This window comes from Odontesthes bonariensis, chromosome 13, assembly GCF_027942865.1.
Source record: "Odontesthes bonariensis isolate fOdoBon6 chromosome 13, fOdoBon6.hap1, whole genome shotgun sequence".
Lineage (NCBI taxonomy): Eukaryota > Metazoa > Chordata > Actinopteri > Atheriniformes > Atherinopsidae > Odontesthes > Odontesthes bonariensis.
The window spans coordinates 22,548,783-22,690,227 of record NC_134518.1 but is presented as its reverse complement, the minus strand read 5'-3'; the positions used below and the strand labels follow the sequence as shown (position 1 = coordinate 22,690,227).

Sequence of the window (141,445 nt, the reverse complement as noted above, 5' to 3'; positions counted from 1 at the left end):
AGATCTGAGTCTATCAACACTCCGAGGTTACCAACTTGGTCAGTGATTGTAAGGTCCCCATGAACACATCAACAATATTAACTTTGAGCATGGATAGAGAAAATCATTCTTGATGTTCTCTGTATTTAGATCATTTTAGTTTTGTTTCTGGTGTGATTTTATAATATCTATTAAAAACTGATTTTTTTCAATTGTGATTGTTAAGGATTTGTTTTTGATCTTGGCACGCGGGAAGTACGGAGAAGTTATTTTTTTTTTCTACGACTAATTCAAGTTTCCCAGATTACAGAGACCCGCTTGAAGTCTCTAGTCAACCTTTTACTCTTTTGATAACAAATACACTAAAAGGGGTGACACGTCTCCTCTGGCCATGATATATACATTGTTTATTTTTGAGTAGATCGAAAAACGTCTCAGGAATTTGAGAAGAGTCCAGCATATGGATCCAATAAGCTTGATAGATAAGGATGGAATGAACTATCGACGTACAAATGGCAAAATAAATGTCCCGATTACCTAAATTCACCCAACTTTTTCAGCAGTCATCTTTAACAACACAATGATAAAGTGTAACTGTCACCAATAAAGCTTTTAATGCCTATGTTCTGGCAAACCGTATCAAAGACACTCACATATGCTTCCAGTATATTCTTCTCAATTTGTCACCCTGCATAAATTGATGTGTGTCCCACCTGTCTCCTGTCTCCTGTATGGTTATTAGTTGCTGCTTGTCCAACACATGTTTGAAGGTTCATTCTTGGTTCACTTTTCAGAGGAGCCACCTGCAGCACGTTTGACAGTTGAAAGAAATAATGGCTCTTAAAAACACATCTGTTGGTAATATATCTCTAATTTCCGAAACCATTTGTTGTGCTTGTCAGTATTAATTCAATTGTTCAGGTTTTACCTGGTGAGTCTAGTCGAGGGTCATAAAGGACCAGAGAGCAGAACAAGCCCCCACCATGCTTCGGGTGGTGGGGAAGCGTACATATACAGGTTTCAGAATAGTCGGGCCTCACACCACATGATGGTGGAGTCTTAAAATGTTAAAATTGTGCACCACCCCCATAGAGACAAAGTCAATGGAAAATCAGCTTTGTTCTCATGGACTTTTACCCAGCAGGTTCGGGTATTTTTCCTCGTGGTTTAGAGTTTTGTTTTTAAATTCTTATTATTTTGGTCATTAGCACTTTGTATTTAGTTACTGTTGCTTATCTTTGCAAAAGAACGATGGTTTGTTCGGCACAACATCATCGGCAAAACAACATTTGTCCTTTTTTTTGTCGTATGGATCAAGTGCCTGTAAAATCTCCAGATATAATGGAAAGTTGGTGGTGCAGTCACCGTGGTAACTGAGAAAATGGAGGAGAATGGTGTTGCTCTCCGTGATGCAGGCACATAATTTTAACGTGCCACCTCCATGTCATGTCGTGTTAAATGGTCGCAGTCTCTGGTATTTCTGTGAGAGCTGATTCTAACTCGGCTCATACAGACACTCTGTTTGTTTGTTCAGTTTAAGCTGTAAATCTACCTGACTTACATGTCTTTGGCATCTGGAAGGAAAGTCAATTAAACCCAGCAAGAACACATCAGCTCCAGATCAGAGAAAATTCCTGCACTGAGAATCGACCTCATGACACTGACAGACTGCTGCTGCAGTTTGATGGCATATTTCTTCTCATAGCTCGACAGAACAGGAAGGTCACATCACAAATTGTGCTCAGTTTTAATGGACACCAGGTGGGACAATCATTACATTGGACAGCCTTTGGTCAAGAGAGCTGGCTTTCTGTTGGTTTCTAATAGCATTGTTACAGTAAAGGCACTCGGTTCAATGTTTCATTAGGTTATTTTTCTGACCAGCAGGAGATTAATCTATATGAAGAGGAAATCTGGACTTTTAAAATTATGCAGCAAAGAATTATAAGGTTACAAACACTTTTACAGTGTATCGTGGCTGAAGTATTGAGCAAATTAAAGTGTTCAGAGACAGAAATGTTGTGTGTCTATTATTTTACATATGGGGACAGATATGTGTTTAGTCTATGGTTTCTGGTCAGTTTGGGACAGTTCTTCAGGAACTTTGACAGATATAAACAGCTAAAAAGATCCACAAAAAGACAATCCAGTAGTCATCTTTCAACTAAATGTAAAGACTTTTATAATACTGACTAAAGAAAAGAAATCTACAGGTAACCATTATAAAATCTTAACCTGTAGGTATTACCAGGAAAGTTCCCAAGTTGATTAATTATATTCAAACTATTATTCATTTATTTACTTGCTTCTGAAGGGTTAGAGCTAATCTCTGCTGTTATTGGAGGAGAAGTGGGGTCCACCACACACAGGTTTTGTCTATCAGAAGGCTAAAACAGCGAGACAGACAGTCCTTCAGGCTCAAACTCAAACAAAGCCAATGTAGAATCACCATATAATCTAATACACATGTTTTTGAATTGTGGAGGATAACAGAAGCACTGAGAAGAAACACACTCTGACATGAGAAGCTCTGCCCATGAAGGCCCGTGAAGAGGTTGAAACCGGGACCCTCGTTGCTGTGAGGCAAACCCACTGCACCGTCTTTCTGTCCCCAAATACACGCTGCTTTTTCCCCAAGATGTACTTTATAAGCCAAAAGCTGATAACTGACCAAACAGTGTAAAATACCAAAATAAAAGAGACATGTACTTATTGCTGGTGTGTGGGAGAAATTCCTTTTAAATGAGACGAAGCAGTTTTTCCACCAACAGCAGAATCAATAGACCAGAAGAGAGAGCAGCTAAAAGTTATTCAGTGAAGGCTGTGGTGACCAACAAATCTCAGCTGAACACAGGGTTTCAGTACTGTTTTCTAGTGGTGTCAGTATATACATATATATAATTTCACAATATCTAATATTTCACAATATACTTCAACAAAATGAATAAATAATACTTATTCATTAAATAAGTCTCAAATTGGACAAATTATGAAAAAAAAAAACTCTTTCGGGGAGCTTGAGAGCATAAATTTGAGTGTCTGAAGTCACAGCCAACTAAAAAAGTTAAAAAAAACACAACCCTGGCACTTTGTTTGAAACCATCTGTCAGAAAATTTCTAAACCAGTGAGCAGTTTGGATCTGCAGTAGATTTCTTCTTTCCTTTCCCAGCTCAAACTAGAAATATCCAGCCTTGTTTTCTTCATTTTCAGCCAAATTCAGTTCCAAAACATTTGCTGTACTTCAGAGGTGGGAAATTCAAACCCTCTTGTGCTTTTTGCTTTGGTATTAACATCAAATCTCCTCATTCATTATATAGTTCACTGAACCTAAGACAGAAGTGAGCAGATAATGCTCTCCGAGTACTTTGTTTGATGTGAGGAAATCGAATATCTTTTCTGCATTCTTTCATTATTTTACCCAGTTGCAAGTTACTATCTGTTACTGAATGAACCATTTGTACCAAATATTTTCCACCATTACAAAAACAGATATTTGTAAAACCTTAATAAGAAACAGATCTTAACATCAGCCTCTGAAACCTAAAGACCGCACAGAGGAGTTGACTGCCGATACATCACCGAGGAGTTATGTTGTGATTTTTAACGGTAGTATTAAATGGCTGACTGGCCAATACGTTACTCCATCTGTGTCTTTTTTTTTACCAAGCTGGGCCACTTCCATGCATGACTCGCAATGAGACTGTGCCTTAATGAGGATGGCTCAGGTGATCCTGAAACATCCCATAGTTAAGCTGCTATAGGCCTAGACTGCTGGGGGGCCTCCTATATCACAACTTTCCTCATTTTTCTCTTTGCTTTCCCCCTTTTATTTCCTCATATGACATTGTGTACATTTGGCATTATTGTTGTCTTTAACTTGTGTTTCTCTCTCTCAACTGAATGGTGTTACAGTGTTTGTTTACAGGGTTTCTTCCTGTTAAAAGGGAGTGGTTTCTCTCCACAGTCGCCTCATGCACGCTCAGGATGGGAGATTGGTGCAATCTGTTGGTTTCCTTAGCTAGGAAAAGGTTTTTGAGTTGGCTTTGTATTTGTGAATTGGACTAATTTTGAATTTAATTAATTGGATTTGATTGGATTATGTTTACCATGAATTGGACTCTAATTGGCTTGAATTGGACTGTATCATTGAAGTGCCTTGAGATGACATTTGTTATGATTTGGCACTTTATAAATACACTGAATTAAAACTGAATTGAACTGGGATCAGTATCAACTGTCTGCTATTTGAGAATAAAACTGCCTGTCAAGCATTTTTCTGTCTGTTACTGCTTCTCATACAGTAACATCAAGCTTCAAGAGGTGGATCCCTCCACTCTCTCAAAGCAGCTATAAATGGTTCATGGTTGAAAAGGGAGCAGATGTACTGTGTCTCTTTGTATCTTGATCAAAGAATGTCACAAAAATGTCATTAAGCGATCAGGAAAATGTGTCAGCTTGTAAAAGAACAAAAAAGTCAGCCATAATATGTCTCCTTTCACAGATTGTTCCTCATCTTCGTGTCTACGTCTTTAACTTTCCAGTCCTCAGGGTCAGTGACCTTGCTGCTCGGCTCCCGACCACCCAACCCTGCACACTGTCAGTCACTTCCTCTGTCCCACATTCTCACACTTTCCAACACGATTCATTTAAGAAAACAAGGCACCTGCTTCTTTTTTTGTCCCCTCTGTAGAAACGAGTGTCATGTTCATTAACATCTCACCACTTCTCAGGGAAGTCCACTATTACCCTGTCACAGAACGATGAAAGGAGGAGAGAGGAAAACAAATCAGGGAAGTTGAAAGTGTTTGAGTGGAATTTTCTAATATCTCTCTTTACTGGTAGCTGGATTCCAGATGAATGAGTTCACACTGAGTACATGTGAGCAGGCATGCCTTAAATTTCCATTGAGGTGGTGCATGGCACTGAGCACACGTTATAGTCTGTAACAGGCTCATATTGCACCAGCAGAGTTCCTCCTTTATATGAAGAAAGTAAATCAGGTTGACTCTCAGGTCATTTTCATGCCAACACGGTGGGCCGAGGGATCAGGAGTCGTGCGACCAGACCTGCTGTGACAGCCTGAGACAGTTTCTTTAGGCAATTAAAGGGTTTAGTTTTCTGCGGACCCTTTAATCTGATAATTGGCTTTGAGATGCAAACAAGCCATAAGAACTTCAAAACAGTGGACTGAACCTCTCATAACAATCCTGTGGGTCTTGATCCGACCTCAGCCGGACCCTCATGTCGCTGCAGACACTGTAGCCTTTTCAGAGAGCAGCTCTTTAAAGAGCAGGACACAAAGAATGTCCTCTTTCTTCTCTCCAGCTTACGCCCGAGCGTTTTATGTTTTATGTCGCCTTTTTTTTCCATCGAGATATATTTATTGCCTCTTCACTCCTTCATCAAAGCCCTCCCATCCCATCTGTCGCTCCTCAAGCCCTCCTCATCGTTGGCTCAAAACAGGACAGAGATTTTCCACATTTCAGTCCCTGTGTTGTTGCAGCACTTGACAAAGAGCTTCACGTGTGCCAGGAATTACCTTTATAGGCGTAAGATTTTCCTCTCTGATAAATATCTCGTCCTCCTGTTGAGGAGACACTCCTCCTGCCGTTGGTCCCTGGTTCTCCTGCAGGGCCTCGTGGGTACGTATTCAGCCTGACTTCCCCTCGGCATGATGTCATTTAAGTTTGGCTGCGGGAGCGGCAAAGAGAGAAGAAAAAAAAGGGGAAAGCACAGTTAGCAAAAACATGAACTAAGGAATGCAAACTGACTGCGATGAAATCCATCAGGAGAGAGGTGGAGAGTGTCTCCTCATATCTTTAACCAGTCTGGGCAGAGTATAGGAGGGAGCCTGCTGCCAAGACTGGAAGTCATCCTCAACAGAATGTCGGCTTTTTGTCTCCTTTAACAACATTAAAGCAGGCCTTTATCCTGCATACTCGGAGAGAAGAGGAGCATATGTTGATTTATTCAGCCAATATAATGTCTGCAACAGGAATCATTGTTCCAGCAGGCTAAATAAATCCACTTATCACTAATAAATCACTTGTCAAAACTCCACTAGAAGTATGTCGACCACAAACACACTTTGATAGAATAACAGATGCATCTGCAACAGTGCTTCTTAAAAAAAAAAAAAAAGTTAAATACCACGAATCTCATTTTTTGGAGAGCATCTGAGACCCAAAACCCTGTGGCTTTTGATTCTGACGACTCATATTATTCTTGTTACTTTAATCAGGACCTTGAAGAGACCTTGAACCTGAAAACAACAGCCCAACAGGGAAATGAATAAAGCAAATAAATTCTGTCTTCATGCTCTCATAAAACAAATACTTTCCACACTACCTCTCTGTTAGGTGCAAAGACCAGTGCCGAAATATGTGATAGGAGCTAAAGAACAACAAGCACCAATGTGTGGGCTGAGTATTTGGGTAACCTTAAATGATACCAGAAGGGAGAAATTCCTAGGGGAATGCTGAGTATCTGCAGATATCAGAGACCAGAGACAGCTCAGAATTGTCACTGAAGTTGCCATCAAAAGTAGAAATATCTGGAGGACAGACAGCCATGCAGCTGTTGAACATTGTGGAAAATACAAACATGTGAGTCTCAAACAGAACAACCGTAAAGCTTTCATCGCTCTAATATGGTTTGAATATCGGGAAATCATCAAAAGAGGCAATGATGGGAACACAAACCATCTCAACACATGAGATGGATCACTCTTCCTAAATCTGTTTCTGTGAAGGAGACAGAGACTAAAACCATCCAGGTCATTTGAACGGAGTAACAAATCCGCTGTAAAGGGATCGGTAAACAGGCCCAAATATTTACAGCCTCGGAGCGAACATTCCTGCCGACACTCCTCTGTGTGAACATCTCCTGAAGGCACAGGGACAGATGAGCTTCCCTGATGCATATCCTCACTTCACCCCTAAAATATGTGAGAGTGTGACACCGACAGCTCTGAGCCACCCTGCACTGCTCTTTTAACTTTTCTCCCACTTAGTAATCCCCAAACGTTTAACCAGGTAAAGATGTGGTAGAAAAGCATACAATACTCCACAAAAACACACATTTATAATCAGATGTGTGACCAAACCAATTACTGTAGCATTATTTACACTGTTGTAATTCATGACATAAGCGTAAAAATATGCACATGATCGATCTTTGGGGAAAATACAATAGAAAGATGATCTTCTGATGTATATTCTAGCTAAATGTGCACTGCTTTCCCTCGAAAAAAAAAGAAAAAAGCTGTTGATATTTTTTAAGCTGAAAACATATTTCCAGCTTTGTAATGGAGAAAAAGTTATCAAACACCTGTTAGGAGCAACATCGGCATCCATATTTAGTTTCCTATCAGCTTGTTGCTGACTGTAAAATCAAATGAGAAAATGCGTTACCCACCCCCCTAAAAGGGAAATAATAACAGTGACCTGTTTGAATAATAACCTAAAGACCACCTGGTAAAAAGTGCACCTGCACGGTGTAGTTTGTGTGTCCTCTTGTGTCACAGTGAAGAGCTGCAGCTGAGTCAGAGGCCGAGGAGCACCTGAGTCCTCCATGGAATGTTCCGGAATGTTGTAGCCAAGGAACTCACACAGGACCCGCCCACAGCAACAGGTTGCCAGGTAACAAGGAAGCCTTAAAAAACGACCAGGCTGTGGAGAGGAATCCAGTGTCCGAGTGTAAATTTACTCCAACCACCGTAACACAAAGAGAAGCACCTTTTAAACCCTTTAATTCAGAGCACAACAACATTAGACTGAACAAAAATCATGAAACTACAAACAGAACGTACATATGAAATGTTCTCCGTACATCTGAAGTTTTATTGTATTTTCTGTGAGGTTGAAGAAATAGTTTCTTAACAATGATTTCTAAGAAATGTTTTTCACTTTTCTGAGACATTTTTCTCTGAATGTCGTCTATTGAAATGTTCTGAAACAGCTTTATACACTCAACTACATATAAATATGTGTAAAACTTCTGTTGTGTTTGTTTGAAGTTATACTTTCTTTTTTGGAGGCTGTGTTGTGTGAAACATTGTGTCTTCAGAAACATTGTTTTCCAGCATTTTGTGTTTTCTAAACTCTAAATTCTTTTCAAATGGGTAGGTCATTTTTTCTAATCCTTTGTTGTGTTTTTGCTAACGTATGTTATCTCTATTCAGGCCGTGTTGTGTGAAATTAGGTGTTTGCTGACATTTTGTTTATTTTTTTAAATGAATCGTCATTTTGTTGTTTCGATTATTGTTTTTTTTCCCATTTTTTGTTTAATTTCTGGCTCTGTTGTGGGTTTTTAAATCTAATGTTGTTTGTTGCTTAAGGACTTAAGACTCAGCGTGAGACACAACATGCTCCAGTTTACATGTGTGGTTACAGTCCAGAGCACGAGAGAGTAACAGTTAACTATTTATACATTTTATTTACATTTATTTAATGATGTCGACACATTTATATTGAATTACACTGTTAGTGTTTATAAATATTTTAGCTAAGTATTCCTCCAAATTTGACCACTTCCATTTTTCTTCTCTATCTTAATCCTTTATTGTCTATATAGCAAACCTAAAATACTGGGCCTGTTCATGTCAAGGGATGATAAAAAGTTCTGTTCGAAAATCACTACTTTTGTTAAGCATGTATTATGTGTTCTCCGTTTTAGGAGACACGTTGTGGCCAAAACATTGTTTTTCCACAACTAAAGTGGCAGTTGTGTGATGTACAAAGCTGCTGAGTTATCTCCGACTTAACAAGGCAACACTCACTTTAACTTCACTGTCTCTAGTTAAGGTCCCTGATCACTACATCAGGACCTTGCATCATGTCTTCTTTAGTAATGAACGAGTTGCTAGGAAACAGGTCGGCTCAATCAAGAGCAATTCACAGTGTAAACAGGAAGTCACTTTAACCCTTTAAGGTTTTAAATGCTGGTATTTGTTGCTCTTAGATACACATACAGGAAAATCACCTTCAAACAGCTCCCAGCATTATTATACAGATGACATTCAGCTCCATGTTCCACTAATAACAGCGTAGAGCGAGCGCACATCTGTCTGCCTCTTGGAAGTCAAGTGCAAGAGTAGACCGACAGTCAAATTTTTCTTCAGTTAATAAAAAAATCCCCATATTGCAGAGTCTCTGTTCCCCATCAGCACAAACCCACCCGGCAGCCAGTCGGCCTCATTGTGACCTTTCATTTGACAAAGGACATAAGAAGTTAAGTCCCCCAAACTTTTTCTGTTTTCAGCTCCAAGAACACTAAATCAGACCCGTTTTTCACCTTTCTTCTCTCGGCTTATCACACAGTTAAGGAACAGATGACATTCTAGAGGTGATTTTACCGATAACATGTCAGGAAAAGATTTTTCAAAAACCTTTTAATCAACTTTTCAAAATGTATCACTTTAAGATATTTAGCTGCACAATATTTTCTATTTTTTTACTCTATAATATCAAGCTTTGCTTAAGTCCTAATACTGTGTTGACTTGTTTTAACCTGATCATTTAAATATTTTGTCAACAGTTTTATTCTTTTTTTCAACAAGCTTTGTAATTACTGTTATGTACTTTGAGAGAAAGTAATAATCATATTTCTTTATGTATTTGTCTGATTTTGATATTTTTCCAATAAGATATTTTGCAATGGTTTTGTCATTTCAGCTGTGTTGTGTTATCAAGGTGAAATGTACTTTTTAAAATCAAGTTTCAATATAACCTGTTTATTTTTCACTCTCAACATGAAGTGTATCATAAAGTTAGTCGGCGTTAATTTTAACTGAAAAACTTCACCTCTCAAACAACCTTGATGCCATCTATCATGCTTTACTTAAATTATTTGTTTCCTATTTGACTTAATTTCTTTATTCAACCCCAAACCTTGTGGCCGTGCTGGCGGCTGTGATCACTGAGCTGCCGATGAGGCGAGCCAGACGCAGCTGTGACACACAGAACTGCGAAGCTGCCAGATCTGAACACTTTGCTCTTATCTGCATATGCTAATCCTCACAGTTACATGCCATGTTAATTTGATGACATTGCTCCCCTACAAAACACAACAGCAGTGTGCATAATTACAGTCAGGCTCAGTAAGCTGACATTTCCGAGGCGATGTAGTAAACAACTTGTGACTGAATGAAGAGAAACGCTGCTGTCTTTTACAGCCTGACAAACACTCTCTTCAGCAGCTCTCCTGCACAGTTCAGATATCTTCTTCAGGGATATTTATGATTCTTTAGGATTCTGACTGTGCCAGAACTGAAGGAGGAGTCCAGCGAGCCAGAGGCCTGCTCTGGAAAAAGTCCATAAAGGACAGGAACGTGGCTTTCTTTTGCTGCATTCTTTCCCTCATCAGGAATTCGCTGAGGTTTGGCCATGCATTTTTGACTGGAGCCTTTTCCTGTTCAAATAGGAATAACAAGGCCATGCATCTCTTGTTCCAGTGATCTTTGAACACAGAGTAGCTGCAGACTGGGCTCCAGAGCTGTCCAAGTGCTCAGGGCAACTCCACACCCACAGCTTAATCCTTTAAACTCTGCATATCACACACAAACAAAGTCCTGGATCCCACAGAGTCCTGAAAGCCACAGAGCTCATTTTCCTGAGAATAATACTCTCTATGCAGATCAGGCGCAAGCTGGAGTTCAGGGTTTTTGTCCCCATGACTGCTTCTCCATTCAGCTGCAGACAGATTGATGTAGCTCATAATGGGATTCCAGCATGGCATATCTCTGCGTCCGTGCTCAGCTGGAGCTTATTGTTTTTGACCAGCGTCTAATCCATGGCTGATTGCGGTCCATAAATTCAACAGACAGGAGATGCAATAGAGATTTACAGCTCCAAAAAGAAATCAGAGTGATGACAAAACATTCCAGCGACAAGTGCCTCATTGTCAACCCGTCTGAAGGTTACCCACAGCCACATGAACAAAAAGCTCAGAGGAGATGAGGGCCTGTGAATATGTGACGATCACAAAAGCTTTGCCAACACTGTCTGTTTATAATAAAGCAACAGAATTCAAAAACCCCATACAAAGCCAAGGAAAACTTGGAGGAAACATCAGTTGTTGGAAAGTTAGCAGGAGACGTTCTGTAACAGCAAAACCATAAGAACAGGAAAGAAAATTCCCCACCTGTCTTTTATTTGTGACAACATCTTTTACTAAAAAAGAATAAAAGATTAAGTCAGAAAGGGAAGCGTCATCATCACTTTTTGTGTGAATCTGAGACCTGGATCTGATGGTTCCTGTTCTTCCCTAAGGCAGCAGACGTCTGGCAGCTCAGACAGACAGCAGGACAAACCATCTGAGATCACACCGAGCAACATAGAAGGTGGCCTGGGCCCGATCTCAGCAAAGACAAGGCTGCACTGCAGCTGTGTGTCCTGACGTTCAACTCCAGTCTAGATCCAGATTAGTAACAGTATTACCCAGCCAAGATCCGCAGACAAGGCTGTTCTTTATCACATCAGTCTATACATCCACCCTTTATAAACAGCTGTAGACAGTGAGCTGTGTCCTCTTCTTAGCGACAACAGTTAGTATTAAAAACCCGACCCCACTGCAGTGTAAATCCTTTGAAAACTCATCATCTCAAAACTGTACACTTCAAAGGTTTTGCCTGGATAAAACCTCTCATGCCTTTAAAAGTGCTCCAGATATAAATACAAGTTCATCCTCATTCAGTGAATTGGGATCTATGAATTTGCAAATCTGACCCAGCCACATCTCCACCTGCTGGGAGCTGACACTGACCGAACAAAGTGCCTCGAATACTGGTATAATGGGTTTAGTAGCACACGGCAGAAACGAGGCCAAACGTGAGGCTGTGGGTGTGCTGGACTGGCTGGTAGGTAGCAGAGTGAAGTCTCTGACATTTAGTTTCTGGTAGTAAGTGGCCTCTTACTTCACCTCGCTTCTCCTATGTGCAAAGAGTTGCCAGCTCCCGGGTTAGCTCAGTTCCCAGCCCCATCTATCCCCGCGCTCCCTTTCAACCAGGAGAAAGCCAGCAAGCTTCTCGCCAAAGGCTACAGCTCCTCGCTCATGCCTGCCTCTGCTGTGTTATTCACCTAACCTCTAATAACTTCTCCTCAGCTCGTTAGTTTCCCTTTTCATCTGTCGGGATTGGCTAGCTTCAGTTCCTCCGAGCACTCTATACAGAAACTAAAGGCGGTCTGATTTCACCTTTCTGAGACTTCAGCCAAAGCAATGATGAATGAACATGCAACACATTAAAACATCAACAAAGTGGGACTTTGACACAATTATAATGAAATGATCTTCTTCACATTCCTTCTTTGAACTTCTTTGAAATACATTATAAGCATAATGAACAGCTGGCTTCTACCAAATCAAGTGGCACATTATTGACAACTTATGGTGACTAAATGTAGTAGAATAGTAAAAGGCCACAAGCAACAGCTGGATTAAAATCTTCAATTCAGTACAATTTGTTTGTTTCTTGATTTCAAAACATCTAAAAAGTTTTTATGCTTTAGAAAATTAATCAACTCATCCATGTGACCTTAAACTTTACCTTTTTACTTTTAAACAGCAGTTGAAAGCCTTTTTTTATGTCCTCCAGTCATTTCACTTCCCATCAACAGTTACACAATCTCAACATTGCCCTCCAATGTTTGAAAGGGAAAAAAAAGGATTTACTCTAACTCTCCTAGTTTACAAATCAAGAACATGTGTTGTATCATTCAAAAATTTCTGTTCCTCCACAATCACAGATCTTTCATATAAAAACTGAAGGAATTGATTTTTTTTTTACCTTCTTTTGTTACAGGAAAACGAGATTAAAACAAGGATTCATTAGATGATTAATGGGAGATGTCAACTTTCTGAATGACCACTTTAATATATTAACAAGTTTACAGGATAAGATCTGTATTTGCTGGAGTTCTTATAAACGTGTAGACACCAAAAATCTGGCTAAACTAAACACTACATTTGTATGAGACGCACTTGCCAAAGAGGTTGGAAACAATTGGATCAGTGTGTAAAATGGATTGTACTTCAAAAGCTTGTTATGTTACTAAAGCTGTAGAACTTACAGTATTTACCTGCAGTGTAGAGGGATGAAAATCTACAGTATCATGAAATGGGAGTAAAGTTATTAAGTACCATACCTGGTTTTAGAGTTATAATTAGAACCAGTCAAGTCAAAAGCAAGATTTTAGCTCCAGACTGATGGTTTCAACACAAAAAGTGTTCAGTTAAATAACCTCTAAAGAACCCATATGATTTTACAGGTCAACATTTTCATCTGGGGTAATTCAAGTGCTTCAGTGTTTCAAAATGTATGTTTTTCTCACAAGAGAAACTGCTGCAGCACCTCTTGTTTCACTCGGTGTGAATTATTTAAGTTTTAGCTCTCGTCTCGTTAAGGTTTTCCTTCCCGGCTGTTTCGGGTCGGCTGGGTCCATACTGGGTCAAAACTGAAAGGACAGGATTAAAAGATTAAGTGATTGAATCCTATATTCCAAAGTTCAAAGGTTAACTTCACGGTGACATCACTTTGTTCAGCCACCATATTTATTTCCCCGTTATTCAATAGACGGATGCATCATCTGTGCATGCTCCCGTACTGTGTGCAGCGTTTGAGCTGCCGTCACTGTGTTCTCCTGCAGGCCTCCTGGATCCAGAGGGTGTTGTTGAACTAAGAGCCACTGACTTGGCAGGGTGTTGAATGACTGTCAGCTTGAAGAGCACCGGTTCACCAAAACCAAAGCAGCTCCGCTCAGCCACCATGTCACCCATAACAAACACCCCGAGGACACGATGGAACCACAGAGGGTGCACTATGAGCTGTGCTGTCACGTGGCCCACCAATGCTTTTTTTCTTTTCCTTTTTCTTTACTTTGAACAAAGACGTGCACAATCGACATTGACAGGTCGACACCTTCCCATCTGACAGCTGCTCGTTGCAGTTCTAGAGTCAAAGGAGAAGCTTCACTCGAACAGTTTCAAAAGTGATAAAAGTCTTAATTTCTTCCCTGTGATTCCTGTGTTACAGAGCAGCACCTCTGAAATCACAAACCTGCTTCTCAGTGATCAAAAGCATTCACCAATCAGACTCGTCAAAACAACCAACCCCTGTGCTGAGATCTGTTACAGGTATACTTCATTATCTTCTGACAATTTAAATAGGAACCACTGGCACAAAACTGAATAAAAAAATTAATAATTTCTAGCAGCTCGTAACCAGAGCTGCAGTGTCCTGAGAGAGACTGAGCAGAACTATGTGTCCACCATATTTCCCATCTAAATCATATCTTGTCTCTTCCTGTAAATAAGGCTGTGGAAACAGTGAGTGACTTAAGGCGAACAGAGTGAACCTGCTGCCCATAAATCAGCTCTAACAATGGACTCAGCCTGAACCTTTTTCCTTGTTGCTGCTCTCAGCACCAGAGCCGCTGCAGGGTGGTGAGAGTTCGGTGAGCTGAAGCCTCTTTCATCACAAAATGTGGAGGCAAGCAAATACCAGTAAGAAGATGCTTTATTATATCTGGCTCATTGAATCAGCAGTAACAGACAAAGCTGGTTCCAGTCACCAGAGGATCAAATGACTGCATCAGTAACACAGAAATAAACAAGCTGAAGGCGGTCGAGCTGGTGCTGGAGCCTCTTGTTACTGAGCTGAGATCTGACGGACAGATGGAGCGCTGAGTCATGATTCACTCAGCCTGCAGTGACCAAACACGATGAAGATTATAAATACACAAGGACAGAGACAAGCTCAGAGGAACAAATCTGAAACCCTACACTCGCATGTCAGCTGTAATATCTAAATAAAAGGCCTGATCTCCTTCATCCCTGCAAGTATTGCGAAAAGAGAGGTGGGATTCATTCCCCCCGCAGCTCTTCATCTGTCAATCACTCTCATTCTGCCCTCCTTCCTCCACTGAGGCTGGAATACTAAGGAACTCCTAAACATGTCCAACAATGAAGGCTCACGTGGGGTGCCGTCTCTCTGACCTGCGCGCCTTCCAACTCTTTATCATCTGATACTCTCTCAATGACTTGCAAACGGAGTCAGTTTCAGCTGGGTCACTGCGTACATGCTGCAACTGACAGCTCCCCGACAATCTGGGTGTGAACACACATCCATCTCCCCCTCCAGCCTCACATTTTTGCGGCTCCTCTGTGTATCTGGAGACTTAAAGTTTGCAGCAGCATCAGTCACGGTCTGAACATGTGCAACACATTTTCTTTGCCCCACACGGTGAACTGCAGATGGGAGCAAAGCCAGGTATCTTAATCCCCACCACCCTTGGGAATCCCCACCAAGAGATCCCATTAGTGAGGATAAAAGCTGTAATGTAGTCCAATAAGGCTCGGTGGACTGGTGGTGCGCGGCAACCCCCACAACCCAGCAGTGACCCCCATCTGATCCCTCACTAACTGGAATTACAGCTCGGGCTCCAGCAGGCAGCGCAAAAGAGCAATGAACTGTAAAGCATTTTAATGTCTAAATGAACTCGTACACACAGCAACGCGTTCAGTAAGAGGCACCTATGTTTGGAAAGAGCAGCAGTATATGCAGACACCATAGAATCACTTAAAGGCTCACGGTGAGATGAGAGGAAATGCACAGACTAATACTTTGAAAACTAAACTTAGCTGTTCAACAGATGCAGCAAGATGCTACAGTATTATAAGGTGGAAGATACTCTCGGGTTTCCGTCTTGATAATGAACTTAAAGTAACACTAGAGATGTGTGCAAACCTTAAAATCAACTGTGTCTGACTCGTTTTAAGGTAAAGTCCCATTAATTATGCAAATCTTTGGGCCTAAAATAACTTCCCTGGAGCACCTGGGGGCTGAGATATCCCAGTTCACATCTTTGGTTTCCTGCCCCGCAGCTATCTCGCAAGAATTTTATTTAGCTTTACCGTACCATGTCGGATGATAATGAGACATTTTTTATATAAATTGTAGTCTTCAAACAAAGATTTGGAAGGAAAAAACTAACACACTTTTAATATAATGGACACGCACCACATGGCAGAAAGAGCGAAGAGACCCAAAATGAGCTATTAAAGGAGGCAAGTCAAGGAAAGAGAAAGAAAGACAAGAGAAAACAGCTGAGTAGCTTTTACTCGTCAGATGCTGATCTATCCGTCATGTTGCTATTGATCCATAATAACCAGTTAGCTTGTTTGTTCCGTGGCTCTTTGGGCAAAGTTGTGGATCAGTGAGTTTATTAAAAGACAACCAATCATTTCGACACCTTTTAAAAAATCTAAAGGTCATGTTGATTAATTTGATACCTAATCTGCTGCGTATCTACCTGGGTTAGCCGTTCTGTCTTCAGTGTCTGTCCAGGAAATCAAAGATTTCAGAGTTGGGCTTGTTGAGTTCGTTTTGCAGCCACCTTATATTTGCAGCATATCGTGTCTTTTTCAGTTATTTCTAGATTAACGTGCCATCATTGTGTGTAGGCTGTGAAGCAGAGGAGGCTGAAGCTGCCTCTTACACACCTTTGCTCATGTATATCATTGCATGCAAACACAGTGTTGCAACATGTTTCTTTACTCCTGATATTTACTTTAGAGCTCTTCATCTTGATTAATGGAAAATTCACGACATTACAACAGCACAGCTTTAATCTTTATGTCATTTATCAGTGATTGAAACCGAAGTAATAAACTTATCATCTCTGCCTCACAGATGAGGCTTCAGTTAGCACCTCAGTTTCAGACTAATATTCACAAACCAATGTTCTTCTCATGTAAAAATGTTTAGTCAGTTTTTACAATCTCACCCCAAAGTCTTGGAAGTTTGCAGCCTCTCAAAAGGTTCTCATCTAGCTTGCAATAGATGACACTTATTATATAAAATGAAAATAATGTTGCCCATGCATTGAAGTCACACATTAACCACATTAAAATGCTTAGAAGTATACATCAGAAGCGTCCTTTCATTATAGATATCACAGTCTATGAAAATATGCAAAATTTATTTGCATGTCTGTAAATATTCTTGTGAGATTCTGTGGCATTACTCTACATTGTCAGCCGACATCTTTAGTGGCTTCTGATGGCCTCTTCAGCTAAATGATATCAACAACAGTATCAGCATAATCAATTTATATCACACTTTTCTGTGCAAATGTTACAAAGTGCTTCACATAGCTGCAGATAGAAATAAAATCAAGTGAAACGGCTTGAAACAAATCAATAAAACAATGTAAAATGTAATGACATGATAGGACGGTCTCTTCAATAAAAGTAAAAAGAAGAGACATCTTCACATGCATGGCTGTGCGTGTGCTTCTTTACGACAGTGGAGCTATATTTCACAACTGCAGAAGGAGCCAAAGTGTAAAGAAACAGCCAAAAGTCTCTACTGGTGGTACTTTGAAGGTATCTGAAGGGAGGACACGCCTCTACATTCTTCTCAGACGTACAGTACGGTGCATAACACTGGGTCAGTGTCTGGTGTCACTGAGCAATAATCACACACAATGTGAGCATGTTTAATAATTTAAAGACTAAATCTGGACATAAGCATATTTATTCCCTTTAATGATGTCTGGAGAATGATCAGAGCAGGTGTTGGGGCATTAAACTGCAGAGATCTGGGATAGCTGAACAGAAATTGTGGCCTTTGTCCTGAAAGTAAACAGGGACGACAACAAAGAGGCCGCTCTGCTGTTGAGTTGGCTGATGATCAGTCTTCACTGATTAGACGAAATGCACTGATTGTGTAATAAGGACAATTCAGCAGGTACACAAACCAAACAGTAATTAGCAGCAGGTTGTGACGCTGGATTACTCCAGACTGCAGTTACAACATTTTGGCCCCATCTCAGTGTAATTACTTTAGCGTGTTTCCCTTCAGAGTTCATGCTTTTCATTTTGAGTGAAGTAAAGGCAGCCAGTACCCTCGAGTGACCGCCTGTCCTTACTGAACTATGAGGACACCGTTTCTGGAGCCAAGAGGAACAGAGAAACCTCACAGAAAAGGAAGCCATTTGTGATGTTTGTGCATCATCTGTGCGCTATGTGCTTATGCAGACGTTACCGCAACTGTTCGGAAACTGATGTTTAACCCTGTAAGCGTGCGTCCAGAGGATTTATAGACCGAGGGTGTAACAACTCTGTGTGAATAGTGCTGATTTTGCACTGAAATTACTTGTGGTAAAAATCCTTGTGAGTGCTGCTGTTGAGCTGAGGTTTTCCTGACCTGGATGTTTAGGCTAAACTATTGCTGTCCCTCATTTTTTTTCTTTGGCTCTGCAATAATTCAATACGCACTGGAACAATGAAAAAGCACAGCTTTCTGCTTTGCTTTGAATCAGCAGCGTTTCTGAATCCAGTTTAAGTTTTTGTCAGAGTCTGAATGTTCATTTGTAGATGCAGAGACAAACTGTTGGTTTTCAGAAGAGTGTCTGAGCTCATGCAGTGACTTCAACATAGAATCGGGTCTGATTTTAACGCAGTGCTGCCTCACAGCCCAAAGATCGTGTCCCTTGTTTAAAGTCTCTGAATGTTTTAATGATATTTTGTTGGGCAGATGATGAAAATCATCATATTCTGTGCAATTTTACACAGAGAAAGTAGTATAAAGAAGTATTTGTCCACACAGCAGAGTGATGAACATGTCTCTGAAACATTCAGCCTCTCCTGGATACTCTGTTCATATCCCATCATGTTACGTATGAAATCAAGAAACAAAAGAGAAGAATAAATCCATGACATGGCACAACAGTCTAATACAGTCCATGAAAAGTGTGACACTGGCAGCGGTTTTGGGGGAAAGTGATTTGCTACCTCTACAGCGTACATTGAGTATTACAGAGTAATTCACAGTTTCAACAACTGATGTGCTGTTTTAGTGCAATTATGTTCCTTAGTGCTAAGTTTGGAGCTTTTTTAAAATTAAAAACAGGGTTTAAATTATTGCTTTTTTTCTATTTTCATTTCCCTTCGCGAAGCTGTTTTTTGGAAACTAGGAAAAAGGGGGATAAAACTGCAGTGCATCTCATGTTAAAAGTGAAAATAAGAACAAAACAAAAAAAAGAGGCAGGCAGACCATGCATCTGGCACAAAGTCTAAATAAGGGGTTGCTGCTGTGTGCAGGAATGACCGCCTGTACCAGTCCTTACTGCAGCAGAGTAATATCAATATGTCGATCAATATATTGAGCAGAGGATGTGCAGTGTTATCCATTATGTTGAGCAGATTTTGCAGCATTCTTCCTGGCACAGTCAGCTCCAGAGCAGTCCCCAGCACAGAGCCAGCCTTGTTTATCAGGTTGTTCAGCTTCTTTAATAGATTGATGCAAGGCACCACAGATTTATAGAAGACATGCAACATCTTGGTGCAGACGTTCAAGGACCTAAGCTTCTTCGAGAATTATAGTTTGTTCTGTCCTTATTTGAACTCGGTGCTGCATTTCCAGTCTAATCTGTTGTCCCGGTAACCTCCCCGTGTATCTGTAGCCCTCCACAGCCTCTGCAACTTGGATGGAGATAGTATAGGGCTTATATCTAGTTCTCCAAAAAGAACTGGAGACCACACGACTTTGAGTTGTTGAGGTGTAAAAGGCGAGGTTTATTGCAATCTGAAACTTTATTTAAAAAGGATTTATTTCATAAAGGTAAATCTAACTGTTTGACAGATGCTTTCACACTTTTCAAAATGAGCATTTGTAGCCTGTATAAAACAGTTTTGGCAACATGACACTAGACATGTTATAAGGGGCCTCGTTTTGCTCCAGATAATCATTTTATATAAATATACCGTGAAAAGTTCAAAAATATAAAAACATAAAAGCACAAGGAAGGATTGATCGCTGGGTTTATAATTGAAAGCAACAGCTGGTGTAATATAACATCACAGGTCAATCCTGTCTGATGCAATCTGTGAGAAATATGGCCATAAACTACTATTTTAATGGCTGATGCACTTTGCGTTTAAAGTTATAATAATCTGTCCTGCATTAAAAACAAGCCTGGATTTGCTTTTCTTTTTCCCCCACAGGCAGGCCATAAAAATGTCTTTATTTCTTCGATTTTTATGTTTTTCTGGTTTATCGTTGATAAAACAGACCCTGTTAAGTGCTTTTTTTTTTGGTGTGTGAGACAATCAGTAATGCAAAGCAGTGTTTTTATATTCTTATATACCAGCATCTCTACCATTTCTGCTCAAAACAGCAAAACAAAGACAAGCCCATAAGTGGATTTAAGATGTGAAGAAGAATGAACTCATTATACTCGTATATCAGACATTTTAGACTCAGTTTGGTTGGCACCTTCTTGGTTTGTGTCACATCAGGTAATGATGGGTTCAAACAGAATGCTGGTCGTCATTCTGTTTGCTGGTCGTCAGTCATATGTAACTCTGGCGTTTTTGGTAAAAAAGTGTGAGGATTTGACTGTGTGCAGTGCACTGTTTTTGTGCAAACATGCAACGCGTACACAGGTCAGAGGTCAGAGTTCCCCTCTGCGTTGCCCTGGAGGAATGTGCACCAGAGCGCAGATGCTGCTAAAGTCTATATCTGTAGTGGTGCCATGACTACAAAGTAAAAACAGAGAGGGTGTGAGGCTGAGGCTGAGTCCCCTTGGAGTCAGAAACGGTCATTTTTAGCTGCAGGCCATTGATATTCTCCTCCTCTGCTCCACAGTAATGCAGAGAAATGTATACATCTTCATCTTGCATGAACTCCGGGGGTCTCTTTCCACCTCCCTCGTGCACAGAGATGATATTGTTGTCAAAGCCGTGGCTTCTTTTACAGTGGCACGTTACAAGGAACTGGGGGCCATCTGGTTAAATAAACACTCAAATAAAAAGAGGCGGCCCCTCCCTCCGTCCTGCACGCTGCTACAGCTCAGTTCTGGAAACACTGACGCCATAACACCTTCATGTCTCGTCAGCTCTCCTGGTTTGAATGCCTCCGTTTAGGAGAAGATAGCAGGGCTGGAGATGAGGAGAGACTGCGGCAGCTTCTGGAGTCGGCATGAAAGCTGCTCATTTGCGAACAACCTGCTGGGTTAATTTAGCTCCTGTATGAGTGTGTATGTTTTCACACTGGCCAACTGAACTCTTTCATTTCATGCCATCACAGGACCTCTGGCGTGGACAAATAGACTCCAAGAAGCGAGCACATGATGGAGCACACAACCGGAGTCCTCCCAGACACACGTGCAACAACAAGAGGAGCGAATTACACTGTTTTTAGGTATCAGGCTGCAACAGTTTATGAACATTTAAAGGATTTATTTTCAGAAACACTGCTTTGTTCATACATAATGAGTATGAAAGTGTGCCCAGTAACTCGTTAATGTCTGTAGATCAGAGGTCTTCAACAGGGGGTCCGCGGAGGTACTGCAGGGGGGTCGCGAAATCTTTGGTTGATTAGGTGATTTTTAATATTTCTTTTTTTTTTTCAAACAGTTTTTTCTCACAAATTGCAATGTCTTTAAATGCACATTAACACGAATCCAAAATATTGTAGCGAACCGAAAAATGGAGGCAGAAGACGTTATCTTTCAGTCAGCAATGCACGCATTCACGGCCACCCTGTAGCTAGCACATGTTTAAAATAAAAACATGACTATATTAACCTGTGTATTATTTGAATAGCTTTGTATTGAATGTACAATAACAGAGTAGCTAGGTTTATAAACGGCACTAGGCTCCGTTTAATATAAAACACAATTGTATGCCATATAAATAGTAGGGGGGTCCCTGGCCTGAAAAACGTTAAAGACCCCTGCTGTAGATCATTACATATTTCTAAAGAAAATCCGAAACTATCCTTTTTTTAATTTAAAAACGGGGATATAAAGTAATTACAGTTAGATCAGTTTGAATGCGTTTATAAACTTGTGCAAATCTCAAGTCATTTTTCTTGCATCTTTGGATTGCTGGACACTTTTTACTGGAAACTGACAACATTAGACAAAAATAATTGAAAGCAGAAATTTTAATTTTTTTTTAAGTAGAAATTAACACACTGAAGGGAGTCAGTATTGCTTGTTCTCACCTTTTTGTGTGTTCACAGCTGGTTTTAATAAAAGAGGACCTGGCAGATAAGAAAATGGTCTGAAGCAGCGAAGGGAAAGAGGGATTTGCTGCGCTAAATGCCATGACAGAAAATAGCACATATATCACAGGCCCTTGTTGATTTAGGCATTCGGTTATTTTCTCTCCATCGTGTGCGACTTCCTTCTGCATTTTGGACAGAAAGCAGAAACTGTAAGCATACCAAATAAGTGTGATTTTCTTTAAGGTTTTGCTCTAGAACTCCACATCGTAGTTGTTGTTTTCACTTTTAAAGACAATCGTCCACCTTTCCTAGAATATATAGGATCAATATTCCAAACCAAGGCTACTAATAAACAGATTATTTTGTATATTGTTAGTAAGGCTGCTTCCAGCTTTCATGCTAAGACAGCTGCCCTCTGCTCTGCCTGCACATCTGGCACACAGAGGAGTCAGCAGATATGTGTATATGTGCATGCAGTTTAACTTCTGATCAGGTCATCAGCAAAACTTAACTTCCAAGTTAGATTTTGTGTTTATAAATTAAACTGTTAAGCAAAGACAGAGAACAGTAAAGTCCCTTCGAAAGCTCAGGAAAACTATGTCAATGTGAACATTTACTGATCTACTACAGCCTGATATGATCCAAACTCCAGAGGAACCACTGGACCCTGAGGAGAGCGTGAATCATCCAAGTCCAGATAGATCATATCATAATAACTATGTTTGACAAAATCCTAGTTTTCTTTTGGTTTTTTTGTAAATTGTAACGCGAGAAGGTTTCAAATGTCTGCCGACAGATCGTAAAAGCAAACAGAAATAAATGAACATCGACCGAAGGGAGAAATGAAACATTTATGTTTAGAAAACTCAGCAGCAGAGTTTGCTTAACTGTCATAAGATTTTATACAAATTGAACCCCATTAGTGACCCCCAGTGACCTAAAACACGTGGACCAGCCTTCTGCGGTTTGGAGACAGCAGAGAGAAATCTGCCCTCAGTGTCTGCTCGGCTGATTATTTGAAGCTTCCCGTCATATTACATGGCCTTCGTACGAGTGTGGAGTTTAACTACTTGTTCTGGGAAAACAGGCTCACATCCGTCTTAAATTTTGTCTAAAAGGAGGAACCACCACATTGTATAGTCGTGACAGATGGATAAAAGAGAGTGGAATCCCACTAACAGAAGAAGACTGGTATAACATATGTGATGTACAGCGAACCATCAGAAGCTCCAGGATGTGGAAAAAATTCTTCTGGAAAAATATAGTCAGATTCTTTATTACTCCTAAAACTAAAAACAAATTCTTATCCATACAACAAACATGCTGGAGACAGTGTGGGGAGCAGAAAGCAGGTCATACACATATTTTCTGGGAATGTACTAAAGTCAAAAATTATTGGAATGATGTATGGGTTGAATTGGGGAAAATACTGGGATATAAACTATGCGAGGTGTTGTATTTATGCAACCTGACAGAGGAAAATGTACAGTGTGAGGACAAATATCTGGTCAAAATACTTCTGATGCGACCAAGAAGACAATCACGAGGAAATGGTGCAGGGAAGGCTGTCCCACTCTGAGGAACTGGTTGGACACGGTTGAGGAGATAAACAATGTAAGAGCAGATCTATGTTAATTGTTGTGTGTCATTGTCAGATTGTGATTGGCGGGTCAGCCTTTATATTGTATGTATCTTTGGGGGCTCGTCAGGTGTTTCCGGAATAACAAACCGTTTTTGATCGCTGTGTAGCATCACTTTGTGCTCCGTGCGGATGTATTCATGAGATAAGTCATTTAGAGCATGAGATGCAAAATAAATGGAGTTGTTTGCATCAAAACTCAAACTACAACAGGACACTCATTCATCCTTCATGGTATGGTCCAAGCATGTCAACTAGGTTTAATATCCAAATACCTCAGTGGCTTAAAGCAGTGGCTTAGCTTCAACATACAATATGGAAAGACTCACATATATACTGAGACTCAAACAAGCGGAATTCAATGCTAAATGGGACAAATGGACAACGTACAAATTTCCCTGCAGAGATGCCACTGGAGACACCGAACAAAGTTAAAAACATTGCGTTATCCCAACAAAAGTCATGTATCCCACAGACACTACTGTTGTTTTGTTTTGTGCTGTTGTTGTCTTTCCTTAAAATTAAATAAAAAGTTGATGTTAAACGTTATTTCTAGAGCCTGGAAAAGTCCATACACAGTAGATCATAGTAGTCTCGTGGCCTTCATCAGGGGATAGAGACCTTACGTTAAAACATTGGCCTTTTCGGTGTGATGAAATGTTATGACGCCAAGTATTTCTAACAAAGATTGGTGCATCAAGTAGTACTATTACTGGACTACAGTAACAGTACTTATACGTGAGGATATTATTACACCCAAGCAGCAGGTCGGGCTGCTGTCAGAATGGGAGTTAAACCCTGTATTAGGAGAGGAGAGGCCGGGCAGCGGAGCACTAACTGCTCTCTGGAGGCATCAGAGCTGCACTGAGAGGTGGCTGGACTGCAGCCCACCTCAGCACACCCCAGAAACTGGCTGCACTCGTGCATTGAGTCATGTTGACCACAGAAAGCGATTCATCCAGCAGAGGCAACCGTGAAAGTGGGGGATCTTCAGCAGCAGCCATTTCAACAGATCGCCTCCCTGGACTCTCGTTAAAACTGCTGTTGATCAACTCTGTGGTCGGCTCCTGTTCCGACTTTCCTCTCAGAAAAACCCAAAACAGCTCCACAAGAGCGGAAAAGGAGAACAAAGTAGTTTCAACACAATGGCGGGTTTGGAAGTGCAGTGTGCTGAGAAAGACTTGGGTTGGCTGCTCTTTTCCTTTATGGGACGCTGCCAGTGTCAACTGGAAACCTGGCTGCACATCGGCAGCAGCAGCACACGAAGAGACAGCTGCTGAAAATCAAGCTCAATGAAAAGTTTAACACAGCAGCCTCTGCAGCTGATGGCAAAGACAGCTTATTATATCCAAGAGTTTAATCTTTTAACACCACTTTGTTACACCCTCCAAAGGACCATGATGCTCCTCATTAGGCTCACAGAGGCACACTGCCACCTAGAGGTCAATAGATGCAACTACGCGGTAACAACGAAGACATTTTCTACGCTTCTATACAATACTGTGTCAGCCAACCCTTCATTTCTTTACATACTGCCAGGAAAAGGAGAAATAGGTGCAGAGATGTTTTCAAAACATGCATAGATGAATGGATGTTTTCTGCCTTTTGTTCCATTCTCTGCCAACATGATCCCACACTGCTTCAGTAACGTTGGGGTCCGGGCTCTGGGGAGGATTCATCCCTCCATCAGACCTGCTGCCACTGACTTTCAGTCCACTTCTTGTGTCCTTTGGCACAGCTCAGCCTTTTCTCCCTGTTTCCCCTCCTTAAGAACGGCTTCTTGACAGCCACCCTTCATGGAGTCCATTTCTGATGAGGCTTCAGATCAGCTGAAGGTCCAGATGCATCTCTCAGGAGTCCTGTGCCTGGATTATTTTATTTTTTTTAAAGACATCATTGTCAGATACTTTAGGCCTGAAACAAATGCTTTCTTCCTCCACTTGTCCAGTTTTCACAGCACACCATGCTGGGTTATGCCAAGTTTGTGGTTGGTGCAAAACTGTTCTGTTTTTTTTAAATCCAGAAATGGGAGCAAATTTAGCGTCTTTGAAGCAGGCTGCAAGTATATAAAACAATATAAAATACATTATTTTAAAATGTTATTAGATGCCTTTTTATGCTTTGAATGATTCGTAGGACAGGATTTGTGAGCTGCTTAACAAACAACAGTTCCTCTGAAAATGATCAAGTAAAAACCCTTAAAAGCCCTTCAGAAAGCCAGGAGAACTGCTCGTCAAGACCATTTGAGGTGATTGCAAGAATCGTGGCTCCTTGGAAGCAGAATATGACGAAATGAGGGATGGGTCAAGACTTTTACACAGAGCCTTGGACAATGATGAGAGTCGTCTTCCCCGTCCCACCTGCTGACTGAGGGCCTACAGAGATAACAAGTGATTCATCTCAATGAGGCGCGTGGAACCTCCACCTGATGCAGCGGGCGTCACATGAGGATCTGTCAGTATAAAGAACACATCATCGGTCTCACCACAGCCCACTGCAGTTTCATCCCAAAGAAGGTTCGGGGTTGTGTTAACTCTGAAAATCATAAGCGCTTGAATAAAGGGCAACTGGACCTCTTCCTGGATCTTGAAGACGTTTCAACGCTCACCCGAAAGGCTTGTTCAGTTCTTCAAGCCTTTTGGAGCTCCTTTCAAGCTCTAATGAATCTCATCAATAACTCTGAAAATGTTTGGCTTTCTGTTTCTCGACTTACCGTACGGCGAGGAGATCTGACGTTAGTCAGTCGAGTGTTTTCATGGAAAAACTCACGTTTTTCTCAAAGAGAGAAGAGAGCATCTGAAGGACCTCAGCATTACTTTTTCTTCTAAATGGGATGATACCCCATCACATCACAGAGAGAAGTCGAGAGTTTGGAGATTTTTTTTAAAAGAAAGATGAAGACCAACATTTCTAATTTAGCTTTGAACTGAGATTTTATCTTCATATCCGTCTATTCATCATTTTAGTTGTACGGCTGCGTTAATTACTACTCCATCTTTTAGCACCCATTAGTTTATCCTCACTGCTTTTATCCAGTAAAACACTGCATACGTATGAGAAGTGGTACACAAATAAAGTTGATCTTGATTTAGTAACATTCAGATCGTTTTAATCTGAATGCTTGATTTCTTTTCCCTGTATCCGTGGAAACGCATAACATGAGCCACAAAGCCACTGACACTCAAAAGGTCAAACACTTCGGATACATGAACGCTTTTTTTAAATATTTGAGCCCTTTTCTTTTCTGCCCCACATCTGGATGCCCAAATGTCCCCACGCTGGGGTCAATAAAGTGTCACACAAAGAAGCTGTTCTTTGCGACGGCGATAAATGAGCGTACGTCCAGTTCATGAAACGATAAAACGGGAGTTTGAGAAGTAATTTGAATGCAGTTTTAATCTGAACCACAGCTTGTAATTTCCCCCTCAGGGATTAATAAAGTATATTTATTGATTGATTGAGATAAAACATCAACTGAATTGATCAATTATTCAACTATTATGATAACTTGTCATTTATTTACAGTTTACAGCTTTATGATATTGAATATTAGCTTTTATGGTCGATTTGATATCTAATCCAGAAGAAATGAGACTTAATGTGAACATTTCCAAAAAGATGAATTAACTGCTTTGACAGCTTGAATCAATAAAACGCGTCTTTGGTTGCAGTTTCAGAAACAATGAGTCTGAATAGAGACACGTTGCCTTGTGTAAAGATTTATTAATTTATAATACAAGCTTTTATGTAGATCACATTGCATTTTAGTTTTTACATTTATTCATACGGAGCTAAACTTCATAGTGACACTGACTGACAAAAACACAAACCAAAGGACACTCAATGGAAGGAATCGAAAGGTTTCCGACTGGTTCTGAAGAAGCCGCAGCCCATCAACGCTCCCGGTGCGCCACTTTTGTTTATTCTTTTAAAAAAAGAAACAACATGCCCTCACTGGTCATCATACAGTATGCCACGTGCATCACACACCCTCAGACACACTCGCACACAAACTCACCCTCACTAAAGTTCAACAAATACCTATACACGAGATAAAAATCGATATTTAAATTTCATTATTAATGATATTACTGAATTCCACGATAAAAGGCAAACAAGAAATAACAACAGCATCCAAATGACGAGGAGGTGAAACATCACCCAGCTTTTTTTTCCTTTTTTTTTTCCCTCTTCAACAGGAGACACGTCCTCTGCCTCGTTTCCAGCGTCCAATAGAGGAGGAGGGCGGGGATCTCACACCGGCGCCATTCCTCTCCCACCTTCCACCGCTTTGTCTGTCTGCGTTTAGCAGCTCCCGTCACAAGAGAACGTCGACAGTCTTGTTCGAACTCCGACAACATCTTTTCAAGCCTCCCGGGGGAGTCGGTTCCTCGTGGACCCGCAGGTGTTTCCACAGCTCTCGCAGTTAAAAGTCTTTCCTCTTTGGTCCACTGACAGAAACGAGCAGAGGCCACCGGCGCTGACACGGAGACAGAACGGTTCAGTTGGTGAGGCAGAAACAGTCTGTGAGGAGGACGACACGTTTTCTACCATTTCAGGTCCGTTTGTGTGATCAAACAAAACGAGCCGCGAGGGTAGAGAAGATGAAACACTATAAACACTTCCGAATTAAACTGGTTAAGTGCAATGAGAGGGTTAACACCTTTCAGTAAGACCAGGGAAAATGTCCATGTGACTAGTAGGGAAGGGTTAAAGCCCACAAATCCTTCACAGCACTTCTGTGTCCTTGAAGAATGATGAGTTCCTGCCTGGGTCTTTTTCACTACATGACAGCTTTTAAAGAACAGATCCATTAAAGAGTGAACGCTTTGTTGGATCTTCAAATAAAACGGAGTAACGGCAGCAAATTATGCCGCCAGAATAAAAGTTTGGAGGCCTGGAGTGAATATATTGGCTCAAAAAAAAAAAAAAAAAAAATAGAACTAAGGTTCAACCAAAGTGAATCAGGGCCCCAGATGGACTCCCTGCATTTTATTCCAGATCCACAGCTGATGTGACGGCCAGCAGGAGAAAATGGCGAAGGAGTGTGTGCACGTTTAGATATGTGTGTTATGTTTTGTTTGTGTGATGTCGGGGTTCGGGGGGGGGGGGGGGGTCGTCAATCCTGTTGCTTTACAAGAGGAGGCAGCAGTTGCTCTCTGTGGTTTTTTCTCTGTTTCTTTGACCTACAAAAGACAGGACAGCAGAGACATCAGGTGAGATAAAAGCACGAGCTGACGGGAGGCTGAAGCAGCTTCATACGGTCTGTGTGTGGGATGAGGAGAGGCTTTCTCTACAATGTGTGTGAAGAAAAATGTCCATAGTCACTGTTCTATTTAACAGAACATCAACACACTGCATCAGATAAAGTTCTCATTGAAGATATAACAGCCTCATTTTACTGCTAAATAACAATAAACAAAAATCAAAGAGCAGTTCCTCACCGTGAGAGTTGGGCTCCGGAAGAGTCTCCCTGGCAACCAAGTGCATGACCGTCGTTCGGCCCGGCGGAAGTTTTAGAGCTTTAAACATGAAATACACATCATGATGCATTACTGCTCAGAGCATTTCAACATATGATGATGTGGTGGCTACTCCAGTAAAAATCAAAGCGTGATTATTTAGACACAACTGTACTAATAAAGAAGCAAAGACACTGTAGTCAGACATATTCCACCACAGGAACTGACAATGGGAGACTTTATTTACGTTTAATGTTAAAGAAGAATGGGTTTTACATTTATTAATCTCTTTTCTTCGACTGTTTTAGTTGCATTTGTGCATTTCGACTCCTGATGGCGATGCAAACGAGCCGTCTCATATACGTTATTGGTATGATATTGTTTTGAGTCACAGCTCAGTTCAATCGATGGAAGCCCATAAGATGAGGGCTTTATAGTGCAGTCAGACCCAGATTCACTCGTTCATGTCGATACATGAAACGGGGAAAGCAACATTTGCTTTTAGTATCTGTGGTCCCGACAGTGTGATTCGATTCAGTTCAATAAAACTTTATTAATCCCTGAAGGGAAATTATATTGCTGCAGTGTAGATTAAATCAAAATACATTTCAAAATCAATAAAAAATAAACAAATAAAGCCTCTTTCAGACATGTCATCTTCATATATTTGAGCACCCTGGTCACATTTATCACTTCCTCGTGGCAGAACATTAACAGAGAGCCAACAAAAGAAAATGTGCTTTCCAGCAGATTCATGAATGAATAAGAGTCAAAACTATGGCTCGGTGGTTTTCCTGCCACTTTAACTACAGTTTTCTTTTTCCCCACAACAAAAACTTTACGAGTAAGAACCTGAAGAGGGCTCCGTATCACAACATCGGTTCAAGAAGGCCAAGCATTTATTTTGTCCACTGCCAGTATATGTTCCACACAACCACCAGTATGAATTGACATGGCAACACGATATGCTCCCGCAAGAAAACTCTGACCTCGTGCACAGAATGTCACTTGATCTGCTGTGAAATATGTGGTGGGTTTGCCTGAATAAAAGTCACGAGGAACATGAGCGAACCATGTCTAAAGAGCAAAAAGCCATGGCTTTAACGGACTGATGAAGCCGTTAACATTAGGCATCTCATGTCTGAACGAGGCTGAATATTGTTCACTTTTTTAAATAACCGAGCAGTAAAGGTTAAGCTCTCAGCCATGCTGAGTCCTGGTGAAGACAAACTTGAACACTAAAGCCGCCCGTCTGACAGAGTCAATGAGTGCAGGTGGGGGCCAGGTACAGGACACAGTTCAAGAGGTCAAAAGCTTAATGGGATTAGGTTGAATCAGAGGATCACATTCATTTGCTACTTAGTCTGCTTAGTTTAGACTCAACTAACTTCTTCAACTGTGACCCGTTTAAGCACAGGAAGACTGCTGCTGTCACTATGGCAACAGATGTGTTAATGTGGTCAAATCCAGGATCTGTGATTCTGAATTAGTTTGGAGTTAAGCTCGTTGAGTGAACTCACTGATCGAGGGCGTGTTTATCAAAGGTGAAGTAAACTTTTGTTGCCAACTGAGACAAAGATGTCTGCTGACAACAGACTGACTGTTGTTCAAACAATTCCTTCCTCTTTTTCAAAAGATAAATGTGCTCCTCAAACAGGCTTTGATGTAATCTACAATGCGGTAACAATCGCACAGTAAGAACATTAAACAGGGTGGTGGAGTTTAAAGAGCCGAGTCTGAAGGTTCAGCCTTGGCCTTGGGAGCAGAAAGCTAACAAATAGTTCTCTGTACAACGTGCACGCTGTGGAAACTTCACCTTTCTTTCAGCCACAGTTCACGGCCATAAGAAATTAATTAAATTACCTTTAGTTTGCAACAACTACACAAAACGCCAACGCAAACTGGGTGCACAACATGAAATTTTGTTTTAACTGAGTCGGGCAGATAAAGGAACCGTCAGTGCGATGGTGTGTGTTCTTACCTCCCAGGGTGACGTTGCCATGAAGGAAGCGCCCCTGGAAGATGAGGCGCAGTATACTGGGACTGCTCACCCGCTCTTCCTCCCATCCTGCATGAGAGGGGAGGAACACGAGCCCCACTTATTATGACCCTACTGCTTCTGGACTTTTTGTTTTTTTGCAGATATTTAAGAAAACAAAACAGTGAATGAGCCAATAGCAAAGTTTTAGATAAAAATCTAAAGTTTATTGGATACGTTCATGGTGAAAACTGTAACCTGGATTCATACAAAGGACATATTTCATCTTTACGTTTAGTGCCTAAAACCTATTTTTGCAACTAAAGAAATACAACTTATTGTCCTTTACTGTACAATGTAGTGTCCTGGTATATTGACTGGACCAGCTTTATTGATCAACTTCACAATTTAATACTATAATATTGCCCATCTGGTAGCTCTTGACTCCTCAAATTATCCTGTGTTCATTTTTACTTGAAAGACAAAGAAAAAAAAAAAACAGATAAAAGACAAATTAAGGAAAATTTAATTTATCAATCTAATTATTTGAAGAGGGTGCCCAAAGAACTGAATCAGGTGGGTCACTTAGTGGTTCAAATCTTTGAAAAAGTGAAAATATCCAGGTGATAAAATGTACCTGTTGGCCAGTTGTCAAACACATGCTTGGCGATGTCTGTGGCAGAGTCATTCGGGGAGAAAGTGAAGTCTTGTGTTTTGCCACTGACCAGGATAAGGCGGAGGGGCACCTAAAACAACAACAACAAAACCAAGCATGAAAATATCGGTCCGTAGAAATGTCGTACCGTCCAACTCAAACACGAGCTTCCTTTAAAATTCTCCTGAATCAGTCGTGGTGAAACTCCTTGGCTTCTTCTCACCTCTTCAGGCATGAGGTGACGCTCAGAGGGAGGAGAAGAGACAGGCATTCCAGTCTAATTAGATTTATCCACACCAGACCTCCACCCTTTGACTGGACGACTTCGTTCACCGAGGGCTTACAGTGGAGTGAGCCCCTGTTGCCAGAGACAACAACAGATAAGGGTGGGGTTGAGGGGGAGAACACTGGCCCTTTAGTTCCAGGGTGCTGCTGCTCCTCTCCGGGCTGTTTGTCTAATGCGATAACCCCAGGTGTCCCAGACAGCTCTGGGCCATGTTATTAAATTTACATGGCCAGTGCGTAGCCCCAAGGGGGGACTGTGCATGCGTGTGGGAGGGTTTCAATAAGTGGGGCTCCCTCCAAAATGTACCCTCTGGGCAGCTACACAAACCAATCCATAAATGAGTAAAAGGAGGAGCTACTCGTTCAAGATGAGGCCCGAAATATTCCACCAACATCAGGAAATGCACATGTGACACTGTGCACACTAAACCAAAATATTTTTTTTTAAAAAGACCACAACCTTTTGTTGTAAAAAGTGCAAATAACAACCGAGCTAAAAACACCGCAGTTTTATCTATGGTCGTCACATTTAGTTTCATTACAAAGATTAATTTAATTAATCTATAAATCTTATTATTTTTGTGTTATTCTATAACACATAATTTAAATAATTCAAAGGGTCTCAGATCACAGAGTTTGTACGTTTATATTGATCGCCGTGTAATATCGCAGATTTTTTTGGGATTTAATTCCTTTAAAAAGTGAGAGAATAAGCCACATCTTTAACATTACAACCAGGATATTTATGTGCTAATTTCCTAACCTCAGAACAACCGAACAAAGATATCTCTCTTGCAACATGACGAAGCATCACCGGGGAAAACACCAAGCAGATTTCTCTGGATCCCAGGCGTCGGACAGCAACTCAGGACCAAAAATATCTCGAAATTTAAAGAACTTCACACTCAGCTCAAAGTCTAAAATTGGATCGACGAACACTAAACAAGCAGGCTGATACACTGTATTATCGCTGGTACATAACCATTCAATAGTCATAACATCATGACTGTGTATGAGAGGTGTTCTTTAGGTTAATTATGTTTTAAAATAACTTACTAATATTTTAATATATCTGAGCTCCTGAAGTTAAATGACAGGGTGTAACTCTTCCAAAAGCCGTAAACCTATATGTGGTGCATCAAGTTCCTGCTCATAGATATTAGACAGTCAGTAAGTAATTTACTGATTTTTATATCAATTTTCCCACCTGCTATTCTTAGCACTGCATGTAGGGTCAGAATTAAAACTCTGACCACCCCCCCCCCCCCCCCCCAAAATGACATTTACAAAGGTGGTGCTTGAACTTGCTTTGCTCCATAAACCACCGAGGAGAGAACAAAGAGACTTAACCAATGAGGTGTGACGTCAGGGAGGGTCAACCTAGCTCTCTGATCTGTTTACAAATAAAATCCCCCACCCCCGCCCCGCCCTTGGTGGTCCACTGGCCTCCCCCTCCTCCCTATGAACTAAATAACCTCAATGTGGGGTTGCATCCTCATGTCATCCTTACTGGGCTTTGTTACCATTCCTTTCATCCCCAACAAAATAAAAACAAAGTCGAATCTGCCTCGCTGCCCACAGCAACATCCTACATCCCAAACATCCTCGAGCCCTCCAATCAAAATTGGACTTTAAACCTAAACACTGTTTTGAACCTGGACCCTTTGAGGGGTTAACGGGGCTTCCAGAAGCTTAGCCAAGCTTGATGTTTGTCAAGCTTCCTAAAAACATTGCCAGCAAACAAACTTTTGTGATGTTTTCTTAATGAAACTGTTATCTAATTTGAGAAATCTCTTAAAATACTAAAAGCATCCATCACATTTAACAAGAACTCCATGTAGTGTCTTATAATTAACACAAAAAAATAAATTAAATTTATAACTAAACAAATACACAAAAGCTGCATATGTTCATGTTGGGAAGAAAGAATCAGAAAATTGAATCTGAAGAACACGATACAGAAAGTTGACATCAAGGTTTGTCGAACAGAGCAGCTTTAAATTTGATCGTTTCTTTTTAAATAATGGATAACCAGACCTTTGAGTGGGCTGACCATAGATAGAGAAAAAAAATCCTTATCTGGTCTGCTTTTTCTTAAAATGAATCACAAATGTCTTTCGTGGCACTAAAATTAGGATGTGTGGAGGTAAAATAATGTGAAAACTTGTTTTGGGTGGGGAAAATGCAACGAAGTCCCTGCAAATTTTGTCAACCTATTCTTTTTTGTAGATCTTTACAACCAAAAGATTCACTAAAAACGTGAAATAATCGAGGTGTGGGCTAAAACTTGGGAGTTTGCCATTTCACTCTGACAATGTTTAGACGCAAATAGCAGAAAAGGATGAAACTGGCCAATGAAGATAAGTACCAAACCAGAGAGCCGGTGGGCTACCTTGTTTAAAAGTTGCTGTTCGCACTCTCATTGGGAGATGTTCCACCGGAGAAGTGATACTCCAGGGTGGCATCTCTGCGACGCTCTCAGAGAACACAAGGTGTGCCGCAAAACAACACGCTATCTACAATATCAAATAGTGAGTGGAATATTAGATATGTGGCGACAGAAAAGAGTGTGAAGCAGTAACTTGTATGAGTGCGCACAGTTGCTCTGGAATATTTTCTGCTCTGTTGAAGGATGAACACAATCGTTGAATTTCCAGACTTATTCCTAGATATCCGCCAGGAAAGTCTCAGAGATGTAAAAAGTGACTGTCTCAGACATTTGCATTGTTAAATGTAGCCAATCTGGATTATATTCACGTGTTAAAAAAAAAAAAAAAAGAAGGCTTTAGAATACCAAATACTTTGCCTGCTAAACCTGTGGCACATTGTCAAGCTGTCATTACAGTAAGCTGTCAGTTTGTGAGCCACATGGCAGGAAAATTACCAATGCCCTCCATTGTTTTCTCTTTTAAATACATCTAATACAACTTACTGTAATGAATTTATATTCTTAACTTTGTTTATTGGCAAAATCCTGTTTTATTTAGGCCTCGGACTATTTCAAGTGACTTACCAAGCACCAACTCTACTTGTTACGGCTTCACAAATACTAGCGTTGTCCATTCTTATGGATGAAATGGGGGGGCAAGACATAAAGAGGGTGCATCAATTGGCATCTAAACCTTGAAAGGAAAGTAGGCCAACGTTTTAACTGAGATTAGACAGATGGCGTTCACAGGAACAGCCGTCACGATCCCAGCTAAGTGTTTGTAGACGTTGACTAATCCATAACCCCCCCCTTATCCAGCTCCCACCAAAACCCAAACACTTAAATTATCTTAACCTAAGCAAAACGTTGATGTGAAGTTTTAATCACCATTATAATCGCATATATTAATCCTCTAGGTTAATCATGAAGCAGCAGTAAGTGTGATGTCTAAATCAGAAACAACACATGAGTGAACAGATTATCACCTTTGCTCCATAATGTTACTGTACAAGTGGCAGCTCACCATATCAAGATCCCTCTGGGTGGTCATAGCTCAGCGAGGAGGAAGGCCGTGGACGTGGAGCCAAGAGGACAAGACTGGTGTGCTTCAGCTGCTGGAGACGGGGCCAGAGCCCTGACACAAACAACACCAACACTGTGAGGCTGATGCCCACAGCCTGGCACCAAAACAGCACAGCTCTCAAGCTGGTACATCGAGTTAGCATGTTGCTAGTACCAAAGCTAACACCTCAACATTAACAGTACAATATGATTCATTAATTGAAATAGCGCAAGCGTTGAGCAAGCAACACTGAATGCTTTAGCAAAATAAAATGTCCAACTTTTAAGATAAATGACGTCCCTGAACAGTTAACCTTACCTTAAGCTAGCTATGGTAACAGGCTAACGTTTCTTACTCACATAGATTCAACTACAGCGTATTTCTGTACTTAAATTAATTTAGCAGTTCAAGTTGTTAAGTTGTTCGAAGATGCATCTTGTATGTGTACACCAATTGGCGAGGAGTTTCCTCCTAATTAATGCCGAGTGCAAATGGAGCAGGCTTGTGCTAAGGCTAACATTAGCTGAGGCGTTAGCTTAGCTTTTACTGAAGCTATTGCTCGCTAACTAAATGTTAAACGGCTATTTTTTACCAATTGACCTCACCTGCATCTGATAACTGCGATGAAATTTCGCATTCAGTTGAGTTGACGAATCAGTACAGAGCGCTTTTCATGGGGAAAATTTCGAGTGTAGATGCCTGTAGCTATGGTTGACTCGGGCTGTCGGAGGCTAATGTTACGAGAAGACGCCGGATGTCAGCTGGTTGTAAACACAACAGCCACAATGGCTACTGGGAGTTGAAGTCCTGACCGGGAAAGAGCCGCACTGTGACGCTGATATTTAACACCCTGGAGAAACCTCCATATTTCATGGTGTGCTGGATTCCTAGTAGTAAGCTTATATTTGCAACAGAGATAGAGGTTTACCAGGTAAGAGTGTTAATGGTAAAAACACTTGTATTAAACATCCGTAGTGCAGGTTTCAATCATCCCCAGGGATAAACATTTGGACTTATTCCTGGCCATCAGGATACTACCTTCTCCCAGAAACAATCACATCGTCTTCATCATAAGTTTGCTCAGCTGCCATGAAGATAATCTCCATGACAACCTGTGTTGTGCAAGCTCAGATTTCACAAGAACAAGATGAAAGATCAGTTCATCTGTGTGAACTGATCTTTCACCATTTAAAAATGTGAACCAAGTTCACAGTCCCAAAATGAACTAGTTAGTTTTAATTTCTCTCTTTTTTTAAGAATTCTCGTTATAAGTTCAAGGTGTTATGGTGTGCTTTGAAGTACTGGAATATGTACGCATTTCTCTGCTTTTATAGATTTTTACATCAAACTATAAAGATACTCTAAATCAAATTGTGATTTTAACATATTAGCCCAGTGACAAACACTTCAGCTTAACAGTTAACATCACACTAGGGCAGCTTCACCAGCAAGTGGAAAAACAATGTTAATGTAAAAAAGATAAAGCTTTTTATAAGATAAAGTGTAGACTTCTTTCTGGTATAACCACATAGACCTCATTACTTGGTGGTGGACTGCAACTTGTGTATCATACTTGTATTTTCTTTGCAGGTGCTTTTTAACCAGAGGAAATAAATAAAAATACTGTTTCAGTGCAGATTGAAAAGTTTTCAGACTCACTGATAAAACAGGTTGTTTTATTGGTTGAGTATCTAGTTATTCGTGGAAAATCAAAAACCTTCTACATAAGTATTCAGACTCTTCATTCGGTATTTGTTTAAAGACTCCTTGGCAGAATAGGCAGCGTCAAGTCTTATTAGTGATCCTGAGATCCTGGCACATGTTTCTGTGGATGTTTCTCCCGTTTTTCTTGGCAGAAATGTTCGAACTCTCTCAGGTTGGACGATGAGCATCACTTCACAGCCATTTTCATACCTCTCCAGAGATGTTCTGAGTTAGGGTCCAGACTTCGCCAGAGATTATGAGCAGTGTGGAAAAAGATTTTCACTCATTGAATAAAATTTTCTTCTTCTTTATCCTGATTTATCTCCCTGCTCATTCAGATGAAAATCATTTCCACAGATTTTTGTCGCTATCACCAGCTTTGACCGTAGAGATGGTACTTAGTCACTGATGTACTTTCTTTCAGTTTTGGTACTTGAGAGATTTTTCTCTAATAATACAACACAAAATTCTCATTTCAATGTTTATTCACACTTATAGCAACATTTCCCCTGTAGTATATCAGTTTGTAATTTTGAATCATAACTTTACAATTTGCTCAAGTTACATTTTTTGTTTGTTTACCTACTTAACACACTCATCCATTCATCCATCCATGAGGTGATGTGCAGGTGCCATTTGGCAAATTTTCATCCGATAGTCTTGTGCCTTTCAGTGAGGAATAGCTTCCCCCTTTCCACTAAAACACACGGGCCCGATTGGTGGAGCGCTGGACTGATGGTTGTCTTTCCATAAGATTCTCCCATCTACACAAATTAACCCTGGATCTTATTGGCTTGTTGATAATCTGGCTGACCGAGGCCTTTCATCCCCAAATGACTAATTTTGGCTTAGCAGCCATGTAAAGTCTGCTGGTGGTTCAAAACGTCTTCCATTTCAGTATGAAGGAGTTAACTATCTTATATCCCCACCAACCTCTGTGTCTTTACACAATCCTGGCATGTAAACCTTGGAAAAGTTCTTTCAACCTCATAGCTAATTCTTTTAATTTACCTACTTGTTAAATCCAGTTATCCACAGGTGGCAAATTAAGAAAACATGCCCCAGATGATTGTAGGATAAATTACAACTATCCAACTCCGTTTTATTAATCATACCCCAAAACATTTTGTATTTGCAAATTAACTAAAGGCTTACTCTTCACTTAAAGCAATCTGACAAAGGTGTTATTATTGTATTATGAGTCACAAAAGTTATTCTTAAACAATTAAGAATTAACAGCAGGGAGTTAGTTAACTCTGAGTAGGAACATCAGATCTGATGAGGGCATGCTGTGCAAAACTCACTTTTTCATTGTTTTTTAAAGCATCTTGTGTAAAATATCTGGTTTAGTGATCTGAGGGTACCTTTTGTGGGGTATTTGAACAGTGTGATGAATCAATGTAGAAGTTATCTGCATCCAACTGCATCAGTTTTCACTTTAAGAATAAAAAGGACTTAAATCAGTGGAACCAGTAAAAAACTGTATCAGCACAATTAACATTTTAGCAAATATATGATGTTTAGAGAAAATATCCCTAAGGTTCAATTTGCTTTCATACTTTTTTAAACTGTGAAGCTTCCTGATAAACCAGGCGATTACATTTTAGGCTACTGACTACCATAGTGGGCCGTGTGATTTAAATAAATATGGATGAAATAAGACCAGGACAGGAAAAGTTTTTCTGACCCCTTTCATCTGCAGGTCCAGGTCCTCTTTGCTGCTTCCAGATTTTTGTATCAAACCTTATCAAGTCAGTTTAAACAGCTGAATTACAATTGATTTAGCACTTCAGCAGTGTGTGTTTAAGTGGATTGAAATAGATCACAGCGTTTCATCATGATCCTAAAAGCCTCTCGTGTTTGTCCAAGAATAAGTTCCATGCACTCAGTGGGTAAATTATCCATGCTTACATTGATCCAGCTTGTGAGTTGTGAAGGGAAAAGCTAATCACCATATCAGAAAGCTATAAAACTGCGGTGGGTCCTGCTCTGCTGTATTTCTGCTGAATGTTGATGCCACAGCATGTACAGTTAAATGAGTAATAGTAGAGCTACAGGCAAACTGGCTCCGCACCTGGCAATCAGACACCTGGAGCCACTGAGGCATTTTACACAGGAAACCTCGCACCAGGCTCTTCCCAGTCATGACTCAGCGAATGAGGAGGGGCGCAGGTTTAAAAACAAACATTGAAGATGGAGATTAGGTGCAGTTTCGGTCGGGTGTGTTACCTTTTATCACAATGAGCAGGAAGACACACAGGTTTTCAGAATGAAATGGAATTACCAGACAAAAGCTACGCGGCGGTTAGAGCACAAACAGTGTAACCAATCTAGTGTTAGTTACAAATGGTGGAGTTAACTACAGCAGCCACATCCTGATTTACATTTTACTGTTCATTACTCTTCTAACATGCAAAGGCCCAACCAGCAAAATACCAACACAGCAAGCCATTGAAGGCTGTACAATCCCAGAAAAACTGGTGTTTTTCCACTGACAAGAAAAAACATGAACCAAGCCAAGTTTAAGCCTTTCAGTTTTTTCACCAAAATGCGTGCATCGTCAAAAAAATCTCAAGCCAACTCTTTTTATATGAGCAACTTCATTAAATCTGTTTTAAGATACACGTCGACTGTGAGAGTTTTCCAGTCTTTTATGAATTAAAAATGTGACTACGGTCAAACTTTTAACTGTGTGTGTGCAGTTACCAGCTTTTTAAGAGATTTTTAACCGAACGTTAACGTCCTCGTCTCTAGAACTGGCTCTCTGATGACCTGCTGAACACTGTGAGATGCATTTGAAAGCTTTTAAGAGCTAGGATTATGTGGTCTCACATACTGTTCCCAAGGTCAAGACCGGACTTCCATGACTAAATTATAAAACATGTCCATCTACTGGGGAGAAACTGGATTACCAACAAGGGAAATAACCTGCAAGCCCGAAAGGCCCCAAGGTCACAGAGTATGACTTACTTACGCAATGAGCATCTGGTGTGCCGGTGGTTAAGACATTTACTTAAAACATCCTCACTCTTGTCTGGGAACTTTGTACTTCCTGTCAACAACATAGTCAAAAGCAAATGTAAAAAAAAATTGATATACAAAATTTACAGTGAAGTGCAAGAATTAGCAAAACGTATTTAAGTATTTGGTTGTTTCTTGTCGTATATAAGTTGAAATTTAGGGCAATATACAGAAGTGAATTTATTTATCAAATGTTTCCCTTTGCATTGTCAAACGACGTGAAGGGTTACAGAAATATGATCCTGAAAGAATAGGAAAGTAAATAAGAAAATGCAAAGAGAAATTAATAAAAAAAAAACGATACACTTAACATCTTCACTCTTTGTTTGTTTATCTCTGAACATGTTTAACATTTTCATTAAAAAAAGTGTTTATTTTTGTGCTACTGTACTTTTTTTGTCTGTTAACCTATACCTTTTAATTCAGTTTTACACAATATAATTGATTTGTCTGTTATTTGTGTTTGTGCTTTCATTTTTTATTGACTTATCTATTCTTTAAAGTATTACTCTGTATATTTCCTAATTTATTTTCATACTCTACACGGGAAAATATATATTTTTTTGGTACATCCCACATTGAGCCTTCCAGTATGTTCACATTAGTTCAAAAACATTTTAAAAATATTATAAAAACAAACATTTTTTTTTAGTCTTGGGGTCGAGGACCAGTCTTATCTCTTTAATAACCAGTAATACTTTAAATGGACTAAGTCTACTTAGCACTCTTTCATAAACAGTTACATAATGCAGGTACATGTTGTTACCATGAGACGCTGTTTACGTCTGCTCTGTCTGTCACATGAGTGACTCAGTTTCCCAGAGTTCCGTTCCACGCAGGCGCAGACCGCGTTGCCTGACAGTGGTAAACAGACGTCAGAAGGGAGTCTTCGCCTCGAGTCAAAACAAAACAAAGCAAAACAAGTCAAAAAGAGGGTGAAGAAGCGATTTTTTGGACCGCCACGAGGATGGGAAGTTTAACAAAAGTCGTTGCTGATTAGAAACGTCAACTTTGAGGAAGTTATCTGAGGCTTTTCGCGGACTTTTTCACGGATTGTAAACTCTGTAGTAGCTGGAGCTTAAGCAGCTAACGTTACGGTGGCTATCGTGCTGATTTCAAAGTGCGGAGAGTGGGAGCCCACAGACCTCGGAGCGACCCAGCATCACGCAGCACCCGGGAACAGACGAAGACGTGCGTTCACCGAGCCCGCGGGGCGAAGATCGGCCGCGATCCGGGCATCGCTCGAGAGGGTTTTGTAAGCGCTTCTTCGAGCATCGTGTGCCGCGGCAGGAGTGTGGAGAAACATGGCAGATGGTGACATGCGCCTGTCCGTAATGTGGCGGATCGTGCAGACCTGAGGCACCGACTTTACTTACCGCATTTCTATCCTCTTCACTTTTTTTTTAGTACCGTAAACACTATAAAGCGGTCGCTAGAAGCGCTTTATCTGTCTTCTTCGCTTTTCTTAAAGTTAGTTTATTCAGCAGCCGGCCGCCAGCGTCTCCTAACTGTTTCCATACTTCGAGGCAGCACAAACCGGCTACTCGGACAGTCAGCGGCCGGACATTTTCACTCACAACTCGAGTTTAACCGCATTGGCTTGTGACTGCATGGGGATTATTGTGTGACTTTTTTTTCTGCTTCAAAGAAAGACTTGGCTCGGTTTTTTATTTGTCCTGTGGCGAGCTTGTTGTTGTTTACAAGTGCCTCAGAAGCTCCTTTGTAACAGTAGTCGGCTAATCCCCGCACGAGTCATAGTTTTACGGTAAAACACCCGGTGTGTTGACAAATCTGGTACGAAATTATTCCGTATTTTGATTCATTCATAAAATATTATCTTGCTCATTTTATGAGACATTGAAAACGCACCTTTACCCTTTAATTAAACGATAATAGGTTGCTTATCATTAGGAATGGCATTAATTTGTATTCATGTGCAGTTAAGATTTTTTAAATTAATTTCTAGATGAGCCAGAACCTCTGTAGATCCAGATGTTTTGGTGCTCACTGCCACTCCGCCACTTTTGTTTTTATTTCATTCAAACAAAGGGACTCCCGTCGCAGCCCTCCTTCACTCTATACAAATCGGAAGGTTTATGATAGTTACTATTAAAGAGATTATTTGGGTTCCCTAATCTCCAATCTGAGGATTAACCGAGGCCATTGGTGTGTCCAGATTATTGCGTCTCTTTTCAAGGCCCCTCTGTTGACACCCCCGCCGTGGCTCAGGCGCATTGTTTTTGTGTCCGAGTCTTAGAAAGTTTTAAGCGAATCGTAGTTGGACCAACTTTTAAACTTTACTTTTAAATGTTTTAAGAGAAAGACAACTTTGTCTAAAGAAGTTCAGAGAAACCGCCATGGAGGAGTCATCCATGCCCCCCATTGACCCAGATTTCGAGCCGCAGAGCAGACCCCGCTCCTGCACATGGCCGCTCCCGAGACCCGACATCTCGGTTGTCAAACAGGAGGGGGCGGACGGCACAGAGTCCGCCGCCGGCACCCCGCCCGCCGACGAGGACAAGCCCGAGCCGCAGCAAATCACGTCCGAGCCCGAGAAAGCGGCGGCGGTCGAGGGCGGGGTCGTGGCCGGCGTGGGCGGAGCCAACGCAACGCCCCGCAAAGGATCTTCCAGACGTAACGCGTGGGGGAACCAGAGCTACGCTGATCTGATAAGCCAGGCCATCGAGAACTCTCCGGAGAAGAGGCTGACCCTGGCTCAGATCTACGAGTGGATGGTGAAAACAGTGCCTTACTTCAGAGATAAAGGAGACAGCAACAGCTCAGCTGGCTGGAAGGTGAGCGCCTCATTTTAACGGTCACCATGGAAACAAGAATATTTCAAACTTTCTGTGTGACGTTATAAAGATTTAGATGTTAAAATAACCTCCATAAAGTGTCTGGGGAGGCATTATAACTAATTTTCACACTGATACACATCATTATTATTGTTATTATTATTATGCACATTTTCTTCAATAACAAACATTAATATTATACACAGAAATAAGTAGAAAAAACCCCATAAATTTATACAATAATTGTAGTATATTTCTGGCTCTGCTGCTATGTTGTGACTCACAACTGTGACTCACACAGCTGGTAACAGGTTGTTAAGATGGAAGAGTTACTGTCAGGATTCTAAAAAAAAAAAAAAAAAGCAAAGCGTCCTGTAGTATAATTTAAACTTTGGTGTTTCATCTTCAAATGTTTGTTTCTTTTGGTTTTCAGAATTCAATTCGCCACAATTTATCACTCCACAACAAGTTCTTGAGAGTACACAATGAATCGACAGGAAAGAGCTCCTGGTGGATGCTCAACCCAGAGGGAGGGAAGACCGGAAAGGCTCCTCGCCGCCGCGCCGCCTCCATGGACAACAGCAGCAAGCTGCTGAAGAGCCGCATGAGGGCCAAGCAGACCAAGAAGGCGGCGGGAGCAAACGGCGCCGGAGGGGGGCTGCAGGGTGATGGCAGCACGGGTGCAGCAGGCGCAGACAGCCCTAACTCGTCCCAGCAGTTTCCTAAATGGGGGGTCAACAGCAGCAGCCCCTCGTCCCGTGGCAGCCTGGATGACTCTGACATGTGGACCACCTTCCGCCCCCGCACAAGCTCCAACGCCAGCACCCTGAGCGGGCGTCTGTCCCCCATCGCCCCAGGCCAGGAGGAGGATGATAACCTGCCGGAGGACGGGCTGTTGGGGAGATACGCCGCCAGCAGCATGACCCCCACCCTCACTGAGACCCTCATGGAGGAGCTGGATCTTATCGACAACCTCACCTTGATGACGGGGCAGCAGGGAGGGGCCAGTCCCAGCACAGCCCCACCAGCACCTCCCACTCCACTGCCTTCTGCCTCCACCCTGCTGCCCCGAGGCTCCAGCTTCCCCACCTTCCATCAGCTGCAGTCACCCAGCCTCCCGCAGGCCCCCTCCCACACCGGGACCCAGGCCTCCGTCTCTCTGTGCGGACCGAGCAGCAAAGAGCCGGCAACCTTCAGCAACTCCCTGTTCAACCACATGTCGAGCTCCGGCTCTCGTGGGGGCAGCCATTTCAGCCCCCACGTACCATCCAGCCTGGAGGCGCTGCTCACCTCCGACTCCCCCCCTCCGAGTGATATTTTGATGAGCCAGGTGGACTCCCTCATGTCCAGTCCCGGAAACGTGAGCCAGATGGGTTTGGGCTCATCTGTAGTGGGCGGGAGGCCCAAACCCAACCAGCTGCTGCTGGCTAAAGGGCTGGAGCCAAACACTGTGGCGCCGATGGCTCTGCAGCCTCAGATGCAGCAGCAGCAGCACCACCTGCACCACCACCACCACCACCAGCAGCAGCAGCAGCAGCAGCACCAGCATCACTCTCAGTTGGGTTTGGGGATGATTCTCTCCAATATGTCCCAGGACCCTCCACAGCTCTCCGCTCTCAAAGACCAGCACGCAGGATCCGTTGCCGCGGGCACAAACCTGTCCGGGATGAGTCAGTTTGGACATCCGTCCTGCTTCCCCACTGGTCAGGACCGGCTTCCCACAGACTTGGACATAGACATGTTCACCGAAAACCTGGATTGTGATGTGGACTACATTATCAACAGTGACCTCATGGACGATGATGGCATTGATTTCAACTTTGACCCCATACTGCCTGGAGGTCAAGGCTATGCAGGGCCCGCCACTACACAGGGCTCCGCTCACACCTGGGTGCCCAGCTAATTCTCCAGCTCAACACGCAGACTTAGCCAGGTACACCGCCTTCTGCTCCTGTTCCCCACCTCACACACAGTGTAATGATGAACGAAAACACATTTAATTCACAGTGAAAACAAAGGAAAGATTGTGACAAGATGAATGACTAAAGTGAAATAAGTCTGTTGAAAATGTGTCAAGTTTAAATACTTCTAGCTTCCAGCCTCCATGACATGCTCCTTCTTCTTCTCTCTGTTTTGCATCATCGTAGCTGGCTAAATTTTTGTCGTTTTGGGCAGCGCAACATGTTAAAGATGTGTGAATGTATCACTCTGTTTTCCCGGAAGCTGCTCTTTTTCGAACGGATACGTTTCAGTTATTCTCGTGCCACACGTGCGTTTAAACGAGCTCTCAGGTGCATCGCCATCATCAGGATGGCGCCTAACCCGTGTATCATCTTGTCTTGCAGGAGCTCCAATCAACATAACCTCACAAAATGACAGAACAACTGGTGCATCCCTCCTCCGAGCTGGTGGAAGATAACTTTTCTTAATTTTTTTTCTAAAATGCAAAGTTTCTCTGGGACTTTAAACAGCGAATCCAGGCCTCACACATGTCACGTGCCAAGACATGCAGAGGACAGGGAGGTGATTCAGGCTACTGTGCACTGTTTCTCTCCCCCTTTTTTTTTTTTTTTTAACTTAAAAACACTTAGCAACAGTTTGGCTGCTAGCCATGTTTTTCTTGTAATCCGAACAGATTATTTTTAAAGGACACATTACGCGCGACATAATATTTTTTGGAGTGAAAAGACAAATCATCAGCTCCCCCGTGCTGGGAGTTTTTACATTTCAGTCATGTTACACCAGAATAGCTTTAGGGTGGATACGGTACCCCAGATCTCGCTGGCGCTGGTATTGAGGATGTGTTTTTTTTTTTTGTCTTGTAAGAGAGAAAAAAGGCCAGTTTTGAGCAGATTTTGCTCAGCATGAGGTTCCAGGCTAAGCGCTGTTTGACCAACTGACGGATGTGCACGTACTCTGCTGCACCCCCCCGCCCAGAGGGAGATGGAGGAGTCGGGATGAACTTTGAGGATCAGGTGGCAGATTAAAAACTGGACGACTGGAGGTATTAGATGTTTGACTCGCCCGGACTTTCTTTAAATTCTACCAACAGTTTCTTTCTCCATTTGAATTCGATGACTTGAGAGTTTGTATTTGCAGTTTTTGGCATTTTTGACTTCGATCCAGTGTGTTTATGGTAGATGTCAGTTAGAGGGTGGTTTTTTTTTCTTCTTTTTTTCCTTTTAAGAAAAATCCCTGACGTGCAGTTAAACTTAACAAAATGAAGAAATGTGATTTTAAATTTGAACACGGGGCATTCGTGGGTGAAACATTTTTCTTTTTTTTCGCTTGGCCGAGTATTATGCTGTCAAAGACAGCAGAAGGCCTCCACCGTCAAAAGGGTCTGCCTGATTTATTGTCTTTTTTTGTCCTCCTTGAGTCTGTGCGTTTAAAGCACTTAGGTTCCCTGTGACACAGGAACCCCAAACGACGAGAACACACCCACTCATGACGAGTGGGTACCATTTTTCATAAAAGAGAGCGAGTAATCCTGTAAAAGAGAGAGAGAGAGAGAGGGGGTAATGTACACGTTGCACATGTACTTGACGGCACGCTACGCAGACTTATCAGGAGAGGTCAATGGAATCTTGAAGGAAATTTGAAAAATCACTTCTTGAAGGCTTTTGCTGTTTTAACATTTTCCTGATAAATTGTCAGGGGGCGGGGGGGGTGCGATGGGGATTTGGATGCTTCAAATTTAATCTGTACTAACATTCAAGACATAATTCACTGTGTGAGAAGTACAAAAAAAAAGAATATATTTGATTATAGTTTTAATATACAATTTAGATGGAGATAATGAATCAGATATTGATACATATGAATATATTACTAATGCCAAGTGATGTTTTTTTACATTGGAGGAAGCATTCTCAGATCATTTTTAACGGTAATTTTCTATACTTTATTTTTGTAAAGGATGAAATGCATGTAGATTTTTTTACATAACCAAAGGAACACTAATTTCTTTTGCATTTGCATGGCATTTAGGGAGCGCTTGGGCCTGACAGTATCCTCTGTGTACATAAGCTTTGCAGAGACATGTCTGTGACGTCATTTTTTTTTTTTTCTTGGAATGAGGTGAATACTTGACCGCGTGAGCAAAGATTTTCCCGGCCACCTGTTCGGTGCTTTAGTTTTCTGTGATTCCAAGTTTAAAAGGTTAAAATAAAGACAAACAAAACAAACAAACAAACAAAAAAAAAAGGCGACAGCGCGCCGCTGATTCTCATCTCAAAACCAGACTCATACAACCGTTACCTCTCAGAAAAAAAGCAGCAGGAAAACAGCTGTGCACAGATGTAATCGGATAATAGCAAAAACTGTTTCTTTTGCACAATTTCTGTGGCAGCGGACTGGAAACCAACGCGCCGCGTCTTTGATTTGTTGTCCCAGAGACGCCTCTGTCTTTAAAAAGGGGTTTTTAATCTCAAAATTGACTTCCCTTCTGTTTTTGTTTTTTAAGAGAATTTGTACTCTAGCTGTCCAGCCATGTATATTAACACCAGCCTTTTTCTGTTAGTTTTGTTTTTGACTGCCAATATTTAAAACACTAGAGCATGACGTTACTCTGTCGCGAGACTTCGTTTGTCATCTTCCCTCTCTCAAACTTTCGTGTATGTTTCTTTTGGGATCAGACACAATGGCCCCTGCAATATAAACTCATCATTTCACTGTAGTGTGTGTGTGTGTGTGTGTGCATGTGCGTGTGCGTATGTGAATATTTTAGCCCCCGATTTATATAAAGCACTCTCCCCCACATTTTTTTCCTCTCCCCCCCAAACAAATGGTGCTAGATGATGTCATCTGTGACGTATCCAGAGTATGGCATGATGCAATAGGTGCATATCAGGGCCTTTGAATTTTTTCTCGATGTGGCACAAAAAATTTTGGTTATCGTAGAAGCCGCCCCCCCCCCCCCCTCTTTTTTTATATTATGTGTAATTACTTGGCCACTTTAATATGAAAAAGACCAACTTGTTTAAATATGCATGGTTTTACTTTGTATTTTCAATCATAACATGATTATTTTAGGTTTATATGCAACAAACCCCCCTGTTTTTGTTAACAGATGGCCTGTTATTAACAGCTGAAGTGGCTGCTTTTTGTTAGTTTACGGTTGCTGCCTCGGAGCGGTCAGGTGTGGTGTTATAACTTCTCTAATATCTCCCCTTATGTAACGCAACTATGTAGATATTTGTTTCTTCAGCTGTCTTTAAGTAGCAGTTAGTTCCTGTATGTTTTGCATTTTAAAATCCCCCTTTTCTTTTTTTTTTGTGACAGCATTTTAGTATTCGACATGGATTGTTTTGTTTCTCTCAGAGAGGGGGGGGGCGATGAGTTGTGCAAAAGCCAATTGATGTTTGTGATTTTTAATCATGCTGTTAGTTTTTCTATCATTCTGCTCCCCCTCGTTTTTTTCCCCCTTTCTTTACACATTGTAAAGTCAGCCGCAGATGACGAACAGTTCTGAACAGCAGAAATCAATTGAATAAACTGTTTAACCCACTTAGTTCGACTCTGTCTTTGTGACTGCAGGCTTCTGCAGCTCTGCCACTAGAGGCCGCTGTTGGTCCACAGAGTGTTTGAGGACATTAGAGTTGTGTGTTTTGATGAAGGCATCCTACTGTGCAAAGTTAAACGAAAAGTAGTAGCTTCCACCAACAGGACAGCAGTGAGCCCCATAAAAATCACAGAAGAAGCAGACAGTAGAGAGTCTGATGTGTTTAACCGGCCTCTAAACTCACCAGACACCAATCTGACGGGGATCCGTTTTTGGTAGCACAAGTCTCAATATTAGCTGTGTGATCAGAATGTTACAGGAGATCAATGTATGAACATGTATATAAAATGCTGTATCGATATTAAACTTTGATATCACTGTTACTGTAGATACCTGTCGACTGCAACCCCCTAAGGAGAGGTTATTACACAAACAGGTCGTCAGCAGGCGAGTGTTCAGCTCATCTTTTTCCAACCGTCTCCCCCAGAGATGCTCTTATTCAGGAAAAAAACTAATGTAATTCCAGGTGAAACTTTAGTTCTTTTCTTAATCAGCCTGTAGTTTCAGTTCATTTTTCAGCCAATCCTTTCAGGGCAAATGTGTCATTTGAAACGTATTTTCTGAAAATGTTGTGCAATGAAACGAAGATGGTTGATGGGGAAAAATAATGCTTTCTTTGGGTTATATTTAGTTGGAATACGAAGGTTTGTGTAATTTAGTAAATGGCACAAAACCAGAGTTCTGTGTCAAAGGAGAAGAGAAAAAAAAAACAACCCAGGAGGCAGAAGTTATTTTCATAGATCATCTTTATAGAAAACATTTTTTCACATTTTCAAAAAAAACTTTTTTTTTTTTTTTAATCTTTGCACTTGTTCTTTTTTTTTTTTTTTTTTCCCATTTGCCTCATCACCATCCATTTTTGTTTAAAATCTGCCTAAGTAGAACATTTTATTTATTTATTTTTTTTAAACATCCATCTGTGTCGAAGGCTCTCGCCGAGTCGCTGGGGCTTGTGGAAGGTGTCCGATAGACAACAGTGGCGCTCGCAGCTGCAACGCTCATCAGAAATGATGCTGACCGATACCGGGTGAAAAATATCACGTTCCCATTCATGCAGAAATAGTCACAAGTTGTGCATTTGTCAGGTGGGAGCGTTTCAGCCTCCAGCGGTAACATCCCTCCACTCGAGCAGCGCTCCAGTCGTAGCCTGAAGGCACCTGTGTTAACAGCGCTTTAGTTTGCTTTGTTTTTTCTCGATATGCACTTGTTTCTTTAGTAGGTTCTACAGTCGCTAATTCTAACTCTACAGTCTGTCAAACTTCTACGTCGACCCAGACTACAGGACGACAAGCAGGTCCTACAGTCACACCAGGAAAAAAAAAAAAGACAAAAATACTAAAAACAATCGTTTACAAAAACTGTAAATAAAAAAAGAAGAAAAAGTCAGAAAGAAGATATCTTAACAACTACTTCTGCTTCTGCAGATTCTCTCATGTATGTTGTGTTGATAATCAGCTTAATACAGTACACACAGAAGATAAATGCTTTCACACAAAACTCGAGTTTCAAAGCACGAATCAGCGCAGATCTACTTCTGGACGTTTTGAATTCATCCAATTCTATTCGTGGACTTCATGTCCCCTCAAAGGAGGAGTTCTCACTCCGATTTGATTATGTCTTTTTGGAACATTTCTGTAATAACCAAAAAAAGAAGGAAAGAAAAGAGAAACACCCTGTGAATGGCTCAGCTTCAGCGTCACTGCAGTAAACAGCTCAGTGACCTCCTCAGATCAGTTTAGGTACAAATTTTGTGTTTCACAAACATCTTTAAAGTCCTTCCACCTCAGCCCTGGACCGAAAGTGAAAAAGAACCACGAGTCGCGGAAATATCTTAAATGGAGTACCTTCGCTCAGATGTCTGGGGTGGAAAGTGAAAAAGAAAAGTCTGAAAATTTGAGGACCAACAGTCTAAAAGTTATACAGTGAAGAAGAAAGGCATCGGACCCACCAACTCTGTCTCAATGTCTACTTAAGAGCTACATTGCATTATAAATATATAAAGTTTAAAAAAGTGCTTATTAAAAGGAACTATAGTGATGTGATAACTTCCAGCAGTGTCACGGCTGTGTTTGTTCACCGTCCATTCGATGTCCTCCACCAACACTGACAAAGATTGTCCAAAAGAAAAGACGAGACGAAGGCAAAGGCCCCGGTCTCCCATCAACATTCATTCAACTTGTACAAAAAAAATTGGTTTCTTTTTTTCTTTTTGGGAAAGCATAGTTAATACAAAAGGAGACATGAAATGAAAAGGAGTGTTGGCCACTGGTAACACGCTGCTGCGTCCCAGCAGTTTCTCACCGTCTGAACTGGAACACGAGACAACAGGTAAAAAGGAAAATACCTATTTAGAATTGCACATAGCCTTTGAGAGCCAGGATCTTTTCTGGGAGGACGTCACAAAAACACCAACTGCAGGAGGGGGAGGGGGGGAGCGGCACCTAACGGTATAAATACATTTTATCTGAGAGAAGGAAAAAGCACATTCATGAGGCACAGCTACGAAGATTTGAGCTCAGTGTCCCTAAAAGTGCCGCCCTCGTCCCCGCGGTCACCGTCTGCAGTTGAGACGTCTTCACTGTCGTGTCGCTGGGTCTCTCTGTACCGGCAAAGAGTTTCAACTTTGTCCCCCTCCGAGCACTCAGGCAATCATGTACTGAGTGATGGCTCTCAGCGCGTACAGCAGCTCCGCCTGCAACCGGGCCTCCATGATTAGTAGATTTAAGTGTATCTGAGGAAAGACAAACATTCGGATCAAAAACGGCTCCGTAAAGTGTCCGATGTTCCCTTTGCTACTGAGAATAACACGAAAAGACAGACAACAACTTTAACTTAGGTTCGCTCTGACCATCAACATGTTACGTCTTGACTGATTTATGAGAAAACTAAAAGACACGCAGGCTATGAGCCAAGCCAGCTGCTCTCCGCTGTCAGAGAGCACACAGACATGACTGCGGCATCAGCCTTAATCCAATAAGTACGTGAACGTATTCTTTAAGAGGATCACGAGACGCTCTCGTACCCTTTCTGTAGTTTTAAGCGGAGTCCAACTCTGCGGACACACTGGGGTTTTTGTGGCATCCGGAAAACAAGCCACCGCCTTGATGTACAACTTCAAATTTCGCTCCAGCAGCTGGTTCACCTCTCCGTAGTCGTAGTCGTCGTAGCTGTGAGCAAAAGCAAAAGTAAGTATGGACTAAACGCAACGACGAGCAGAGGATGGTCCACTGTTAGCGGGAGCAAGTCATAAAGTGCTTTCCTCACCGTATTCCTAACACACAGTGGATGTAATTCCAGATCGCCCTCTTCATGTCGGGGCTGTGCAATGAGGGGAGGGTGGTTACGCTCCTGAATCTGTCGTCCAAGAGGTGCCCGATGTCCGAGTACAACCTGTTGACTAAGGAGAAGCCGTGGTCTTCCCATGAATAGTCCTGCAGAGCCAATGCAACAAGTTAGTACCACAAAACTACACCACAGGCTCCCGATACACCCTGTGTGTCTGCCAAATGTCGCCAGTTGAAAAGGGATATTTCTGTGTTTTTGACTGGGTTGAATGAAGGACTTATGAGCAGTCAATGCAGCTTACAAGCTTAAGTTTACATTTCCTCAGAAAGGGGCCACAAGAAAAGCTAATTTTCCACCATTTTTAACAACTCGAACCTCAAAGGCAAGAGCGATATGGTGGGTATTTACAGAGCGTCGCTTCTGCCTCAAACTGTGGCACAGAGAGGGTTGAGGCCACATAGGGTTGCAAACCAGACTGTTGGATGCACCGAGGACTGACGCTACACAGACGTTCTGCAGCGGAGAAAGTTTAAACATCTGTCTGATGCAGATGTGACGAAGTCAAAAAAATGTTGTCTTGTCATACTTTAGTGTTTTCCTGTAATCTTCATCATTGCTGTCCTTTATGCAGCACAGAACCACTAACATCGTCATTTTAATGTATTGTTAATGGGATGTGAGCCTTAATGCGTCAGACAGCAAAAAAAACTTCTCTCACATGCTTCTTCAGTCAATCTAAAAGGCTAAAATGCCAATTACATCATTAATTAATGAGCTCTGACCGGTGGCACGTTAACGCAGACACCAAATCTACATTTTCGTGTGGTCACATATCACCAGGCTGCACATTTGTTTACCGACCCATGTACAAATGTAGCATCCTCACCTGAACTCTCAACACTTGGAAGTGGTCCTCGTCCCTGCGGGCGAACTCCTGATAGCAAAAGTCAGGGTCTGTGATGAAGCGCGACGGATCTGCGAAGCACATCGTCTCCTCCTCGTCTTCCAGGTCTAAAAAAAGAGATGATGACAGCAGAGGAGGCGGAGAAGAGGAACAGAGTGCGTCACCAAGTGTGGCTGACGAGTGGTAAATGCTCAAGTTTCACAACATGTGACCTAAATTTCACACTCAAGATAACCATCAGAAACGAGTGTAAACATGGGTCTTCTTCAGTGCGTCTGTCACCTGTTTGCTGGAGTGTCTGTGTCTGCAGAAAGCGCTCTTCTCTCTTCTCACACTCCTCCTGGGATTTCTGGATCCTCTCCTTTAGACCCACCATGTCACAGCCGGAGTCAAAGGACTGTCGGACACAAAAACAAGTCGATGTGAGGACCAAGTTGAATGGACCTTTATGCCCATTACAAGGCAAACACGGCAGCTGCTCCCATGACGAGGAGTAATCTAATAGTGCATGCAATGTGAGAACAAATAACCATCCCCTTTTACCATTTACAATAAATCTATGCGATGCCAAATCAGACTGCGAGCGGGGACTGAAAACATCACACTTTCATACTATACGGTTATGTTTTGATCAATTAAGCAAGGGATCACATGAACCCTTTTAGTTCTTACACAAGTAACTTTTACAAGCGCCGTAAATACTTAAATCGAATTGAAATGACTAAAATTTGCTTGCCGTCACATGTTGGGACGTCCCAAGATCATTCTTCACGAGATCGAATATCATATGATTTAGTTTGGAAAAATGTAACATTAAAAAGATTATTCGATTAATCATAAATTGAGCACGAGTTGTAGGGTTCCCTGTAAAACCTGTATTATACTATACTATATATCTGTGCATGGAGAGAAAATAAATCCATATTTATGCGTCATTAAAAAAAAAAAGTGCTTTGAAAGTTTCTGAGCTTTGCAAATGTTTTCAAGACAACATGAAAGAAATACTTTTATAAGACATGTTCGCTCTGCAATTATTTGTGGCTTTTATTTAACAAAAAAAAAAAAGAAGAAGAAAAACAAGGCATTTTAGTTACCCGTCGTCGTGTTATATGTTCGGGGGGAGTGGCGAGCGATGGAGGCACGTTAGTGTTGCCGTTGGCAGCATCAAAAGCGCAAAGGCTTGACGGGGTACCGTTAGGAGATTTGGAGAAAGGGACAAAGTCTGAGTCTGTTTCGCATCCAAAGACAAAGCTGCAGAGGGAGTGGCAGTGGGCCAGGATGACCACGGCCTGCACCAGCTCCGCCAGCGACCAGCACTGCTCGCCCGCCTTCAGCAGCTTCTGGAGGGAACACAGACACAAAGACACGCTGCTATCGTCTCAGGAAACTATAATAATATTACTAAATAAAAAAAGACTTTAACAGCACAAACAGTTCCACGTTTCCCCTTTTTTTTGTGTGTCTTTTTAAGGTTTCCGCTCCGTCTGCTGTGAGCGATACACCTCAGGTTTTCATTCTCGTACCTGGATGTGAGAGCAGGCGGTCAGCCAGGGTTGGTGGGCCAGAACTTTGTTGATGTGGTCAAGGAGGCGAAGGCGAGCGGGCGCCGCCTCCAAACCCTGCAACCACAGAGGGTCTCCGCCCACCCTCAGAAACTGGGCTGAGTGCAGGTACACCAGGTAGTTGCAGTGATGTCGTGCTGCAGCCTGGAAGAGAACAACGAGGCCGTAGAGTTTAACAAAAAAAACCTAACTTTTAACTAACTCTGTGTCATACAGGCACGATGTCTGGTGATTCAAACAGTGCAGGGAGCCGCCTTCAGAACCGCGTCACTGACCATGATGGCGATATAATGGCGGTATGGCAGCGGCAGGGGGCCGTCCATGTGCAGGATGTAATGCTGTGTGCGCAGGAAGCTCTCCAGATACTGGGGGTGAGACGCCATCTGCTGGGATACGGCGTCCACGCTCCCCCTGCTGACCAGAGCTTTCATGAACAGCAACGACACTCGCTCCCTCTCACCGTTCACCATCACCTACAGAAACCAGGACAAAGAGGACAGACAGGGTTGATGTCTGAGGGGAAACGTTGAAATAATGAGCCGCGCTCCCACCCATTGTATTCTCTAGTGTGTCTGATGATGAGGAAGCAGTTACTAACCTACTTTGTTTACCATCTGTTCAACATTTTGGACATATTTCAAACAAAAATCCCTAAAAAAATACAAGTTCCAGCTGTTCAGCGCCTTCTTTATTTGTCAGTGAACTCTGTAACATTGATTATTACTGACATTTCACAGACTAAACTATTAATCAGCTTATCGCGCATAATGTACTTTTTTTTCTTCTTCTTCTTCTTCCCAAAACTGATCACACGGATAAATGCTCCTGTTAAAGCAAGCAAAATGGACTTAAAACCAGCGATGCATGGCTGACTTTCCTTGGGAGTATTTACGAGGTTTCATCTTGTGGCCAAAGATTCTTGGCTTGGGATAAAGTTGGACTTCAGAGTCCCACACCATGTGATGATGGGCTCAGACTGTGTTTTGGACTGGAGTCATGTTCCACACCTTAAATCAGCGGAAGGAGAGGCAGTCTTGGAAGAAGAGCAGCTGCGATGCCGTGTTTGCCGGCGCCACTGGCAAGCGAGCGCATTCCTGACATTATTTTTTTTTTTTCTTCCTCCGAACACAACAAGCAAACAGCATCTCAGCAGACACAAAAACAACAAGTCGGGGTGGTAGCAGCTCTGTCAAACGCTTCACACGAGTCCACTAAATGTTTATGAAATGGAGACGAAATGCTAAATTATGCGTTTTTCACTTGAATTGAAAGTGGAAGCAGTAAACAAAAATAATACACAACTGAAACCAGGAGAGAAAGAAGCACCTAAAATTGCTCTCTGAAAAGGGGATTTACAAGATGGGAGCAAGCACATGTGAAAGTTGAGCTTAGGGAGGCCTTGAAGAGGGAAGTGGAGCAGCAGCAAAGAAATGGATGAAGCCAAACACACAAACATGGGAGCGACTTGGCTGAGCAGCCCGCGGCCAAGAGAAACAGACCCATGTGGAGAGGGAAGCTGGCCTGCCCTCACTGGCACAGCCATTTATTAGCTCTCTCTCCATCACACAATGACCTCAAGGAAAAGGTGTCGGGGAGCTCGGCCACGAACGGGGACTCGGTTCCCCTGCACGTGAAACCCGAGCGCACAGAGCTGATCAAAACCAAACGGTCTGCCGCAGTCTGAAATGTACAAATGTTGGCAAAGACTTCTGCTTTTGACAACAAACTGCTGTCTAGGATTATTACGCTCCGGTCAGACACCAAAACTAGTGTCACAGACAGAAGTAGCACGCTGTGACTGGCAGACCTGGTTATTTAATTCAAGGGCTGTAAGACTCTTTGGCATTCAGCGCCATGTTTATCTGGCTGAAAACTCCATGTGGTATTTCACTTTACTTTGCAGTGGATGAAGGTTTCCGCCTGATCCAGCAAGGAGCTCCACCTCTCGACCTACATAGAATGAATGCTCAGGTCGTGACAGGCACATTAGCACTGTACACATTTAACAAATCAATCCCATTCATTTACGGATCCCTAATCTCACAGTAAAAGACGAGGAGAGCTGGCACTGAATGAAACACGCCCAAACGCAGACGCTGACCTTCTCTAGCCTGTCAACGCACATAAGAAATAGGGTGGAGGGAATGTGGAGTGCACAGGTGCCTGCCAATCAAAGACCCACAAGAGCACATTCACTCAAGGATCTCTCCAAACACAAGAGCTACTGATTAGTATGCCGAGCGGCAGAATCTAGGTTACTGCTCCATCAAGCACTAACTGGCTTGATCGCTGAAAGGAACAGTGTTGCACCAACCTGCATTTCAGAGGCCTCGACTATTCAGATATAATGCCTCGAGTGCAATTTCTCAAGGCCTTAAAAGTAGGGCAAATAAAAAAAAACTATCCTTTCCAGCCTTCCGAGGTAGAAAAAGTTCAGATTGTAACATTGACTGTTCATGATTCCAAGTCTGGAATCATGTCAGGATCCGTGCGAAACAAATAAACATGTGTTTTTTCTTTAAATACAGAAAAAATAACAATAATCCTGTCATGTAGAGTTTTTTAAAATCTGATTATCAAATATTTCTGACCGAGCTGCATTAACTCTGCAGGATATCTAAATGCTGAAAAGATATTTTGCTGGAAAAACTCGCGGAAACAATAGCGGCTGTAATCATCTTTGGCTTTGTGGTATTTCCAGACGTGTAAGGAATGTGAGATATTAAAGGTTGCCTATTGCTTCCAATGCTGCCACGACAAAACCTTGGTTCGTGTAAAAGAGGTAGAAATACTTCAGCAAAAGGCTGCAGCTGTTGTTAAAGCAAAAATTACAAATATGTGCACTGAACTGTGAACCCTCTACCCACACAGGCCAGTAAACAGCATCTTTAAAAAGTACTCCTCAGGAAAGTGGCAAACAAAGTGTCACCAAGTCATCATCAGGAAGAAAACCCAAAACCCCAGAAGAAGTGTTAATACGTAGATTCTAAAAGCTCGAATGGCTCTTTAACTGTCACAATTTCAGCCATCATTAGCTGGAAAAACTGTAATAAAGTGATAAAACTTACTGTTCTACGGAGTGCCGAGATGGGATTTGCAGTCAGTGGCATCACGCAATAAAAGAGGAAATTGGTATTTTGTGTAATTTCGAACATGTCTGGACAAAGTCTACAGAAAAGCCAAACTGAAACAGGAACTCCCGTAGATGTGAGCATCGACGAAGCAGGAAATCACACATCCTACACAGTCAACAGAATCTGCTGCCGACACAATGACAAAAGTAAGAGTCTCTGGGCTCTTACTTTTCAGATAAAAAGATCAAACCAGCTTCGATCACACATGTCTTTTATTTTGCTTCACAGAAGCAATCAGAGTTTCAAACTTCTGTAATTAAAGTGACCCATCCAGCTGTGCTTCAAGAACCATGAAAACCAGTCGATATTCGAGATTAATAAAGACTGTGGGAAAAGGGCTCCTTTATCATAGCTGTGTCCAGGCACCCAGAATAATGTTTATTAATCTTCCACACAGGCTGCACACAACAGTACTCTTGACAAGGCAATGCACTTTATTATCCACCCACTTGAGAAGAAAGAGAGAGAGAGAGAGAGAGAGAGAGAGAGAGAGAGAGAGAGAGAGAGAGAGAAAAAAAAAGACTGGTAACAAGCATGTGTGGGTGGATTTATAAAGCAACGAGAAACACCTCATCTAGACGGCTGAGCATTACAAAGCACATTTTGGCTTTGACATAAATCTATCAGCTGTCCTTGCAAATGCACCCGACAAGGAACCGGTTTTTGAAACTTATCAAAAAATGAGCCTGAGGGTGACAAAAGCAGGACAGTGTCGCTGATATGGGAGCGCCGCTGTTTTTCGATCGCGAGACGCATTCAAACTGGGGGCTTGCATGCAAAATGTTTTTCAAAAAAATGAGTTCTCGCGAAGGGGCCTGGTGTTAGTAAAAAAAAGTCACAGGTGTAGATCACCGATGCTCAAAGAGAGAAGACACGGGGAAAAAGAGGTCTCCCTTCTCGACACCGGAGAGGTCATTTGTATATTGATCAGAGTGGTATGAGGCAGGGATGAAATGAAAAACAGGGGTGACGTCACCGAGGGGAGGAAAGGTAAATGGAGACAAAGAAAAGCTTTGATAGCTGGCGGACAACGCAGTGGCACTGTACAAACGGATACATGAAGCAGAGCTCGGGTCTAAGATGACACACAAAGGAATGGAAAAATGATGCCAGACGTAGGTTGAATCTGGGTTTGTGTAGTGTGTAACATGTGTGGTGGGCTGCGGGGGGGGGGGGCTGCTGCTGCAGATACAGTATAAGGACATTCAATCTGAATTCCAACTGGGCCTGGATGCGGTCTGTCCTTATCATGCGCTGCTGTCCCGGCGGCATTAACCTCCCACCCCCACCTTCATCACCGGAAACAAGCAGCCGGGGACGATTTTGGCTCTGCAACCTGAACTCAAGGAGTAATGCAAAACAAACCAGCTGCAGCCCTGAGCGGTTTGGAGAGGGCAAGAGTGGGGAGGGACAGGAGCTGCACATACAGCCACAACCAGGACAAACCAAACACTGTGCTGCAGCATGGAAAAAAGGAAACGCAAGCCTGCATACAGCAGATGAGTGATTGGATATGTCTGTAAACAAGGTAGGCAGGTAGAGCAAGGACGGGACGCAGGTTCAAAAAGACTTTCACTGATAACAGGAAAATTTATTGCTGATATTATTCACCAGCAAGAATGGGGGCGTGAGGCTATCAAAACACAGTAAAATGCATGATAAGTTTATGAGTCTGTTTGAACAAACAGCTTTAATTCAGCGAGTTATCATCCTTTGAAATAATAATTGCCATGTTTACAACAAACAGAGAGAAGTAGGGCGTACTGGACTTGTAACCAGAGCTGCTGCTCACACTCCTGCCTGTTTTGTTCCATTTCTGGACTCTAATCTGCAGCAAACATGTCTTTTTTCTTTTTTTTAAGACCGCACTCGGGATGGCGCCCCCTTTCTGTTGCAAGTCGAAAACACAACAGTTAACGAGAAAAACAACTTTGATTGGCAGTCCAGATCAACCAAAGAAAAAAACAACAAAAAAACACCACAATAAGAATCCCAGACTTAAGAGAAACAGCAAGCTGCAGTGAAACCGACACAACCCCGGCCTGTCCGGGTAGATTAAGCACATTTGCAGTGTTGTGTTCTCATATTTTAAGTCTGAGCCCTTACATTGGCACTGCATTACTTCACAGCAAACTGACACACTTTCCTCCCAAATCCTCGGATGATGTCACCCTCACCTGCAGCTTCCTCCACACACCGCAGCGTCTCGGGCCGTTACCGCACGTATTCCGTCCATTTTCAGCAAGACAAAAGTCAAAATTTAACCGCACATTTAAATGAGATACTCAAACCAGCCCAGGTGAAACAACAAAGCCGAGAGCAGTCGTTAAACTCTTGGTGCAGAAACACCGACGCGAATGTCCACGAGCCGGGGCCGTTTTCTTTAATAAACCGTTTTTTTTTCTTTAGCTTCAGCTGACAAACCGCTGCGAGCTTTACGTGACACTGTGACGGCTGGAGATGGAAACCACAATCTGCGTCTGGATGGGGAGCAAGGGGAGCAGTTTCCTAACGCTGTATTGCGCCACAAAAAAACACTTATTTTGTCATTTCAGTTTAGATTTATATCTGGCACGATTTTTTCGCGAACAGTCTTGCGAGTTAACAAGTTTCTGTTAGAAGTTTGTTGCGGCTAACGCTAAGCTAACTCCTCCAGAGACGTTTCTGGTCCCACTCCGTTAAAAAGTTTACAAACTAAAAAACATGACAAAGCCGAGTTGCTCACAATTCATTTTGACTGATAACACCTATCGTGGGTGATTTAAATCTTAAAATGATAGCGAAGCTGCCTGTAAGCGCCGGTTAAGAGAGGAGCTATTTCTCAGATATATATCTTCAAATGAATGAACGGTTCTCGCTACTCAGTTAGCAGCTAGCTTCATTTTGTCCAAACTTGACTTGGCCAAATATTTTACGCCATGGGCAATGTCATAATTACAGCCTACCTGTTTCTGGACTCGCTGGCACTGCGATCTTAAGGGATACTCCATTTTATTCGTACAGATGATCATTTTCCAAAAAAAGTGCGGTATTGCATGGATGCGCCTGGAGTCTTTCTTGGTGCTTGCTAACAAAGGCAGCGCGTCTCTCAGTGGCCGCAGTCGGCTTCTCCGAAGCTGTAGACTGAACTGCGAGGAAAGAAAAGCTTCCCAGAGCAAAGCTGACAGCTCCAGTAACAGTGTGCCCAATCAAAGCGCAGGAGGCGGAGCTGTGCTGCCTGAGGGGTATATCTCAATGCTAATGAACATCTGCAAACAACAGCGCAGGGAGACAAAAACAGGCCAAGGCTGAGATAGTCAGACTGCCAACTTTATACCAGTTCCTAGGACCTTCTTCTGTAGAGAATATAGTCGTGTCTGCGCTGCTTGGTGGAGGTTTAGCACTGACTGTGCTTTTCTATCCATATATTTATTGTTGGGCAGGTCCCCCTAGGTTAGGGACCTGTACTCTAATCCTAGATCTATATCCAGGAAAGAGGCACAAAACAGCCACACTGGTATGTCATTTGACTAAATAGATGTAAAAGAGGTCTGATGGCAGACCTCTGTTATGGCACATGACACAAAGCAACCTGATGCAGATATAAGAATTACTAGAGAGCGATACAATAGCTATAAGGTCCTGAAGAATTATCGAAATGAGACAAAATGTCCCAAATGTGACTCAGGAGATATGAAAAGACCAAAGCGAAACAGAAAAAGACCCAAAATGGCCACAAAGAGACAAAAGGACAGACAAAACTGAGGTACCAGTCCACATAAAAAAAAACAACAACACAGAACAATCAGAACTATGCAAAAAAATCTACCCTACACCAGCGGTAAATGGTATCCGTAGGGTTCGTGGTTGATCGGTGCTCCATTTGAACTTGAAGGTCTGTGTTCGCAGCACTAAGTTTTTACCGGGACGTGTCCTGTAGTTGGATTTTGGTATTTTGAAAAGTCAAAGAAACCCCACCAGTCCCAACCTAATAATCCAACATGGCTGCCCGATCCATAAGAGGTGGTTTTGAGCTACAGCTAAAAGCTGTTTATCAGTTAGTTTGTGTTTCATTAAATCATTCACAGTACTGTTTAATCTCCACCTTGAGTGTCATTTTCATATGCAAATTACAGCATAATGTGTTATTATTAACTTGTATTACTAACAACAGTTACTCTGGTCAGTGAGTAAACGTTTATTTTCTGACTTGAAGCTGGAACGTGGTCAACACGGATGTTACATCATCCCCGCTCCCAGTTCTGACTTCTGAGGCAGACAGCATGCAGCATTAGTCCTTGGCTGAACGAGTGGGAAGAGACCTTTTTTACACATTTGAGCGTGTCAACGGTTCCAAACAGGTTCACAAATATTTAAGTCTGTCTTAAAACCAGAGTCAGATTTCACTGTCAATATTTTGCCTTCTGTCGTCATTCTTCCTGTCCGTGTGACTCTGAAACACAGAAGCAACTTAAACCTGCATGCTTTCTGATGGCCGTCTCATAGAGGAAAGTCAGATTTCACAGAAGTTTGAGTTACTTTGTGAAGCAGCTTAATTTGAGTTCATCTTGTCAGATGCATCATATACAATGCTAACGGCACACAACGGTGGCTTCTCTCCTCTGACTTGTTCTGGTTCTGCACGTACAGCGCAGATGCTACATCCAATCACCTGCGAGTGTGTTTTTTTTTAAAGTGCGTGCCCTTTTCCTCATGGTTTCTACAGAGGCCTTCCCAGATGGTTCTTTGGGTGCTTCTCAAAGTCAAGGATGCTGCGTTGGTAGGATAAATACCTCCAAGTTGGGCCCTTCTTGGGCTAGGAAAAAGTCCCGCCTTGCTTTCGAAAACACACACTGGAACAGTCCTAACAAGTGGGCATTGTCACGTTAACAGTCCTACCGTCAGTTCGGTCCAGCACAAACAACAGCGGAAAAACTGACAGTTTTCAATAGCTTGTAGCTTTTAGCTGGCTACCCAACAGTCCTTTATACTGGCAGTTTATACTTTGCTTTCCTTTGATAGAACACGTTATGATGTGAGCAACAACTACTGTGAAAAAGATTTAAACGGGTACGGCTCCAACCTCGATCCATCGTTCCTTCTGCACCATCTTCGATGTGTATCAAATGATTATTGGAGCTTTGAGAACACAGACGATACATTGAAGCATCCTTGAAACTTAACCAAATGAAAGTCCTTCAAAGGGTCCTTGACATCAGAACAGTCCTTTGGAGAGATTTTGTGATGTGGCATCATAGAAAGATCGCTGTTAAGGATACTTCTTTGACTTTGAGAAGCGCCCTATCTGTTGGTTTAGTCGAGTTAGTCTCCAAGGTGAATTGAATGTCCGGTTGCAGGTAACAGAAGAGTAAAAAACACATTTTATTCACCCTTGGAGTTTGGCTGGAGGCCAAGTTAGGGAACCATCTCCAAATTCTGCCCTTTAAAGTAAATCAATCAGCCTTGTTTGTATGACGGACTCAAATTTGAAGGTCAGAGACTTAGAGGCGAGTTACTTCTACACATTAACCAAAGGTACATGGACACAATGAAGAGGATATGTTTATGTATTCTTCATCAGTGGTTGTCCAAGCTTTTGAGCAGCTCATCTACACTACAACATAACGACTGTAAGGGAGACAGTTTGTGAAGGTGCCACCATCTGTTAAGCAGAGGCGGCCGAGCAAAAACACTTGAGTCAACATTTCCCATGATGCAATTTGACAGCATCCTTAAAGGCCAGTGTCTTTTAAACTCTGACTGCCCTTAGTTTTCAACAAAGGTCTTTTTGTATTACTATTTTTAGTCTGAAAGCGCAGGCAGTGGTCACACTAATCCTTCTTCAGAGAAACATATGAACACATCGCACTGTTGGTTTCACTGGCTCAGTTGTGTGACTCGCAACCAGCGAGCTGACCACCATGTGTAGGAGGAGTTCACCTACAACGTACAATGACATTTTAGACAATTGTGTGCTTTAAACTTTGTGGAAACAGTTTGGGGAAGGCCCTTTCCTGCTCCATAAAACAATATACAAAGCGAGGTCTATAAAGACTTGGGTCACCCAGTTTGGTGCTTCGGGAAGAAACCGACCGGCTCGCATAGAGCTGTGACCTGAAACTCAGCCAACGTCTCAGTTATAACAAAGACATTACAACTCTACCTTCAGAAGAAGCTCAGAAACCTCTCAAGTAACGTGACATCTTTCAGAGGAGCATGTTAATTACCAGAGATATTTGATTTAATGTTCAGCGGGTGGATGAAGATGAAGCTCAGATGTTGACTTTAGTCCAGTGAGTGTACCTCATACCACTGGGGATGTGGAACTGGATTATACTGAAGAAACTAAAACAGTAGAGCACCTGGGGTCAAAGCCACAAGAGGAGGTTGGAATAAAAGCATGGATAGATCCCACAGATATGACTGATAACAGTGCATCTCATCTCTTCTGAGAATTAATCCAAGTCATGCGAGACTTAACGGAGGAGACAGTAAAATCTTAATAAACGTGCTGTGATACGTGAAGTCATTCGGTCCTCTGAAAGGCAAAGGAAACGAGCGTCGCTCATGTTTGTGTCCTGACAAACTGAACAAACAAGCCTCTGGTCATGTGATATCCACAACTGACCACCGCCTGAAGTCGCACTCTGCTCTGACCCAGTTGTTACCGTTTGTGCAGACTTATTCAGTCCACCCTTGTCTAGATGAATGAGACGTTTGTTTCCTTACAAGAAATACTTGATACTGATTTGGTTCTAATCTGATTGTTTTCTCAGTGCAGTACTTGCAAACCTTCATATCAATTAGTTGTGCCGACTTCCTCTCTTTTGATAATGAGAAACGAGCGGTGGCTACAAAGAGAGGCTTGTTCAATCTTTAATTTATTTATTGGAAGGGAATTAATTTAAGTTCCTTAGTAATTATTTAAAGAATCCACTGAATATAAGAAAAACACCAAATGTCAAACTTCAGACCCGTAGACAAATGATTGTATTTGTTAATTCACCACTCATTAAGATCATTAAGATAAAGGAAATCAGATTTTTATTTCCCAAAAAGTGAGTGAAAGGCCTTTTGCAGTCGAGTGTATTACTGAATATAAAGGTAGAGCATGAAAACATGGTAGTAAAGAAACACTAAAGCACTGTGGTCTTGAGAGAGAAAATCCCTTTATTAGTGTGTCCATCTCTATCAGATTAGCCTGCAGTAGGCACAAACATCATGTGAATCATATTGTGTTTCAGGCAGAAACACTCGAAATCAGATCGATGAACCGACTCAAGGAAAAGGGAGATTGTTGTGTAGCCTTAAATGTCTTTGGTAAAAGTTTGTTATGAAGTACAGTCAACAACTGAGTTATTTTTATTATTTTTTTGGAGATACTGAATTGATAAAGATGAAAAATGTTGAACCAGGTTCACCATTTGTCAGGGAAACATACCGTGAAAGCCAGAAACAAAGAGCCTGATTAGATGTTACTTGGTGACCTTAATTAGTTCCCATGGGGCCAAATCGTGGGAGTTTCCAGTGCCCCTCTTTTAATAAATGCCCTGCATTTTACGTGGTTTTTACCCCTGATCCTGTGCTTGTGTTATCAGAGTTAAAAGCACGCAGTGACTTGGCTTGAGCTGATGAGGTGTAACAGCTGTGGGCTGCAACCACTCGGAAACCGAAACCGTTTTGTTGCATTTGTCGTGCTGCTCAGGCTCTGCCAGTTTATGTTTGTCAGCTGTGACACACTTGATTGAAGAGGAAGTAAAGAAAGCTGCCATTCCTCCTGGTACAGTGAATTCCACTGAAATTCTTCGAGAAAACAAGCAGAAGGGACTTTCTGTATAGAGAACTGTACCATCCCTCTGACTCATGCTCTTACAAAAGTTATAACACATCTCGCCAAATAACATATTCTGATGAAACAGGCTTTTAGTGCCTGATTTATCTGGAAAATTAAATAGTTGGTTGCTGGTAAATGTTTGCGCATCTAAAGTCTTGGAAACAAATTGGACATAAATGTTTCCTGTTGTGACTCAACACTCTTCAGGAGTTAATGGAACAAGCTAAGAGTATGTGCTGCTTCTCACCCATAATTTCCTGTTTAACAAAGCCTCTTCCAGTGAACAAACTGTAACTGTAAAAAGAAATAAAAGTGCTGTGCTTGGTCTGGAAGGACTGGATAATCAACCTCCAAGGTTACACATTTAAACCTCATCTCATCTTTGTGCCAAGTGGTGGTACAACTCGTCTCTGTGATGCAGAATATTCCTTTCCCGCCTCTTAAAATCAGCAACATTTGCATACTTTTAGACCGTTTTTAAATTACATGGAAGAGACGGGCATAAATATTGACGAAGCCATGCTAAATGTAGGTTAGATTATTCCCGTTTCGTCTCATAATCAGCACTGTTCAGTGTACCAGAGGGGACTTTATTAGGCTTGTCCCCAGCCATAGATCTACACAGAGATGTATTATTACTGCATACACAAATATAAAACAGTCTCAATCATCTACCATACAGTCATATCATCCACAAAATGATAATTTAAAACTTATCACCCGAGTGTAACAGATTATAATTTGTACAAAGGTTTTATTTAACCCCGAGAGCTTTGTCTAAAAAATTTGCAAAGTTCTTTGGCTGTCCAGGTGGGAACGGCTGCAGAACAGAGAGGTCCATGTTCCTCAGTGTTTCTGTCAGGGTGCTGAAACATTCAAAGAGAGGTGAAAACAGTCACTTTACCTCTGCCGGACAATTTCACACGAGTCAAATTAAACAAATCTTTGAGGAGGACATACCTGCAAGTGCAGTACAACAGGTGGTTGTCCATGTGCAGCTGTCTGGCCAGCTCCAGCTGGTGGTTGTCCATCAGCTTGTCATTGACCACGACCAGCAGAGGTTTCCCGGCACCGAGAGCCTCCAGACAACTTCCTGCTCCTGAGAGGAAAAAGTATAACATGATACTTATTCATGATGACGAAATAAAAGCAATCTGATCTCATAGAAACAGAAAATGCCTCGTTGCTCGGTTTGTTGCTTGTGTGCTGTTGTCAAAGGTCTCAGAAAAGTTGAGCAGACAGCTGAGGGTGGACAAACGTTTCTGTGTGCCAGAGCGTTTCTATCTTTTTCTCCGTCTCATGTTTTAAAAAAAAGTGTTGTTTCAGAGGCCCACACCACCTTCAACAGACTGACAACCATCAGGCCATCCGCCCTCGCCAGGTGTCACAACAAAGAGCTCCACACGGATGGATCCGAGGAAGCATCGTCCTAAAAACAACAGCTGCCAGCTGCTGTGCTTCAGGTGTGCAGGTCTAAAGCTTAGTCACAGCAGGTAAAGCGCAGGCGGAGACGCCAGCATTCACAATGGTTCTGCTCCGTTAGAAATGAAAGGTCTGTCCAGACTGTTTGGATGGACAAACACCAAACGCTGGCTTTCACTTGACTTACTGGAACACAGCAAACATTATTGTTCATGCTTTAACCTGTTTTTCCTGCTTTAACATGTCAACATGTCTGCTATGAAAATGGTCTTCTGGTATAATAAGAGACCCAAAAACTATTTCACAGACAAAGCTGTGGCTGATTAATCAATCAGCTGATCAATCATTTATAAATACATCCATAAAGAATAATATAGAGGCTGATGTTGCTAAAGTACAACAATTTTTCTGCTTTTGTTTGACATGACAGCAATCTGGATATTTGTGAGTTTTATAGAATAGTTATTATTAAAAAAAAAAAAACATTGATAGTGGAAACAAATGTGCAGCTTTAAGTTGTTTAAATGGCCTTAACTTTAGCTCAGTGTGTGGACCATTGATGGAGCTTCAGCCAGAGCTGCTCCTGTTAAATAATTCTCCTTCTGATGCCCTCATGTTGTATCTGTCTGCTGCAATAATCAGCCTATTTTATGTTGCCACACTATTCCTCCACCTGCTTTTAATCCTGCTCTGAACTTTGTATTCACTCTGGATATAAATGTTACGGCAATATAGAGCTTTAAAAAAATAAAGGGGTTTCCCCAAGATAAAAAATTGTGTATTTGGCAGCACTCACTGCATTGACCAATGTGCATTACAGTGGAAAAATACTGAGGAAGAGGATCGTAGCTCCACAGAAGTCAAGAATGTCTCACAGAGAACGCATTTCTCAACGGCAGCAGATTCCAACATCATCAGATCAATCAGTGGTAATTAAGAGCAAGTTATTAAAACTGTATCTACTTTGTTAAATCGGAAAGAAGATCCAAACTGTCCCCCTCAGCTGAGAAACTGGTCCAGACTGTTAGATACAGATCAGTGGAAGCTGCTGAGACCAGTGTCACTGACCACAGTCAAAGGCGTTTTACATTCCCATGAACTGTGGATACCATCCAAAAAAGAAGCTCTTGCTAAGCATCTTCAACCTGACAGCTGAACTTTACAGCTGAACACGCGGACAACGAAACAGCCGCTTCGAGGAAAGTTGTGTAGTCAGATGAGACAAAGGCTCAATGTTGAGTTGTTAGGAGGACAGAAAAGGTGAGACCAAGAACGCTGTACCGACAGCAGCTGTGGCAGCACCGTGCTGTGGTGCTGACAGTGGTAGACTGCACAAAGTTGAAGGAATAAAGGAGGAGGATGAACTCTGCCTCAGTGCAGCTGGAGAGCTGAAATCACTCCAAGAATGTCCACAAGGACACATAATCATTCGACCAGAACAGAAAATAAGACTTTTATGCCTTTTGGGATGAATACAAAAAATATCAGTTTTGTCTTGTTAATTCAATATTCAATATAATCTGCACTCCTTAAAAAGAAACACAAGGACAGTTGGTCATAAAAAGTTCGAACCGGGCTGTGTCACGACTGAGCAATGAGGTGCTCTAGATCTTTGAAATGTGCTCACCTGCGTGGCTGATGACCAGGTCAGCCTGCTTCATGTCCTCTGCAATAGAGTCTTTGAATCGAAAAGCCTCCAGTCTGAGTAGTCGGCAGCTGTCAGCAGCCGGAAGAAGAGATCCCCTTCCAACCTGAAGAACCAAACGCTCATATCCACGGGCCTTTAATTCCTGCAGCAGGAAATAACAACTCAGTGTGAAAAGGGATCATGGATTTGTCCTCTGAATAACAAAAGGCCAATATCTCGTTTATAAAGGATAACGACTTTTACATTAATCATCAATCCTGTTTGTGACAATACTAATAAGGAAACGTTTTATTTCTGTAAACCCACTAAATTTTAGATTCATAGGTATCACAGGAATGCAACTAATACTCTTTGAGTCATTTTAGATTCAGGTTCAGGTATTTGGACACAGAGAGATAAAACTGCCTCTGAAATTACAAATGGTCCATTTTCTGAGACCCAAAAGCAAGGTGGTGGGCTGCCGTGATCATAAACAGGAGAAAAAATTATCTTGATCTTTTGGCTGACGGCAGGCTGGATGCCATGAACTTCATCAATAAATAAAGAATGCCGTCTCCTCCCTTGAGAAACCTTGCCAGGACTTTAGTGCAGCTGCCTTCAGTTACTGCTTGTTTGTGAGGATCCGACAGCCTCTCTTTGTCTTCAGGAGGTGGAAAACACGCTCAGCTGTGCTGAAGCCAGGTGACTGACTCCTGTATTTCAGAGCATTTCTTGCCTCTGCCTTGAGAGGTCCTCGAGTTGTTTTGGAAGTATTTTATTTGGTTAATTTACCATCTCACTGCAGTAATGAGCCGTCCAATCAGATCTGTTGCAGTTCACCGAATGTGAGCAGAAAGTCAAAGTCAAAAGTCAAAGTCAACTTTATTGTCAAATCTGTATACGTACAGGACATACACAGGATTGAAATTACGTTTCTCTCAAACTCAATAGTGCAGCGCAGCGGTAGCATTTAACTTAACACTTTAATACAAGGCAGAAATAAACTATGGTAACCGGTAAACAGAGTGATATATAGATATATATATATATGTATACAAAGTCTCTGATATTGACATCAGAAGTAAAGTGGCATATGCAGAAGTAAGTAAAATAAAATATATATGTGCAAAGTAAATGTAAAGGTCCTTGATGTATTCTACGACTAAAATTATGGTATGCAGTGGATTTGGAGTAGTGCAAGTATAACAGTAGTGTAAATTGAATGTTCAGATTTGTACAGAGATGAGTGCAAAGAACAGTTCTTATTGAGTTCGGTGTTGAATTTGTGAGTTATGTAGAGTCATTGATTCAGACGTGTGTTTTAAGATGAGGTTAGAAAGGCAGAGCAGGGAGGGAGTTGATCCTCCTGACTGCCTGGTGAACGAAGCTGTCCCTCAGTCTGCTGGTTCTGGTTCGGAGGCTCCTCAGTCTCCTCCCTGATGGCAGCAGGCTGAAGAAGCCGTACAGAGGGTGTGTAAGATCGCCCGCTATGCTGAGGGCCTTTCGAGTGAGGCGGGTGTTATGAAAGTCCTGAAGAGAAGGCAATGAGGTGCCGACAATCTTCTCAGCTGCTCTCACAATGCGCTGGAGGGACTTGCGACAGGAGGCTGTGCAGTTGCCGTACCACACTGTGATGCAGCTGGTCATGATGATCTTGATGGCGCCTTTGTAAAAGGTGCACAAGATGGGGATTGGAGCTCTGGTTCTTTTCAGCTTGCGGAGAAAGTATAGGCGCTGGTGGGCCTTCTTGGCCAGTGATGCAGTGTTCATACTCCAGGACAGGTCCTCCGAGATGTCTACACCCAGGAACCTGGTGCTACTCACTCTCTCCACAGCAGTACCATTGATGGTTAGAGGAGCATGCTGGGAGGGCAGCTTCCTGAAGTCCACAACTATCTCCTTTGTTTTTTCCACATTCAGAGAAAGATTGTTGTGACCACACCACTGGACCAGGCGGCTCACCTCACTCCTGTAGTTTGTCTCGTCGTTTTTGTTGATTAGACACAGTCGTATCGTCCGCAAACTTGAAGAAGAACTTGAAGTACAGCTACTTCCATCAGCAGTCACACCATCAATAAGCAGCCACCTTTACTGGCAGTCACACCAACTCATGTGGACATTAAACACTTTTTAAACCCAATTAAACACTCGTATTATCCCACAGTCCAGGTCATGTGTTCCCTTTGTGCCTTCCAAGTAAAAGATATTTTATTTACTGTAACAAATACTGAGTTAGGAGGAACACATACTCTGATTCAACCTGCAAGTTCTTTATCAGGTCTGTCAGTGGAGTATTAATATTGCTCCTACATATATCACAGAGGAGAAACCAAAATAAAGACAGTTAAAGTAATACTGTGAAAGAAAAAACAAAGATGTAGTCAGGGGAGATGAGATGCTACAGTTTCAGGGAACAAAGTCCTTTGGTTTTACGAGTTACATAGAGCTTTTAGTTATAATTACAAAAAAGGGACTTTTCCCACTGAACGTCATTGGAAACATCACACACACACACACACACACACACAGAACTTTATCATACTCAACATAGCGTGTCATATGGCGAACTGTGCACCCTTTTAACTTTGTTAGACGAGCTAACCTCCAGTTAATGTCCTCAGTGGAGGATATTTTAATAACCTCGTCCCTCCTTGTCAAACATGTATGTTGTTATCTTTTAAGATCCGTCAGTTTATCACTGTCCCGTCTCCTGTTTTCTCAAAAGTTGAGGCAGTTCCTTAGTCAAACGCACGTATTTAAAAATTAAATTTATCAACCTCTGTCTGTTGTGTATTAGATATATACGGGGGCATTACTCTGGGACAGTTATAATGAAACTGCACTAAGGTCAACTTCTCTTATGAATTTCAAATATAGTCTTCGTCTGTGTGTAAGAGCATTGCATGGTCAGGCTTCACCTTACATCAGTGATCTGATTCAGTCTTACACAGCGATCTCAGCTGGCGTACCCAGGTGACCAATGTCTGTGCCAGAATACACCAGCGTCTACATTTTCTGCGCAGACTTAGAGTCTTTGGAGTATGTAAAAACATCATGTTAATCTTCTACAGAGCCACGATAGAGTCTGTTCTTCGTTATGGGATTACCTGCTGGTTTGGCAATCTCACGGTAAAACACAGGGCAGAAATCTCAAGCCTCATTAAAACAGCAGGCAGGATTATGGGGGTGATGTCCCCCCTTAACCCACATGAGCTCTTTGAGCAGGCCACTATCAGTCAGGCGAATGTCATTGCATCAGATGGTGATCATGTACTAAATGGGGAATATATTCTTTTCAATCAATCAATCAATCAATCAATTCAATTATACTTTATTAATCCCCAAGGGGAAATTCCAGTTTCGGTCATGACAGACAACACAGAAACAGACAGGGAGAGAGAGTGTGACCAAACTCTGGGAGGAGGTTTAGACTCCCTCTGTGTAAACACAATCGCTACAAACATTCCTTTATACCTCAGTCTATTAAGATACTGAATAAACTTGGGAAAAATGGGATTGAGTGGGACAAAAAGGGACCTCTGCAGTTAGTGTTTGTACTGTAGGTGGTGATGGAATGGAGTAATGATCATGAGGGCACTAGCTGAGAGGGGGTATACATGGATGAATGTATCCTTGTTTTTACTATTTTTCTTAAATTATGGAATGAAGGAATTCTAGATATTTATCATAGAGTGAATGTGTGTCTGGTTCTGGAGGATGGGTTGGTATTGGGGGTGTGTGTGTGTGGGGGGGGTTATGGACTGGATGGGACAGAGGCAGTGGGTTAGGACATCCAATGTTTCTGAGCCTGTACCTTACATTTTATTGTTATCTGTTTTGTCTGTTTATGTCGTCCTCTTATGTGTTTTATGGTGCTGTAACCTCCCTGTCTCCAAGACAAATTTCTCCTTTGTGGAGACTAATAAAGAAACCTAACCTAACCTACACCCCAGCTAGGGTTCTGAGGTCTGTGGATCAGAATCTTCTGATGGTGCCATGCACTCGTTTTCAGACCAGAGGAGACCGATCCTTCCAGGCTGTTGCTCCCAGGCTTTGGAATGATCTTCCGCTCTCTCTGTGCTCGATCAAGTCTGTTGACGCCTTCTAAAGGCAACTTAAGACCTATTTATTTGTTCAGGTTTTTATTTAATTGTCTTAGGGCTGCTATGATTGTCACTGAGTTGCCTTGGCCTTTTAAACTTATACTTTTATGTACTTCTTAACTGTGTGATTCTATTGTACCTGTAAAGCGCTTTGTGACCCTGGTCTGTGAAAGGCGCCGTACAAATAAAGATTACTTACTTACTTACTTACTTACTTACTTACTCTTCAGTCATATTTGATGAGCACAACTTAATCATTCATGTTTTTTCTTTTCATGGGTTGTTTGTACATAAAGGATATCCACTTTTGCTTACTTTCATCTGATTACATGGTTTTTGTTTCTGCTTATAATGTATGTTAAAGTGAGATTTGTTTTAAAAGGCCTGAAGGTTTGTCTATTCTCACATGCACACTTTGCTTACTTTTTATTATTTGTGTGCATTTTTATAGGAAAACTATCCTCAGGAATACATCCATCTTAAGACATGTTATCTGAGTTACCAAAGGGCTGAACAGCAGCACATATACAACATTTGAAACCGTTCCTAAAGATATTGAGGGGTCTCTTCTCATCAGTCTTAACTCACCAGTGTGGCCTCAGAGGACGTGACGTTTTGGATCAGCTCATCAAAGCTCGTGGTACCGACCGTCACAAACACGGTCTTCATGTCTGCTCAATCGCTCACTTTTTAAACCGTATAGTTTAGTAGTTTAAATTGCTTCCTCATACACCATCCTCATCTTCATCCTGCAGGCGCAGACCTGACAGCAGCTTCCGCCTCGGACCGGAGGACGTCACAGCAGTGACGAGCAATGCGTCACGGCGCCACCTGCAGGTCCGGAGGTCCGGAGGTCCGGAGGTGTCTGCAGCGTGGAAAAGTACCAGTTTAAAGCCTCCACAGAGGTGTAATCACTGCGGAGTCCGTTTACAGAGTGATAATGATCAACAACAGGATCATTTTTAAAGGGTTTCAGGTTTTTATTCATCATAAAAGCCATGTTTAAAAAGACAATATGATAATAATAATAATAAAGATAATGGCAGATTATGACCCCTCTATTAGTTAGCCTGGTATATTTTGCAGTTGCAGCTAGCTCACGAGGGCATGGGGACCATAATAAGGACAGTAACAGTAAAATTCCAACATTTGAAGGTACAAATCGGTAAAAAAAAAAAAAAAAGACAGGTTTGTGGATCGTGCATCTTCCAAAACACACCGTGTCATCTGCAGTTTAGGTGATGGAGGTGGAGAGCGTCTCTCCTTATGGTTGTGGCGTAGATTAAAGCAGTCAGTGACACCTTCAGGGCCCTCCCACCACGGGGTGACAGTCATCCTAGAAGAGGTCACTTGTTTCATCCCAGTGTAAACACAACTTTCAATTGTTTTGCAGTGATTTTTAAATCTCAGGGAACAGGTGAACCCAAACCACGCCAGCAACAGTTTTCCAAGTTTTTTATTTGATTTGTCTCTTCTTTTATATGGTGTACAAATATATATGTTCGGCTAACAGGCTAACGTACAGGGCCACGTAACTATTCAAAAGACAAAAAAAATCTTTTAGAAGAGTTAGTTTCTTTAAAAGACACATTAAAATCTAAATCAAAGGGCCTTTAAAAAAAAAACCTGTATTTCCTGAATATCTTTCAAGTGCATTGTCAGCTGTGATAAAGATCAGTTGTTTATGTTGGCTCAGCACCAATGTGTCATAGCTTAAATATGTAGTCTTATTGGTTACCGTCAGTGTTATTAGCAGCACCTGCGCCTGTCTTACGAACAGATTAACCACTGGCTGGTATCAACTGCAAAGCCTCTGTAAACCCCAGCAGGCACTCGGGTTTCAGTGTGTAACATTATGATGACAGCAGGACTGGTGGCTGCTAGCAGAAGCATTCGGTTGTGCTGATCCGATTCACTGCAGGGAGCAGCCTCAGAATCCAGTATGAAGACCCTCTGTGTTTCAGCTGGTGTTTTCTGAAGTTATAGAGTTTGGTTAAGGTGCTTTGTCTGTCTGTTATAGCCTGTAATCATTCTTAGTGGGTATTTTAAGGTCATAGTGTGCAAACATGAGTCAGAGTGCGGTGAATTTTCCAGGCCACCATGTCACTCCCGACTTCTCACATCCTGCCCGCAGTCATTCATTCTGACACCTGAGACAAAAGACCTGCCTTCTGCGAAAGAGGAAAAACTTGTGTTAACTACCTGCCCTTATTTTGAAGCCAGCTCCTCTGTGACAGAGATTGAGTGCCTTGACTCTTTCAAAGAGCTACTGTCCTTTCAGTGTATGCCAACCATCAGTCCTCGACAGACAGCACAGGGGAGTGGGCCACTGGGATGGAAAGGCTTCCTGTACTTCAGGCCTGCAGGTGCACAGCTGCTCTGCGGGGGAAATCAGGGCGCAGATTTGTACTTGACACACAGCTGTGCTCAGTGTTTGCTCTTAATATTTCCAATTAATACACAGAGGAGTCAGCAGCTCCCATGAACACAGCGAGAGGCTGCCGGTCAGAGGATGTCCGGGTGTCAACCTACACCCACACACGTAGCTTTTCTTCAGACGTCTCTTTCTTAAAGATGTTCACGCTGGACCTTAATCCCGTTGCCAATGAATAGTCTCTCTGTAAATGTAGGCGACCACAGTTATTATTTACTATAACAGCACAAACTTTGAACCCTGGCTGCTTTTTTGTGGATTAAAATTCAACATCAAGAACACCAGGTTCTAACTGACCAAACACTCACTGAAGGAGCATCGTTATGTTCAGCTCCTGAACCGACACTTAGATAAAATAGTGCAGCAGGGTCCTTGTAAATGTTACTTTACTCAGGTGAAGACCGTGAAAGCTTCTTCAGTCAGACGTGGCAGAGTTTTTAAGTCAAAACCTCACTTACGTACAAATAACTTTATCGACCTGATTCTGCCAAAGTTTTACCACAGCGCTGCTCTGATTAGGCCCAAATTAAATTAATTTCCATCGTGTTAAACTGTGTGGAAAAGTAATACGTCTTAGCTGTTCTCTACCTTTTTTTTGGTGTCTTACGATATGTTTTATCATGTAGTATTTTATCGTTGTGTCCTGCTTCCTTTTTATTTATGTTACGGCTCCACTTAATACACTTTTCTAACTGCTTTCAAGAGTTTCATACAAGTTATGTTTGTTACTATGAAGAGTGGACGATTTTACAATGAACCTATAATTCAGTCGACTATATTACGAATAAATTGCTAGTTTAGATATATATTGATTAATCTATAACACTTATGGTCCTTCATTTTCACTGCAGCAGTCTGTGGAGGCTCATGCAGTGTGCACAGAGATGATCGCAGCAGGAACAAGAACAAATCGGTCAAAGGAATTTGTTTCCAACCTGGAGTTTGGAGGAGATGGGGCGACCCAGATAATCAAATCCTTTTTTCCATTCTCGTTTCATGTGTAAGACCATAAATGCTGCTGCATAATGAAGAGTAGTTACTAGTTCTGATAATAAGTTAACCTCTGCAGCTTCTGCAGTTTGAGTTGACTGCACTCGGTACGTTTATGCACAGCTGAGTCGAGCTATGGTTAGTCTGACCTGGACATTTATTTGGACCACTGTCCCCGTCCTCGTATACATTAACGGGAGCAGAACGGAGCTCCTGAGTGAGGCTGTGTGAGAAAACATTCAAGACATCTTGCTGCTTCAAACTATGTCTGTGAGAGATCATCTCGCTTATACGTGTAGTTGAACTCACTGCAGACGTTGACCTTAAATTACTTGAATGGTGATTTTGTCAGATGTGGGTATAAAATCAGGCCTGTAAATGCTTTAAGAAGCACTTGTTGACGTAGTTTTAATGGGCTGAAACTCCAGTCGCTCCACAAGTCCCTCATTGTGTCAAGAAACACTGTGCCGAGAAACAAAGAGGATCTCACTAACAGACTGAAGTTTGAACCTCTGGAGCTCCTCGACTTCATGCTGCATATTTTTTGCACAAAGTGACGACTGTGGACTTTGTTCCATCACCCCCACTGGAGCAACGTCATAAAGGGCTCTCTGTGGAGCCTGTCCAGGGCAACAAGGACCAAAAAAGCTTAACATCATTTGAGGAAACGCATAACTTTACCAGATTAGGTGATTAGTTTAAAAAACTACAGCATCTACCGCCTCCCCTCCCCCTTCGACACGTATTTAATTACCAGTACACTGCCAGTATACCACAAATATCTCCACAGCCAGAAGAACCTGTTACACCACAGGTGTAACATCTGCGAATGTAGTTGGTAAAGGCTTGTTTCATGTGTGAAACTCTCCCGGCTGCAAATTAAGATCAACAGGTTTTCTTGTCTGTGAGACAAACCTCTTTGATTTCACCATTTGCACGCTCACATCTTAGTCCCTTCCACCAGAGTCAGAAGCAGAGGAGTCGAGGTATTAAACAAGTTGGGACATCTTTGTTTCAGAGCGTTATTTTAAACAGAAATTGTTTTAATATGATGCAGGACACAGCTGGGTCATCTAATAATGTTTTTTGTTGCAGCCTACAGTTGCATTTCATTTAAAATGCGACCTCAACAGGTCACATCCCCTGTTGTTCAGGATAACTGGTGTATCCTCGCTAAGAGCTCCTCTCCCCGCCTGCAATAAAGACCTACTTTTTAAAATTGGAAACATGTTGCCTCGCCCCCACCTTTCTTCTTTTCCGTTCTAGAGAAAACAAGCAGTCAACACCAAAGATGAGCATGTGTGCCTTGCAAATGTAATTTACCGAAACCAGAGTTTCAAATGTACAAAACACAAGGAACCAGTTAAGTTCCAGGGTGGGAACAAGCTTGATCCTGGGGCTGGGCTGTAATTCGATCTCGAATCGGGATCGCGATAAAATTTTGATCGATCTCGATAATCTGCTCGTGACCTACATTTGATAGGCTATCACATGGCAAAAGTAAACATAGCAACAGTATCAGCGTCTGCCGGCTGCAGGTAGGACACCCCACTTCCCTGTTGTGAGCAGCATGGCTGCAGCTCAGAGAGAGACTGAGAAAGAACAAAAATAAGTTGGAAAAATGAGTGAAACTGGGGTCGGAGACGGCGAGAACAATGCAGAGTAAGAAGGCGACGACATATCCACACCTGAATCCTCCGAAATTGTCGATGAAAAAGGAAACGCAGAACTATATTCCCCAGCGCCACCGTGGCCAAAGACAGGGAATACCACTAATCTTTAGCCGCTTTCGGACAGAGCGTCCTCCTCGAATTTCGTTCTGATAACTGTCCTTCCCCAGCGGAACTGTTTCAGTCTGCATTCGCACATGAGTTGGGACCAGGTCGGGACTGATGCGCCGCAGCCGCCTGCGACAGTGATGAGTTACTTTAGCGCCGCATTCAACAACAAAACCCACGAAAAGTAAGGCAAGAAGAAAAAACACCACCAAGAAGCTAATATGGAGAGCGGGGAGGCCACCGTGTTCATGGTCTGCATGATGGTGATATTAATCATGGACGATCACATCAGGCGTCTAACATCGAGGCTGGAAGAGCACATAGAGAGTCAGGATCGAGCGCAGGCCATACTTTCGCGTTTCTCAGACGGCTGAGACGTCGGGAGAGAGCTCCGAACAGCAACAGACAACCGCTGCTGGAGAGCAAATCGTTGACGGCCCTTTGCTGCATGTCTTCCCCCTCTCTCTGCCCCCTGCTTCCTGTCTCTCTCCAACTGTCCTATCATTAAAGGCATAAAAAGCCCCAAAAAATAAATACCTGTTCTGTATTTATCTGAAACAGTTGTATAGTGTCACATGTCATGTTCAAGTTTGACAGAAAATAAATATTTAATTAAAAATTAACCTTATGATATCATCAAATCTCAATTAAGAGTAACAGGGAACATTTAAAATTCACAAAATAGTAGTTTTATATCGTGATATATATCGATATCGACTGATATAAAAAGAAATATATCGTGGTATGACTTTTTCCCATATCGCCCAGACCTACTTGATCCAACACGGTCAAATTATTAACCGGTTAAGAACATAGTCGAGCTGTAGAGAGCGTTTAATTAGAGGGTGAGCAGCAGCAGCCGGTCCAGCAGTGGAGACAGTGAGGTGGCTAATTAGCATATTTACAGATTTAATTAAATAGAACTGAAGTAAGGTCAGAGCTAGTTTAAGGTGCGAAAGGATTGCTTTCAGGGGAAATAGTCCCAATATGAGAACGTGCCCAATGGAGATGAGAACAGCAAAAAAAAAAAAAAAAAAAAAAAAAAAAAAAAAAACAGTAAAACTGCCCTTTAATTTCAAGTTTTTAATTTTGTTTAGACAATCATAATCTGTTTCTGTAGGGAAATAGTTCCCAAACTAGAGAGTACAGAGGATTTTCCCTCGGCAGGGTTGGGAAAAAGTGCCACGAAAGATGAAAACTGACCTCTCTGTACTTTAGATGCTGTGGGTGAAATTAGAAACGACCAGATGGAGCTTTTGTATCAGCCAAAGATAATACTTTATCTGTGTCCCGTCACAAAAACAGACAGTCCAGCATGTTTATTTTTAAATGATTACAGCCATTTATCTTCAAAAGGAAAAAATAAAATAAAAGTGACAGCAGGGTGCAACAGAAATTTTAAGGCTCTGTTAAATTCTCAGCTTAAAAGAAGAAAAAACACACACCATGTATCCTGAAAACTCACAAAAAGCAGAAGCTAGTACAAAACTATAAGTTTAAAACTGGCTACCCATGTCAATATTTGTTTAATAAATACATTACTGTAATAAAAAGAAAAGTACAAAGTTAAATCTGATTAACTGTGCCAGACGTTTTTAATCAAACCACATTGCAGCGGGAGTTATTCGATAACAAGAAATCAGCATCTCCTGAATTTAAAGCAACACACATCACCTCTTCAAACACAAATATGGAGTGTTAGCTTACTTTGGTCGTTCCAAAATCTACAGACTCTTTAGTAAAACTGAAAATGGAAGACCTGCGTCCACGTGAGCCATGCCTTTAAGAAACTAGGACATATTTCAGGCTTTAAAAACAAAAAAATAAAATAAAATAAAAATCAGGCTCATCTTCATCGCTTCAAGTTGATTTAGGTGTTTAAACATTTCCACTTAGGAGCTTACATGTTGATGAGTTCAGCTGCTTCAGGTTACCGAGTTACTTTTAAAAAAAAAAATAATAAAAAAATGTTTTCATCCTCCTTTGACATACATGTTTCTGGTTTAATCCCCCGTTACACACCCTGTTTAAAAGCCCAGAAGTTTGTGCTAGTTAGAAGAACTACTAAAGGAGAAGGTTTTCAGAAGGAGGCGAGTTGCACACTGGTTTAAGTATGCATGCTTAAAAGTCATATAGTGAAATACTTTTATCAAATTCCAAATGTGAGCCATAATACAAGTAATAATATAGAATATGATAATGATTAAAGCAGCTCTAAAAAACAAACAAACAAAAAAAAACTGCAACCTCACAAAACAATCCCACGTAGTATTTCAGGGAAACTTCCAACTATAAGGAGAGAAATAATGAGACAGAAATTCACAGAGGGCTCCTCTTCCAAGTCAGTCTGTCTGACTGCATCCTGGGTCAATGCAAAGGCCGTTGAGGTTGCAGCAGAAGCATCTTCCAACAAGTTAATATATCAAAAATAGGGCCGACGCCTTTCCTGTCAGATGCTCTGTGACAGTCAGAAACCACCGTGAGCAGAAATGTGGCAAGTTTTCATCAGACAGGTTGAGAATCAGGTAGTCCCCGGGTTTGTCCAAAAGGTTTCTGGCGATCCAGACAAATTTTGTCTCTGTTTAAAAAAGGAAAGAACAAAACGGAAAAAAAAGTTTTTTTTTCTTTTTAAACAGATAATTCAACAGGTTTCAGAGACGTGGTAGCAGCTAACACAGGCAGCATCTCTAACTGAATCTAAACTCTCCGTTTTGGAGGCTAACTTCTCTCTCAGGATGAGACTTTTCCCCTCTTCCTGCGACTCGGCTCTGACGGCCGTCTGCTTCATTACTCCTACGCCTGAACTGCTCAGACAGTTACTTTTTTCATTCAACATACTTTCTGTGATCTTATGATAACAGGCGCAACCAACGGTCTGCAGCACCACCCACTCGTCTTTCACACTTCCAGCCAAACCTCCCAGTTCCCTCACACTGCAGCGAAGCGCCACACACGCATCCATGTGTCACTTCTCTCCTCAGCTTGTGAGGCATTTTTTACATAACCACTGCAGGGACATTTTATCATATTCTGTAAAATATCACAGTGCAGCTCTGCGACCTCGCTACAGGATGACCCTACCTCTTCTTCACTGTACCACGCAGGCCGTGCAGCATTGCTCCTGCTTCTCGGGGAGCGTGGAGTAATTCATCTGTCGAACGATCTCTGCAAAAAGCTCGTCCACCATCGTCTTGCTCTTGGCAGAAGTTTCAATAAAAGGGCATCCCCACTCTTGAGCCAGCGCTCTTCCATCTGAGCCGGCGACCTCACGCTCAGACTCCAGGTCGACTTTGTTGCCAACCAGGATCAATGGCACCTTCTCAAAGCGCTTCACTCGCACTATTTGGTCTCGCATTGGTCTAATGTCCTGAAAAAAAAAAAAAAAGGACAGAGAGGAGTGTGAGATTACAGTTCCTCTTGAAAACTGACATGTGGGCTCCAAAACATCAAATACAGTTCAAAGTTAGACTTGAACTTATTTCAGTGTCAGTATAAACAGCTACCATGGGTTTAACTGCTTCACTAATCATTAAGACCGATGTTTGTCCTCTTGCTTTTGTGGCCCTTTAGTGAGCGGTCTGGTAATCACAGTTAGTCAACATTCAAAGTTGTAGTAACACAAAAGTAAAGGTCTTCTCTTGTATTCACGCACTCCCCCCCACTGTGAAGCTGTTCTGCTCTGGTAACAGAGGCCTCAAGATGCAAAACAACACTATTTAGCAAAATTATCTCAGTAAACACTGACATGACAGACGATGACGTCTACGAAAAACAAAAAACAGGAAGGCATCCAAGTAAGCATTAATTAACTCTTTTGGGTTTTGGTTGTTGACGCATGGTTTAAAATGACATCTTATGTCTTTGAAAACATAGTTTAAAAATGGTATATTTTTCTGTTTTGTGACATCTTGAGTTTTTGTTCCTCAAGGCCCAAAAGATACAGAGACATTCAGGTGAATAGTGAATGACTGTTTCGTGTTGCATGCAGCTTCTGTATGATAACACTAGCCTAACGCATTGGGTTAATGGATTGGTTCTTTAAAGAAAAAACAACAACACAGTTTTTGGTTGACAAAGTTTCATTTGATTGTGTGGAGAAATCATAGCTGCTGTCTCCGTGTGTGTGGTACACCTGAGCTACCTGGAATGACTGCTGGTTAACCAGGCTGTAGACCAGGATGAAGCCCTGCCCGTTCTTAATGTAGAGGTCTCTCATGGAGGCGAACTGCTCCGTCCCCGCCGTGTCCAGGATCTCCAGCACGGAGGGCGACGAGTCCACCTCGATCTCCTTGCGGTAGAAGTCCTCGATGGTCGGGTCGTACTTCTCGATGAAGGTGCCGGTGACAAACTGCACGGTGAGCGCGGACTTTCCGACGCCGCCGCTGCCCAGCACGACAACTTTGTATTCTTTCATTGGGGCGGTGGAGGCTGGCTAACTTAGCAGCTAACGACGTAGCTTCGCTGCTATACTCCCCCCATATACATTTATCAGGCCTTCAAAAGAGCTCACAAGCAAACTGGAACAGATTAGGCAAAATAAAGTAACCCCAGCTTATTCACACCGACCCAGGTCTAACACACATACTTGTTTCGTATCGCTGTCTGACTTGTTGACGAGTAAACGATGATGTCCGTTTGCTCCGCTGTTAGCTTGCGTTGCAGCTAGCTCGCGACTGGCTAAATTCCAGCTGTGCCATCCTCGAGCTTCAAGCCTTCACACCCACTTTGAAGCACCACAAGTGGCCTTGGACTCACCGGAAAACTCGCCGTCTGCCCACCGACAGCATGCCACCCCCCACATACACGCACCAGTCCGCCGGTGTCGCCGCGCTACTAATGTCCGTTAGTCCGGGTCCAGGCCTGGTTCTGGTTCCGGCCCGGCCCGTCGCCTCGGCAGCCGAGCGTGCTATCGACGCAGATTCAGTAATGTAATCCAACGATCCATCGGCCACCGTTTTGTGTTGCTCCGGTGTATGTTTAATTAAATGCAGGGCAGGTCTGAAGGCAGAAAGAAAATCTTTTTCCACCAACTGATTTCCTGAAGCTAACTGCCTGCTTCCGCTAACCAGAACGAGACTTCCGGTGGGACTGCTATCAGAATAAAAGCCTCTTAGGAAGCGCTTATAAGGCTGCAGACGTTTTACCCCGGACACAGAGGTAACTTGACAGTTTGGCATGTTGATTAGTTTCTTCATAGTGATGGACCTAAAAATCCAATTTCAGTAGCTGTGATGAAAAAAATTATTGCAAACAAACAATAAAGTCAATTAAATTAATTAAATAATTCTTCATTAATCCCAGAAGAAAAAAAACTTTGCAATTGTATGAATTATTGTTCGTTAGATAGGTAGATAGATAGATAATTGATTATATATCATAATAGATATATATTAGTATGTGTATATATATATATATATATATATATATCCCCACATAAGAGGGACCGTTCACAGTGCTTTGACCCCAGGTAGGACAGCACAAGCTAAAAGGTTAGCTTACTGGTTGCTGTGGCTGCTACCTGAGTCCCTCAAGCTTTCTTGCTGTCCAATTTCCACAAAATTTAAGATTAGGATTAAGATCCAATTTATTGGTCATGCATATATGCATACACATGAAATGTGTCCTCTGCTTTTAACCCATCCAGGTTGGCACCTGTTGACCCACACAGGCATATGGTCACACACTCAGAGAGACAGATGCCAACCTGCAGCGGTGGGCAGCCATTCACAGCGTCCGGGGAGCATGGGAGTACGGTGCCTTGCTCAAGGGCACCTCGGCCGTGACAAGGAGGTGGAAGGGAAATGAACCTGCCAACCTTCCGGTTATTGTGGACATTTTATATTAATTTTTTTTTTTTTTTATCATTATATTCCTCTGTTACATGTTTGCACCTTACGCCGAAGCAAATTCCTAGTCAGTGAACACTGTTCACTAACAATGGCAATAAAACTGATTCTGATTCTGATTGCACCACTGAGCCACGGCCACCAAATTTGGTTTGGAAACCCATAAAGCATGGCTTGCTGTGCTTTATGGGGACCATAAATTGAGCTGGAGCACATCTTTGATCAAACTGCAGATTACTTATTAGAGTATTAACTACAAGCTGTGATTCAGCAAATTTAGTAATGCATTAATATTAAAATCAGATCAGATTTATTTGTCATGTACACACTCGGAAATACACAATTTTTTTCCTCTGCTTTTAACCCATCCAGGTTGGCACATGTTGAACACACACATGCATATGCCATAGAAACAGATGCCATACACTGGAGTGGTGGGCAGCCAATCACAGCGCCATGGGAGTACGGTGCTCAAGGGCACCTCAGCTGTGGCAAGGTGGACTGACACTCCTCCAGCTGTCAGTTTCACCAATCTTTTTGAGTGGTGAACCGCCAACCTTCCGGTTATTGGTCGACCCACTGTAACCACTGAGCCAAAGCCTAATATGTTCTTTGTTCTCCCAGCGGTGCTAAGATGTTGCTTTGATAGACTGTTCAGTGAGGTGGGTAAAGATGCTTAGACCAAATCATGTGAAAAGGGTTTTAACCAGCTTTGGGGGCGTATAAAACTCAGATTCATGCAATGTAAACCATCTCAGAATGCACCCACAGTACATTTATACCCCATATCCAAGACCATGTACCATGTTTGGTCCGGTATGAATCCTCTGCTGACCTTACGATACTTTTGTCTGGATGCAAACTGAGATAATAAACATTTCTTTATATAAAATCTTCTGTATCTTCGTCACTAACTGAGATGATGCCATCTGCTTTAGAGAGTTCAGTTAATATCTAGAGACACTGATTACAACGTTGACTCATGCTGAGCTTTCGCTCCACTGCCTCGAATAAAGAAATTTCTCACAGTAAAAGAACAATTTGGACTAATAAATCTGATGGTTTATTCAACTTCTTTTTCACTACACAAAACTTAGTTTTGACTTTAAAAAAAACCACATCTGTGGTTCTCTTTTTTCATATGCTCAGAGTCTATTGAAAACATAAAAAAGTGTCACAGAAATAATGTTGTGTGATGCTGTAACTCACTTCAGCGCTCAATACCTTCAATACCAGGTTCTTATTCAGTGTTTGATAAACAGTTTATGTGTTAAAATCCCTGACTTCCACTGCAACCTCCCATCATGTAAATATCATTGAGATACACAGGTAAATACACTTTGTTAAGTTGCACTACACATCAAAACACACTACAAGAGGATCACAATAATGTCTTTTATTTAAGGTAAAACAGAAAATGGCAGAACTCATCATAGGCACAGTAACTTACTCTCAATAGCTATACACTGCAAAATAAATTGGTGTGTAGCACACATAAGCACCACGAGCAGAAAACAGAGTGAAACAAAAGGTGACTAAGAAACAACGGTCAGTCTGTCCAAAAGTGTCAGAGAGTTTATCTTATGGCTTAGTCCCGAACAGTCTTAGGCCTTCTTCGTTTTCCACAGGCCGCCATTCAGTCTATGATTTTCGTTTCCAGTTTGGAAAAGGATGTTTTGACTCACCGACAAAACAGTTAAAACCGAGCAAAGTTTTACACACATTCAATACACGTCCTGTTTTTTTAAATTTTTTTTTATGAAGTGTCGAAAACAAAAAGTATATTTTACAAAACAAAGGCACAATTAAAGCTAAAATAATGTTGACGATTCACTGATTTTAAATTATGTACTTGTACAGAAGACCGACACAGCATGTTGAGACTTCCACACACGGGGACGTAAATGATGAAGTCACTGCTGAGTCATTGTTTAGGAGCTTTGGGGAGTTTGGGTATGCATCGATCAAAGACCCGTCTTCTCCTACAGACACTTAAGAGTCATTACCAGCAGTCAGAGGGCGGGGAACCAATCCACTAGGATGACTCAGTCAATCCACCTCCAGAACAAGTGCCATGGCAACAAAATCGCTGGCTTTATAAGCAGTCGGAGAGCATAACATGTCCATTTTTACAGGAACAGTTGTGTAAGGATGGTGAAAAATCAGGCTATTGGCAATTTTGTCTAAAATCCTGATGAGAATAAAGACTTTTTATAGTTTTTGTTAATAAAAAAAACAAAAAAACAAAAAAAACAACTTCACAAAATGAGAGAAATAAATTAATTTAAAGCTCCCGTGAACACATGTGACGTCCATGTTTTCTGGTCCGATTATGGCTGCTCCTCTTTTCTTTTGTTTCCAGCCTGCATGCGGAGTCACCGTGTGCTTCATTTTGGTGCTTTACTGAGAGGCGGAAAGTCTCTGCATATTGTGTGATCACCACGAGCTTTTACAGACAAGGTTAGTACTGTTGTCTGAAATTTATTGTAGACGGATTCTTCCCTCTGATTCTCCAGCTCTCACGTTTGATGACGGTGTCACATGTTACAAGAACGACCTGCAACTGAATCAAACCGTTCGTAGTTCACAGAGACCCAACGGCAAAGAACGGAGCTCCAACAAACACCAACAAAAAGGACAGATGCCTAAAAGAAATCTTATCACACTGTAACAAAACAACAGACGTATCATTGACAATACATTGATTTAGATTTTTTTTCATCATCTTTTTCTGTATTTATTCAAAATAAATTCAGATTGTTTTAACATATTTATGTACATAAGTGCAAACAAGGTGAACATCACACATTCGTATACACCTCCGTCAGGGTCGACATCACCCAGCACAGCTGAGCAGGAGGAGACCTCTGGACCACCTTCTCGGGTCAAAACTGGGACAGAACTCACCCAAGGAAAGCCCTGCCGAGCCGGGCGTCTGGTCCAACAGAGAGGACCAGTTTGACTCCCCAGAGAAAGTTGTTTCAGTTGATCCAAAAGCCTCTTTACCTCCCTGACGGGTAGGTGTTTGCTTTAAAAGTCCTTTCTTATTTCTCAAAAACACAATGTACAAAGAAATGAAAACATTTACGGTCAAACAGATGAAACGAATGAAAGAAACAGACAAGAACAACAAGACCTCCAATAAGGACCTTTGGATATTACAAGCATTTAAGTTTTCCATATAAAATATTGAATCATGTCGCAATAAGGAGACAAACTAATTAGACATTCCCTTTTTGAATAAGCTAGTGTTGCATGTCAATTCAAATTATGAGGAATAAAATGGATATTAGGATAATAGAAAGGTAGCCATGTTGTCATTTTGTTGCCGTAGCAACAACAGCTATTACCATTAACAATGACGTCATCATTGTGCACAAATGATTTTCATAATATGTTGTTTTTCCTGTTGGTCGAGAGACAAACTGTTAACTATATGTAAAAGAGCATTCTTTTAATTATTATTTCCATGCCATGTTTTTTTACTTAATGTCAGATAATTAAAAAAAGGATTAAATTACTATTATTACACGTCATTTTTAACATTATTACGTCTTTATACAGTCATCAAGAAATAAGGCCCTTTGTTTGTATTCTGAGGACTGAATGAACCGTCCACATGCTGAAGGATCAGATCTGAGAGTTTTCTCATGATTCGGAGTCATGTGGAAAAAATACAAAAAAAACAGGAAATCATATACAAGAGCGTTAAGGGGGAAGAGATAAGAACAATTATTTCTCATGTCATGCCACAATTCTCCAAATTAACGCACTTTTTATCTTTGATGAACACATCTGAATGTGCTAAAAAATTTAAACGCCCTCAATAACAATTTATTTCATTGTGTACTCTGCTTTTTCCACCTGGACAGAGGTCAGTGAGGGCACACTGATGTTGAGCACAAAGCTCGACTTTCACAGTTCTAAGACTGAAACAAACCGGTTTGAGAAAACGAAGCTGCTCTGTTAAGCCTGAATAGATGCACACTACTTCACTCTCTTTTTGATCATCGCATTGATGCTGTTCTCATGCTGTACAGACGATATGAAGCTTGAACCAGATGATGAGAAGATTAGCTCTGCTTGCTGGCCGAGGGAAATCCGTTAGCTTCTGTCCACAGATGAGCTAGACGTTTAAATTGTCAGACATTAGCTAATTGCACATACAGTGACTGTACTGTTTGCTCGCTAAGAAATGGTTACCGAGCGCTCGCACTACAGATAAAAGCTGCTGTTTTAACACTGTTTGTGAGCCGATGTGGACAAACAAGAAGCAAAGTGTTGATCGTTGATCTGGGGAGGTGCTGGTTAGGTTTAACTCCAGCTCTTTGTCCCCTGGCTCCACAGCACAAGTTCATGAGCTGCTGGTTCTAGCTTCATATTCAACAAACAAATACAAGAGGAGTATCAAACATTTTATATAAAGTGGACAGAAAACAAGTAAGTGTAAGTGGGGGGTGCACGGAGGAAAAAGCTTCCACTGGCCCAGAACCAATGGTTAATCCCAGGAAGCAGTGCTTCGAACTTGCCCCTGATGAACACAGTTGGTGTTGTCGGGCTGCTGGGTGATCTGTCTACACTGTTCACAGTCTCATGAAGAGTTAACAAAGAAAGCTGTCACAAAAGGGGAGAACTACCCAGTCCACATCACGTGAAGCAGAATATTTAATCCTAAAGAACAAATACAAAAAAGTTGCTATACTGACTTTCTAATATTCTGTCCACTGATTATACATTTTGTTTCTAGTGCACTTTAACCATTTTGGGTACAGGTAGAAATCTGTGAATAAATATGGAAAAATCAAAAAGGTTCAAAAAGGTGTAGACCAAAACCCTTTTTTTTTTAAATAGAACTGAAGGCATGATTCTGTAAACTTGTAAATTAAAGTTTGTATCTGCAGGAACAACTTGCAGAGCTTTTTTTCTTTTCTTTTTTTTTGTCTTTCTCAGACTTGCACGTTTTGTTTTCCGCCTGCAGACTTTGTCTTCTGTGTATTCAGATTCAGCTGCACAAAAGCAGACGCGCCGACCGACGCTCACAGACAGTTTGACAGGTTTACCACACGCTTCGCCACAACTCTGTTTGAATGTGCAGCAGCTCCAGAGATACTGACTGGTCAGAAGCTGGAGGCCGAACGCATTCAGCCTGTTTCTGTTGCAAAACGGTTTGCTGGCAAAAGGTTAAACATGCGAGTCTACAAAACGTCATGTGAGGATATAAACGTCAAACGACATTCAGAAAACCGTTTTTAGATACACCTTTTTGAATCCTATAAATAATAATCTATAATGAAGCAGTGTGATGTACCTCCAAAGAGTCCTTCTCTGATCTAACTTTGACAGTGAAAAATATTTCTAAAAGTAGCCACACCATCCATTGACATTTAATATAAATCTATATGACAATACACATACTTTTATACGTCTTAACACAGTATCAGCATGGTACCTCTGAAATAGTCTATATATAGTGAATCATTACATTTCAGCATGCCTGTCGATCAGAGGGGCATGTGTATAGTTTTTGCATTAGATACATTCACAACACATTAACATTATTTAAAAAAAATAATGTTTAGTGGGAAATTACGTAATATCTGCAGCATTTACAAATAACCAAATCTATGATTCATTTTCTCTTTCCACACGATGTATGAACACAACTCGCTTATTCTTTTTTTTCATACATGAACAATAAGACAGCACAGCTGTCTCAGAGGAAACTGGTTATGATTTCTGCCTATAATAATGTAGTAAATAAAACATGTATCTTTGAACACTGGTCAGATCGGTGTATTGACTGTAGCAGTTTGAGGAGACTTGAAAGAGGCACATTTGAATTTGGATAAAAGTGATTTCAGCCCAGTTTCCAAACTTCAATTTCCCGCACAAACAAAGCATTTCCTTGGAGTCAACTAGAGGGTCCAACTGGTTTGTACTTTTTCTTTGTCAAACGGCTGATTTATTCCTCTGTTTCGTCACAACTTAATTGTGGTTATAACAACTGTGGCTCCAATATTTAGAGTCAGACGACTACTGACGAAACGCATGCAGCAGTAGAAAAGATAGGACACGTTTCAAAGTCAAACGGGACATTTTCAAGTTGTAAAATTTCTCCCTGAAGAGGCACAAAACAAAAGTCCTTTGCTGCTTATTCACTCCAAAAACCACAAGAAATTAGATAATTACACAAACAAATTGCCTTTTAAAAACATATCTCCGTGTTTGAGTTTTATATCATTTGGAGGGATTATTTAGGTATTGCAATAAATGGGCAGCTCCTTGCATATTCAACAGACTTTAGGCACAACATTAGGAAACAAATCCAGCTCCCCTCTTGTGCCATGGCTGACATCAGGTGTAAAAACAGTACCGGTTGTAAAAGTTTTTAATCTTACATTTGACTCGTGAATAAAATTTTGTTTATTATATTATTTAAGATATGGAGAAGACAGAAAACGAGCGAACAGGGCTTTACCCGTCGTTTAAAATCAAGTCACGGAGGAGAGAGGACAAACAAATCCTATCTGTTTAGTCCTCACACACAACACAAACAGAAACAACTATTACAGGTCAGGCATCAGGGCTAAAGAAAGCTCTCCGCTCAAATTAATCACTTTAACATCTGAGCAGTCCGGTCTAAAACTTCTGGGAGCTACACAGAGACAAATGCAAAGAAAAATGACCCCACCTGCTTTCAGGCAGTTTGTCCTTAAATCATTGTTTTAAATTAAGAAATTAAGAACCACCATCCTTAAATAAAACATCAAATAAAAATCCCTCCAGTCAGCCCCACTAGTAAAGGTGATTATATCCGAATTTCACATCACGCAACGTGTAGTTTTTCAGATTGATGCATTAAATGATAAATAATGCCTCATTTGCTGCTATGACTCAGATACTGAATATAAAACAGGGACAAAAACTGATTAAAATCCTTCTGCACGATAAATCTTAGGTGGTGATCACTGTAATTAGGCTAACTGACTACAGATTTGTAACTGATCTTGCCTTTAATTGCAAATAACATCATCTCTTCATGTGTGCAGATGCTGTGAGTGGATCAAATTATTTTGGGAAACCAAGTCTCCTCTGCAGCCGAGCAGAAAAATCAAAGGCACAAACAAATGAACAACAACTCCTTATTGACATTTCTTCAGGCAAGATGAGACCATGAGGACAAACTGAATGATATACAGTACATGGAACAACAGAACTGTTTCGTTTGTAGTCATCTTGAAACAATAAATGACACGTTATGAAACTCTTTTGACCACATGTCCTGGTGGTAGAACCGCAGCAGGTCCGTTTGCTGCTCGATTGGTCTGAACTTTTCTGACTTCAGAACAGTCAAATGTGTCGAGTCACCTCATGTAATGGCTGCAGCCCACAAAGGGTATTTAGTCTTAATGTCTGCGTGTGTGTGAGTGCGTGTTACTGTGCACCGCTGCTGCACACTTAAGGTGTGGGCATGTATGGCTGTCAGAACGAGGGAGCTCATATTGCTCATCAAGTCAGTCAAAGTAACACGTCCAGGCTTGTATTGCATGAACCATCGCAGCCTTCTTAGCTTCAAAACATCATCATCATCATCATCATCATCAAGAAGTTTCACATTATCACTCAGTCAGTGTGCACTGTAGGTGAGGCACATGTTTGCTGCAGTGCTGCAGGTTTTAGGGACTTTAACTGGGGTTTCGGGAAAGGCTTACTGAGTTTAGTGCCACTGGAGCCGCCACCAGCAGTTTGGGGATGGGACAGAAATGAGTTTCCATGGGAACGCACTGGATCTCCACAGGATCAGAGGTCAGAAGCTCTGAGGGGTCTACTGAAACAGAGAGACAGTCGGGAGAAAGGAGAGGAAGCGGTGATTTTTGATGATAACATGCATTTCTCGAATTATGACCACATCAAGGAGTTCAACTGGCACCGAGATTGTTTTCATGGGTTTAGATACTGAAATACCAATATTTTGTACTTCTCTGGTTGGTGTTTGTAAAAGTACATTTTCATATTTTCCCCTGTGGCTCTCAGGTCATTTGCAGAAGTGATTATATGATAAAATGAGGTGATGACATGTATGCTGATAAAAACAAAGCAATGCTTTATTTATTGTGGTGTAAAGTTGAAGATGCAAAATGTACAAACAGCAGCAATTTCCTTCTCAGTGGAAGAACAAATGGTCTAATTTGACCATTCAAAAATCAGGACGGATGTAAAGAGAGGAGGACAAAGGCAAAACAATTAGTGGTATACTCTGATGTGGCTGTATTTAGTTTCAGTTAAGGTTTACTGAGGTCAAAGGAAGAGTTGAGAGGAAAAAAAAGCTAGAAGACATCTCTTTTGGATCACTGCACTGAATTCAGGCATAAATCAATAAGCTGAAACAAACAACCAAAAACTGAACCTTCTGCTTGAGAAGAAATGACGTCGACTGAAATAATTTTTCTCTTGTCAAACAGGGCAACAAAATGAAAAAGCTGCATGTATCTGGGTAGTTTTTCTCTTCCAGAAAAGACGAATAAAGCAGGTTTACAATACAGCGACAGTGAGGACTGAGGTCAACATGATGGGGTTCCTCACCAAACATTTAAATGAAAACTGATTCCCATTTTAATCATTTTCATGACAAAAGCGAAGACAGATGAAATGAGAACACTCTACAAGCAGGTGGCTCTTTAACCAAATGGGAAAGAAAAGACAGTGAACAGGATCTACAGAACTGAAATGAAAGAGCAAACCTGATTCGAGGCGGTAGATTCAGCGAAAGGAACATTGGTGACTGGGGTCGAGGCCGACGAAACAGTGGAGGTGGTGGCACCGTGCATCATGGGAACTTTTATTCAGGCGTGTCGGACGAAAGACAGAGGACGAGGATGTGGGCGGGGAGGAGGGGGGAACAGGAATGATATGGTTACCATGGCAAAATGTGTAGAATTAAAAAGTCATGGCACAAGTCCAGTGATATTGCCAGGATGGATTTGAACAGGAATCAGGACACATGCAAGCAAAAAAAAGAGTAAGAAAAGTACATAATTAATCAGCTAACCAGTTAGAAAAGAAAAGAAAAGGCATCATTCACCAACAAATGGTAGAGAAAACAGACAAGGCAATACACAGTCATACAATCTAATCAGACTGGAGTATCTGATAATTGTATTCAATGAACTGAGCATGTGTATGGAAGGAGCAAATGATCCGTACGGCAAACAGCGTCTTCTTTAGTTATCTCACAGCTTTAATAAAACTGCAGAGACGTAAATAAAGAACGGATGTGGATGGTGAGACTTCATGCTGTGCTTTCTTTTTGCAGTGTCCCTCTTCTACCACAAGTGTGTGTGCGTAAGCGTGGTCAGAGGTGTGCTCCTATTCACACACGTTCCTAACTATAAGTTGGTTACTTCCACAATCTGCGTGGGAATGTTGTGGCACGCTCATTATGCACACATCTATGCGTAAGCACGGGCGATAAATGAGGGCCCTGGAGCACTGCTTTAAGCTGTCACTGATGGGCTGAAAGAAAAACATCAGAGCCGACCCACAATCCCTGTAGTTGCAAATATTCTTCTCCTATCCACCAGCACAAAGCACCTGGGACCTTAAGTCACTTTGATAAACCTGAAAACACTTTGTTTTTCACACTGCATACAGAATCTCAGAGCGTAAATGTTGTGTAGATCTAAAGCTCTAAGTTAGGAGTCTTGTATAAAGTAGCCCACACACACAGACACGTCCAAGGCAACATCTTTTAAAAACCTGCTACGACTGCTGTCCACAAAATTCACAGTTAAGCACAGCGTTACCTCCACCGACACTGTGTCTATCTGTGAGCTTATGTGCGCCTAATAATTGTTCCACGCTCAACACCAGATAATCTGAGTAAACACCGCTGCTCATTACACAGTGGTTTAGGTTTACAGAAGACCTGAGCAGCAACACTATGATGTTTCCAGCATCAGATCTGAAGAGTATTTACATCACTCACTGAAGAAGAACTCTCTACTTCCACACAAAAGAAAGGAAGAAGCATCAGTTACTTGCACTCGTTTACTTCTCCTGAGCTACAGTACCTGAGCTGTGGACACGTAGAGGACATTTACATGTGTACAAACAGCAGGCATGCTCACACAGAGATGAGCTCAAACATGACTCGAATGTTACGTTATTTCTAGATCAGCACTTTCTTATTGTGGCTCGTCTCTGGTACCATATAAATCGTGTTTTTATCTCTTCTTTTATTTGAGCAGCTGCTGGTTGAAGCAGAGGGGTGACAGTTGGTCAGTCTCTTATCTTTGTCTAGCATTTTATAAGTTGTGTGCTCTAATAACACAACTCAGCAAGCAAAACTACAAATCTACTCCTTTACTAAACACTCAGTTACGCGTTTACTAATTAAGACTCATTTATGTTCCCGTTACGTATGTAAATATGTGCGTCCGTTTTAAAGGTTGTCAAGTGTCACAGCCCACATACTCCCATGCGTGCTTTACGTTGGCATGGTTGTTGGCCAATATATCCACCAGAGGGCAGTGCAGAGTTCAGAGTTCACTTCCGAGTTCTGATGTCAGTTTCAGACAAAAACAAACATGGAAACATTCAGAGAAAGAGACAGAAAACAGAGGCAGCGCAGTAGACAGCGGTGATCTGCGCGGCCATTGAATGCGTCGCGTTTTTTGTCTTCTTTTTGTTTGCGTCCTTTTGTTGGTCGAACATGAGCTATACTGCCCAACACAGATCCCACTGTTTCCAGTGGTACTGCTCCATTTTTCTGCGAAATGATTGCAGAGGACGGACAGACGGCTACGCCCGTATGCTTCTACGTATTTAAGTAGAAATGAGCCGCAATCCCATGATGCACGAGGCAACAAAGCTCATTGTCTCACGATGTTGGGTTCATTTTTTACCTTAAGACAACAAATTGGTTTACTGAAAAAAGTTCAAACTTTGTGAAAAAACTGTCATGTCTGTTAGTTTTGTCATGTTTTCCTCAGTCTCTCTCTTGCCCTGCCATCAGCTTCACTCACTCACTAATCACCCTCCTGAGTATTTAGTCTCCAAGTCTGTTCATGCCTATTGCCAGATCCTCACTGTCACCGATGTCACGTCGAAGCCATTCATGTCAAGTCAGGTTTGTCCTTGTTTCTGTCATAGTCATTGTCAGGTTTTGTTTTGTCAGTTTTTTTTTTCGTAGTTAGGTTTTGGTATTATGGCTGAGCCGCATCTTTTGTTTGTTTGGATTTTGAAATAAATCAAGTTTTCTTTTGGAATATCTGCATCAGGGTCCTTCAACACCTCCACGCCACACACACTATGTGAAAAAAACAAGCTTTGTCATCTTAAGAAAACAAAATAATCAGCTAGTGATTTCAAGATAATGTCATCAAAGTAATTCCTGCAGTCATAGCTGTTCTTCTGCCCTCAGTTTTTTTCCAAAATAAAACCAAATATGTAGACCAACTATAATGTTGGCATTTGCAACCCAGCAGAAATCTCAGTATTTCATCCTGCAACAATCACGTCACTGTTAAACACATAATAAAACTCCCATCACACATCATCAATGGGGCAAGTCAAATATATGGATCAGAGCTCAAATATTGATTAATCATCAGAACAACGTTGCCAGTTTGAGTTTGGCAGGCGTTTCGCTTCCTGTCTCTCGTGTTCTGTCAGCTCTTTTAGGAAGGAATACAATACAAATAAAATCAAGTCAACCGTATAGTACAAATGTAAACAATCTGCGACATACAAAGAGGAAATAGTAACAACCATAGTCGTCATTTTGCCCTCCAGTTAATCGCCCAATATACCCCTATTTTTCCACAGACATAGTGAAGTTCACAACACGTCATATTATGTGAAGCCAGCAGAGTATAAAATAACATGAATGTGAAGAAAAGAAGGTGTGGCTAGCGACAGCAGGTCATGGCGGGTCCGAGTCACAGTTATTGCACACATGTGCCACCACACAAAAGCACAAACTGTTGACAAGTGCTGGTGCTAAAAAGAAAATGCTTTCAGAGAAAACCACAAAGCTCTGGTTGAGATATGATAGTGTGGTGATGGAGGCTCAGGTGTCCAGAAAAGAAGAGAAATACGGCGATTAAATCTGCGTGTGCATAGATCAGGTAGGTTTGGCTGCAGATTTCTGGCTAACAAATAAATCATGTCTAACGATATTAAGACCTCATATAAAGACATTTTCTTTGTATTGCCCATGAAAGAAAAATTTTTTTTTTTATTGTTGTTGCCCTTGTTTGCAAAATGTATGCCATGAAAATACTTTTTTAAAATTATTTTTTAGAAATCTTGTGTGATTTCTTTCCTCCGTACTTTGTCTTTTAATAGAATATTATCACATGATTTCCTGGCTCATTTGAGCATGGAAAAATCATTTAAATCAAGTGTGTTGTTGTTAAATAACAACCTTTTTAACCATTCTTTTTAAAACACAAACTAATAAAAAAATAAACCTCAAAACGTTCTCTTGGGATATTTAGTATGGTATAAATGACAGGCTAATGCTTCTGTGGTGGGAGTTTCTCTGAACTTCCTATTAAGGTTTGCTTACTTTCCTATTACATCTGATGAGAAATGAAATAGAGACCTTTCTATTTTTCTGCCGGCCGGCCACGTGTTTATTTTCTTCTGCAAAAGAGTCAGTCAACACCATTCAGCGTTTATGGTGAAGAAAGACCCAGGACAAAGGAAATCAAAACCATTTATACATGAGGAAGGGGCTTTGTTCTTTCAGGTGTGCATTCTTCAACCGTCACCTTGCCACACCCCCCGGGGGAAAGTCTCACACTTTGGAGAAGGGTGCCGGATTTGGTCTCGTTGATCATTAAAAGATAAATAGTCTAAAACAATTATTGTCTGGGTGTTAATTAAGAGACAAATGGTTTGCAGACACTGAATTTACCATTACACTTCCTATGCCAAAATCATAGAAAGTACAAGATCTCAATCGTCTGATCCAAGGTGAAAAGAGCCTCTCCATCCATCTGTGGGCCCACATAATGGCCTCTCATGTGTTTGTTGATGTAACATATGTCCTATAAACATGTTTAAGGCCACAACAACTCATCACACGTCAAGCAAGAATGAGTCAAATGAGAGCAACACAAGAGACAGTTAAAGGGAGAGAAGTGCAGTTTGATAGAGGAGGTGAGGGTGAACAGAAGCAGCATGGTGCATGATGCATGGTGTTACCGCAAAACCTGTTACCCACACTATTACCCAGTAACCTAACATCTGCATTCGCCCAGTTAGAGCACGTCTGAATCAGGTTTCCAGGATTCATAAACTCGTGGTGGCGAGCGTAGACAAACACAGGTGTTGCTACTGTATCCAGAGACTCACCAGTGGGGATAAAGGCTGGTTGCTGGAGATGCATGTTAGCCAAGGCTTGCTGGTAATGGAACATGCTGGGGTTGAAGACTGTGGCAGCAGCTCCGTTGCTCTTCTCCATTATCTGCCTCTTTGGTAGTGTCTGTATGGCCCCTGGATGCAGAGCCTGGCCATGAGGCAAATCAGAGAAAGGAAAAGAGAAGCTCATTTAACACTCCTGCAGTTAGAGAAGAGTATACAGGGAACACTTTTTGGTGCCATCTCAGGATAAACATGAAGATGTCTCTATAAGTGCCCTTCAAATTTTAAATGGAACAAATGTGGATGTTTTTTGTTTTTTTTAATACCACAAGAGGGCACTGCATCATCAAAAATTATCTGAAGCGATGTAGGACAGTCCAGAGGTCGTTCTCTAATGGGGACAATGCTGAAACATCAAACTGCAGAAGAGGTTAACCAACATTAATTTAAAAAAAACTTTGTAAAAGTACATCATTGTAGGATGCAATGAAAGGCTGATTCAGGGATATTTTTTAAATATACTTGCAATAGGTTACAAAGTGAGCCACCGGGGATTACACAGAAGAGTAGAATCATCAGATGCCACAGCAACAACCTAAAATACTTTAAAATACCTTCACTTTTTGCTATTTGGCATCAGCGCAGCTAACCTGATTATGTTACTGCTGATCACAGCTGAAGTAAGGCTTGTGCTTCACTGCACAGTGGCAGACATTCATGAAAAAAGAATCCTTAAATTGTTTGAATATGGCTGAAGGGTGTTGTGATAAGCTAGTTCTTCACCAGGTCATTAATCGATTTACTTGTATTGAACATTAAATATACTGTTTCCACGATAGCAAATGCATTATTCAAAATCATTAAAAAAAAAAGAGAGAAATCCTGTGACAGGTGTTTATTTTTGGAAAAGAGGACGAAGAGCTCCCAGTACGAGTACCCATCACAGCCTTGATAAGGACTCACCAAGGGTGCGGACGCTGTGTTTTGACTGGCTTGGTGTTGCGAAGCCTTGATCCTGGCCTGCAGGTGAGCCGGGGGGTGGAAGTACTTGCACTTGTCTCGGCTGCAGCGACCTTTAATGTAGTCCATGCAGACAATGACGGAGTTCTCACTGCAGTCCACCATGCCGGCCTCCATGGGGTGAGCGTAGCGGCAGTCGCTCTCACCCCGCGTGCAGTTACCTCGTTGGAATTCTCGACAAACCTGGCAGGGTCAACGGGAGCGCTGATCAACACTGACCTCCGATCACACTTACACTAAACATAGAAACACAACAACTGCACACAGGCTGCATACCTCCAGCTTGTCTGTGCGCGCATGTTTTTGTGCTGAGGTGCCATTGCCCATGGTTGCCAGGCCGGTGGGACTCCCAGGGACAAGCAGGGGAGTGCTGGGCAGCAGTTCAGGCATCAAACCCATAGCTGGGCCCATGTGGCTCAGATATGGACTGAACGCCATGCTGGGATTTGTAGCCAGGGAGGATGTCACTGGAAATGTTGTCTGAGAGGACCACAAAAACGAGACAGAAACAATCAATGGCAGGGCTTTATCTGACTGGAGGGAATTGGCGGCAACATATTCAGTGTTGTAGGTTTTTGCAGCAATAAGAACAAATGCAGTTATCTACAGCTTTGCTTTCTTTTAGGCATTGAAAGAAGATTTGAGCTCGGATAATAAGGTTCTGTATGCCATTAGCTAATTAATTTCTATTGAACTGAATAAGACTTGGATTCCCTTCTGAATGGTGTTCAGTCTAGCTCTTCTTTATTCCCTTTTTTTATATTAACTTAAAAAGGACAATGTTGGAAAAAAAAATAACTGCATACATAACCAGTGGGACTTGAAACAAGCTCTCAAAGTAAAAAAATCTGGATTTTTTCTTTTATTAAAAATGACTTCATCCTTATTCCTAGTTTACTGGGTCATTCAGCGCACACACACACAGAACCACATTAGAAATTTGTTTCATGAATCAAATTTCTTCAAACAGACCGAGAAGTCTCAGTTTTACTGTGGGTTGCTCACAATTGGCTGCAGTTGTGCTCCAGGCAGCATGAACTGCATCTGTTGAGCCAACATGGCTGCAGCGGCCTTCTGCTGGATCAGGTTGTTTCTCCCGTTAATCTCCAGCTGGGTTTTCAGGTGAGGAGGCGGATGTAGGTATTTACAGTTCTCTCGTGTGCAGCGCCCCTGAAAATGAGACAGGACAAAGGAGGGTAAGAGACGGGACACTTGCCAGGAGACAAGAAATATTGTGACTGGGAAACTAAATCAACATGGGGTGTGTTTTGGCGCAGGCGGGCGCAGAAATGTCAACGACAGCGTTAAAAATTTCACCTATTAAAGTTTGGCTGAGGACTCCTCCATGAAACAAGTGAGATCTGTTTTACTAAGTGTTAGAGAAGATTTAGTGCATTTTTAGTTTAACAACCATGTCTTATAAATTCTGGGGGGAAAAAAATCCCCACATACCGTAAATGTTGCTGCCTTTTTCACGAGAAATCTGCAACAGCTTTTTTAAATTAGCTCTAGTGTGAGAGTAACATCAATTGTGGGCTAGTTTAGCTTCACTCAAACAACACAATTTATTTTGAAACCACTAATGAATCATTTTGAAAGAAATGTGACATCAAATGGTGTAATATTTGAGCCAGCTTTGGATTTTTGCACAGTGGAGAAGAGAGAAAATCAACTGTAGTGACAAGAGATAAGCCTAGAGAGTGAGAACATGTGCTCAACTCTCACCACCCTGTGCAACATGTTCTTTACCTGCACCTGGAACACAACAGTCCTAAAAATAGTAAAACGTTTAGGAAAGAGAAATAAATATAAGTGTTCTATAGTGTGCGAATGACTACAGCAACAACTATGCTTTCACAAGCAAAGAAACGCCCAAAAATAAGAAACAATGTGGCCTAGTGGGCCTGGCTGGGTTACTAAAGTAGCCCAGAAAGGACAAACCAAACATGTGCTCTAGACGGGTCTTTTTGTGCAATTCAGGGCCACAGTTGTCTGCAATTTGGAATTTGAGCAGCAGCCTCCTACACACTTAATGTTGGACACCAAATTCACAAAATTAATTTATCTATATTAAGTATTCAGATCCCTTAAGAAAGCCATTCCAAAATATAATAAATAAATGTAAAATACAACAACAATCCAACAACAAAAATGGCATGTAGATCAAATAATTGTGTATAAGTGTGAGAAATGTGGAAAATTAGCAGTAATTTAGAATAAACAGCTTATTGTGTTACCTGAACAACCCTGAAACACAGATTCTACTTCATCATCTGATCGTGCTGACAATAAATCTCTCACTTTTTCTCTGAAGATATAAGAACTTTTATTTGTTAAACTGTGTAATCGATTCACATTTCTAAAGGTGCTACTAACCAGTGTGTCAATGCTGAACACTGTCTGGTGTTTCAAAATAACCATCAAACAAAACTGTAAAAAAAACTTCAGACGTTCATTTTTCAGCCTTTTCTCTCTTTTCTCACACTTTTCAATTCTGATGATAAAACTAGTTCTCTGCTAATTTATCTGTTATGTGTAGACACAACACTGGTTCATCCCTTGAGTTAGGTGCCTTTTTTAAAGCTTGAATGATTCACAGGTCAGCGTTAAGTGGCTAAATAAACAAAAAAACACTTTCTTTATGCAAAGGGTCAGGTTCAAATTCTGAACAGAAGCTAACAAAGTCCAAAAAACTGAAAGATGTTTAGAAAGCCTGGAGGACTACAGCCTAAGATCACTTTAAAAGATTTCAAGACAGTTTGGATCCTTGGAAGCGAAATATAAAGAAATGAGGGTTGGCTCATGTACTATTCATACAAACTGAGTTGTTTTTGTTTTCAAAACTAAAAGTTTACCTCTCAAATGCATTTCAGTTAGTCTTAATCTCCCAGTTACGGATTCCAAAAGAGGGAAAGACTGTCATACTACTGCTTTATGGTGAAATAGCATGTTGGAATGGAATGTATTGGTATTGGAACCAAAATGACACGGGAAATATCTGCAAATATCAAATATTTGCATAAATGCATTACTGAGCATTGCTAAATTTAGGACAACAAAATGCAGCAGTCTCAGCCAATCAGCCAGCTCTTTCACCTCTAAAAGTTTTATGATTTTGACATTCCACAAACTTTGGCTGCCATGAGCACACAGCATTTTGATTAGGAGTAACTGGTTGTGTTTTGTTATAGTTCACACTTTTGGCCTCTTGACAAACTCTCAGACAGATTGTGAGCCATTTATCAAAAGCCAATTCACTTTGTTATGAAAGTGGTGTCCTTCCTCTCGTTGGTGATGATGCTGCAGGATTACTGCAGGTCAGTGCACGATCAGAGGAGAAACTGCAGTGTTCATTAAACCCCTGGTCTGTGAGCAGCTGTATGTACCTGCAGATGATCTGTTAACCCACAAAACAACCTCCACAGAGCGTCAGCCACATGCTCTGTCATCAAACCACACCCACCCAAAGCAGCTAGCATTACGGTGATCCTCAGCAGGCTGCGTAACTGACGGAGCACTACAGCAAAGGAAAATTACAAAGTCTAATGACAAACTGAGGTAATGTTGCAGAGAGTCTAACAGTGATGGATGATGCGCTGAGATGAAGACAAATAAAAAAAGCCTTTAGCGGCAGGAGACCTAAAGTTGACAAGAGGACTCACTGCAGTCAGCATCCATTCAACCTCACACAGCGCACAAAAGGCACACAGGAGAGCGTGCAGCTGCCTGAAAATGGTCGAGATGGTGCACAGGCAAACACAAACACTCTCACCTACAGTGGAGATGTGAGCGAGCTTTGCGTCAGCAGGCTGTGTGTTTAGGGATGAGGTTGTACTGAGGACTGAGTCCCATGAGCCCAGCACTCCTGCTCTCACTCAGAGGGAGAGAAAAGCACCTATTAATGAGTCTAATGGTGCACTAAATGCATTGTGTGGCTTCAGAAAAAAACAAAACAAAAAAAAAACCTAATCTGCTCTGAGAGCATAACCATGGATACATATACATGGAAAAAAAACACTTTATAAAGGCTATACAACCTCGGGTGGAGGGGGAGGCCAATAAAAAGCGGTGCTGAGGAGAGGTCAGGAATATCCTTTCGGTAGCCATGGCAACACACTACGCAACAGAAAAAAACGCTGGTTCATACGTGACGGAGAGCAGCGAAATTAATAAATATGATCTCCGCACAGATCCACACTGTTTTAGGGTTGTATTCAATCCCATTTGGACATCAGGCAAACCTGATGTTTTGATTCAGTTAAAGGCTCAGTTTCACATTTTTCCACTTTATAATAGATCTAAACGTGTGCAAAATGAATCCTCATCATTCTCAGGTTCAGTTTGAGAAAGTTCCATCCTCTAAAATGTGTATTTATTCTTCTTTTTCTTTCTTCTTTGTAAAGAAGCTGTTACTCGGACAAAGGATGCATTTGAGGTCATACTTCATTTTAAAAACTTCTCTTCAAGAGGATTTATCTGTAATCAACATAATGATAAATAAATATGATGACGTCATACAAAAGGTGACATTGGCATAGATTCTAATGTATGTTGAAAAGTAAGATGATGGGCAGATGTGATGTCCACACTAATCATCTGAGATGACAGCAGCACTCCAGTTAACAAGGTAAAAAGAACTAAGTGGTGAGCTCCTCCCCCCACCTACAGCAGGTTCAAATCCAGCAGACGGAGCTAAAGGAGGAGCAACGGGGAATGACAGCGGTCGGCTTGGACCGGCCTGGAGATGCCAGATATGGGAGGGTCGGTGAGGAGGAAAGCCATTAGCAGATAAATCCATAAAATTAACAAAGGAGGGAGGGGTGGGCAGACAGCAGGAGGATGAAGAGATGTTGTAGAGCAGCTCTGTTGGGGACAGAGTGGTGCTTCTCTGTGCTTCTACTCTGCTGAGCAAAAACTATTTCAACTGAGTTTAATCCCCAAAAACACCGGGGACAGGGACAGTGTTGGAAAGTAATGTTTGTTTACAGCCCTGCTACATCCCCTGATGTAGAAGCTGCTTTGACCTTCAACTGATACCAACCTCAGGTCTCTTTTAAACTAACAACATGACCTCAGGGCTTCAAACGGCCAAATGGGGCTTTTAATGGTGCCCTGCTGCCTTTGGTAAAAAGCTGCTCGCCTCTCACTCCCTTCAATCCCTCAATGCGACCAGTACGGAGAAAGGCTGTTGCTCTGTGCTAAAAACAGCCATGTCACTCAGGAAGATCAAGCTATCCAATGGGTATGCACTCCTGTGCTGTTGCTAGGCCCCATCTCTCTGTCTCTCCTCACCATCTCCCCCCTGCTCGGTAGGACATTACACAGAAAAATGGCTGAATAATAAATTCTAACTCAATAAACGAGGAGATAGCAGCTGCACTCAGACAGAAAGCCCCTTGTCTTGGACTCGCCTCGTCCCTGTAGGAAAGCATTGGAACGAAATCTGTGCACATGCACAGACACACACCGTCAGAGCAACAGTCTATACTGATGTTTGTATAGTTGGCCATTGAAAGCCGAGGCTCCTTAAAGTCACTTCTCAGATTGTTTTTTCATTGTGGGTGCAGTGCTTGTGTTGTGGTTCTGTGGCAGAAGAGAGAGGATATCAGGAGAGCAGCTCAGTGACACCGAAGCTTCAAGACCGACTAGCCCCCATCAGGAAAAATGGAGGAAACAGAGCGTCAGCAGAGCCGCTTTATGAGGGATTACATTTGGGCAAAATGGAAAGGATAAATATCCCAATAACCAGGAAACATTCCATTATATGTAATTTGGTCAATGTTAAAATCCAGTTCAGCAATGGCATTATTTAATATAAAAAATCCTTAATTCAGTTCCAAATCGATCAGCAATATTAAACTATAGGCAAAGACAGCAACATTGAGGCTTGGCTGAGGAAATAGCAGCTGACGTTCGTTGTTTAACTAATTTGGGGGGGAAAATTAAGCTAAAAAGCAGCACCGTTAGTATTTGTGTGACCGTTAGAATCTGTATAACCTCCATTCAGTCCATCTTCATGTTGTTACAAGTGTCAGTCGAGACCAGACAAGCAATTTCCATTTGGACTCATTAACCATGTCAATCACAAACTTTGAGTGTTTCCGTTTCAATCTGATTCCACTAAAAGGATAAAAATTATTGGATCTCTTATTACAAAGCAGTCGTGAACACATTTTTAATATTAGACGACGAATGTTTAAATCATTTACACTAACAGCAAAAAGAAACATTATCTAACATGTGTCGATCCTCAGCTGGTATTTCAAAGACTTTAAAACTCGTTCTAAGATACAGACATTTGTACAGACAACAAGCTTGTAGGTCACAATACTTAATTAAAATTACTTAACTGGGTAAAGAACAGAACAACAACATGGATTGAAAGGCGTCTGCCTGGATATCGAGTCAAACCCACAACTTCTGCAACTTTATATAAAACACTATGAATGATTTCTGAAATAGCACAGCCTTCTGTTTCCCTCAAGGTGAGGCTCATCAGCAGCAGGAAACCCTGGTTTGTGTGTATCTGTGTTTAAAGGCAGGCAAACCTTAAACATATAATACTACACAGTACCTAAAAGTAAAGCAGAACCTGACACAAACCACAATGACCATGTGAAAGCAAACAAGCCGTAATAAGGCAGGGAATGATGTGTGTAATGTTTGCTGCATTGTTACCTTGAGTGAATCAAAGCAGGCGATGACTCGGCCATTCTCCACATGGCAGCTTCGGGAGGGATGTGCAAACTTACACTCGACATCAGACCGTGAGCAGGTGCCTCTCTGAAATTCGCGACACACTTCCAAGGTCAGCCATTTGGTGTCTCGTCCCATGGTCATGCTGACAGCCATCTGAGAAGCTCGCAAACACTGAGCAGTGTGAAAAAACGCCTGATGAGAGTGAGGGTGACTAATGGTGATTCAAGAAAAAATCCCCAACATCACTCAGAGGAAACAGAAGCAAAACTTTTTTTTCCTCAGCGTAAACAGGCAGCCAGTCCTTTTGGTTGGTGTATTCTGGCGGATGTTTGTTAGTTCTTCTTGGGAAAAGTGGCAGCTGAAGTTCACTGGGTGAGATAGTGGAGGTTAACTTTGAGCAGAGGCCAGCTCCGTCTCAAAAGAAGCGAGAGAAAGAAAAAAAGGAAACTACTCTGAGGACATCACTATGGTCTGCCTAGATATGTCTGTGCACTTACGTGAATAGGCCGACACCACAATGAGTTTATGTTACATTCACGTCAACATGGTCAAGGTTGGGGAAGTCACTGTTGTTCTGCTGTAGCTGAATTTGTGCAGACAGGCAAAAACAAAAAAATTAAAAAAGAAAGAGAGGAAAAAAAGCAGAACCTTACACGCCGATGTCCTTGTGATGATGAGACAAGGCTGCAGCTCAGTTCAGGGTATGTCGGGACTGCAGCTCAGCAACGTGGGATGGATGACTGTGGCTGTTTGGATAAAATACAGCCTCCATTCAAGGCCAAACTCACACTGAGCTCTGCCTTGCTGTACTCCAACGGACTAGTCGGACGAAACCTTGCGGTAGGCACTTTGGAGTTCCACTTCCTCGTCTCACTTCGGTCTCTTTCTCATCCCTCCTTCACAGCTCTCTATTCCCGTGCTGTTATCCTTCTCAGTGACCTCTCTGCCGCATGTCCTTGCCTGATGTCTTGCTGTGGGTTGTAAAAACAGAAAAGCATTAACAAAGCAGCAGCCTGTTGACTGGAAAATGTTACTGTAAAGCCACAACCTTGTGTAGAGCTTCTTTTAACAGAGTGTGATGAGGATCACGCGGCAGGAGGGTGGAAGCAAAAGAGCCAAAGAGAGGAAAGCGAGGGCAAACAAATAGGAGAGCAGAGCATACAGGAGAGAGGGAGGCAGCAATGAACAGGAAAGGGCAAGCTATGTCTTGATTAAGTGATACAGACGAGAGCGAGGGAGAGGATGGAGGGGGTTGCAGGCAGGACAGAGACGTCACCTCAACTCTGCAGAGCAGGAAGTCATGGACCAACTTGAAATGAATCCTGCCGCAATATAGAGTGAAAAGTGGTGTCCTTGAGGTGGCACTGGGTGGTACGTGTGGCCGACACAGATGATTCCCAGACAGTAATTAATGTGGAAGGAAGAGGTAGGAAAAGGAGGTGCGGGGCAAACACAGAAGGGGCAGTTCTTTGCAACTGCAGCTGCTGTGCGCAATGCAAAGCAACGGCCAATCAGACAGAGGTTTACAAGCAGGCAGGGCATGTCACTGACCAATGACAGAGCATGTTAAAGGCAGCTCCTCCCTTCAACAGAGCCTGTTCTTGTTCCTTTTTGCTTTTTCCACTGGTACGAGTACAGTCATGGCTGAGCCACATGCGAGCATTAAAAACTGCCCTGAACTGAATCCAAACAGCTTTGTCTTCTCAGAGTCACCGGAGACTGAGCCGTGTCTCGTTCAAACACACTGCAGTATGATGCAAGGATGATGCATGCAGCCTGCTGCTCAGCTCACACTCAGGGAGCAGAGTGACGTGTCGGCACACAAAGTGAATACAAATAACAATCACAGAGGTGACACACACAAACAGGAAACTGCAAGTCTTTTGCATTTTACAAATCAAAGGGAAAGGAAGCCTGCATAAAAATATAAAGCCGCACATTAATACACAGAAATGAATAAACAACAGGCAACGTGCAGGAGAGGAGAGGAGGAGTGCAACAAGATAGGAGGAGCAGAGGGCGTTGGAGCAGATATTATCAGACCCTACGTCTGATGGCGGCAGACACAGACGGAGGAAGCAACGGGGGGGGGACGTGTGTGTGTGTGTGACGGCATACAGATACACAGTCCAGAAGGAGAACGCTGCACCAGCGAGGGGGAAGGAGGTTTAAGTGAGACGTGGGAACTGAAATGATACGCACACTTTCAAAAAAAGAGAACAAAGACACATCCAAGCCAAATCAAAGAGCCGGGAATAAGAGAGGAGCGGGTACAACAACTGCTTTGCTTGCTTAACCATTGTGCTTGTCTGTACTTCCTCCTCCTCCCGGCCTGCCTACAGATCAATACCAACTATTCTCAGGGGGACAAGACAAGCACTCTTCTGCAGCTTTGCCTGTCCTGCATTCAGATCCACGTCAGTGTCAAGAGCGTTTGCTTACGCACACCCTGACGATGCAATATGCAACCCACATCATCAAAATGCTCCTCAGCAACGCTCCTCACTCCCTCTCCTCACTCTCACCACACCAGACACCAAATGGCGCACAGCTGCCATTACAACCACTCTGGAAAAGATATACAGCAATACTGGCTCTGCTCCGAAGAAATCCTCTGCAACCAGTTCCTTTGAATACAAACAGGAATAACCTTACACAAGCTGCCACTGCTCCTTTATTTAGTTATAGCAGCTTCACCGGGAGTTTTAGCCTCCCCAAAAAACACAGTTTAACCAGGCCTTTCCTTGTTAGATTTACATCTGGTCTCTATAAGAGCCTTTATGCATACTAAAAGAAAATTGGGACAGTTAAAAATAGAGAAACCACGCCATGGAATAATGTTTAAGTGGGCTAAATGTGACATGCCCACTTGGGGGTTGTGTTTGTTACAACATGTTCATTAACAGACAGAACAATCTGTGAGAGCGAGTAGTAAGATGGTAGACCTGACATTTCACAGACGTGGAAGAGAGCTTTATTAATTAGTTACACACAAATCCGCGTTCCTACTGAAACACTGAATGTAGGAACATGGAAAAGGACGGAAGATTTTCATTGCATACTGGAAATGAAGCTGAACAGAATCAATATCCAACAGCCATGCAGGTGCCAGTGGGACTTTGAGCTAAATGCAAATATCATCACAGCAAAATTCACGATAACGAGCTCATATCAAGCAGAAATATGTTTAACATATTAGATTAGTATTTTAGCGTTTGCGTATTAACACTAAACCCACATTACATCTAAACTAAATGACTATTTGTCAACTACTGAGTAAATAAAGTGATGATTGATTCGAAAGGAGGTACAAATGTGTGCATTAAGCTCAAAGTCATGTCAAGATGTTAGCTGAAACATCCAGCTCATTTTAGCTGTGGAGGAAAATAACAGTTAAAGTGGAGGGTTTTAAACGGAGCAAATGTGCACATTCATTCACCCTTCGTAGCCATTACGATGAATTATCGTCTTTTTAAATGTTATTTCCAAAATACAGCTTGGGTTCAGGATAAAAACAAACCTTTAAATAGTCTTATTTCTAAAGGTTTGATGCAACATGATTATCATGCAGTTTTAACCCACTCACTGTTTCAGCATGTCCACTCAAACCTTATTGGACCGTCTATGAAAATGAACACAAACTACTCTCCGTGGACAGTAAACAAAGAGGAATGCGTCATTTAAACCTACAGTATTGTGAAAAAGAAAGCTCACCCACGTATTATACACAACTCATCTGGTCCCTTACAGGTAGTTTTAGAGAAAAGAGGTAACCCTTCCAAACAAGCCGTTCTTGTTCATTCCTTATTCTAATCCTACTGTCATGAACTTTAACATTTAACATGCTAACTGAGATGTAGCGCTTAAATGCTTTTTATAAACAATATCTCTCACTGTGACATGGTGGACACCAAATTGTTTGGGGATGAGCTTATGACCGCTCTCAGATTCAGGGGCAGCAGCAGTTACTTCTCTAAGATCATGGCTGATGTCTTTCCTCCTTGGCATTGTGTTAACACACTGAATGCTGCAGACCAGCGATCTGACAAGACTTCAACAAAGCTTTTGTGGAGCTGCTCACACTTGCTGATGATCAATTAATCAGGTGTGTTTGATTAGCAGCAGCTGGCTGCTATTCAACCTCCTAATTCCTAGGGACACACTAAGCGTGCACTTAGTTTTTCACACACTGCTTCTGCCTTTTGGCTCAGTTTTTGTCATATAAATGAATACTAACGCAGTGTAATAGGTCATGCCCTGTTCATCCAAGCTGTAAGAACCACGTGGATTTTCTTTTACTATGCCCTGAACCGTAAAAATTCAGGTTTTAAGAAGCGGTGAAACGATAAATCAATTAGCATTTATTTCTGTTAATTAACCAGTCCACTGACACATAGTTCTTACACTAATAAACATAAATTATCTCTTTACTGTAGAACCGGCCCGACCTACCAGGCAGCATAAACGGGTTATAGCACTCCAGCTATAAAAGCCACTGCTGCTGCCTTGTCCTCCAGGTGTATGCAGCGAGGCGAGGGGCTCCAGTAGGTGGGGGTCAACATATAGGTGGAGGACGGCTGGGGGAGGCACAAGGAGGACAGATGAGGGCAGCTGCCGCTGACTCAAGCGCACTGCGTCCCTCATCAAAGACAGTGCACCAAAGGGCTTCTGACAGTGTAACCTTCAGCTGAGCTCTGACGTCTGCATTATGGCTGGCGTGTCGGCTGCACGCCACCTCGACAGCCAGCGCTGCGCCTCGTCGCCTCAGCAGTGAAACTATCAGCCACGCAGTAAGCAAAAGGCACGGGGAAATATCACAACTCGTTTTTGGCTCTTCACTCTTTTCTTTTGCACGGTCGTTGTTAATGAGAGCATTAAGTTCCCGCTTTTGTCTCTTAAAACTTTCTTTTGTTCAACTCATTCATCGTAGAATTCGTCGGCCTTGAGCAAACGTGTCAAATTAGTTTTTTGACCAACAAATCCGTGAGCTTAAAAAACAAGAAAAGGATAAGTTTTTCCACTATGCGCCCTCACCCCTGGCATCTGAAATAATACCGGAAGAAGTTAAAGTGGCAGCTGCAGTACAGTTAGAGCGGCACGTTGGCCTGAAACTAAACTAACTTTATTTGTACCTGCTGCTGAAAAGCAGTTAAGGTGTCGGCATAAACTAAAAACTAAAACAACTAAAACACAAACACTAAAACTAGTCTGCTGTGTCAAAGTGCTGAAAAGAGCGAAATGTGCTCCAATAACCTAAAGGAATTAAAACCTGACATTTTGAAACTGTGCGCGTTATGGTTAAAAAGAAGGTTGACGGAGAGAAATAAGGGGTCATAAAAACTAATGAGTTCAGTATCTACCAGGCGGGGGAAATCCAGTGTGGATTATTTTCTATTTGTACACTGATATGTGTGCCGGTTTGGTTTCACTCAGCTTCCTGTTGGGAGTTTTTGTTTGTTTTTCATTCTGGAGTCACCCCTTATTCCCAAAACCTTAGTAAAATCAGTTTTCAGAGGGACAGGTAGTTGTGTAACAAATACTGTGAAACACAAGCTCTGAACTCCATCTAAACGATGCAGGTCACTAACCACACAACTGTTTTAAGAGCACTGACAGGGACGAGCGCAAAACAGGCCATCATTAATGACCAGGTGATTGATTTAAAAGCACAAGGTGAACAATCCATAAATCACAATGAGAGTGAAAGCCAGAAGCCTGGAAGGAGGGAACAAAGTAATTAGGTTAAGTATCAGTAATCCGTTCAGCTCATTAAAGCACCACAGCTCCCACTGAAGCAGCCACACAACTAAACTATTTTAGCTTAAACCAAACAAAATGGCTGGAACGCAGACGTTTCAAATCTGAAAGTAAAGCGAACTTTCACATCCATGTTGAGTTATAATGAAAGCAAACCGGGCTGAAAAACTAGACGTCACATGCTGATAGCACAATGGTAGAGGGACACATTACAAGACGCCGAGCAGTTAATGTCTGTAAGAGAAGGGAAATGAAAACAGGTTATGTGGGAAATGTGACTGTGTGCCCTCCTGTGTGTGTGTGTGTGTGTGTGTGTGTGTGTGTGTCAGTTTATCTTTGTTTATATTAAGTAAAGAAAAACTTGCCAGACGGGTACAAAGTCCACAGGCTGGAGGGAGTATGAACTTGTCTTGACTGGCTAAATTGTGAAAGGAGCCAAGATGATGGCAATACATTCAAAAGGACTGCATACAGTATGTGTAGGCAAGTAATGACAACACAGAATGATATGGTGGCCTGAGTGTCTGAACCTTTATAGGACAAACAAGGGCAAGACTGCATGACTGCATGGACCCTGGCAAAAAAAAAAAATCAAATAATTAAAAAGAAACCTGCAGACATGCAGCCAGATAACCAGCAGGTGTTGTTCACCTCACTGTCATGGATCAAAGGTCAATATCTCTTCGAAGATAGTGACACAGGAAAGTCATTCTGCGTTGATTTTTTATTTATTTTTTGCCCTTCATACTCCAGCAAGATAACAAAACCAGCTCGTACTTTACGCACAGACGCGATCAAGATGTCAGATAATATTTTTAAAAAAGAGATAATACTAAACCAAACCCCTTCACGTGGGCGAAAAATAAAGACATATATACTTACAGCATCGTTAGTTAGAGGAAAGCTGTCAGACCTTCTCGTGGCATGGCTAACGAACATGTTTGCCAATAACAGCGCAATTACGCCCATATTGAACAACAGAGCCAGTTTTGCGCGTCAACGCAACAGGCAGCGGAGCAGACGCGTATTGGAACAGATGCGACTTTAAATACATAGAAACCTCGCAGAGCCGACCTGTTCAAATGCGTCAGATTGCATTAAAGAAAAATTTAAAATACCGCAAAGTCAACCACACCAGACGTGCTCAGCCTCTCACCTGCTCTTAGTCCAGACGGATTAAATGTCTTCTCTCAAATGAACGTCGACTGAAAAGCTTGTTTGCTTGTTATTTTTCCGCAAAGACGTCCTTCGAATTTGTAGGGACTCCGAGCGCTGCCTGGAAGTGAGGAGGGGGAGAGAAAGCGCCGGGTGGAAATGTCAAAATATCGAAGCAAGTAAAGACGCGTCGCAGCCGCGGAGGGACAGACAGAAGCGGGGGTCTAGCTGGGAGGGCGGCAGCCGAAAATTTTAGCTGCAGCTACATTTGCTCGGGAGCAAAGCAGATAACAGATTTGGGGAAAAAAGAAAAAAAAAAGTGGAGGGAGGGCGATATGACGAGGGAGGAGTTGGACGACAGGACGGCGCTGGGTAACAAATCAGGGAAATCAAGAGTCACGACCAAAGCACAATAGGTAGGATGGGCATGTGTGGAGTGCACAAATTCAAGTCGCATATCACACTCCATTGATGACCAAGCAATATATTAAAATAGATGTTTGTTTGTTTTCCCTAAATAACGTTTGGCGCTACCGAAAGCCGCCAGATACGATATTTCGCTTTGTTGACCAAGAGAGACATTCCAGCCAAGTCACGGCAAATGTGAAATAGAAAAATAATATTTGATATAAATTTAAGGATACAGTCAGGTTAACTCTGACCAATGTTGTTGAATTATAAAGACATTAGTCGAGCTAGTGACCCTTAAAGAGCGACGGTTTGCTGTTAATTCACCATTAAAAGTCTAAATGTCTCCTAAAGGAATATAGTTCGGTAAAGTTGGAAAGATATTCACAGATTCGAACTTCCGGGATCAATAAATCTGAAGTGAAACTTTCGTCATACACAGATTATGCATATATCTCACCGTAACAGCATAGACTATGAGCTACAGGGATCAAAATGCCGATTTTTACAAAAAAATGAGCCGTTCTGCGCGCTGGACGAATTACATTGATCTCGATGAGCAGCCGGGAGCTGAGCGAGTGCTCAGGGACCGTCTGCAAATTGCAATACAAGCGCAAGACGCTGCAAACAAAAATCAATAGTTCCACTGTTGTACAGTACAGAGACTCCAAAATCACCACACACACCAAGGGACTCCTCATTGTCCTGCTACAACAGTTGTTTTGGTGAAATGTGGCTTTTTATAATTTTGGCGATTTTTTAATCATTAATATCTTGCTATATTAACCAATAGCTCCACTGTTGTACAGTGCAGAGACTCCAAAATCACCACACACATTAAGGGACCCCCCATGGTCCTGCTACAACAGTTGTTTTGGTGAAATGTGGCTTTTTATAATTTTGGCGATTTTTTAATCATTAATATCTTGCTATATTAACCAATAGCTCCACTGTTGTACAGTACAGAGACTCCAAAATCACCACACACATTAAGGGACCCCCCATGGTCCTGCTACAACAGTTGTTTTGGTGAAATGTGGCTTTTTATAATTTTGGCGATTTTTTAATCATTAATATCTTGCTATATTAACCAATAGCTCCACTGTTGTACAGTGCAGAGAGTCCAAAATCACCACACACATTAAGGGACCCCCCATGGTCCTGCTACAAGAGCTTTTTTGGTGAAATGTGGCTTTCTATAATTTTGGTGATTTTTTTAATCATTAATATCTTGCTATATTAACCAATAGCTCCACTGTTGTACAGTACAGAGACTCCAAAATCACCACACACATTAAGGGACCCCCCATGGTCCTGCTACAACAGTTGTTTTGGTGAAATGTGGCTTTTTATAATTTTGGTGATTTTTTTAATCATTAATATCTTGCTATATTAACCAATAGCTCCACTGTTGTACAGTACAGAGACTCCAAAATCACCACACACAGCAAGGGACTCCTCATTGTCCCACTACAACAGTTTTTGTGTGTGTGTGTGTGTTTTTTTTATTGCAAATAATAATCATTAGCTCCACTATTATAAAGTATGGAGATTCTAAAATCATTCTACACATGAACACTTACTCCATGGGCGCACTACAACAGATGTTTTGGAGAAAACGGACTGAAAAATAGGAACAAACTTAAAAACATGCCACCAGAATAAGGTAATTGGTTGTGGCTGTAAACATTTAATTCAATTTAACAGAACAAGAAAGACAACTCAGATTAATTTCAGATAAGAAAGTTAAATAAAAAAGCAGAGGAACTTAGTCAGATCAAGCAACATGCAAATCTTAAAATTACAATTAAATGTGGGAAAATATAATCTTCCTATTCAGGGATGTCTCTACTCTCCAGACCTAAACCTTCCTATCTCTGGTAAGAGCTAACCAGATGCACCCCTTCAGTGACTTCACTCAAGACTCTTCAGTTTGAGGTATTACATAAGGCACAATACCATGCAGTGTCTTCTTCGGGTATTGCATCTGTGGACATCCCCAGACAATCTGTATGGAACCATCGTTTGCATGTTTCACACTGAATCTACATAGGGAAAAAATATGTGAACAAAGTGTTAGCTGCAATGAATTGCATACTACAGGTTTTTTGTAATCACAGCAATATCATTCCTAACTGTCCACAATTTGTTTATATACAACATAGCATATACCCAAATACTTACCCAAATAGGATCAGCAGCAGTATTGAGCTTGTTCTCTCTTCCACAGAAGGAGCAGAAGTCATCCTTTGAAACTGAAAACACATACACTGCATTTGTACACTGTTTATGTGGGTATGTTATTCCATTAATAAGAGGTGCTAAACACCTTCATAGAAAGATACCAGATGCTTGGAGTATTTCCTCAGCCATTTCTCTTCTGATTTTTCCAAGAGATGTTTTGGAAGTCTTGACTTGAAATTTCTTTGGGATGTTTGGGAAGTCCTTAATTGTAATCTTGGCCATCTGTGTGGATGGTGAGACAATTGTGTATGAATTAGACATTAATAATGTGTAATTTTATCCTTCATCATATAATATTTTGCATAGTTATGCCTGCTTGCATAAGGTCACCTGCATGACAAATACCCCACAACTAGAGTCATCCTTTTGGTAGTTGTGGGCTATTTTGCCAGGCTTCCATTTGATGTCAACCCAGTCCTCCTTTCCGAGCCTGTTCCGTCGCATCTTGAAATATTGCCTGTAAAAGTAAGTTGAATATCAAGTTTAGTTTACATTTATACTTACTCTTCGGCTGAACTATTACCTTTTATTCTCCCATATTCTATTTAATATTACCCAAATCTGTATGTTGCTTTTCTTGAGTCCTCCAACTCTTTTGTCCCTTGCAGAGGATCAACCACAAAGATTTGGTTTGACGAGGCATGGAGATACTGTTTAAAAAATAAAAATGTCATTAAACCATAACACCAATCACAACTAGCCTCGTAAACCTGCCCCTCCCTCCCAGAAACGCATTTTAATTCATTTCTGAGGGAGGGTCTGGCCTCGACCCCATTGTAAGCGCTTAGAATGACAGCTCAGCGGGACGAGAAGTAGCTTATACTCACCACAAACTTCCAGTGAACATTTCTCACATTGACAAAACCAATGGCTCCATCATAGTCATCAAATTGGACCTGAAATTTAAAAATAATATAAAATAAAATAAAAACAGATGACATTATTATTTGATAGACAGATAGGAAAGCAATTCTCATAGGGTACTTTTTTTCTCCACAGGAACAGGAAAGGGTATGTTTGAATTTCAATAAGTACTTTTTCCTTTATCACATCAGAAAAGTGTTATGTGTAAACACATTTAAATTTGGTATAATGGCTGCAGGCTACGTTGCTGATTCATACATTCACATAGAAAAGCCTCATTCAAAAACAAATCATAATAGCTGTACTTACAGTTTTCAGTCCTTGCCTGGCCATCTGCTCCCTGGTTCCATGTAAAATTACACCAATGGTGTAATGGTTCAGGAGGAAAAGACGCCCAGCAGTGTCTTTTGTGTTTAGGATGGCCCTGAAGTAACATTCTATTGCCTAAATAGAAGGGAAATTATAGTGTATATATCAGTTGATGTATTTACATACGGACATCCATTCAATGGAGCACAACTCATTATGTTTTCATAATATTTGTTTAAATTGTGGACAACACATATTACTGTAATGGATATTCTAAAAATAGTAGTAGTAAAAAACATGAGAAACACATGGAAGAACCATAAGACGAATATAAAGATGGGATGGATGCATCAACAGCTTGATGATTTAGATTTTGTGAAACTTGCCTCGCCAATGAGTAGTTCACCAGGCCTCAAACTGAGGAACTCGATGTGCCGCAGGTTCAAATCCACCTTCTGTTTTCCGTCTCTCAACACAGCTACCACGACCTCTGTTGGTTGGCCTGCCAAAAGGGCGTCAACCTACAAGGACATGAACAATCACACTGTAATCACTTAGCTTTTGAAAACTTCCGTACAATATTATTAATAATCTGTCAATTTATCTGTCCTAGTGCAGAGAGCTGACATAGTATTGGCTGACCTTGTGTAATGGTTTATGTTTTTCACATAAATTATAAAAATCTCACCTCTGTAACAGGGTCAGACCTTTTGCTGCTGTTGGTGTCATTGCTTCTTGGAGCAGACTTTCCCCTCTTTGGCAGCGGGACCTTCGTTGGAGCAGAGTAAAACTTTGAGGTTGCTCCCTTGGGTTTTGTTCCATCTTTCTTTGCCCAACCTTCTTTTGACTGAGAGAGATCTTTATTTTTTACTGGCTTCAGTAATATGTTTTCTGAGAAGTTATGTGTGATTGTGTGCTCTCTGTATCTCCCCTGCAGAGAGCTGAACATCTTTCGGACAAATATCCCCGGCCGCAGTCGCATCTTTTTTCTTAAAATGGAATTTTTAACAATCCCAAACCACCTCTCCACATGGCAGTTGGTGTCGCGGGATTTGTAAGGTCCAAAGGTGAGATCTTGTTTGTCAGAAGCATACCTCTGCAGATTCCCCAAAAGTAGGCCGCTCCAAAGGGGGAAAATTCCAAGGTAATTGTCAAACAGCAAGTTGATGATACCTGGGCAGAAGTATGCATTTTCCTCTTCTGATGTGTGTGAGGGTGAGGCATCAGCTTCCTTTTTTTCAAGGTCTTGAACCTCCTCGAGGACCTTCTTAAATGCCCTTGTGAAAGGTGATCCTCCAACAATTGTGTGGGCATTTTTCCTTTCATCCTCATCTTCTTCATTAAGTAAGGGGCAGTCCTCAAGTTTTATTGTTTGCTGTATGTCTGGCATTATGCACTCCTTGATCAGGTCCTGTACAATTTTCAGATGACTTTGGACTCTCTCTGTATTGTATTTTGCCATGAAAACTGTACAGAGAGAGCGGAAGATTATCATAGCTGTGTCCAAGGATATGCTGTTTTGCAGTCTTGCAAATGCAAATACTGCAAACTGCCTCAAACCTGTGTCTTCTGTTGTCCGAGCTATTGACTGTGCCACAGCCTTTATTACATGTGCAGCACATATGTGCAGCACAGTGCACATTTTGATTTCTTTCCACGTCTTTTTTTTGGAAATGATCTCAAATGCCCTGGCCAGGTAGTTGTTGATGCTCTCCTTGTTGAAAGCAAGTAGAACACTTTGAATCAGTGCCCAGCTGTAATCAGTTTCGACTTGATGGATTCTGAGTTTTGTGTACTGTGACACTTTCCTTAAAAAATGCATGAGCCAGAAGGTTATTGGTGGAACTGAGTGCTCATTGGTCACCATTTCGCACACAGGAAGGGGAGGTAAACTTTGACCATCTCCAGGAAGTGCCAGTGTATAGTACAACACTCTTTTGTTCTGGCCAGGTACTTTAGAAACAACATTTCCTGTAGCATCTAAGTATAATGTCACAGGGGTCTTTTTTCTCAGATGTTGGATAAGTATACTGACCCCAGTTTCAGTATACATGTGCAAACCCAATGGGTCCACTTGGAAATGCTGTATATACCCAGGCATCTGATGAAATGACGAGTCGCATTCCTTGATTATGGTTTGTGTTAAGTACATCTCCATATACACATCCTGATGTATTCTTTTCCGTCTTTGGGCCTCTGACTTGATGACTTTCAGAACATTTTTGTTCAGACACTGTGTCATGTTTCCTGAGTTTAGTTCTCTCTGTGGTGTCTTCTTAAGTCTCTTATAAAACACATTGCTCACACCTTTATGGAGAGCTCTTGCGATTTTCCCCCGTTTTGGTCTTGTGGCTGGCCGGGATTTAGTTTCCCCAATTTTGTGGGTTATTTTGCCTATCTGTTTGACTGATATTTTCACAGTATTGTCTTTAAAGCTGCAGTAGGCAAGTTTTCAAAATTGCGAGTCTAAAGTCGGAAAATTCGAACTGACACAACTTTCAGGTCCCTCCCCCAACCTCTAACAAGCTCCGAATCGCCCCCCAAACCCCTCCCCCTCTGTGGACGAGGTTGTGCACGTGAGTTCACACCAGTGTGAGCGCTCACAAGCTGGGGAAGACTCACGCTCAGCAGCGTGTGCACAAGCTGTGATTGACAGGTAGGATTCCTCCACCCTAACTTGATTGGTTAAAAACAGCCGGGAGCGCTCGGTTTTTGTAAGCATGATTACAGGCTTCAGAGGGAGCTACAGATTTCGTTATTTTTCCTAAACAGCCTATTTAATATTCTACTTCCAGAATCCCATGACAGTTCAAGCTAATATGACTAAAAAAAAGTTGCCTACTGCCGCTTTAAGGGGTTCCTTTTTCTTTGTGAAGTGGTATTTTGCACTGCAGGATGGGAATGTGCAGATCGCAGTTACATTTAAGTATGGACTGCTTATTTTTCTGCTTCTTTTTTTTTTAATATGTTGGCTTTTAAAAGAAAGGGTACAACAAGGATTTTTTTTCCTGAAACTATTGTACAATACCGTTGTCCATGGTTTCCTTAATTTTGCTGAACCGGGCTTCGGGACAATACTTCTCCATTTTTTAGAACCAACAGTGATGACAAATGTCTTTGATACCACTGGCATCTTTCTCCATTGTTTTTTTACCTTTTCTTCCTCTGTCTGTTCCTCATCTCCATCCTGCTGACCCTCTTGCCCATCCTCTGCCTGTTCCTCCAGGTTTTCTTCCTCTGCCTGTTCCTCATCTCCATCCTGCTGACCCTCTTGCCCATCCTCTGCTTGTTCCTCCAGGTTTTCTTCAGTCATATTTGACTCACTTTCTTTTTCAAAATAATCCCTCACCCCTTTTCTGTTGTATGTCCATAGGACATACAACCAATGTCGGTTTTTACTTTCATCTTTTCCAAATAATTTTAGAGAAACCTCTGACCAAATGGGTGAAGAATAGCTGGTGTCTCTGTTTTCAATATTCACACTCTTCAGGGTTGCCACCAGGGCTTGCAGTCCTCCTGAAATTTCCCATAAGTTTTTTCTCTGGGCTTTGCTTCCCTTTTTCACTCTTCCCATTTCTTTAAATTAAAAGACCAGAGGCAAAAATGTTATGTTCCAAGAGAGAAAAGGTAAGAACTAATGCAGTAAAATTAGGCTATAGGCCTAGGTGGGTCTCTCCAAGTGAAGCTTAATTGAAGCTTTCTGATGATTGGCTATAATGATCACATGACTCAGTGCGCACCAACAAGGTGATCATGAGCAGAACACATGCAACTGCTCCATTAAAGACATTTTATTTGGGCCAGGTGGAGGTATATTATGAGACACAAATGTAATGACAATAAGTGAAAAATAAAATGATTTTCAGAGGAGGAGTCTTTTGGAGGTATTGTTTAATATTTCACGATATTAATGATTAATAACAATACAAAATAAAAAACAATCACCAAAATTATGAAAACCCACACTGTTGTAGAAGGACCATGGGGGGTCCCTTAATGTGTGTGGTGATTTTGGAGTCTCTGTACTGTACAACAGTGGAGCTATTGGTTAATATAGCAAGATATTAATGATTAAAAAAAAAAAAAAATCGCCAAAATTATAAAAAGCCACATTTCACCAAAACAACTGTTGTAGCAGGACCATGAGGAGTCCCTTGGTGTGTGTGGTGATTTTGGAGTCTCTGCACTGTACAACAGTGGAGCTATTGGTTAATATAGCAAGATATTAATGATTAAAAAAAAATCACCAAAATTATAGAAAGCCACATTTCACCAAAACAACTGTTGTAGCAGGACCATGGGGGGTCCCTTAATGTGTGTGGTGATTTTGGAGTCTCTGCACTGTACAACAGTGGAGCTATTGGTTAATATAGCAAGATATTAATGATTAAAAAAAAAAATCACCAAAATTATAGAAAGCCACATTTCACCAAAACAACTGTTGTAGCAGGACCATGGGGGGTCCCTTAATGTGTGTGGTGATTTTGGAGTCTCTGCACTGTACAACAGTGGAGCTATTGATTTTTGTTTGCAGCGTCTTGCGCTTGTATTGCAATTTGCAGACGGTCCCTGAGCACTCGCTCGGCTCCCGGCTGCTCATCGAGATCAATGTAATTCGTCCAGCGCGCAGAACGGCTCATTTTTTTGTAAAAATCGGCATTTTGATCCCTGTAGCTCATAGTCTATGCTGTTACGGTGAGATATATGCATAATCTGTGTATGACGAAAGTTTCACTTCAGATTTATTGATCCCGGAAGTTCGAATCTGTGAATATCTTTCCAACTTTACCGAACTAAGGAATATTTCCTAACGTCTGTTTACAGAACAAATTAACAAGTGTCGTTAAAAAAAATTGTGTGCTTCTCACTTCTGATGACATTAAAATAATGGCTAGGAAATTGTATTGTTTTAATCTTACAAGCTATATTGGGTAACTGCATCCAACATCCGGCCAAAAAACTGGAAGTTACCTTTGAAGCAAGCTTTACTGTTATAGTTTTTCGTATAAAACCAAAAATCATACTTTTTAAACGTCGTACAAAACTTTGAATGACAATGACAAAAATGCAGTTTGTCATTTATAAATGATCTCACACACACACACACACACACATATATATATATATATATATATATATATATATATATATATATATATATATATGTAGACACACACACAGATTTGAACAACAGTATAAAGTATGTGTTGTTTTTACTTCTCACATAAACCTGTCTTCACCGGCTCCGAAACAGGAAATAAACTGAGCAACATTCCTTAATACCCAAGGTTAGAGGTGATGTCAAGGAAGGCTTTTTTCCCAATTATGCTTTATATACTTATTTTTTATTTATATTTCTGCTTTTAATGTATATCCCTGATTAAAAAAATAAATAAATAAAGTATTTTAAAAACAGATAAATAATCTACATCTGCATAAACTCTTGGGCATTTTCCCTACGATTTTTTTTGGGTTCTGGAGCACCTACCACAACAAATCCCTTCATTAAATCGTTTGAGGATTAGACTGAACAATAGCCAAAATCTTATCCAACCAAATTTAAGAATAAGCCGTGATGTCAACTATCTCCCTTCCAAATGCTCTCCAGGAAGTTTTTAATTTAACTGAAGATACGTGTGCACCCCCTGCTGGTGGTGCAGAGGCTTGCGGTGTTTAATGCACATATTCTGATAAAAAGCACACACAGAATGAAGATAACACAGGGTGGCAAGGACAGCACAGGAATTAACAAACTGTAAAAGATCTTTTTTAATATAAAAAGAGACACATTCAATCGTTACACAACTTTAGCTGGTAATGCTACAAACTGAGGTATCTATGAAAACTCCATTCTTCGCTTCAGTTACTGAAAAGACACACAAAAAAAATCAAGTACCCTTGAAATGTAATTGATTCAGACTAGACAGTTATTTGGCAAACTTAAAGACCATTAATCACATAGAGTAGTGTTTTTTTTTTAAAAATAGATCAACATATTACACCGCTGGGTGTATAAGGGAAAGAAAATCCTCTGGTCCCAAGCCACATAACAAGAGTTTATATGCTTTTAACTTCCAGAAGAAGAATCTAGAAGGCTAACTGAGAGTTATAAGACTTCAAATGCATTCAGTGAGAACATCAATTGTGGCAATGAGGTACAGTCAGTATTAATAAATTAAAGTGTCATTTAAAACAGCTTATGGTGGGAAAACAAAACGTGGTAGAAAGCCATACACATTAAAAAATAACCTGGATTAATGAAAACAGACGAGGCAGAACTTGGCACACTTTGTATTAAGACACCCTACTGCTACCATTGCTCCACGTTATCTATGTAGTCCTCCACAGTGCTATTCTCATCCAGATCCCACCAGTCTGGGAGTAGCACGTCTGACTCCACACTGTTCTCAGCAGCCTTCTTCCTCTGCTGCTCTTCAGCTACAACAGCACGGCTTTTGGTCAGTCGTGGCGTTTCTGCGGGCTTCAGCTGGCTCCCCTGCTTTGTTGTCAGCCTTCCACGGAGCCGCCTCCTCTCTTGTTGCCGCCTCTCCCTGGCCTGCCTGCGCTCCTGCTGCCTCGCCACCTGGAAACGCTGCAGGAAGAGGTCACGGGCATACTCATACAGCTCTACGTCCCAACGGTTAAGCTGGCGGATTCTGTGCTGCGTCTCGGGGGGTACCTCAACACTGGCAGCACGTGTGCCATTCAGCTGCGTGAAGGGTGCGATGAACTCCAGGTTGAAGGTTTGCTCAAACAGGTACTGGGTCTTACGCTGGTACTCGGTCAGGCCGAAGAAGACCATGCCCCGGAGGTTGCGTTTTGCGCTCTCCAGAAGCACTGCCCAGCGTTCGTCCTCACTCATGACAGAAACATTGTAACAACCCACCAGACTGAGGTCCGCCAACATGCGGGATTGTCGGTTATTAGCCAAGTTGTAGGGGCAGTCCATGAACTCCTGCAGGGAGCAACCCGACCAGTCATCACCTGAATAGCAGCTTGGCAGCTCTGACAGCGTCGGTGAGCGTCCGTCACACACGTGTAAGGACGCCTTCCATGTAGCACCGCGTTGCACATGACGCCACTCACTCAAGTAGCGCGACACGGGATCCCTCAAGATTGTTATATAATAATAGTTTCTGCTAGAGAAAGAGGAAGAAAATGTTAGACTTGTGTGGATCCAACACAAAACTGATACAAAAACGCTTCAAGTTGTCTCTACAATCAAAATATTATTACCATTTGATTTTTCACCATAAGATCTGGACTTAGACCTACATACTTTACTGCCATTACGCAGGTGGAGCTAAACATTTTTGGAGCAAACTTGAGATACACAATTAAAGTAGAATGAAAGACAAAATACAAGCACAACCGAGTAGAAATGCATAAAACTGAAGCTAACAGATGAACAGCATCATCACCGCAGGACACTAGGAAATCAACAATAAAAGGACGTTCAAATCAAGTAAAAACAATAAAGTACTGAGTATGATTAGAGAAATAATCTTGCAGTAATTTATCTTTTAAAGTACGCCTAAATCCTATCCTCCAAGAGACTCTGCTGCTTAAGCTCCTGTGTAGTTACACAATAGTATTATGCGTGATGTTTCTACCAACCTGGGCTGGTTCTTGGGGGCCTCTTGTGAGTCCATGCGAGAGGGGACACAGCTGGTGAGCTCAGTCCAGTCCGCATGAAGGCCGCAGCTCCAGCCGGTGGAGAACCGGGAGAAAAGCCAGGTTTCCTTCTTACCTGGCCGGAAACAGGTACATTTCTTCTGACCTGCATGACACTCGCACGGCCTCTCTAGCTGAATGTTCCGCACGAGGTGTCGACCAAACGTCGTGCCCCCCGTCTTTTGAATGTGAAGAAAAACTATGACATCGTCCCCCTTGATGTTGAAGTCTACAACGCGATTCAGATCTGCTTTGGTGAAGTTGAAGCGGGGGACAAAGCGGGCAAGAGCGCCGTCTTCAGCGATGTATGGATCCTTTTGGAGCCCGTCTTGCATTTCTTTACCTCTGATACGGGAACCAGCAGCACTGCCCAAGCTGAACCAGGTTCCCAGCTGGTGAAGCATCTGGCACTCGGAGCCACTGGGGCACACATACTGGATCATGATGACGCCAAAGAGCAACACCATGAGCAGGACGATCAGGAGCCGCTGGTGGCTGCTGTTGGATTTCTCATCCATCTTCTCGGCACGGGCAGCAAAACATCACTCAGGCGGTCCGGACCCCTGCCTCGGCTGGGGACCTCAGAGAGTGTTGTGAAAGAGGCTGCGAAACAATAACAATGCGGCTGTTAGCCGAAAAATGCTAGCTGACCAGATGCTCGACTGGGAATCAAAATATCAATAAAGTTTCGCAGTTTTCGTTGTTTAAGAAACAACAAAGCGCGTCCGATTCATCTAAAACAATTGAGCGATTCAATCGTAAGAGTTGGTTAGTTCCTGAGAGACATAATCCTATTTACAGTGGTAATGCTCATCTTCCGCAGCCATCGATTCTTGACCTTTCTTCCCATCATCCACCGCGCGAAGTGAGGGAATGAAAAAAACGTCACCAGGCAACGTCCCAATCCTGGAGCACGAACTGAAGTACACGACCCAATCAAAAGCTGAAAGTGTTCACCTCAACGTGAATGAAGTGGCACAGGATGTTTACAAATTGATATGCTCCACATTATCGATGTAGTCCTCCACAGTGCTATTCTAATCCAGATGCCACCAGTCCGGGACAAGCACGGTCAGTTAAAATATATTAAAAAAAGCTGATGGTGGGGGAAAAAATGGGAAAAAGGCAAAACTCCAAATAACCTGGATAAATAAAAAACACAGGAGGAACAACGTGGCACACTTTGTATGAAGACACCCTACTGCCACCATTGCTCCCCATTATCTGTTTAGTCCTCCACAGTGCTATTCTCATCCAGGTCTCACCAGTCTGCGAGTAGCACGTCTGAGTCCAGACTGTTCTCAGCAGGTTTCTTCCTAAACCTGCATTAATGAAAACACACGAGGCTTCTTCCTCAGCTAAAACAGTCAATTATTGCGCTTTTGTGGCCTTTATCTGGCTCCCCAGCTTCGTCGTCTACGCTCCACGGAGCGTGTTCCTTGTTTTACTTTCCAAATGAAAACTGCATTTTTAGCCTTTTCTAGCAGAAATAGCTCAGTTGGGAGTGCATCAGACTGAGAGATCTGAAGGTCCCTGGTTCAATCCCGGGTTTCGGCAAAGACTAATATGAATTGTGAATGTGAAGCGGGCCACCATCCAATAAATACTGATAAAGTCAAAAATACACTTTTTGACCAAATCTGGAATGAAGTCAAGGAAGTAGACTATCAAAGGTCTATGGACCAAAAGAAAGTTCAAAAACTCAGCGAGGTCATTTACAAAGATATCTGCCAACGGCGTCTAAACCATTCAAAAACAATGATTGTAGCTTATTTACAAAAGCCAGTAATAGATGACTTGATCATCTCTTGTTTTAAAGACCAGCTGATGAAACCCAAGAAACCTTCCACCATCAAGGCGTTCTTCACCTCGGCAGGCAAACTGTTCCCCAAGCCGTCAAGAGCCCCAGAGAATTAAGATCAGAAATCTGTGATCCCAAACAGCCAGGAGGCAGCCACCAGATCTTAGAACAGCTGTTCCAGTGATGAATCAGGAGCTGAAACGGACGCCCAAAGACTTACACCAGACTCTGGCACCCTTCTGAAGAAAACCTGTGAAAAAGCTGCAGATCAGAGGATAAACACCAAGTGAAAGCCACCTGAAAGCTCTTCCTTTTGGTTCTACCAAAGAAACCCAAAAATGATTCAATATAAAGTCAATAAAAATTGAATTAAAAATATATAATTATTCTCTGTGTTGTTCTGTCTGAATATATGTAAATATTCTTTATTACTGATTCATTTTGTTCAGGTTGAATTCTTTTGGGTAGAAAATTGGTGGTGTTGCAGCAGAGTTTTCTCATTACCTCATTGGGACTGTTAGTGTTGGACCTGAAAATTACTTTAGTCATAAGTTTTGATCTCACAACCTGTGAAGATTTTTTTGATTCAATGTGTGTGTCTATATGGTTTAGAAATGGTGTCCCTTAAGAGGAGAGGAAAGGTCTGTCAATAGTGTACTAATACTACAGTAATAGTAACTAATAGTAAAGTAATAGTGTAATAACACTGTATTAACGAAAACACAGGAGGCTTCTTCCTCAACTACAACAGGTTTTACTTTCCAAATGAAAACTGCCATTTTAGTCCTTTCTTGCCGAAATAGCTCAGTTGGGAGAGCATCAGACTGAAGATCTGAAGGTCCCTGGTTCAATCCCAGGTTTCAGCAAAGACTAATATGAATTGTGAATGTTTGTCAAGAGGGAAACACAGCCAATGGTAGGAAAGTGAACTGGTGAAAAGGAATGATCTCAAAAAACCTGGATTAATGAAAACATTTGAGGCTTCTTCCTCAGTCAATTATTGCATTTTTGTGGCCTTTATCTGGCTCCCCAGCTTTGTCGTCTATGCTCCACGGAGCGTGTTCCTTGTTTTACTTTCCAAATGAAAACTGCATTTTTAGCCATTTCTAGCAGAAATAGCTCATTTGGGAGAGCATCAGACTGAAGGTATGAAGGTCTCTGGTTCAATCCCAGGTTTCAGCAAAGACTAATACAAATTGTGAATGTTTTTCAAGAGGGAAACACAGCCAATGGTAGGAAGGTGAACTGGTAAAAAGGAATTATCTCAAAAAACCTGCATGAATGAAAACACACAAGGCTTCTTCCTCAGCTAAAACAGTCAATTATTGAGCTTTTGTGGCCTTTATCTGGCTCCCCAGCTTTGTCGTCTCTACGCTCCACAGAGAGTGTTCCTTGTTTTACTTTCCAAATGAAAGCTGCATTTTTAGCCTTTTCTAGCAGAAATAGCTCAGTTGGGAGAGCATCAGACTGAGAGATCTGAAGGTCCCTGGTTCAATCCCGGGTTTCGGCAAAGACTAATATGAATTGTGAATGTGAAGCGGGCCATCAGAAAATCTAAGGGCCACCATCCAATAAATACTGATAAAGTCAAAAATACACTTTTTGACCAAATCTGGAATGAAGTCAAGGAAGTAGACTATCAAAGGTCTATGGACCAAAAGAAAATTCAAAAACTCAGCGAGGTCATTTACAAAGATATCTGCCAACGGCGTCTAAACCATTCAAAAACAATGATTGTAGCTTATTTACAAAAGCCAGTAATAGATGACTTGATCATCTCTTGTTTTAAAGACCAGCTGATGAAACCCAAGAAACCTTCCACCATCAAGGCGTTCTTCACCTCGGCAGGCAAACTGTTCCCCAAGCCGTCAAGAGCCCCAGAGAATTAAGATCAGAAATCTGTGATCCCAAACAGCCAGGAGGCAGCCACCAGATCTTAGAACAGCTGTTCCAGTGATGAATCAGGAGCTGAAACGGACGCCCAAAGACTTACACCAGACTCTGGCACCCTTCTGAAGAAAACCTGTGAAAAAGCTGCAGATCAGAGGATAAACACCAAGTGAAAGCCACCTGAAAGCTCTTCCTTTTGGTTCTACCAAAGAAACCCAAAAATGATTCAATATAAAGTCAATAAAAATTGAATTAAAAATATATAATTATTCTCTGTGTTGTTCTGTCTGAATATATGTAAATATTCTTTATTACTGATTCATTTTGTTCAGGTTGAATTCTTTTGGGTAGAAAATTGGTGGTGTTGCAGCAGAGTTTTCTCATTACGTCCTTGGGACTGTTAGTGTTGGACCTGAAAATTACTTTAGTCATAAGTTTTGATCTCACAACCTCTGAAGTTTAAAGCATGCACCTAACAGTCTGAGCTATTCTCCCACAGGCTTGTATGTCCTATCCTACAGATTTGCTCTCTGTTTGATTTGATCTATAAAATACATTACCTTAGATTCATGATTTTTGATGAGACACCCTAAGAATTAACGTGGTTACGGCCAACAGTAACCGTTCATGCTCTATAATAAATCCACTATTTGTGGAATAGCTCTTTGTCATCCTCTCAGCACGTCCAGTCGGACGCTACAACAAATACACAACGCTATGTAAGACAGAGTTTCTATCTCAAGTAAATGCAGTGATTTTGTATTTTGGGTCTAAGACAGCATGGCTGTGGCAGCGTATTACAGACTGTTACAGCTGCTCTGGCACCCCGTGGAGATCAATCCTCCGCAGCAGTGTTTGTCTATGTCCATTTATTTCCCTGCAAAGTCTGGAGAAATGATAACCAAATAATTTAGATTTTTTTGATACAATGTGTGTCAGACACTATATGGTTTAAAAATGGTGTCCCTTAAGAGGAGAGGAAAGGTCTGTCATCTCTTTGAGTAATATCAGACCTTCTACTGCAGTATATTGAATGAATAAATGATATAATGAAGTTGTTTCTAAGGCTACAGCATTGTCTTTTTTTTATTTTTTAAACCTAACCTGACAACATTGCCCATCTACTCTGATTTGCTCAGTCCAACAGTGCAGCATGTGAATAAACACGCAGAATCACAAATATGATACACATTCGTGACAGCTTCAACTTCTCACCTTGTAAACATTAAGATAGTCTTCACTTAAACTTAACAAGATATGCTAGAATACTTTCTTTATAAACATCTTATGCAGTGCAAAAATTGTGATTTCTTCCAGCACCTTTCTGTATATTCACTGCAGCTCGCAAAAAACATCCAGTGTAATTTACTATAGTAACTTGCAACTTAGTTTTGAATGTAATTTTGTTTCATAATAAATTTGGGACTCAAATCAGATGCATGTGTGAGTTTCCTGTATTGAATCAGTTAATAACAAAACAAGCCTCGAGGTTCAAACCCCAGACAATCGTCTGCTGGACCAATTATCATCATCTGCACTGTACAAGCTGTCAGAAATCTAGAAGATTCAAGCGTGACGTTGCCGTGGTTACGTCAGTGATGGAAAAATTTCCAGCACTAAAGATTGTTTGTTTATGAGGATGTACCACTCCGCTCAGAAATCTGCACTCAACAAAAAGATAGTGGCCCTCATTGACGTCATTTGCTTATAGCTTCACCATCATAATTGGATTTAACTGCAGGGGAAACGTGTGTTTTAGGTTTAGATTATATAATTACAATAATTAGAAATTAATCCAGTAGTTACTGCCTCCGGTATTCTTTTTTAAATCTGATCTTATGTAATAAAATATGAAAAATAAAGACAAAAATAAACAGTTTATAGACTATGTTTGATTTAATTTCTATTTATTTATGTGTATGAGGTGAGATTCTCACACTACATATTACTTGAATTGTAATAATTTTGAAGTGTCATTTAAGTTTTTGTATTTCCTATAAAAATATAACATATGCTTTAAAAAAGTGCCACAATGTATAATACACACTGTTGTGTTATATTTAATTTAGTCTCTAATACCTTTTTGTTATGAAAATGCAACCAAGTTTGAGTATCACACAAAAAGAAGAATCCAGTCCACCATACCCATGTAAAGAATGAATAAATACATTTTAAAAAACAGGCCACAATCAGTTAGTGAACATGACTGATCCTGATCAGTATGCTCAAACCCATCCATCTATCTATTTTCTATACCCGCTGAATCCGTCGGTCGGGCTGGAGTCTATTCCAGCGGTCATCGGGCGAGAGGCCAGTTTGCTCAAACATTCATTTAAAATCATGAACTGGATGTCCAGTGGTAGAAGAAGAAGTCCTTTCTCTTTCTCTTATTCTATCTTATCTTATGCAGATGTTGCAATAACATGGTGCAGATTACAGGAAAAAGCCCTGTATTTAACTCTTGCCATGTAAATAAAGGCACAAAATGTAAGAAATGTCCCCCCTAAAAAGTGAAAGAGCTTCTATAAAAAAAATGGTACATCCTATTAAGTATAACATATTCTATATAGATAATAATACAAATAACTGATTCATCAGTGTGTACATAACTCAATTGCTGCAGCAGGTGAAGATGTAGCAACATTCTGTACTTCTGGGTTGTTTGTTAGTGTTCTCTGGACCAGTGAAGTACTGCAGCTCTGTGGCTGAAGCTCAGGAGGAAGAGCAGTTCCCTGTTGGGGGCAAATACTGAATCCCCCATGATGAGTGACTGTGTATGATAAATTTAAAAAAGCACTGAATAAGATGTGCTCTATGAGTGTAAATGTGCTGTGTATATTCACCAACAAGACTAGAAAAGTGCCATATAAATGCAGTCCCTTTATGACCATAATACATCATGAATTATTATTGAATTATTCATCTGAACCTGCAAGCTTTACACCAGCTTGTCTTTACACTGGCCTTAAAGGTCTGAATGAATCGGCACCATTTCATTGAACAAAATTTCACATGCACTATCTGTAAAAGCGCTGCAGCCAAACAGCCAGTAGTTCTTAGATGTTCTGACTTCTGGATCAAAACAAAGAGATTTAATATTTTCAGCTGCTGCCCTGAACCTGTGGAACAGTTTACCTATTCATGTATATATGCATATATATTTTTAAATTGTTAATGATTGTCTTGTTCTTTTAGTTGACTTAAACACATTGGTCTTATTTCGCTGTGAAACGCATTGATCAGCAACACGTTTTATACATAGATATTGCCCTAATCTTGACCCATCTAACTTTTAAAATATCCTTAAGTGCTTGAGAAGTTACTTAGTTACTTTACTTTTTTTTTTTACCAGGAAACAGTCTTTTGATGCAGTAAATAACTACTCCCAGGTGTACGACTCGAATAGGACTATTTTTTCCAACAGTACTTGGTTTCTGGAACTTGCAGCGGAGTGAGCCCTCTGTGGCTCCTCCCCCTCTCTCAGTACGTGCGGACCGTGTGAAACGGTTGGAATGTAGGCCAACGGCTCGGGCCCCGCCCCGCCCTACTTCTTTAAATACCCACCCTCAACGGGGCCGTTACATGGGAAACACATGGGGATGTGCTGATATCAGAATTTATTTTGTCGCATCGTGAAAACTCTGGTTGTGTACTTGTTATTTCTTCACTGTTATGGAGCTGGACCGGCGGCTTTTGCTGGCCCACTGTGCGGCTCACGGCCTCTCGGTCGTGGCGGGCTTGCTGGTGGTGGTCCCGATGGCTCTCAACGGCTCCGCTTTTAAAGGCCGCTGCGCCCTCTTCTCCACCGGCTACTGGAGGAACGAAGACCGGGCCGAGATGACGGAACAGCCCGGGATGTCTCATCTGGTGGTGCAGCAGTGGGGACCGCTGGCAGCCTGTCAGTTCGTCACATTTGTGGGCATTTTCACGGTTCTGTACGGGGCTGCTCAGGGCTGGAGGTGCCTCTTCTATCTGCATGGGCGACATGACGAGTGAGTCCGCTGACCTGGATAGAGATAAAAAGCGCACGCACATACGCAGACAAGTTATCATCGTGGCAATTTGATCATTACTGACCTAAAAGCACAACAGCTGCAGTATTAGCACTCGTGTAATACAGATGTTGTATCGGATAAATGGTGCATAATGCATATACATGCCTGTACCTTAAATAATGTCACCCCTCTTAATTGTACATCCACTAGCATCCATAAACACGTTATTAATGCGCCTCTTCCAAAGCCTAAAGTAGTACGCAAATATGATAAATCCCCCGAAATGATTCATTTAAGTATTAAAGTATTAAGTGTTTTCTACAAGTTTATGCTAATTGAAATCCCCCATTCTGTCAATAATCTTGTGATTTTGAAATGTGCGTTTCAAATAGCTCTTCTTGTAGTCATTTAAGAAGATAAGTGTCAGAAGTCTTTGCTGTGTTTTGCACTAAAAACGTGTATCACCAAAAGTTTATATCATAAACTGAGCTGTTATTTAAATACCCCTGCGTCAGCCACAACAACGTGTAGCCTGAGCAGGCTGCTCTTATCATAAGCTCTGTCCTGTGTGTGTGATTGTTGTTCATGTGTGTCTCCACCCAGCACCCTGTTTTCGTCCTTCCTCACGGTCGTGCTGAGTGTGTGCGTGTTCTTCCTGTCTGGAGGGGCCAGTGTCATCTTGTCCCTGGGATTCAGCTCCTGGTGTGACACAGTGACTGATGCCAACACACGGCCGTACAGGTAAGTCACCTGAGAGTTAGCCTGTTTTTTTTTAGTTTCATGCCTTAGTGGATCAGGCTGCTCAGGATCAGGAATTGGAAATGTTGGACATATACATTTATGCAGCTTTTGATTCAGTGTTGAAGCCGTGCTGTGAAATCTTGCAGCAGACATGTGAAGTAGCTCTGTTTTGTGTATTTGGGGGTCCTTTCTCATCCCTCTCTGCTTCTTTGTGTTCTCAGCTGTGCAGAGTCGCAGTCTGTACCACTTTACCTGGACGTGAACACTTCCTCTTTCTTCATGGAGCTCAGTCTGGCACAGGTAGGAGCTCGAATGAACACGCACTTTCAGCATCCAGCTCTAACCGGACGACACATATTTACCAGATAGGTTTTCTCAGTCAGGACTTCTAATAAGCTAAAACACCGCGTTTGGATCATGTTTCTGCATTTTTAAATCAATGAGGATCATCAAAATTCATCAAAAAGTCACATTTTCAAACAGTTTATTGCTTTACAGTGGTGAAGGCTCCCTTTGTCAAGGCGGTACAGCCCTCAAGGGCAATTGTGTGATTTGTTGTTGTGGATGATACAGAGAACTTTTGAATTGCTGTGACCCAGTGAAAACTGTGGTGTACGAAAACTAAATGAGCTGATCGGTTCAGTTTCATTTTCTCCTTCGTTAACCTACTGGATTTAGCTTCTCTGTCTCAGTCATGTCAGCAAAATGTTATATTATTTACCACTTACGGACATTGAGTGTTCTGGTTTGGGGCTGTTGAAGAATTGTTTCTGCTACCAGCTGCAGTACTCTGATACAAAGCAGGTACACGGTTGAATATAGATGTCTTTTCAAGGTTTTTGAATGCTGCCGACAGCAAACACAAACCGTGATGGGAGCTTATTTTACTCTGAATGGCTCTGAGTGGCTTGCAGTAGAACAAAAAGGTTTTAACCTTTCGAGTGCCATTGCAAGTCATCGCTTCCATGCGAATCCCACTTAGCTGTCAAGCATCTGCAGTGTAATAAAAGGGAAGCATGTGCAGCAAAGTAGTTTGCTGTGTCCGACAGGCTCGGATTGTTATTATAAGAATCTGACAGCATAATGGAAAGAAGTCGTCTCTGGAGGCAGGGACGCACTGAGGTTAAATTAGTTTTTAGTTGGAGAGCATCATTGAACAACAAAGTGTAACATTAAGGCATTTCTTTTTGTAAACGTGCCAGAAAATAAAACTATGAATATGAGCCCTTTGACTGAAATCGTCCTGCGTTGTTACTCTGCAGCTGTTCGGGATCCTAGTTGAACCATTTTTAGAGCTTTCCTTTCAGTCCTGCAAAGATGGATTTGTTCGATTTTTTTATGGCAGAACGAGGGAAGTAGAGGAATAAAAAGAGCTACATTTGTGTTTCCTTTTGGGTTGAACTGGGATGCCAGCTGTGATGTATATTTACGCAGAACTAGATTTACCATGTAGACATCATGTCTCACCAGGACGGTTTCAGTCTGTAACTGATGTTGTGAGTCACTGGTTGCTACTGGCAACAGATATCGATGTTTCTTGTCAGATCATTTCTATTTTGGGAAATAAAAAAAACATCCCTCGTCAGCTCTCGCTTTGTGTCCTCAGGCGTCTCTGTGGTGCTTGACGGCTCTGTGGCTGGCTCAGTGCATCCTGGCCTTCCTGCGGCTCTACCACTCCCACAGCCAGGACATCAGCGGCCCGTGTCTGCACCGAGACAAGGAGCTGCTGCTGGGATACAGTCCGTCTGACAGCGCCTCCTCCACGCCTCCTCATCCTCCAGCGACACCCACCATCTTTGTCTGAGAGTGTGAGGTGGTGACAAAAGTCCTCACTCGTAACTCCCCTTTTTGAATTAAAACCTTTCTTTTTTTCCCCCCACGACCACTGATACTATCACTCTGCATGTCTTACTGCTTCTATTCGTATTTAAGAGACCGAACAGCAACTCATATTTATTATTCATCAGCCAATGAGCATCAAGAATCTGCAGGACAGTCAAAGATATGTTGGAAGCAGTGCCATCGTCCTTCGACGAAGAGGAGTGGATGTCCAACCTTAAAGCTCTGTGATAAACAGAGTCGGGCAGGTGAAGATGTGTGAAGTCAGAAACTTTAGATTTTAATCTCGACTTCAGAGGGATTGAACTCACCTCTGTCGTGGGCTAAAAGGGATTTTACAGCATGAGTATAAAAACATCAGAGGATGTATCTGCTCCAGATGTATCCAGTGATCTGGTAACCACAGTGTTTTTAGAGCTTGTTTGTTTCTGCCAGTTTACTACTTTTTTGCTTCACTTAATTTATTCGCGTTACTCATGACGGCTCAAGCAGCCAGACGGTGTCTCTTTCATCTTATTACAGCCTGCTGTGAACATATTTAAGATGCACGTTTGTTTACATTTCTCCTGGAATTCTGTATTTTGCACATTTGTGTCGTCACCTGGGGGAAAGTGACATTTTATCCTCAGAGTGTTACATTCAGAGGAAGCACTGAGGTGCATTTATTGTGAGGCTTGTGTTGAGTGTGTGACCGAAATCTGGCTCACTGTGTGAGCATGACCTAAATGTTCTGTTGTGTAACAGGGAAAAAAAAACGCCACCGAGCTCTTCTGCTCTTGTGACGATTTCCATCATGATGCCGTCTGTGTGGACGCCGCCGCTCTCACGACGTCAGTGAAGCAGTCAGATCTCGTCAGATGATCCATTCAGGGTTTAATCAGCGAGTTTTCATACTGAGAGATTTTTTTTCAGAGTAGTTATTTTAAAACTATGACACAGAGTTTCTATTTTTCCTGTCGTCGCTGACCAAAGCGGCCGTAATGACGCACAAACGGCGGAGCTGGAAATCTGAAGTAAACTGAGAGGAGTCGGTGGTGTCACTTGAAACGAATTGTAATGTATAAACTGATTTGGTACTTTGACTGTGGTTCTGTTTTTTAACCTCTTTCACCCATTTGTGCTCATTCTCATTTGTGTTTTTGCGTTTGTCCTTTTTTCAAATAAATCGCTTCCATAAAGACCGAAATCTGTCGTCACTCGCACAGTCCAAAGGAAATCCGTGTGAATTAGCTGATAAACGTCTTTTTCAAATTTTAGCAGTAATGCATTTACTAGAAAAATCCTCTTAATACTTGACAACAGTTGCAGGTAAGTTTGAATTAAACGAGCACAAAAACAATTTAAATGGGTGAGACAAGTAAGGTAACACATAAGGATGTTTCTGATGAAATGAATGCATCAAAGTATGTTAAATAAATGTTTAGATGCAGCCAGATAACAGCGCACGGCCTGAAGATGCTCTGTTCACCACAACAGAAGAGTAACTGTCACAGAAACTGGAACCAGATTATATTATTGTTTTGTCTACAACTTTAATTTACACTGTATGACAACACTGTGGCAAAGAAAGCATTTTTTGCATATCTTGTAATAATGACATGCTTATTATGTACTTATTGGCAGACAACTGGGACAAGACTTGGCACTCCCCAGAACTTGCTTGTGAATAATCAGGTTTTATAGATCTCTTCATTAATAAAGGCATTCTGAAATAGTAGAAAACTCAAATAAAGACATGTTGCCAAAAATATGAACAAATAAAGTCTACATAATAGAGCTCATGTTACAGCGCTCTGTATTTAACTATATTAGATTCACGATATTCATGACAATACAGGGCATACACTTTATTAAGTCTTCATTGAGAAGTTATTTTGAAATGTTGATGGTTATGGTTAAAAGGTTAAAAGGTGCCTGACGCTTGTAAACACTGTGCGGTACCATTTCTTGACGACAGGTGGCAGTAAAGAGTGGGACATTTATTTAATCTACCAGCGGGATGAAGAAGAAATAAAGAGCCAATCGGAAACCAGGGGACCATATTAAATTATTCGAGTACAATCGTGGTGTTTTGAGTTCATACTGCTTTACTTTTTCCAAGTTAAAAAGTCACATTTACTGTAAGACGACAACCATTTTCATACTGACGCGGTAAGCATGAAGCTAACGGACATTAAAAAGTTAAAAGTGGCCGAGCTGCGGGTCAGACTTACAGAGCTGGGGTTGGACAGCAGGGGACTGAAGTCTGAGCTGGTGGACAGACTGTGGTCGGCAACACAGCCAGGACAGAGAGGGAAAACCGAGGAAGAAGAGGGGAAAGTACAAAACTACACCTCACCCAAAGAGTCACAACCGACAGAGACAGCGGACATCCCCGCACTGTCTTCATCACCGCCAACAGAAGCTGGTGTCACTGCGCGATCCAAAGTAGACCGCAGCAGAGAGTACACAGACACTGCCACTCAGACAGAGTCTGATCCCGGTCCACCAGCACCACAGCCAGGTCCTGATTGGGTCTCCGGGGGTGAGGAAGCCTGCCAGGCTGGGGGAGAAGGATTTGGATATGCAGAGGCTCCTGGAGAGGACATAGATGCTCATCCACTGGAGTACGTCAGCAGAGGAAGAGCTTTTTACGAGTTCAAAGAGGAGATTAGATACAAAAGGTAGATTGGTTTAAAGGTTACAATTTTAAAAAATCCACAAAAAAGACCCTACATGCAGCCTCAGGAGTCTGTGCTGTCTAAACCACAAACACACGCCTCTGGTGTGGTTATTACTCATCACTAAAGATGGCATTAAAGGAGGGAAACACGTAAAATCATGTAATAGGCTAATTTTTTAAAGCTATCATAACATAAAAATAATCATTTATTGAGCTTGATACAACTCTGACCTCTGTATTGACAGGGGATTATTATTATATTATTATTTTTTCTGTTACTTACCAGTAGCTAAGCTTTACCCACACCTGTACATGTGGTTAAATAGCTATTCACCCCTGCAGCTTCTTACTAGACTATTAATTAACTGTGACCATTTTTAGGCCTGAGAAAGACTCACTTAGTTTTACTGATGCAAAAAGAGGACTTCAAACTGCACTTATTTCACTGTTAGCCACAGCCAATGGCTGAAAAGAGGAGATGGCAGTGTAAAAGAGTTAAAAAACACCAACTGTGTCCTTAAGTGGATCAGTTTTTTTTCTGAAAGAAAGTCTGCGTGTGTCATTTCTCACCCAGAGCCAAATCTCCACATCCTCCACTGGAGAGTCGGGAGTCAGAGGAGCATGACGAAGATGAAGTCAGATTAGATCCATGTAAGTCTGGAGTTTAATTTTTGTCTGGAAAAACCAGTCTTAATCAGTTATATCTTCTAAAATCCTTATAGAAGCAGAGATAGTTTAAGTCTCCATCGCTGTGTTTCAACAGATGGTTGTCACCTCCACTTTGAGGTGGGTCCTGATGGATGCTGTGGGCAGCCGCGGTTCTGGGATCGGTTCCCTCTGCTGTGGTCGGGCTGCAGGCTCACCCATGGGGTGCAGCAGGGCAGGGTGGGCTTTGAGGTCAGACTGGAGAGGAAGCTGTTGACTAAACACCCAGAAAGCCAAGAGGTCGGTGAGCCGTATGGGTTGAGAGTCGGCTGGTCAGTGGCTGACACCTCTCTGCTGCTGGGTGAGGATTCGGTTTGTTATCATTATATCTTTATCTGGAAATGGTTTAATTCTTGTAGAAAGCCCTTCAATGGAATCATGTTTGGTCTCATAACAGGTGAGGATGAACTCTCTTTTGCTTACGATGGGTGCGGTAAAAAAGTCTCAGGTGGAGCTGAAGATGTGTTTGGGGAACCTTTCTCTGAGGGGGATATCATCGGCTGTTACGCTGTGAGCTGCACTGTTTTCTTTCTTTTTATTGTGGAGTGTGAGTTTTCTCTCATTTCCATCACGTTCCATGTTTGCAGACTTTCTCTACAGATGGTGCCGTTGACCTTTCTTTCCATAAGAACGGTCGTTCCATGGGTGTGGCCTTTTCCCTGAGGTCCTCTGTGCTGCAGGGTCGTGCCCTGTTCCCTCATGTCCTCTGTAAGAGCTGTTCAGTCAGATTGATTCTGGACCCTAATACTCCTCCGTGGTACTTCGGTCCTCCTGGGTTTACACCACTGGCAGTTCTCCCTGCTGGGCAGAGGGTGCGCTCCTCATCAGCTCCCGCCTCCAGAGCACAGTGGGAGGTGAGATGTTTCAGCCAGGGCCATAAAGGCTGACCTCATTGGTGGTGCTACGACATTAGCAAATCCATACTCCATACTCCATACTCTTTGAACCATGAGTTTCTACTGGAAATTTCATGTCACCTCTAAAAGTGTTGTTTAAAAAAAAACAAAAAAAAACCCATATTAATCTCTGTCTTCTTCCAGGTGGTGATGATGGTCGGTCTCCCAGGTTCTGGGAAGACGCTCTGGGCCCGCACTCACATGAAGCTGCACCCAGAGAGGCAGTACAGACTGCTGGGAACACAGGAGCTGCTGGCGTGCATGATTGTCAGTCAAAGCTTCAGGTTCTCTCACGCTACATATTCACGTTCAAAGCTGATCCACCTCTGACCAGCAGATCTGAAATGTGTGTGTGCAGGGTGGTGGTCAGAGGGACAGCCGGCTGCAGCAGGCCTCGCAGTGTCTGACGGATTTGATCAAGATTGCTGCTGAGACTCCCGGAAACTACATCCTTGATCAAGTAACCACTCAGTACTAAAAACACCTCTGAGATTTGATCATGAATTAGCTATTCATTAATGATTATAGAAATCATCACTGTGATTCCATTCAATTGTTTAATAGACACTTTACCTATGAAATGAGCTTGTACAAAAACTGTAAAAGATCTACTTTAACTCAGCAGATATTTGTACCGTAACTCTCTGTTCCCAGTGCAACGTCCTCTTCTCTGCACGCCGTCACAAACTGCAGCTGTTTGCCGGCTTCAGACGGCGGGTGGTGGTGGTCTTCCCCTCAGCAGACGAGTGGAAAAGAAGAATGTCGCAGCACCAGATGAATGACGGGGAGCACATCCCTGAGACCGCCCTGCTCAAACACCAAGGTTTTACTAGTTCACATCTCGCAGAACAGACTGAATAATTAGACGATACATCAGTGCCCATTTTTTATAGCATTTATGTTAAAACCATCGTTCATCGTGTCTCTGTGGAAGTCATTTAACAACTTGCAGCAGAGTGAAGAAAGAAGAGGGGCTTGGGGAACATCGTGACGTTCCTGTCGAACATTGCATCGTCATAAGATGAGCAGTGTCACTTTACCTGTCAGTGGTTTCAGTCTTATGTCTAATGAGTGTGTTTAACACACTGGTTTAGTGTACGTGTGTTAGCATGATACTCTGAAGCTTCCTGTCCAAGTCTTATATTTTTCCCTTTGCCTAGTACAAATAATAGATTTTAGTTCTGCATTTTATCACTGTCACTGCTGCTGCCTGCAGATCCTGGTAAAGGCCATGTTATTATAATTCATTACATCATGAGCACATGTTATAGACTTGTGTAAAGTATTGAAAAACCCAAAGTTTGACAACGTTTTAATGCTCTTTACATTCTGAAGAATACCAAAGGCTACATGGGTTGTTTGGACTTTGTAAAGGCATGCAACTGCACCCCGAAAGGTGTGCTGTCAGGGTACCACACCTGTTGCATTCAGCATTCAGTCCCTGTAACAGTGGAGCGAGAGCTTGGTTCCTGCAGCAATGTTGGATTTTAGACTCGTCAAGGCTGTCCTTTTTCCCCAAGTTGAGGCTTTTTGAAGGATGTACTACCACTGGGGGAACCTGGAGGCTGGACCCAGGACAGGCTCAAGAAATTATGTTTCCCTGCTTATAACTTCTCAGAGTTTGCTTGGGATAGAGATGCCTGGGCTGTTTAGGCTGCTGGCCCCATGATCTGTACCTGGCTAAGCAGGGAAGAATGAATGAATGAATGAATAGTGTAGGCATCCTGAACCAGGCTTTGAGTGGATGGGAGTGCTTATATAAGCTTGCTAATGTTGCCTGTTGCAGTAAAAAAAAGCATCTGTAACTTGGATTTTGTTTCTTCTCTCCAGTCAGCTGCAGTCTTCCAAAGATGCAGTCCAACCTGCTGGAGGAGTTAGAGTATGTGGAGCTGCCACAGGAACAGGCAAACGCACTCCTGGAGGAATACAAAGACGCAGCTCGCAGACTGCTTCCCCCCGTCCCCAAAGCCGAGAAGAAGAAACCCCGACTGTACAAGAAAAGACCCCACCCTCACGGCCCTCAACCCTCACATCGAATCCAGTGGACTGGGCTTCACGGTCAGCATGAGAAATGATGAACAGCATTTTGGGGGATTATTTTAAAGTGTTTGTTCATATGTTTTTGTCTTCGCAGGGTGGAACGATACAAGACTCAACATGCAGACGTGGAACCAGCAACCAAGATATGTGAGTGCTAAGCAAACCTCTGTGCAACTTGTTTTCTCTTTGGGGTCGTTGTCAGTTGTTCTTCTAAATCTTTTCCTGTGTTCACTCTGCTGCATGTTTCCATTCGAGTCAACATTTCTATATTTATTTCTTAACAACTTCTTTCAAAACTGTGGAGATCCATAGTTAATGGCTTAAACTCAAGACGACACTTGTATCATTACATTTCTGAGCATAAATCTCATTCTGTATTTATCTCTGAAAGTGTAGGACATGGAATACTCACCTTCTTTAAGAATAATCAATTCCCACATAATATGGTGTTTTTATGTTTACCCTTCTGAATGCTAAAGAAATGTAAAACTTTATATTTACTGGGTCTCCCGCTTCTTGAGATTTATGGGTGACTATAAAGTTTAAGTTTAATAAAGTTTAAGATAAAATGTGCCTTTATGTGATCAACTTATTTCAGATGTAAACAAATGTTAAATATGTGAAAAGAAGGCAATGAGACAAAAATCTCTTACATGATAATAATATAAAACATACTTTGAATGATAAAACACACACTTTGTGTGTTTTTTCCACCAGTATTTCTAAATCTTTTCTCTCTGTTGTTTATGCAATTAAGACTCTTGGTGATCCTTCCATTTAATAACTTTATTGTTTCATTGGCTGCGAATGAGGCTCTGCAGCACATGTTCCTGTCTGAATAACCAGGATATCTTGAAAACGCCAATCAGATTTGGTAATAGTTTTAAATAATGGTGCACAATCTCCTTTAAAGGTGGCGCGTTGATTAGATTTTGATGATGAAAAACAAGATGGAGGAGCATGATGGCTCAATGTTGTTTAATCTTATTACATGTGTGTATAAAAAAAGAAAAAAAAAGAAAGAAATCACATTGTCTTTTTGTGTCATTTACATGTCAGTGGAATGTGCCTTATATGGACCAGAGCTGCTACAACAACAGAAACTACAGCGGGTCTGAGAGTAACTGGTGAAGAAGCCTGGAGCAAGAAGAACTACAAGTTGCTGCTCCGTCCGGACTACAACACTACTGAAGTCACTTAACTATGAGACTGAACACCAACTCCATCTGCACCGTACATGAACCTGCTTTGACCAGTGAACAATAATCATTTGCCTTTTTAATCATTTTAATTTGATTTTTACTCAAAATATTTTATAGATTTTAATTTGTTGTTATTGGAAGGTGTACAAAGGATGAAAAATGAACAGTGTTTTGCAGTTTTAACACCAGTGTTGATCGGACAGCGCTTGAGGTGAATAAATCCGTTTTACACTTATGAATCCATGTTGTGTGGGTCAGCTGACCGCCGGCTCTCCATCTGGTTTCACCGTCTGATAAAGCAGCACAGCTCCTTTGGCTGAAGGACACAGCTCCGACCACAGAGGGCAGCTTCTGTTCAGCTGAAAGACCTCCTGCATTAGAACAATCCACATCATTTGATGCTTTTAGATGGCTCGGTTGTCTCTGAGTTATTAGGTCCGAAACACCAGCTGCGCATCCAAACATGGTTTTATATCGTACTTTCCTCTTAATGCCAATCAATTATGTTTATTGTACTGTAGCCGTGCACACATGAGAACACAGGGACACCCCACTGACCGTTCTGCTGAGGAAGACGACGTCCGTGGACTCGTTGGCTTCTGCTCCTCCTTTCCAGTACAACTTTCTAACTTCATCAGACGTCAGGGAGCAACTGAGGACGCACATAAGTGATGGTTTCTTTATCTTTAT

General features: G+C 41.8%; 10 protein-coding genes and 2 non-coding genes across 20 annotated transcripts in view; 5 read left to right on the top strand and 7 right to left on the bottom strand.

Annotated features, from left to right (window-relative positions):
- Window positions 1-27,334: 27,334 nt before the first annotated feature.
- Window positions 27,335-36,262, bottom strand: ubl3b (ubiquitin-like 3b). 2 transcript variants are annotated; one of them, XM_075481606.1, is made up of 6 exons: window positions 36,108-36,262; window positions 35,464-35,574; window positions 31,709-31,817; window positions 31,075-31,161; window positions 29,076-29,153; window positions 27,335-28,817 (listed from the first exon to the last, which is right to left on the bottom strand). In XM_075481606.1, the coding sequence occupies exons 2-6, from the start codon at window positions 35,488-35,490 to the stop codon at window positions 28,765-28,767; spliced, it is 354 nt and encodes a 117-aa protein (XP_075337721.1). In that variant the 5' UTR covers window positions 35,491-35,574; window positions 36,108-36,262; the 3' UTR covers window positions 27,335-28,764. The 2 variants fall into 2 exon arrangements, with proteins under 2 accessions (XP_075337721.1, XP_075337720.1); XM_075481605.1 differs by lacking the exons at window positions 35,464-35,574; window positions 36,108-36,262 and adding an exon at window positions 31,950-32,233.
- A 4,812-nt stretch (window positions 36,263-41,074) lies between these two features.
- Window positions 41,075-45,263, top strand: foxo4 (forkhead box O4). The gene is made up of 2 exons (XM_075481604.1): window positions 41,075-43,022; window positions 43,456-45,263. Exons 1-2 carry the CDS (start codon window positions 42,585-42,587, stop codon window positions 44,923-44,925), a joined length of 1,908 nt encoding a protein of 635 aa, XP_075337719.1. The 5' UTR covers window positions 41,075-42,584; the 3' UTR covers window positions 44,926-45,263.
- Window positions 45,264-49,317: 4,054 nt separating this feature from the next.
- Window positions 49,318-60,619, bottom strand: sesn4 (sestrin 4). 2 transcript variants are annotated; one of them, XM_075481602.1, is made up of 9 exons: window positions 60,416-60,619; window positions 54,612-54,809; window positions 54,298-54,480; window positions 53,869-54,114; window positions 53,057-53,171; window positions 52,757-52,881; window positions 51,850-52,016; window positions 51,608-51,752; window positions 49,318-51,316 (listed from the first exon to the last, which is right to left on the bottom strand). In XM_075481602.1, exons 1-9 carry the CDS (start codon window positions 60,479-60,481, stop codon window positions 51,227-51,229), a joined length of 1,335 nt encoding a protein of 444 aa, XP_075337717.1. In that variant the 5' UTR covers window positions 60,482-60,619; the 3' UTR covers window positions 49,318-51,226. The 2 variants fall into 2 exon arrangements, with proteins under 2 accessions (XP_075337717.1, XP_075337718.1); XM_075481603.1 differs by lacking the exon at window positions 60,416-60,619 and adding an exon at window positions 59,648-59,873.
- A 3,982-nt stretch (window positions 60,620-64,601) lies between these two features.
- Window positions 64,602-73,221, bottom strand: LOC142397337 (UDP-N-acetylglucosamine transferase subunit ALG13). The gene is made up of 4 exons (XM_075480682.1): window positions 73,024-73,221; window positions 68,333-68,495; window positions 66,244-66,382; window positions 64,602-66,149 (listed from the first exon to the last, which is right to left on the bottom strand). Exons 1-4 carry the CDS (start codon window positions 73,102-73,104, stop codon window positions 66,038-66,040), a joined length of 495 nt encoding a protein of 164 aa, XP_075336797.1. The 5' UTR covers window positions 73,105-73,221; the 3' UTR covers window positions 64,602-66,037.
- A 6,460-nt stretch (window positions 73,222-79,681) lies between these two features.
- On the bottom strand, window positions 79,682-82,714 carry rap2c (RAP2C, member of RAS oncogene family). Its single transcript, XM_075481600.1, has 3 exons — window positions 81,779-82,714; window positions 80,719-81,004; window positions 79,682-80,215 (listed from the first exon to the last, which is right to left on the bottom strand). Exons 1-2 carry the CDS (start codon window positions 82,049-82,051, stop codon window positions 80,726-80,728), a joined length of 552 nt encoding a protein of 183 aa, XP_075337715.1. The 5' UTR covers window positions 82,052-82,714; the 3' UTR covers window positions 79,682-80,215; window positions 80,719-80,725.
- A 2,150-nt stretch (window positions 82,715-84,864) lies between these two features.
- mbnl3 (muscleblind-like splicing regulator 3) lies at window positions 84,865-111,767 on the bottom strand. 6 transcript variants are annotated; one of them, XM_075481594.1, is made up of 8 exons: window positions 111,487-111,767; window positions 105,227-105,544; window positions 104,553-104,744; window positions 98,880-99,044; window positions 98,151-98,354; window positions 97,818-98,057; window positions 96,846-96,999; window positions 84,865-91,311 (listed from the first exon to the last, which is right to left on the bottom strand). In XM_075481594.1, exons 3-8 carry the CDS (start codon window positions 104,724-104,726, stop codon window positions 91,169-91,171), a joined length of 1,080 nt encoding a protein of 359 aa, XP_075337709.1. In that variant the 5' UTR covers window positions 104,727-104,744; window positions 105,227-105,544; window positions 111,487-111,767; the 3' UTR covers window positions 84,865-91,168. The 6 variants fall into 6 exon arrangements, with proteins under 6 accessions (XP_075337709.1, XP_075337712.1, XP_075337711.1 ...); XM_075481598.1 differs by adding an exon at window positions 92,225-92,319 and having other exon boundaries at window positions 91,194-91,308; window positions 104,553-105,544; XM_075481599.1 differs by adding an exon at window positions 92,225-92,319 and having other exon boundaries at window positions 91,224-91,311; window positions 104,553-105,544.
- A 9,497-nt stretch (window positions 111,768-121,264) lies between these two features.
- Window positions 121,265-123,848, bottom strand: hs6st2 (heparan sulfate 6-O-sulfotransferase 2). 2 transcript variants are annotated; one of them, XM_075480680.1, is made up of 2 exons: window positions 122,928-123,848; window positions 121,265-122,449 (listed from the first exon to the last, which is right to left on the bottom strand). In XM_075480680.1, exons 1-2 carry the CDS (start codon window positions 123,500-123,502, stop codon window positions 121,621-121,623), a joined length of 1,404 nt encoding a protein of 467 aa, XP_075336795.1. In that variant the 5' UTR covers window positions 123,503-123,848; the 3' UTR covers window positions 121,265-121,620. The 2 variants fall into 2 exon arrangements, with proteins under 2 accessions (XP_075336795.1, XP_075336796.1); XM_075480681.1 differs by having other exon boundaries at window positions 121,265-122,446.
- Window positions 123,849-124,467: 619 nt separating this feature from the next.
- trnal-gag (transfer RNA leucine (anticodon GAG)) lies at window positions 124,468-124,541 on the top strand. The gene has a single exon. It is a non-coding gene; the product is annotated as a tRNA-Leu (tRNA).
- Window positions 124,542-126,221: 1,680 nt separating this feature from the next.
- On the top strand, window positions 126,222-126,295 carry trnal-gag (transfer RNA leucine (anticodon GAG)). Its single transcript has one exon. It is a non-coding gene; the product is annotated as a tRNA-Leu (tRNA).
- A 3,901-nt stretch (window positions 126,296-130,196) lies between these two features.
- LOC142397850 (transmembrane protein 179) lies at window positions 130,197-134,436 on the top strand. The gene is made up of 4 exons (XM_075481592.1): window positions 130,197-130,667; window positions 131,274-131,411; window positions 131,633-131,711; window positions 133,018-134,436. The coding sequence occupies exons 1-4, from the start codon at window positions 130,348-130,350 to the stop codon at window positions 133,213-133,215; spliced, it is 735 nt and encodes a 244-aa protein (XP_075337707.1). The 5' UTR covers window positions 130,197-130,347; the 3' UTR covers window positions 133,216-134,436.
- An 840-nt stretch (window positions 134,437-135,276) lies between these two features.
- The window catches only part of LOC142397849 (heterogeneous nuclear ribonucleoprotein U-like protein 2), a 6,252-nt gene continuing 83 nt past the window's right edge, over window positions 135,277-141,445 (top strand). The window contains exons 1-11 of the mRNA XM_075481591.1: window positions 135,277-135,913; window positions 136,487-136,563; window positions 136,676-136,918; window positions 137,015-137,127; window positions 137,205-137,471; window positions 137,658-137,780; window positions 137,872-137,973; window positions 138,168-138,336; window positions 139,344-139,571; window positions 139,648-139,700; window positions 140,613-141,445. The exon at window positions 140,613-141,445 is cut by the window's right edge and continues 83 nt beyond it. Of these exons, the coding sequence (XP_075337706.1) occupies window positions 135,408-135,913; window positions 136,487-136,563; window positions 136,676-136,918; window positions 137,015-137,127; window positions 137,205-137,471; window positions 137,658-137,780; window positions 137,872-137,973; window positions 138,168-138,336; window positions 139,344-139,571; window positions 139,648-139,700; window positions 140,613-140,684 (1,953 nt within the window). The 5' untranslated portion in view covers window positions 135,277-135,407 and the 3' untranslated portion in view covers window positions 140,685-141,445. The remainder of the gene's footprint in view (window positions 135,914-136,486; window positions 136,564-136,675; window positions 136,919-137,014; window positions 137,128-137,204; window positions 137,472-137,657; window positions 137,781-137,871; window positions 137,974-138,167; window positions 138,337-139,343; window positions 139,572-139,647; window positions 139,701-140,612) is intronic.
- Window positions 140,517-141,445, bottom strand: part of nudt22 (nudix (nucleoside diphosphate linked moiety X)-type motif 22) — a 5,961-nt gene continuing 5,032 nt past the window's right edge. The window contains exons 6-7 of the mRNA XM_075481590.1: window positions 141,314-141,407; window positions 140,517-141,126 (exon numbers count right to left, since the gene is read on the bottom strand). Of these exons, the coding sequence (XP_075337705.1) occupies window positions 141,010-141,126; window positions 141,314-141,407 (211 nt within the window). The 3' untranslated portion in view covers window positions 140,517-141,009. The remainder of the gene's footprint in view (window positions 141,127-141,313; window positions 141,408-141,445) is intronic.

Coding starts and splice junctions, on each gene's coding strand:
- hs6st2 (XM_075480680.1), bottom strand. CDS start 123,502: ATGGATGAGAAATCCAACAGCAGCCACCAGCGGCTCCTGATCGTCCTG. Junction 122,450..122,927: donor GCCCCCAAGAACCAGCCCAG/GTTGGTAGAAAC, acceptor CTCTTTCTCTAG/CAGAAACTATTATTATATAA.
- mbnl3 (XM_075481594.1), bottom strand. CDS start 104,726: ATGGCTGTCAGCATGACCATGGGACGAGACACCAAATGGCTGACCTTG. Junction 97,000..97,817: donor ACACAGCGTCCGCACCCTTG/GTGAGTCCTTAT, acceptor CCTCATGGCCAG/GCTCTGCATCCAGGGGCCAT. Junction 91,312..96,845: donor ACCAGCCTTTATCCCCACTG/GTGAGTCTCTGG, acceptor TCTCTGTTTCAG/TAGACCCCTCAGAGCTTCTG.
- ubl3b (XM_075481605.1), bottom strand. CDS start 31,997: ATGCCTGTCTCTTCTCCTCCCTCTGAGCGTCACCTCATGCCTGAAGAG. Junction 31,818..31,949: donor GTCACCTCATGCCTGAAGAG/GTGAGAAGAAGC, acceptor TTGTTGTTTTAG/GTGCCCCTCCGCCTTATCCT. Junction 31,162..31,708: donor GTTTGACAACTGGCCAACAG/GTACATTTTATC, acceptor CCTCTCATGCAG/GATGGGAGGAAGAGCGGGTG.
- LOC142397850 (XM_075481592.1), top strand. CDS start 130,348: ATGGAGCTGGACCGGCGGCTTTTGCTGGCCCACTGTGCGGCTCACGGC. Junction 130,668..131,273: donor CTGCATGGGCGACATGACGA/GTGAGTCCGCTG, acceptor GTCTCCACCCAG/CACCCTGTTTTCGTCCTTCC. Junction 131,412..131,632: donor GCCAACACACGGCCGTACAG/GTAAGTCACCTG, acceptor TTGTGTTCTCAG/CTGTGCAGAGTCGCAGTCTG.
- sesn4 (XM_075481602.1), bottom strand. CDS start 60,481: ATGATCATCTGTACGAATAAAATGGAGTATCCCTTAAGATCGCAGTGC. Junction 51,753..51,849: donor CACTGTGTGTTAGGAATACG/GTGAGGAAAGCA, acceptor TTTTGCTCACAG/CTACGACGACTACGACTACG. Junction 51,317..51,607: donor CGCTTAAAACTACAGAAAGG/GTACGAGAGCGT, acceptor GTCTTTCCTCAG/ATACACTTAAATCTACTAAT.
- foxo4 (XM_075481604.1), top strand. CDS start 42,585: ATGGAGGAGTCATCCATGCCCCCCATTGACCCAGATTTCGAGCCGCAG. Junction 43,023..43,455: donor ACAGCTCAGCTGGCTGGAAG/GTGAGCGCCTCA, acceptor TTTGGTTTTCAG/AATTCAATTCGCCACAATTT.
- LOC142397337 (XM_075480682.1), bottom strand. CDS start 73,104: ATGAAGACCGTGTTTGTGACGGTCGGTACCACGAGCTTTGATGAGCTG. Junction 66,383..68,332: donor CCTGGTCATCAGCCACGCAG/GTGAGCACATTT, acceptor TTTTCCTCTCAG/GAGCAGGAAGTTGTCTGGAG. Junction 66,150..66,243: donor CTGTTGTACTGCACTTGCAG/GTATGTCCTCCT, acceptor TGAATGTTTCAG/CACCCTGACAGAAACACTGA.
- rap2c (XM_075481600.1), bottom strand. CDS start 82,051: ATGAAAGAATACAAAGTTGTCGTGCTGGGCAGCGGCGGCGTCGGAAAG. Junction 81,005..81,778: donor TTAACCAGCAGTCATTCCAG/GTAGCTCAGGTG, acceptor TTTTTTTTTCAG/GACATTAGACCAATGCGAGA.